This window comes from Onychomys torridus, chromosome 3, assembly GCF_903995425.1.
Source record: "Onychomys torridus chromosome 3, mOncTor1.1, whole genome shotgun sequence".
In the NCBI taxonomy this organism is placed as follows: domain Eukaryota; kingdom Metazoa; phylum Chordata; class Mammalia; order Rodentia; family Cricetidae; genus Onychomys; species Onychomys torridus.
Genome location: NC_050445.1, coordinates 63332696 through 63444925, shown reverse-complemented (window position 1 = coordinate 63444925; position 112230 = coordinate 63332696). Strand labels below are relative to the sequence as shown.

Here is a 112230-nt window from a genome sequence, read left to right as displayed (position 1 = left end):
CTCTTGAGAAAGACTCATTGAAATTCCAAGCCCATTACTTATCTCCCTGTGTTAGGCCATGTTTGTTTTTGTGATGGTAGTAAATGATATTGATATGCCACTATTCCATCATAGCATAACACTACAATGTCTTTAATGGATACATTTTTTCCTCCACAAATCATTTATTTTCTCAAGGCTAGGAAGCTTTTAAACTTGATAAAGTTAACTTTAATAATAGGCATATCAGTATTTCTTTGTAATGTTTTTACAGATATTTTAGAGGTAGATGATGGATGGTAGGTAGGTAGGTATGTAGGTAGGTAGGTAGGTAGGTAGGTAGGTAGGTAGGTAGGTAGATACATACATAGATGCGTAGATGCATAGATTCCACAGAACCCAGGACAGCACTTCATGTAATAGACACTAAATGAGAGTTAATATTATCACAAGTGTTTGTGATTCCTCAGAGAGAACCCTATTTCTGAAAGTTAGTATTTTTGTCAATAAAGCAAATGTCAGAAGAGCCAAATTGGCATTTTTGTGTTGCACAATATTAAATTGCTAAGCCCTAATATTTTTGACATACAGAAATAACTTTCCTATTGCCCAACTTAACAGCTTTGTTTTTTGATTGTTTGTTTGTTTTTAGGATCTTAATGGGTTGCTAGTTACCTGAAGATTTTATATTGATAATTATTCCAAAAGTTGTAAATACTAAGTTTGGTCATATTTGGCTTAGTTTTATAAGGATTGATGGAAACTTTAGACATTAATTTTTTAAAGCACTGGTAAATATTTATATTCAATAAAATTTATTCTAGTGTTGTGAATGACAGGAATTAAAAATACTATTAAATTTCCTAGAATATCCATGAAACAGTATAGACAGAAAGCTATTTTTCAAAAGAAGTGAGGCTATTTATTATAAAGTCCCCAACAGATTAATTAGAAGTAACCTACCTAAATCTTGGAGAATAAAAAGGAGATGAATTACCATTTTAAAAGGAAGCTTGGGGCTGGTTCTTGTTGCTCAGAGATGCTTGTTGCCATGCCTAAGAACCTGAGTAGGATCCCTTGGACCCACACAGTAGGATAGAACTTTCACAAGTTTTCCTCTGACCTCTGTATGTGCTAAAGTAGGTGGGGGGGGGGGGCATGCAGGTGCACAGACACTAAACATAGGATAATTAAAAGAAAAATAGAAATTTTTTGTGATTATTTAGAAGTATATCATTTCAGTCAAAATCTTTAAAGCTAATTATTTTTCAAATTCATCAGTTTCAATTACTATTGTCTAATGGTACTTGTATTTTAGAGAATTTCCTAATAATGAAAATTGTTTAAAAGTTTTATCTCATAAAAATACTATTCAAAATGCACAAACATTTTTTAAATTCTAGAACTGTTACAGATGCATTAATTATCGTAACTTCCCATGGACAAATTGAGCCTTTCCTCTTTAGCTGATGGTCATGCTCCCCACGATATCACGGTCTCCAAATATGAATTCTAGCACCTGAAAGGCCATGTTTGTTCTTTCTCCTCCTGCTGCTTGGTTCTCATTCTTCTCACTTGCCTACCTCTAATTCTTTTAAAAAGTCAAATTTAAACATCTCTGTGAGACCAAATACTTTCTTTTCTTTAAACATCATTCACCTAATCCCATTGTCTTATGAGACCCCATTATTCAGTAAAAGTTGTAACTCCAGAGTGAAGATTTCATCTCTTGTGAACATGGGATGCTCTTTTAAACTTGGGGTGCAATAGATAAAGCCACGGCTGTCAGCTAAGAAATTTGGGGGTTATTTCTCCCATCTTAAAACAAGAATCTTCTTTTTGTCTTGTACAAAAAGAGAGCTGGGTTCTCATTTCTCTTACAGCCCAGCCTATTCTTCTCCAGATAAGCAAGAACCTCCACCTGCTAAATCTCACTGTCACTGCTGTCCCCATCCTCCTTGACCCCATGTACCTGCTTCATAATACCTCTGCCACTTCTGGTTCTGGTTCCTTCCTGTCTGAGGAGCCGTTCTTCCAGTCTTGTTTTATGGGTCATCTTCACACCTTCAACATCTAAACTGCATTTCCCAAAACCCAGTTCTGACCTCTATTCCCACTCCTCAATGCCCCTTACCCAATCACATGACTCGCTCAACACACCGTCTGTATGCTGAGGACTATGAAGTTTATATTCTACCTGAACTAGAACTCACATGAACATTTGCTTTCTCTATTCAACTGTTTTCAAAGACATCTAACCATTAAAACAACATGCAAAGCTTCCCTATTACTGGCCACTTCAATCACACCTCCCAGGCATTCCCCACCTTGGCAAATGGTAACCACCTCCCTCCAGAACACCAAAAATGGGCATTCTTCTCTGATGACCTTACTCATACACACCATGTCTTACAGTCAGGAAAGCCTGTCAGCTTCCTCTAAAAATACACCCATAGTTCAGCTACTTTTCATCACCTCTAGGATGACCACTGTTGGAAAATAGAGTCAGTTCCCTCCTGGACTACTGTCGGGTTATAGCTTGTTTGGTTTTGTTTGCCCTGTTCTGTTTTAGGTTTCTTGTAGGATGGAGTGGGTATGTGCATGTATATGCACAAGTGATAGAGCCTCTGGTCTAGTCCTTGAGAGCCTTTTGTCCTTTGTTTTGAGAGAAACTCAAAACTTCTCACTGGTCTGGAGTTCACCAATGAAGCTAGACTAGCCTGTCTCCACCTCTCCTGTTCGAGGGTTATGGGCATGCACCTCCACCTGAACTTTGCAGTGTGGGTCCTGGATTTGAATTGTCTTGCTGATTCCCTTAGAGCGTATGTTTCTGAAGACAGCCATTTTTTTTTTCATTCACTGTGTCCAGCAGCTGTACCGTTGCTTCTCTTAGCACATCATTTGCTGAGGTCATGGCTCAGTCAATACTGCAAAATCACACCAAGTACTCACCCTATTTTTGAGGGAAGCCAGCAGACCTAAATCATGAGGGCAGTTCAGAAAATGTTTCTGTTAGGGAGAGAGACGAAGGGCTGAAGTGATACTTTAGTTGGCTTCTATGGTGTAAATTACAGTGCTCTAACATTTTGAGCTGGTAAGGAGTTTGCATTACATGGGTTCCTTTGTATTCCCAATGGCAAACTGCATCAAGAGCTGAGCACGGGCTTCCCCGCAGTGGGCAGCTTCCCTTCCTCTGTGCTTGCTACCATTCCCAATTTTGTCATGGCCTTTTATTTTTACTTCATACAGTAGGAAATTATTTCTTTGAACTTAAATATCCATCAGAAGTAAAAAAAAAATTAATTTTTTTTAAAATTGAATTTTTATGAAAACCAAAAATATTCTCCAATGTTCAATCAGAAAAATGACTGTCAAAGGAATACTACTTTAAAGACCACTATGGCTGAATGGTGTTGGCGCATGCCTTTATTGCCAGCACTTGGGAAGCAGAGGCAAGTGGATCTCTGAGTTCGAGGCCAGCCTGGTCTACAGAGTGAATTCCAGGACAGTCAGGGTTACACTTAACAAAAACCTATCTTGAAAAATAAATAAATAAATAAACAAACAAACAAACTAAAGACATGGCCAAAATATGGAAATGCCTATGCAAATGCAAGGTAAATAGATCAATGAACTTTATTTAAAAATGCCTGAAAATGTCTTAATTTTAGATAAAAATATTTTAAAACATGTAGTTAACATTGTGAAAACCATATGTACATATATAACAAGTGAAAGACATCAAAACATTTTACACATTAATTATAACATAAATTAAAAAATGAGTTTTTGAAAACATAAAGTTAACAGAAAGCACTGTTATATCCCTCAACAAAGTAAGATGGAATGAAACTTTACAGGAAAGCTTTGTGAATGAAACAATTTGTGCCATTTTCTTTGGTAGTTCATCCAACAATATGAGCTGGTTCATCTTATCTGCTCGTTTTCAGTGAGCATTCTCAAGTAATCAAGTGGTTCAAAATCCTTCTAGTATCTAGTTCCTTAGAGGAAGGCAATTGCTTATAATAAGCTGGTAATAGACTCTTAAATGTTTTATATAGGTGAATATTAACAGTTCCTAACACGTTGGTATGATTATAGAGTGTGTGGACTTGTGAAGTGAGATTGAAGTGGATGAGGACATGCAAAGACATAAAACTTAAGTCCATTTTTGTTTGGTGGCTTACTGCTAATGCGATTTGATCCTTCTCTGATGTTCAAGGGAATAATTAAGGAGAAAGTTGCGACGGATGTTTTTGTTGTAGTGATCTAGAACTAAGCACCCACCACTTCTTTTTGCCTCCTTTCCTCTCCTCATCTTAAGTCCTACTCATTTGCAGAGAAACAGCCATGGAGAAATGTTTAGTTGAAATCGTGGTCCAGCAGTTGCAAATAGCCTACCTATGTATGAGACCTAGGGCAGGAAGATTCCTCCAGAGGGCACCACTTAAAATTGAAATTGTAAAGAGTTTGTATGTACATGGACCAGAATGGTCAGTAAATGTCTTTAAATAGAATGATGAGAAAGGATAAGACTTACATAATTGGATATTTAAGCATATTATTAAATGACAATTATGTCAGTGTGAAGAAATGAAAAAATATGAAGATCAATGTAAAAGCTGACTTTATTAAAAGGACATTCAAATACAGTAATGAGTTTACATTAGGTGGTCTTCTCATTGAGATGACAAAATACTTGACAGCGGCTGCTTTCTAAAGAAAGTATTTATCCTGACTCATGGTTGGAGAGTTTAGTAGTCCATAGCAGACAAGCCATGGTGGCAGAAGCATGCGCAGCTGGTTACAGCGAATCTGCTGTCAGGGAACAGATGAATGCTGGGGCTCAGTTCACTTTCTCTTTTTCATTCGGTTGAAGACCCCAGCCCATGGGATGGTGCCACCTACATTAGCATGGGTTTCCCCACCTCCATCAATCCTTTCTGAGAACACCCTCATAGATACATGCAGAGGTGTATTTCCAAGGTGATTCCAAAGCCAGTCCAGTTGGTGATGACAATTAACCTTCTTGGGTATCATTTCCTATTACTGAGGAAAGACAGAGTCTATGTATAATCCTGGAACAATTGTTTAACTTTGAGGATAAAAGTGCTAAATTGCTATTTCTATGCAAGCCCAAATATAAGCTGACTGATGGATCGAACACTCACACACACACACACACACACACACACACACACACACACACACATACACACACGTGAGTATGAGTATCTTGTCTCTAAATGAAAAATGACCCATGAAGGGAAGTCAAAAATTGAAATCAGAATCACTATGTTCCAGTACATGAAAATTTTAAACTTAATTCTAAATTCCATTACATGAAAGACTAAAAACATGCCAAAAGACATAAACAGAAAAAATACAACTTGTAAATTTGCAGAACATGACTATTTGACAGAAATTTAATGCACAGAGCATATAGAGGGCTCTGTTGGTGTAGAAATACCAAGCTGTCTCTAGATTCCAGTTGGTTGCTAATTCTGCACAGGAGACCACTTCATTCACATGCCTTAATGTATATTGCACAAATAATTTAACTTGGAAGAACATCAGGAAACCAGCATACTAAATACAGTCTTTCTATGGATCCTTCTGGGAACTGGCGAGAAGGGGCCATTTTTCTTAATAGTGCTATGTTTTCTCATGCTTCCTTCAACCTTTTCCAGAATAAAATTAATTAAGACTAGATTATATTTAGCAAAAATTTGGAAACTAAATGGCCCATCTGTCTGTGTGAGAACACAGATTCAATATTATTTTTCTTCCTAGGGAGAATCTTGGCCTACTCCAAGAGTATTAAACTTGAAGTTTCCCCAAAAGATGTCGCTCCTGCCCAATATCTTATAAGATGCTTTTCTCTGGAACCCTGGGGTAGTTGAGCTCTTGCTAAAGATGCCAGGGAATCCCACATAGTAATACAAATTGTTTATTGGTTGAGATGTAGCACATGTTTTATAATGGGATATTAAGAATATGCATTTTGTTACTTCTTCCCATCCTTTAAAATGTATCTGTCTGTGCTGCTTGCTTTTCTTGTCCCTGTAATCAAACATCTGACACAAAGCAGCTTAGAAGGGAAAAGACTCATCTGACTCACCTTTGAGGTGTAGCTCATTATGGTGGGGAAGGACTAGCAGCAAGAGCTCCCTGTCAGCAGGATGGAGAGGGCTGCTTGCTCACAATTCAGTGGACCAGGAAGCAAGCAGACAAACAGCTGGCTTCCCCCAGTCCCCAGCCCCTGCCCAAGGAAGGTGCCTTCCACATTCAAATGAGGGGTTTTGTAGAGTGTGGTGGCGTATAACTTTAGTACCAGCACTAAGGAGGCAGAGACAGGACGATCTCTGTGAGTCTGAGGCACAACTGTTCTACAAAGTGAGTTTAAGGCCACTCGGTGCATAATTTGACCCCATCTCAAAACAAACAAACAAACAAACAAACAAAAATGGATTGTCTTCTCCACTCAGGTAATCTCTCAACACATCCTTTACAGATAATACTCAAAGGGGGCACTTCACTAATGCCCTAGGCATTTCTCAATTCAGTCAAATTGACAAAATTCACCCATACAGTGCATCAGAATTAAATTAACCAAGCACCTGGATCTCTCTTTGACCTTGAAGCCAATGATCTGCATTATAGTTCATCCTGCAAAACAGCTACATGGGAATCACCCTTGTATCGCTCAGAAGCCCAGTTATGTCTCAGTGAGCTCTTCTTGTGAACATTCAGCTTCTCCACTCTAGCCACACTGCAGCACTTACTCTAGTTTCTTTGCTAACATCTGTGGACACCGTGTCTTGGCTTTCAAGTTTTGCTAATAAGAACTAGAAGGAAAGCTGCCTGTCCCAAAAAACAGAGAACTTTGGTGTTCAATATTCATATCGCCCTCAGTCTTGGCCACTTGTGCTTTCTTGTCCATTTCAGAGGATGTTGCTTTGCCTTACCCTCATCCTTTCTGGAAACAAGGCAGTCTTATGGTTTGGGAGTTTCTGCAGAAAACAGCAATCAGAATGAGCAACGGAGCACAGTCATATGCACTCTTGGCCTTAGTGGCCATGCTTGGACAGTAAGCTTTCATGCCATACCTCTGTAGCAAGTCTTTGTGGCTTCCTTCTCCACTCTCTTAACAACAACGCCGGAGTTCTCCTTACCTCTTCATTGCATGGTGCTCTCTTTCTCAATCAGTCTTATATAGTGATATTTTATTTGTATTGAAATGTGATTTTATTTGTATGTCAATAAAGTTGCCTTGAGGTCAGAGCAAGCCAGAGCAGAAGCCGAGCAGTAGTGGGGCATGCCTTTAATCCCAGCACTTGGGAGGCAGAGCTAGGCGGATCTCTGTGTGTTGAAGGACACAGCCAGCATGGCAGACACATGCCTTTAATCTCAATACCAACCATAGAAGACCTGGAGGTCTGTACAAACAGGCAGTGACGAGGAGGTCATGTGGCTGGGTTTACAACCAATGAGAGAGGAGAACAGAAAGTTTTTAAATAGACAGGATGCAGAGAAGTAGCTCTCTTGTGGAGAGGAAGAACCGCAGAAGCAGTGAAGGGTAAGGTTTTCCGCTCTTGCTCTGACCTCGTGGTTTTTAACTCTGCAATCGGTTCTGTGTTTCTTATTTAACAAGCCAGATACATCTATAGTCTTATTTTTCTTTCTTTTTCTCTTGGAGTTACCGTAAGTTCAAGTAGTATTTCTGCCCATTTTCCTCCCAAACCTGCAATACTATTTCCCTTATGGAGATTGCAGTCCTGAAGACTAGGTACCAAGCCACAGCCTCAAGATGGTGGCGCAGTCTTACCCTCACGGCAGAACAGGGCCCTCCTGTGCACTTACTTGCTTTTTTCTCTGACAATCTTCATGCCACTGCCTGCTCTCTTCTTGCTCCTGTATGTTAGTGCATCCTGAAAGTTCAGGAAAATTCTCTTCCTTGTGGCTTAGTTTTCTTGCCCCTCCAGAAACACAGGACATATGGTCTCTGGAAGGAATCCCCTCTTCCTTTGGTGAACCAACATTATTAGCCTCAGAGGGGCTTGAGTCAATGAATGTGTAATGTGTCACCTATGGCAAAGTGGGCAGAGAGTAACAACACAAAGATGGTAGTGAGGACAGAGCTTGGGATGCTGAACAGCTGCTCTGTACAGAGGTTAGACTATCGGTCTCCTTGGCCCTTCCCAAATATCCTGAAGAGAAGCTGCTTTCTTACAGGAACCAGGGAAGACCTTCCTAGGAGATGATAATCAAAGCTCTGGGAAACTCACATCTCCGTAAAACTTCTCTAAAGGAAAATGACTTTTTAGAGGTAGGGCAACGGGAAAGTCAAACTACAATTAGCAATTTACAGTTTTCACCATAAAATGTCAAGTCATTTCCCTTATCCTTATGTGATCTAAAGGTACATAAGTTTTCTTAGTCATCTGTAAGTTTTTTTGTATAATAAAGATGATAGCCATTTTTTCTAATTTTGAAAATACCATCCACAGTCTCTACTTGCTTTCTCTTTTGACTTTTAATTTTTATATAAATTTTAATTTAAAAAATTAAATTCTCTCCAGTGTGTCTCCAATTCTGTGTCTCAATTGTACCTTCTCTTAGGTTCTTTTCCTTCTGTAGGTTTGCCTTGTCCAACTTCTATGTGATGGTTTTGTTTTATCTTATTCTAGTTTATTTTGTTATATTTTATCATTATCTCTTGGAAGCCTGTTCTTTTCTAACAAGAGAGAGAAAGGGAGTATATCTGGATGGGAGGGGAGGTGGAGAAGGAACTGGGAAGAATATCAGGAAAAAAAAAACCCCATCAGGATATATTATGTGAGAAATGAATCTATTTTTAATAAAAGTAAAAAAAAGAAAACATGAAAAAATAAAATCCATATTAAACTTTCTATTTCTGCAAAGCTTTTTCCTATTCAGGGCTGCTCTAAAAGCTGGCTGGCTCTTTTGCCACTTGGCATATGGCCAGAGCAGTAGTCTTTGGAGAAGAGTGTGCTGTCTCTAAAATTTAAAAAGAAAAAAAACCTAAGGAATTCTTCCTTCCTTGTGGTGGAAGATGTTAGAAGTGGTGATGTATTTTTTTGTTTTGATGGACATGTCTGGGCACAATATTCATTTCTGGACTCCTAAAGTTTGGCTGAAAAGTGCAAACCCATAGTGCATAGCAGTGTGTCTTCCCAAAGTCTGAGCAGGGGTGCCACCTTTTCAACACTCTGTCCTCAATATAACATATTATTATGGGAGTGCAAGGATGCAATGCATGGACAAACCAGAACTCTTCAGGCTGTCTTATAACACGGGTTGAACATTATCACATTCCAGGCAAATGAATACTGTCTATTCTATGTGAATACAAACTATTTCTGGCTGAATGGAAGGAACATATTTACTAAATCAGTGGACATGTATATGTATCTTTAGTAGTCTGTTCTAATAACAAAACCCTGTCTAGTACAACACAGATGATCTTAGTTATTACCTGGTTGAGTTTGCTGTATGTACTGATATTCCTTAGAATCTATGTGATATCTTTTGTGCCACAGTGTTAACTAGAGTTATAATAATGAGCTATTACAATTTATAAAGCCTCACCCTAGAAAAGGCTCATGTGTGAAGATGTGGTTCCCTGTTGGTTAGATGCAATCATTGTGAGCTGATTGGATCTCAAGGGCTCTGACCTAATCAATGGTGTATTCCTAATTTAACAGCGTTATTGGAAAGGTGTTGGAAACTTTCAGTGGTAAAACCTGGTTGAAGGAAGTAGATAACTTGAGAATGTACTGAAGGCCTGTATCTTGTCCTCAGACTTTTGTTTCTCTGCATCCTGAGAGCACCCTCCTCTACCCTACACTCCTACCACTGTGATATTCTGCTATGTCTCAGGCCCCAAGCCATGGATCCAGTTAATCATGGGCTGAAACTCCAAAGCTGTGAGCCAAAACAAATCATTTTGCCATTTAACCAAGCTGATTGGGTGTATTTTAACAGTGTGGAAACATGTCAAATGCAGGGACCATGTACCCAAACCTTGGGGAATTGTAGTGGCTAAACTAATATCTACCATCACCCCCAGTTATAAGAATTGTTTACAACTTACCATCACATCACAACCAGTTGAAGGGAGTACTGTCAGTGTATTGTTACATGGGCAAAGGATTCAATTAAAGTTAAATGTTTCATAGTTAAGGTCCCTATTGCTGTGAAGAGGCACCATGACCATGACAACTCTTATAAAGGAAACATTTAATTAGGGTTGGCTTACAGTTCCAGAGGTTTAGTCCATTATCATCATGGCAGGAAGCATGGTGGTAGGTAGGCAGACATGGTGCTAGAGAGGTAGCTGAGAGTCCTTCATCTGGATCTGCAGGCAGATCTACTCCAACAAGGCCACACCTATAGTGCCACTCATTATGAGCCTATAGTGGCCATTTTTATTCAGACTACCACATCCAGTATTCACATAACTAAACTCTGCTGCTACAATTCAGGTGATAAGAACTGGGTAGATACCTGGAGCTAGTAAACTCACTTTAGCCAGAACCTTATTTATTTAATCCTTGCATGGTCTACCCCACCTCCAGGGCTATAATGATACTTTGGGTCTCTAAATATCAATGTCAAAGATTCAGAATAAATGTCTGATTATTTTCCCTTTTCACAGCAGCAGTTACATGAGTGTCTAATGTTCATAGACCAGTAGTACGAGGGAAAGACTTAAGACATCTTTATGGTCAATGGGTTCCAGATTTGACCCACACCAGGTCTGGAAATTAAACAAGACATTGTGACATTCTACCAAACTGTTGCTCTTAATCTCTGTTCCTTTGTTCTTGCTTTCTCATCAGTAGCAGAGTGGTTCCTAGCCTGTTTGCTTTTTCACTTAGGAATGCTGTGTTTTATTAGCTGCCCTCCTGCTCCTTCTCACCCAGACCCCAGAGCTATCCCTAAGACTTTGAGGATTACAGAAGCTCCTCAGAGCTCTGTGCCACCATCTGGCATCTATTACTGGAGACCAATAACCATCATTGTTAATAGCTAGCCCAGCTCTCTCTATGATGCTAACCCACATGTCAGGGTCCCGAATATTCTCCATTGGTCCTGACTTAGTGTCACAGAACTACCTTGACTGAGTGCTTAAAGATCACCGGAGCTATCACTCAAGTTGCTAAATCCAGAAGTCATTACTCAGCTGTGTCGCTTTCCCATTGCAGGATATGAGGCCCTCTCTGGAAGTTTCCAAATAGCCACTGCAGCTTTACAACCTACTCTTAACTGCCCCCAGTTTCTCACATCATCTACATCTCTACTGTCTTTATCCTTCTCAAAACTTTCAAACGTCTCATTTCCTACACTTATAGGGACTCTTACCTCAGCCAGGGCACGTGATCACATCAACACCAGTGAAAGCTTTGGTGATTATGCCATCATCTTATGCTAAGTAGCCACCATCCACATTCGACTTAGTAATGGCTCTTCATTGCCAATAGCACAGTGCTCTGGTCTCCTATGTTACTCCATTTTTACCGCCGACATTCTTAGACTGCTCCAGCTGCCAGCTATGCCAGCTTAGGTCACCCAGCAGCAGACAGAAATAGATGTCAAGAGCTCTGCTAAGGAAAGCACTTGTGTGAGGGGAGAAAAGACACTCACTGCAGGGTGAGCAGAGGCAGCTGCAATGCAGCTCTGACATTCACATGCAGAACAGTGTGCATGCCAGGTTCCAGAAAGAAGAATGACTCACAAGAAAGACCTCATGGCACAGCAGTGTCAAGAAAACATGATAGGGGTGATGGGGACCCTAGAACCAAGGCTGTCTGTCAGAAATGCCAAGCACTGAACAGCTAGCTATAGGCTGGTTTACCCGCCTTGTTGTGCCTAGTCATGGCAGGGATCACTAGTCACAGACAGCCAGGATGTCTAATGAACTCTAAAGCTGATCCCAAGATTCAAAGTGAGAGGTTATCTATCCACTGCCTTCCTCATAGTGCCTTTTTAAAAGACATCTCTGAGCAACACACTTCCATGACAACCACAAGAAACAATAAAGGAGCATTTGTAGTTAATAATAATGATAATCCAGAATTTACAATTAAATTCTCATGCTCCATCCAGAAACCAGAAGAAAAACTGGAATAGTCATATGTATGTGAAAATTAATAATACAGAGAACATAGTATTTTAATAAGCAAAGAACGGAGGTAGATAAAGTATAATTTAATTTTAATCTCTGGTGTAGAAAGAATATCTTAAGCATACAAACAAAAGCAAATAAAGTTCACATGATCATAATATTCACAAAAAGGAAATACTTCTCTTAGTGAAGAAAAATGCCTTTAAAAAATTAAAAAGCAAATGAGAAAAAAATGAAAAATTAATGCACTTACTTTTAATATCCTTACATAAAGGATTCTTATTTAAAAAAACAAACAGGGTATTCTCCAACTCATGGTTGCTTCAATCTAAGTTTGTATTGAACAGTACAACACTCCATTTTAACATTTTGGTCTCCATTTCAGAAATAGTTTAGCTTGGAGGGTACAGTGAACCTTGTTCAGCTTTGTTCAAAGATGGTCATTCTATGAATATTTCCCTGATTGTCTTTTTCTTTCTGCTCTCCTCTCTAAACGTGCTATAGTGGGCTTTCCATTACACCTTCCTCAAACGTCATATGAAACAAACTGACTGAGTCTGTGCTATGTGGAGCAGAAGGTGGAAGTTCAGAGCCCCATCTATCCATGATTAAGAGCAAATTCTGAAGGCGCTTGACCAAACCTTAGTGATTTTCTCAACTCACCACAGTGTGCTAGTGCAATGGCCTTTCTGGTTAGGTTTTTAATATGCAGAGGAAAACTTCCTGTCACCTTGCATCCCCTAGCACTTAGTGCCTAAATTTGCAGCCCTAGTGGACCAAACAAAGCAGCCATATTCCAGATACTGGCCAGAGGAGATTTTTACACTTGCACATTTATTCTGCTAGCTTAATTTTGGGTCTTACTACTGCTATCTTAATTCATTTATTTCTATTACTCAGTAATGTTGTGATTTACTTTTCTCTTATATGTTGTGATCATCTCGCTTTTAGTTCTTTTCTGCTGCCTTGCGTCTTCCATATACTGCTTTCACCATGCCAGGGAGTGCCTCTCTCTCTTTCCCAACAGTTCTTATATTATTGGAGAAGAGCTGTGAATACGAACAGACATATTAAGGAACAAAAATTTGAATTGCAGTGATGCTCATCATTTCACACATAGAGCAAGTGCACACTTTATTTCTGGTAAGAATCTAGCCTTGAAACCGTCCGTGGAGTCATACGGTAAAATAAGAAAGGAGGCACCAGAGGGCTGGCATTCCTCCCCAGGTCTCGGCATTCTGGTCATCTTTAGAATGCCAGAGGAGCCAAGTGAAGTCAGCAGAGATGGGAATGCATGCTTGAGCCAGCCCCTGACCTCCACTCTCCTCTCTCAAGGACAAAACATTTTGTTGTGTATTTATTTTTTAAGGGAACAGATTTTGATGATTCAAAAAGTAAAAAGTACTAAGAAGAAATAGTACAAAGTTTCATTTTTCCTCATCTGTGCCATTCTTGTGACTTCTACATTCCAATTCTACATAGCCCCATCTACTAGTTTTTTGTGTTCTTATAAATTTGTTGCATGTACTATAAGAAAATTGCTATTTTTCCTTTTTAACACACTAGAGTTTTGAACTTATTCTCACCTAAAAATATTCCTTAGTGTCTTTTCTATCAAAATGTTATCTTTTCATTGTGTGTGTGTGTGTATGTGTGTGTGTATGTGTATGTGTGTGTGTATGTGTGTGTGTATGTGTGTGTGTATGTGTGTGCATGTGTGTGTATATGTGTATGTGTGTGTATGTGTGTATGTGTATGTGTGTGTATGTGTGTGTGTATGTGTATGTGTGTGTATGTGTGTGTGTGTATATGTGTATGTGTGTGTATGTGTGTATGTGTATGTGTGTGTGTGTATGTGTATGTGTGTGTGTGTATGTGTGTGTATGTGTATGTGTGTGTGTATGTGTGTATGTGTATGTGTATGTGTGTGTGTATGTGTGTGTATGTGTGTGTATGTGTGTGTGTATATGTGTATGTGTGTGTGTATGTGTATGTGTGTGTATGTGTGTTTGTGTGAGAGAGAAAGAGAGAAGGAGAGTTTGTGTGTGCATGTCAAAGGACAAATCTCAGATGCCCTCTACTTTCGTTTATTGAGACGAGATCATTCAGTGGCTAATGTTGGACTAGCTGGCCTGTCTGCATCCCACCTCACTATCATTTACATCCATGTGTCACTACCCAACATTTTGTGTTGGTTCTTGGAACTGAACTCAAGTCCTCACAACAGAAAGACAAGTACTTTAGCTTTTGAACCATCTTCCACAGCCTTCTTTATCATTTTTTTAATCATTGCAGAGTATGGATGTAAGTCATTGGCATGGGTGACATACCATCAACTTATTGAAACTGTCAATTCCAACCAACTATTAAAACAGTGCTGCACAAGTAGCTTTTCTTACATTTTGTTTTCCACTATTCAGTTTACCAGTATGAGAGAAATTATCAGATGTGGAATTACAGAGTCTTAAGGAATATGCATTTTTTTATTTTATTCTGGGAGAATGCTCTCTTTAGGGATCCCGGGAATGTACACCTCCAATATCAGTGCAGCATTGGCCTCTCCCAGAACCATAGCTTTCCCTCAACACACTGCATTATCACCTCATATTCTGTTACGTATTTAAAAGGCATTAATATTTCTCTCCATGTGAACAATTTGCTTCTATCACTTCCCCTCTGTCTTAGTCCATGAGGCTGCTCTAGCAAAAAGGCTATAGACATGGGCTGGAGAGATGGCTCAGAGGTTAAGAGCACTAACTGCTCTTCCAGAGGCCCTGAGTTCAATTCCTAGCAACCACATGGTGGCTCACAACCATCTCTAATGAGATCTGGTGCCCTCTTCTGTATACATAATAAATAAATCTTTAAAAAAAAAAAAAAAAAAGATGGAAAAAGGCTATAGACAAAGTGGTTGATAAGCAAGAAATTGATTCCTAACACTTATGGAGACTGGGATGTCTAAGATCAAGACATTCACAGACCTTGTCTATGAGATCCAAATGCCTCAGAGACAGCAGTCTCCTCCCTGTGCCCTCACGTGGTGTAAGGGGAAAGGTAAGTCTCCGAGGTCTAGATTCTTGTAAGTCTGATAACCCCATTGATGAGGGATCCATCTGTATGCCCTTATCAGTCCACAAAGTCCCCCACTTTCTTATACCAAAGCTTTCCAGGGTAAATTTCAATTAATAAAATTTCGTGTGGGGTGTACAGGCATCTAGACCTAAGTACTTACTTATCCATTGTTCTTCTTTTTCTTACAAACTCTTAATAATTCTTTATATAATTGGGAGATTAGCACATTATCAGTGATGCAAAATATACTTTTTCTCAGTCTGCCTTTTGTTTATTGTTTTGTTCTGCAAGAAAAGATTTTGTTTCAAAGAATAGAGTGTGTCAATCTGCCATCTTATGACTTTTGCATTTGAATATTTTTGAATAAATAGGATTTTCTATTCTTCTTTAACAAAGGAAGACAATAAAGGAAAACTGACAGTCATTTAAACCTGTGTAGTGTGTGCTAGGAATCCAATTTTGTTTTGTTTCAGATGACCACTGTGTTGCCAGAACCAATTTTTAAATAGTCTATCTTTTCCATAAGTGACTTTCTGTTGTTTGTACTGTGAACCTCTATTGTATAGGAAGCCATACTTTCACACTGTCTCACTCACGTTTGTGTAACAACTTCCCGTAGTTTTAATTACAGAGGCTTCCAGTTTCCTTATCTCACAATATACTATAAAATGTTTCTGTTATTGGTGAAAGAATCCTTCTCCATTTTTCTTTTTCTTTTTTTTTTTTTAAGTGAGAGGTCTACTAATATTTTTTATGCTTGTTTTTTCCAATTAAATTCAAAGTTAGCTGGGCGGTGGTGGCACACGCCTGTAATCCCAGCACTCGGGAGGCAGAGGCAGGCGGATCTCTGTGAGTTCGAGGCCAGCCTGGGCTACAGAGCTAGTCCAGGACAGGCTTCAAAGCTGCAGAGAAACCCTGACTTGAAAAACCAAGAAAAAAATTTCAAAGTTAGTTTGTCTACTTCCAAAAATATCCTAGTCATAATTTATGTATATGTATGCATATACCAATATATTCATATTTTTGTGTATTTTTACTAATGTAGGATAAATAATATTCTTTGTTTGTTTAATTCTAAGAGATGATGGGCCTTTTTATTTATGCAAGCAAGCCTGTTTTGTGATAGTCACAGTTGCATTTTGAAATTTCTTTCTTTGTTTTTTCCGAGACAGGGTTTCTCTGTGTAGCTTTGTGCCTTTCCTGGATCTCTCTCTGTAGCCCAGGCTGGCCTTGAACTCACAGAGATCCACCTGCCTCTGCCTCCCGAGTGCTGGGATTAAAGGCGTGTGCCAGCGATGCGGTGACATTTTGAAATTTCTACTTACATAAAATTTTTCCAGGCAAACTCATTACTAGATGTTTTTCTTGTTGTTGTCTGTTTATTGTTTGGTTTGGGCTGCTATTTTAAGTGAGGACATTTCCATCATATCTTCTAACTAGTAATTATATATGCAAATTTAGTTATTATATAGTATATATTGTCTCTATATATTATATATAGTGTTATCTTTAAATTAAATCTCTATCCCATTGTACTAGTCGGTTTTAAAAGGATTCTTGTTTTACTCATTTGTAATTGTTTTGTTGGCTCTCTTGCATGTTTATATTTTCCTCATCTTTATTGATAGTCCAGCCTACGCTTTTTATTTGCTTTTATTTTCTGCTTCTGATGCCTTTGCATTGTGGGACGATCATGTTGTCTCATCTTGGTGACTCATATGTTATCAGCTTGGGTCAGAACATCTCAGCTATTCCCTCTCACAGCACAGGTCCCGCTAAGCAAGCTCCCATCTGGGTTCTGTTTCAAAGTACTGAGTTCTACTTGATGGGACGAGAGTAAAGATTGCTGTTGATTTTCAGCAACAATGGAGATGACCGTTTCATTTTAAACTATAAGTCAATTAATGTATTGAATTGTAGGCTTTGTGTCTTTCCACGCTTTCTGGCCATTTATATATCTCCTTTGGAGAGATGTCTATTGAGGTTGCTCATTTTGAAGTGGGCCGTGTTGCTGAGTTGGAGTAGTACTTTGCACAAAGTGCACATCTCTTATCAGACAAAGGAGGTGCAGGTATTTTCCCCATTCTTCAGTAGCTCCTCATTTCCTCGATGGTGCTTTTGATATGTGAATCTTAACAAAACAATGTTGTTCCATATTTCTGAGTTTATAGATTTAAACTGAAGCCTTTGATACGTTTTGAATTGTTTTTTAATAATTTTGCTGGCATATATGTGACAGGTTTCATAAAGACAGTCTCACTCAGCTGTATCGTGTCTTTGACTGCATTCATTCCCCACCTTCCCTTTCTTGCCTCTCTCCCACACTCATTTCCAGCGTTATGTCCTATGTGCAAATGTGATTTAAAGTGTCTGTATAAAATCTAGGATCTACACATAAGAAAAACATGGAACATTTGTCTTTCTGAGTCTAACTTACTTCGCTTAATATGTTAATCTTCATTTACCCCCATTCTCTTGCAAATGACATAGTTCTGTCCTTTGTGATGGAACAAAACTCCTCCATATACACATACTACATTTTCTGCCCCCCACCCCACCCCGGAGCTGAGGACCAAACCCAGGACCTTGCGCTTGTTAGGCAAGCGCTCTACCACTGAGCTAAATCCCCAACCCCACCACATTTTCTTTATCCATTAATCCATGATTTTTTTTTCAAATATGGTATAGAATATAATCTCATTCTCTCTTCTTTTCCCCCAGCCCCCGACCTCCTTTTTCAATTTAAGATTGATACTATTGTCCGACCGACCTCTAAACTAAATTCCTGTCCCTTTTACGGTTTTTTTTGAGACGAAGTCTTACTCAATAACCCAGATGCCCTCAGACTTCTGGTCTCCCTGCCTCAGCCTTCCAGGTGCCTAGACCGGCATGTGTGATTGCACCACACTAGCCTTTAACCACATTGTTTGCCTGTGGTTATCTTATCTTCCTAGCATCATTTGATAGAGGGGCATTCTTTCACCACTGAATGGCTTGGAACCTTTTCAAAAAAAAAAATCAGTAGATAAGAGGAAGAGGGCCAGAGTTTGTAGGGGAAGCAAAGATAATGTGTTTGTGAGGGGATATGAGCAAAGTGCATTGTATAAACTCAGCAAATGTCATAATGAAGCCCTTTTTTTTCCTTATTAAGAAATGTTTTATTCATTTTACATACCAACCACAGATGCCCCTGCCATCCTTCCTTCCGCTCTCTCCAGCCTTCTCCCCAAACCCACCTCCCATCCCCTCCTCTGAAAAGGGGAGTCAGCAAAGCCTGGTACATTCAGTTGAGGCAGGACGAAGCCCGTCTCCACCTCACCCTCGCACCAAGTCTGTGCAAGGTGTCCCACCATAGGTAATGGGCTCCAAAAAGCCAGCTCATACACTAGGGAGAGATCCTGATTCCACTGCCAGAGGCCCCTTAAACAGACCAAGCTATACAACTGTCTTGCTTATGCAGTGGGCCTACCTAGTCTAGTCCCATGGAGGCTCCACAGTTGTTGGTCTAAAGTTCGTGAGTTCTCACTAGCTTAGTTCGGTTGTCTCTGTAGATTTCCCCATCATGATCTTGATGCCCCTTTAAGTCCATTATTTTGTATAACAAATATACAGTAATTAAGAAAAATCAGATGAATATCTACAGTGTATTTGGATATGAAATTAGATCTTTAGGTATATCTGGATCATTTTCCAGAACCGAGGAGGTTCTGGAAATAGCTTAGTGGGTATATTGCTTGCCTAGCATGCCCAAGCTCTGGATTTGATTCCAAGCACCAAAAAGACCAGGTGTGGTGGTGCACACCTGTGATCCTAGCACTGGGCGAGTGGAGGCAGAGGGTCAGAAGATGAAGGGTTTTCTTCCTTACATAGTAATTTTAAGACCAGCCTGGGGCACTTGGGGTTGTTTTTAAAAACAAGCACATCTGTCCTTTGACTATTTAACCCATTTGCCTTAAAGGCGTTCTGGTGAGGTAAGACTCACTTCTGCTGTTTGCTAGCTGTGTCCTCCACGCTGAAGGTTTTTGCTTCCTCATTTCCTCATTCTTGCCTTTTGGGATTAGTTATTTTTTTTTTCCAGCTGACAGTTTGAGGTCCTTCCTTTTGTGTTCGGTACTTTCTACACACACACACACACACACACACACACACACACACACTGACACTGTACCCCAAAATCCCCACACTCCTACACAGACAACACACACATACACAGACAGCACACACACCACACACATACACACAACACATACACATACACACTGACACCATACCCCCAAGTCCCCACACACCCACACAGACAACACACACATACACAGACAGCACACACACCACACACATACACCACACACATACACCACACACATACACACACACACACACACTGACACCATACCCCCAAGTCCCCACACACCCACACAGACAACACACACATATGTAGACGACACATATACACACACAGATGACAGCATACACACACCACACACGAACCACACACATACACACAACACATACACACACACACCACACACACAAACTTCTCTCTTCTGTGTATTTTTTCTATGCTGGAGATTGAACCCAGGACTTCATAGGCACTATAGAAAAGCACTTTACCAGGAACAGCCCAGCCTCTAAACACAAGCTGATACCAACGTATGTCTCTGTCTTCTATGTTGTTGATGTCATTGTTTAAAATTTTAGACACTATAAACATGTGGTGCTAATTTCATTGTCAATTTGCTTGCGTTTGGAATAAAACCAGGAAGACGCTTCTGACCTGTGTCTGTGGGGCATTTCCAGGGAAGTTTAACAGAGCCTCCTGTTAAACACCCACCCTGAATATGGGCCACTCCATGCCATTGGGGTCCTGGACTAAATAAAAGAGACAAACTGGGGCTGGTGAGATGGCTCAGTGGTTAAGAGCACTGGTTACTCTTCCAAAGGACCCAGTTTCAATTCCCAGATCCCACATGGCAGCTCACAACTATATGTAACTCCAGGGGATCTGATGTCCTCATACAGACATACAGGCAGGCAAAACATCAATGCAAATGAAATAAAAATAAATATTATTATTTTTTAAAAAGACAAACTGATCGGAGAGCCAGCAGTCACCTCTTTTCCCGACTGACTCTTTTCTTGCGATGTGACCGGCCACCCTGTACTGCCAGGAATGCTTTCCCATCACCATGAACACTGTCCTCAAACCTTGAGCCAGAATCAACCTGCCTTCCTTTACAGGCTCTAGTCAGGTGTTTTCTCATAGCAATGATTAAAGTAACTGATACAATTCTCCATAGCCCGGATGAGTAATTGATCTTTTAAATCATTTACCTTTAAGTCTTTGACTACAAGTCAGAATGACAAAGCCCTGGCTTTCATATTTACCCATCACAAAAGAACTGGCTTTTGTATTAACCCATGGATTCACCCTCATTGAAGACAATGCTTCACAGGGCGCCAGGTTCTTGTCCTCTGTCTTCACCTGGAAGACTCTTTTTAGCATCTCATCAGTCAGGTCTAACGATATTTAAATTCCCTCAACTTTTATTTTTCTGGAACTGTCTTAATTTCTCTGCATCGTTTAATAGATAGTTTTGTCAGACACAGCTTTGAACTGACAGCTTTTTTTTGCCAAGTTGGAATAATTATGAAGAAAATGACAGAGAAGGCTTACATTTCTTGGATCTGATGCTCAACAGAAATCTCAGCTTTTAAAGATGTCACTAGTGAACACTCAACAAGAAATAGATTACATGGCTACTTTTAGTCATGGTCTGCCTGTATGTTCTCCATGCCTCTGCTGACTAACCAAAGGGTTGTCAGGACAGATATTGTCCCTTTCTGATCATTTTATGTTGGGGTTTGAGAGAGCGAGGGTGTGAGAGAGGGCAGAATAGTCATAGATTTAGTATGTCTCTTCAAAGGGCGACACAACCAAGGAGAAGCATCTGAACCTCATGTAGAGTATGAGATTCTATGGTTGAATACTGTTGCTATGTTTGTAAAAGAATTTGGGGGTCTTGTCAGCAGCTCTATGTATTTTCATGTGGGAAGAATTAAATACTTAACATCAATGTATAGTCTGGTAAAGAATAGTGTCATTCAATAACATTTCTATAGCTACAGTTTGCCCTCTAGTCTTAAGTACTTTACTCACTCAGATTTAGGGCTCAGCTCATTGACTCACTTGGTCTGACACTGGCAAACGAGTCACAAAGAGCGATTTGAGAGATGTATACTTTGTACACTTTACTACTCTGTCATCTGCCAGCCTAGTCCAGGCAGGAAAGGAAGAAATTAAGTGTCCCCAGCATCTCAGCTGAGGCCCTTCTATATATGCCAATGCACTCAATAGTCAGTCAATGCAGGGCCTAAGAGGAGATCCAGCTGATATCAGAAGTATCTTCTAACTAAATGTAACCTAGATGGCTCACAAAGACCTTTAAAAAGCTATTTAAATCCACTAAAGTTTCAGAGTGGCTTTTTACATATCAGAATTATAGCAGTGGATAACTGTGTACCCATGAAGAAATGAGCTACACAGTATAATCTGTTGAAGAATACCCTACCTTCCGCTTCATTTTAAATTTTAAGTACTTGGAATTTCTCACAAAGTAGATTCGACAAGCTTGTGAGTCATTCTGATGTAATGAGCGGACATGATGGATTTGATTTCTTGTTAGGAACGCTCTTAAGAGTATAATCCATGGCTATCATCTATCAAGATGAGGCACCAGTGTATGTTATGTCTCAGGAGGAATTGCATGTACAACAAATGAAGAATTCTTTCTTAATGGCCACAGTGGTCTGTAAGTTCTTGGTCTCAACATTCAGATATCTCAGCACACACAAAAAAGGAAACAACTTTAAGCCATTTCAAATTTCCATAATTTTCAGAGATCATAATAATGAGTGACTGCCAGAGATAAACTAGGTTATACTCTTATTTACTTTTCTAATGTGTTTACGGCTCTTGAGGTCTTTGTAAGACATCATATGTTACACATTTACCTGAACAAGACCCCCTGGATTTCACTATCTTTATCCATGGTAGAACCTTTGAACACTGTGTACCGTCTGACCTAGGCATCACCATAGCTAGGTAATGTTTGACTATCTGATGTAGCCCATAAAATTTGTTTCAGCACACTGACAAAAATTTGGCAGATGGCACTGAAAACTCCCAAGATGGCACATGTGCCATGTTCTTTTCCCTAGAAAGAGCTGGTATTTGTGACAAGAGTTAAAAATGCTCAGAAATAACCTTGCATTATCCTCTATGCCTTCACCAATACAGTAAAAAAACCAAAAATGCACTGGAAGTTATCTTGAGTCACCTTTCCCTACATTCACATTTTGTAGTTGATCAGAAAATTCGAGCAATTTTATGTGCAAACCATTTCTCAATGACACATGTCTATCCCTACAGCATCCTCAGCACAAAAACAGTTGATTGTCTTTCCATGAACTTCTGGCTCTTTCTCTTGGTATTCATATTTTGGTTATGTTATTTTTACTATTTTAAAGTGACTTTGTATATGTGTGTATGAATGTGCCACAGTGTGCATGTGGAAGTCAGAGGACAACTCTCAGCAAATGGTTCTCTCCTTCCATTATGTGGGTGCCAGAAATCAAATTCAGGTCTTCAGGCTTGAGAGCAGGTGCCTTCACTTGCTGAGTCATGTTGCCAGCCACCAACACTTTTATTTTTAAGAATTTATCTGGGAGATCATTTCAAAGTTGCAAAAACTTTAAATGTAGTGAACAATCCAGATATACTTGGATTTATCAAATGCTGATGTTTTACCACACTGGCTTCCTCATTTCTGTACATGCATTCATTTACCTTTAGTTTAGTTTGTAAGGGAGCTGAGGATAAGCTGCAGACATGATTTTACTTTGCTTCTAAATCCTTTAGTGTAAATCTTTAAAAAACATTCTATTACATTATCTCTATTTAGGTATCAAAACCAGGGATTTAGTTTTGATAGAATCCTATTATCTGATAGGTCTATAATTTGCCTATAATTGGGACAATTCTATAAACTGTCCCAATAAAGTACCTTTTCTGATCCAGAATTCAGGTGGAGATCACATATTACCTGTGACTTGTCCCATTGTTTTCAGTAATCTGGAGTTCCTCAGTCTTGGACTTTGAGAGCTTGGTACTTTTGAAAGATACTACTGGTTATTTTATTGCATGCCTTCGAAGTTACTATTATCATATTTCCTCTTGTTTATTCCCAGGAAGGTATTTTCAGCACACAAACCACAGCACCTTCACTGCTTCACTATGCCGAAGTCTGAGAAACACCTAGAGTGACTAACTGTTCATTGTTAACAAACATGATACATTTGCCTCTTCATGGGGCATGCTGAAAATGGAGCTTCACATTCAACATAGCCAAAGGAAGGAAGCAACCCATATGCTTGCATAAGAAGAAAGAAAGGAAGAAAGACTCATTGGAACAAGTACAGAAAGAGTATTATTTCTCTCAATCCTTCTCTGCACAATTTAGAGTGTAAAATGGTATTATTCATATTATCTAGGGGTGGAGGGGTGGGTTAATTTTTCTCTACCAATTGAAGAGTAAAAGGCAGGAAGACTTTGAAAAGCAAGCAAAACTTAAGTTTATTCAAAGAGGACAAAAACCAAGTTTAAAAGATGACCTAAGGCAGACAAGCTGCAAGCTTCAGCAGCTGGCCAGAGGAAGAGAATGGAAAAGTGAAGGAAAAGGCCAAGCAGCTGGAGTTAAGACAGCATGGAGGTCAGCTCCTTAGGGGACAGACAGCCACAGCTGCATGGTGGGGAGGAGAACTTTAGAAGAAGGTTAAGGAAATCTCCCTATCCCACCCCACCCCGCAAAATACATAGGCTCTGGCATCACCATAAAGAAATAGAACAAAAAAGCCTTTAGGAATGAGGGCTCAGAAAGGTGGAAGGCCCCACCCAAACCATACAGAAGTGGCTCAGAGAGACTGTGCTGGAGGTGGGAACTGGGGGGAGGGAAAGCACCTTATCTCGTTAGAGGGCTAATTATTCCCTCTATCTCTGCGGCATGGCTTAAGGAGAGCCAGCTTTCCTGGGAGTGATCCTTAGATGATTGATAAGTCCAAATGGGTTAACTTTTAAATGTTTTGGATAGCTTGGAATATTAAGTCTCTACCCAGGCCAAAGATTTCATCCTCTTGACCAGAAAGAATTAGTTTTCCTTTAACTGGCCTTTACTGGTGCTGTGTTATTACGTTTTTGAAAGCATTCACAAACTGTGTATCCTATTCTCTTGGAGAAATAAAATAACACTCCTTGGTTGAACCACACCTGGGCAATGTTCATACAAAGAATGGGGTTTTCATGGGCTCCCACTGCTCCAATGACTACATCTGCCATCCCTCACCATTCACAGCACAGGTCCTAATCTCTCTTCCAAACTTTAAATTCAAATATCCTCTTTCCTGCTGTTCTTGGTTTTCTCAAAAGAACCTTAAATTTGAATTCAAATGCACAAGGCAGAACTCATACTTATTTTCTCAGCCCTGCTTGCCATCCTCCATCATCTCTCAAAACTGGCTCCTTCCTGTTCTGTAACACCTTTTCCAAAATACAGATGCTGCCCTCGACTTGCTAAGCAGCTCTTGAATCCCTTACACTCTCATAGTCAAAGCTATTATTTCTCCAACTGTATGTCTAATAGACCTAACCCTCCTATCCACACCCACTCTGCCCACTGTTCACTGTTAGATTACTTGTATAGGAACGAAAGATAGGACATCACCTTTTAGTCTTAAAATCTTTCAGGTTTTAATTTTTTTCTGCCTTTAAATTCACATAAAATTCAGTCCTAGAGACCTCTGGGGTCTGCCTGACAACTCGCCAACATCCCTTACTTGTTCCTCACACTAGCAACCCTAGAGTCTGACAAAACCCAGCACTCACTGGTATGTCTTTTGCTTGAAGGGCATAGATTAGATATGGACATCTGCATGCTTCAGACACTTTTTGCTTCTCTTCATCATGAGGTTCTACAGACCTTTTGATGTCACCATGAACTTCTTCATGAAAGCAACCCTGTTCGTGCTGAGCAGCTGAGGAATCCCCAAGCTAAGCATGCTTCATAGCCCCAGTTACTTTCACACACAGCTGTCAGCACGAAGGCACTTTGGCCTCTACGTGTCTGACTACTTGATTAGCATCTGTCTGTCTTTCCTACTAGAATGTAACTACCATGAGGAGTATTGGTGTCTATACAGGGTCACCACTGTATCCTGACTGACTCAAATTAATTTATTGGCCATTTATAAAAAGAACAAGCAAATGGTAAACATGTTCCATAGAGGCTTTCACATAATATCCATCTTAGGTTCTTGCTTTAACATATTTTCATCCACCTCTCCATTGGGACAGTCAAACATAAACGTGATAGATTAAATCACGGACTGTGAGTCCCAGGGTCACATGGCTTCTACTTGCTGGTCTTGAAGGTACTGGCCTAGATACAACTTTCTAATTATTACCTTAGCTCAAGCTCAGTCTTACAACATTTCCCCTGTATTCTTCATTATCATCAGGCAGACTTGCAGATGTGAAACTTTAATGAACATTCTAACATAATGTGTCTAGTTGGAGTGTCTAGTTTCCTTAGTGCATGCATGTGGTACCTCTAACCATTGTTAATAATTTCCTGTTGCTCATGGTCCAATCCTACTAATTATGTAGTCTCCAATGTCCAAAAACAGGTGATAGGCTCAGAAACAAAAACAGAAGAGTGGTGATATATTGTGTACCCAATAAAGCTTACTTGGGGATCAGAGGACAGAACCAGCCACTAAATTAGACATAGAGGCCAGGCAGTGGTAGCACACTCCTTTAATCCTATCACTCTGGAGGCATAGATCCATCCATCTGGATCTCTTCGAGTTCAAGGCCACACAGAGCTACTTGAGAGAAACAGAACCAGGCAGTGGTGGCACACACCTTTAATCCCAGGAAGTAATATGGCAGGACACAGAAAGGTATATAAAGCATAAGGAAACAGGAACTCAGTCTCTTGAGGCTGAGGATTTCGTAGAGGTAAGCTAGTGGCTGTCTGTCTGCTTCTTTGATCTTTCAGCTTTCACCCCAATATCTGGCTCTGGTTTTTTTTTTTTTTTTTTTAATTACAAGACCTTTTAAGATTCGTGTTACACAGAAGCTTAGTGGGAAACACAGTTAGGAGGTCCAGTGTTTTCAAGGGTCACGCTTCTTTAGTCCATTTTAAGGAGATGTTTGGTAGACATGGGGAACTGTGGGAAATCTCGCTGCATCAATGGCCTTCCTCAAAGACAATCAATCTCTTGTATTAGTGACTGCACTTCAGAAGACAGATAACACACACTGGCTGGGGACATCTGAACTCTAAATCCAAGTTTAATTGACTCTCCACAAATGCAAAACACTACAGTTTAGGTCAGGCCTTCTAGTCAACTGAAAAGGTATTTTAAGTTTATTTTTTTTGGAACTCCAAACCCACCATGCAATCATTTTCTCACTACAAGGATGCATAGGAATCTCCAGTATATGGCAGAATACCTATCTTTAAAAAAAGAAAAAAAAAAAAACACTAAAATAGGGTCATTAGGGTATTAACAACTGAAAGGAAACTTTTGGAGTTCTCCCCTTAAAGTTCTACATCAGAGGGAAGACTGCTTTTTCAGGTGGATTCTTAGAGATTAAGGCTATCAACAGTGTGTAAGACTTTGGACAATGGTCAGGGCAAAGATCAATGTTATCTCCAGCTGCATTTTCCAAATCCCTCCATAACTTTTTACAAATGAGTAATTGTACTGACTCCTAAGCCACAATTCTCTGTTGATTATACCTAGTCTTGCTCACTTAGTGAGCAGAGCCCTTTGATTTCAGCAGCAGGGCTAGCAGTTTAAGCCAGTCTCTGGTGCCACAATCCCACCCTCTGGACAGTCATTCTTTCCTCGGGATGTGAGCCTAACACAATACTCTTACACTATCCAGCTGGTGACTCCCAAGGAACAGCGAGAGGCAATGCCCTGGTTGTCTTAGAAGAAGAGATCTATCTTTAAGAAATAAAATAGCCTAGCATATTACTGCATCCTTGCAATCCTGATCCTTGAGAGGCTAAGGCAAGAGGAATGTGAGATCCAGGCCAGCTACATTGGAATTTCAAAAAAACAAAGAAACAGAAACCAACACAGGCTCATGTACTAAGTCCTAGAAAGATGGAGGAGAGCAGGGAGGTGATTCAATGACATGCGGGAGTATTCCCTCTACATGAAAGACAACTTGTCATACACAATAAAGAGGGGAGAACTTTGGATTTTGCAATGGTATTTAGATATCATTTAGGTGACATCTGACTATTTACTAGATAACCAGAAACTGGTCCAGAATAGAGAAACAAAATGTTTTACAGCTAGTGCATCCCAAGCAAAAGCTGTAGTAGCTTCTGTGACTACAGCTGTATTGGTTCTTGGCTCCTGGCTTCTCAGCTTAGTCACCTTACAATGATAGGTCTCACCAAATCCAAGAGGGCTCTGACTGACTTGTGTCACATGACTAGCTCATGGATTCAGGGGAACAAAACACTATGACTCAGTCAGATTAAATGTTCATTCCCAGCTAATCCCTGGAAACAAGGCAGAGTCAATGAGGAATATTTATCCTGTAGGAGAAATGTTTCCCAAAACGAACTGGTATATTTTTTCCAGGAAATTCAATCTGGTTGCCAGATAAAACAATACATGCCAACTCAACAGCTAACCCTAAACACCATAGCAAGTGCCTTAACACCCAAAGATGCAAGATCTGAAAATTAACGGTCCAAAGTAAAAAGGAATTATTTGGAAAATATTATATGAACTTACCTTATCTTTACTAGGACTTAGTTATTAATGTTGAATTTCCAAAAGTTGTCTGTAAGAATACATTATTTGAAAAGGCCCGTAGCTGATATGTATGATAATCCAACAGCATTGGGGTCATGAAACATAACAAAATTGGATGAGGAAAGTGCCAAGCCTGGAACATGAAATTTCCCATAGTGGACACTGCGGGGCTAATTTACAGCCCTATTAGCAACTGTTCTCTCTGTATGGAACAACCCTGGCTTGCAAACATCCAATTAGAAAGCCAAGTATACACCCTGGGCTGCCCTACATAAAATGGGCATGTTCTATTATTCTACATCCCAAAACATCATACTTGCTCTAAAGTACTCTATGAAATACAATATGAAGCCACAGGCTCTACAGTCCACGGGAGTTGAAGCATTATTTAAATGGCTTGCTCACTTGGAACACAATTTATAAATTCATAAGAAGCACTTAATAAAAATCTCATTGAATAATCCTGCTCCTAGCAACAAATAGATTTCTACTACACAGGAGGCAATCAAATATATTTCTGAAGAAAATTTTCTGCACATTAGGCTTCATTAATATTTATTTTAAAGATCACTTTTTATTGTAACAAATATAAAGTCATTGATGTCTTATAAATTTTCAAAAATGCTTTAAGTACAAAAAAAATACATTAGTAAATGAAACATAGGTTGTAGTATTTGGTATATATTTAATACAGTCAACATGCATAAATGATGTCAGAAAAGCTCATGCATTACTGGAGAGAAAGACAATGAGAGAGCTGTGGTGTTGCTGATTATAAACTCATCGCTTCAGTTAGTTTTCTTTCTTCAGGGATACCATTTACCTGTAACCAAGGTGACAATATGAGCATGAGTATGCAGGACATGGTCCAACTAGATTTGGAACACAAGAAATTATTACCAGAAAGCCCGTCTTTTAAAATGTGTACCATGTTTGTATTATTATTAAACTTTCTAGTTAATGCCTTACATTAACTAAAACACGGTGAGTTTCATTATACCTCCACACACGTATACCTTGTATATTGCTCACATTTGGTTTTTTATCACCATTTTTTTCATATTCTCCTTTCTTCCTTCAGGTTCTCTTCACATCACTTATCCCCTTCCTTGTCCCCAACAGAATTCTACTTTCATATTGTATACAGGACACTCACATACATATACCATCCATACATATATTGCATGGAGATTTTTTTTCTATCAATTTAAAATAATTATATTACCTTATTTTTCTGTGTTTGGTTTTAAAGGGAGGGAGGAAGGGAGGAAGAAAGGAAGGGATTAATTCTGAATTAGCACCCCTTTTCCTGAACCAGGCTGCAGTGTTTTATTTTCTCAAAAGTTACAGCTTGAAAATTTCTCCCACAATAAACAAGCAGAATGGGGTTGACTGCGGGATGTAGGACTGTACCTTTTAATGGTGGCTTAAAAAATACCACATGTATTGGGAGGGCAGAGAGAATGAGAGTGTCTAATGAACACCAAGCCTACTGTCTTGGCCCCAGTCCAAAGGCAGTGCTATTGTCTGCCCTTAACGGCTCTATTATCACAGCCAGCGCTCTAGCCCAGCCAGGTCAAGGCCTCACCAGCCAGGCCACTTGCTAAACTTGGGATGAGAATTTAAAAAGAAACAACTAACTGCGTGAAACAAGCTGCAAATCTACTCTCAGCTGATGAAGTCCACACAGGCAACCACAAATAAATTACCTGCTCTCCAGGACACGACCTGAGTGCCTCCCTTTCATAAAGAAAAAAACCTGGCACTGTTTCATAATAATCATGCACAGATTAGCCCCTCCACATGGTGCTAGGATAAGCAGGGTGAGGGAACAGAACAGCTCAACTGTACTCATGAAAATACACAATCGGTCTGATACCCATGCATTTGCAGATGGGACAGAATAAATTAGAAGCCGAGAAAAACATTTTTATGTATTTTTATGAATACAACGAGAATAAAGGATCTAACTGTCCCTTAGCTCCCAACCCACAAGGCTGAGCTGCACTTAGTTTTAAATGTATGAGAGGCAGAAACAGCAGTCTCTCATAGCTATACAAAATGCTAGAGTGGTCTCTCTCCCCTGACACCCCGACCCTCTGGCTCACTGAGGGGACAATAACAGAGCACACAAGCTAAGACAGTGCCCTTTAGTCAGTAACACACAAGCCAAAGTGCAGAAAGCAAGAGGGGGAAGGTCAGTCCTAACGAGAAGGACGAAATCTTTCCCAACAAAAATGCCTGCTCCCCAAAACCTTTTTAGAAAAACAGATTTGAAAGTGAGGTTGGGCAGCCCAAGTCATCCAAGGGGAAGCCTTTTCTTATCACGTGTCAGCTCTAAATGCCCCTTCATCAGGGACGGGGAAAGCTGCACCCCAACATATCAAACAAATGCCATCATCTACTAACACCACCCCAAGAGCACCTACTCAAGACGTCTATTCTCTCTCCTACTCGGCACATAGATAAGAATCTAGATTTTTACAAGTCTCCAAAACTATTTACAAGTTTCCTAGAGATGATCTGACTTTTACTCATTATACGCCTCAGACAGGCAAGGAAAACAGGCATCTCAGGAGAGGCAGGCCTTGGTGGTTGGAGGAGGACGCTGCGCCATTTCTGCAGCTGTCATGTTCCTTTCAGATTTTTCCTCTTTAAAAAGATAGGCGTGGAATTAGTAGAGATAAAGAATTCGAAAATTTTCCTCTTTCAGCAACACATATTTATAGCTAAGTTTGTTTCTTCATCAATCTTTTGAATGTTTACCGAGCAGCACTACCCATCAATATATTGAACGTCTGCTTGAATCACATTAGCATTTAATTAAAACAAGCAATCAAATCCGTAGGAACAATTCTGATATACATCATCTTATAATTAAAATCTGATAAAAAAACTTTTTTATACTTGCCTCAAATCTTTGAAAAGTTGTCAAACGAAAATCTCCTTAAATTCCCGAAAGCAGTAATAGAGAAGATAATTCTGAATGAAAATTTCCAACACATTTCTACATGTGGCTGACATTTTTTTGAGACTCACTTAATGGCTTTCCTACCACAAAGCCACTGTTCATACTTAGAATTCTACATTCAACTTACATTTTTAGAACTTCTCTTGCTTTTCCAAAAGAGGAACAAAGACATTACTGGTTGCCTGACAATTAGAACCAGGAATCGTCCACTAATCAGGAGACAATCGTGCATGAGTGAGGGATGAATAAAATAACTGGCTGTGGAAAACTCTGAGGGGCACTTGAAAGAAATAAACTTAAAGAAAGCAAGTTTTGGGGAAACATAACAGCCCCGGGGAGAATTGTCCACCATCTTGTGTCACTGGTCATGTTCAAATGGCCTTTTAAATCGGCTCTAAAACCAGGACAACCATTCTCATTGATCACCCCGAAGGCTCAGTGATTAGTCACAATGGCTTCCCTTTGTGAGAGTCAGTTTCAACCTGCTCACTTACTGAGACAAATCCTGCATCCATCCAAGCTAAAAACCTTTTATTTCAAGGAGAAGAATAGGGAGTCCCTCCACCCACCTTATGGAAGGGGAGTTGAATTCACCTCTCCATGGGTGCTACTGCTTCGAGACCCTTTGCCACTCTGATGACAATTTATGCAATAATCTAAGCTATTAGTCTGAGGTTCTAAGTCTAGGGATGAAACAACTGTTTTTCCTTCCTTGATGAAGATAAAAGTGTCATCAATTATATAGTACTATGATTATCTTTTAACATATTAGCTTCATTCACAATCATCAAATTAGCGTTTTAGTACTCACCTGTAGTCTGCTGTTGAGGAATCTGAGTCTGGTGTGGCAAGTTCCTGGAAATGATTAACACTATTGAGTAAAAGTGTGTTTTTACACTTTTGAAGAGAGAACAAAGTCACATTGAGATGGAAACCTGCATGGAGAGACAGGCCCCAGACGATGTTCTCAGCCTCCCTCTCAGGAGCGCAGACACGAGGAGACTGAAGACCAAGGAAGATAAATAGCAGTCCCTGACAAAGCTCATGAAATGCTCACCACACTGTACTAACCTGCCTCACAACTCGAAGACATAGGGCTTTTCTTTATTCATCTTCTTACATGAGGAAACAGCCTTAGAGTCCCAAAGTCTCACAGCTAAAAACAGTGATTCCAGCAACTGAATCATTGTTCTGAACAGTTCCAAACTAGGTCTAGATCAGAGAACAGGTATCTATGCATACATAAATGTGTATATGTATGTACACATATCATCATCATCACCACTGGCACACTGAAACAGCTTTTAAAGCATATCACCATCTTTATTCATTATCCCAAATGTGTTTTTTTAATCTTCATCCCAAGAAAGTCCATTTTCCCATCTGGACCAGTGGGAATGCAGGAGTCTCCCTTGACCATTCTCTTTCCTTCCATTCCCAAAGTCATTCAGTTGGGATCTCAGGATATTCTCAGTCTTGGATAATCTGTTCCCTACTTCTATACCTTCATTTCTCCTTTGGAGTGTCTGACAGGTCTGATATATTTCATGTTCCTATTATTCCTCCCTTACAATCTGCTATGTTCACTGCTGTCAGACGATCTCACAAGACACAAATCTATAACAAGCACCTCAATATTTCCTTATATCTATCAGCAAATTAAATTTCTGGTTTCTTTAATATGTCTTAGGCAGTCAGAAAACTATCTGTTCCTCCACAAAAAAAAAAAAAAAGAAAGAAAGAAAAGTGGAATAAACCCTCCCCTACACGAGAACCCCATCTGTTTGAAACAAAACCTGTTAGAAAAATACTCAATGAGCCCACATTTGTCATTGCAAATCCAACTCCAAGTTAATTACAGCAGATATATGTTACTTACAAAAAGTGTGTCTGTGTGTATTTGTGTCCCTGCACGTGTGCCATGGCACAGGTGTGGTCAGAAGTCAGCTTCCAGATGTCAGTTTCTCCTTCCATAAGGACTGAATTCAGGTCACTTATGCTAGGCAGCAGGTACTTTACCCACGGAATCTTCTCTCAGTGGCTCATTTCAATATATATATTACACAGAGCAGATACATTTTACTCTTATGAGTAAAAGATTCCATATGAATGCATTAAATGTTGAACCATTATTTTAATTTAAAAAATAACATCTTAGGAACCACCTCTTTGGGATCTGGGAGACAGCTCAGTAGATTAATCACTTGCTGGACAAGCATAAGGATCAAAATTCAAATTCCCAGCTTCCCCATAAATGCCAGGTGGGTGTCAGCTTGCTCATTATTCCAACACTAGGGAGACAGAGACAAGGGGTTCCCCCTGGTGAGGAGAGAGGTAATTAGTCTAGGGATCAGCAAATCGTAGTTTCAACTGAGAGACTCTGCCTCAGTGGAAAAGATAGGGAGTTCTTAAGGAAGATTTCTGACATCAACCTTGAGTCTCCACATGCACACATGCATTCTTCATACACCCACATATGTGAACATGCATATACATGCACCATACACCGATACATGCAGAAAGTAAAAATAAAAAGGACCTCTTCTACATGTTTTCACTCTCTAAGCACCCCTAAATTAGATGATAATCAGGCTATTTAGTACACATTCAAACATGTGCTGACTGCCACTATAATTCTCTGCATAAGCTATTTTGTTGCCCCAAATTGCCTTATTAGTAAGAACCATCCTATTTTGTTAATAACTCTAAGAGGAAAGAAACACGCAAATTTTTGAATGAGATAGTGAGATACTTACAAAGACTTAGGTAATATGCACATATTTATTAATGTGTAGATGTATAAATTGTATGGCAAATTTTCATATTGTTATTAGTTCATGAAAATATACAATTTAGGTTGTAGGTGGAATAAAGCCCAGAGTCAACCTATTCTATGTGGTAAGGACCGTCAAAACTTTTTGTTTCTCTTTAGCAGTGCTGAAATCACACTCAGAACTCTGATGTACCAAAAGTGAACAAAGGAAGCAGGAAGCCTGCCTGCTTTGCGTCCTTTGCCTCACATGCAGCCCTAAAATGTGTCTAGTAACCAAGAGTTTGAAAACCACTGATCCGAATCATTCCTGCCAGGAATGTCCTAGGTTCCAAATAAAGGGGCTGGACAGATGGCTTAGTGGGTCAAGTATTTGCCAAAAAAGCACAAGGACCAGAGTTTGGATCCCCAGAATCCCATATAAATTGCTGGATTAGTATGTCAGTCCTCCTAAAATGCAGGACCTGAGGGCAGGGGCTGGAGACCAGGAATGTGTGAAGCAAATTGGCCAGCCATGATCCAGAGCCTACCCAACAATAAGCACCAAGTCCCAAGGAACATCCTGCCTCAACCTAAGGTTGATAGCAATTAAAAAAAGATGTCACAGCCAGATGGTAGTTGTACACACCTTTTATTCCAGCACTTGGGAGGCAGAGGCAGGCAGATCTCTGTGAGTTTGAAGTCAGCCTGATCTATAGAGTGAGCTCCACAACAGCCAAGGCTACATAGAGGAACCCTGTCTCCAAAAAAAAAAAAAAAATGTCCTATGTCAACCTTGAGCCTGAACACACATGTGCACATGCGCGCGCGCACACACACACACACACACACATACAGAGGTACATCTACAAGCACACAAAAATCACAGTAAAGAAGAAAAACATACATAATGATGGAGGTGAACACAGCACCTGCTAGGTGAGTACTATTTAAAGCTTCCAGTGTTTTTTGTTTTGTTTTGTTTTGTTTGTTTGTTTGAACAGGTTCTTATTTGCTTTGTAGATCAGGCTAGCCTCCTACTCACAGACACCTGCTTGCCTCATTTGAGTGCTGGGATTAAAGTATGCCTAGCCTAAACTCCTAATCTCTTCTAAATGCCTTTTAGTGACTAAAAAAAAAAAAATCAGGTCCCACTTAAAAATGCATTGCTAAGGAAATAACAAAATCCATTCTCATTCAAGTTAAGGAAACTATTTGATAATTTACCCCAATGATTATATCCTCTTTTGCTATTAGATTTTAACTGTACTTATGCTCATAGGGTTTAGGGAATTTTTTTTTTTTTTTTGGTTTGTTTGTTCTTTCAGAAGTTCATACAATGTATTTATATTGGATTTGGTCACAAAGGTAGAAAAATTGATGTAGAAACCTTGAAGAGATGAGCTGTGCATTTAACAATGGAAAAGCCAAGACTTTTATTACACAAGTCAAAATGCAATTACATGGGTCCTTGGGATGAGGCGTGGATGAGCTTCATTTCAGATCCTCAGGCATAACTGACATGGGTCTATTCTACATTTGAAACTGCTCTACACTTCCCCTACATCCTCATTCTCCATTGGCTCCAGGCACACCTAATCTAACAACAAATTAAACCAACACACTTTGACAAAAAACGTAGAGCAAAGAGGGGAAAATCCAGGGTCTGAGTGTTCTGACACACACAGTCAAAGACAGCAATTTCCCATAAGCTGTGTTTGAAGGACACCCTAAATTCAAAATCAGTGTTTGGAGAAGGCCACTTGTAACCCCACACCCTTGTTAGGCCTCTCAGCACATTCTTCGATGGAATATTATTTAAAAACCAGTGGTCAAAGACAATCAATGCCTGTTTTTCCTGAATTTTTTCTTTGGCTATACTTCCAAACTTACAATCACAATGGTCTTGGGTGGCTGATGAGAAATTGTTGGTTAAAGAACACATAGACTTACAGGAAATTTGGACAAGGTATATGAAAGAGCCATTTTATAGTTGAATTAGTCTATGGGTTTCAGACAACCAACACTGCATCTGACTGAATGATGTATATGGTCTCCTGAACCTGCAAATGAAACTTTAGATGACACATATAAAAAGCTCTCGTGTGCAAAGAGGTTAAGTAACACCAACAAAGTTGAGCTACTTGTGAGCATTCTTACCTGTGTGTGAACATGTAGGAAATCAAGGTGCGGTTGGATCTTGGATTAGAGGCCAGCCTGGGATACACAGCAGAGTCTGGCCCACCTGGTCTCTATGAGGTCATGTGTGCCACCTAGAGTAGGAGGGTGCTCACAAAAGCGCTGCAGCAGGCATACTGAATACTATGCCTACCACTGACTCTACTGGAGCCGTGATGAAGACAGAGCAGTGTGGGCTGTGGGAACATGTCCATCTGTGCAGAAAACAGGCCACTGAAAGCAATTGGACAGGAGAGCGGGGCCGACTTCAAACAGAGAACCTATAATCCTTCAAAGAAAGGACCTTTATAAAGTCATAAGGGTATTTAGAGTAATTAAGTTATTAATGGACTTATGGAAAGGTTATAATATGTAAACTGTAGCATTATGTAGAAAGCTAAGAAAAACTGTAATTCTCTAAATTATTAGCATTAATTATTTCCCAATTTTATTGTCATTAATTACCTGCATCTAAATAGAAAATTGTGCAAATTAGTCATTGCACAAGCTTCATTCTTTAGGAAAGCAAAGGTAATAATTTGCAAATTAGTAAATAAGTGATTTGAGAGAGAACACAATTATTCGTTATTTGTACAATGGTTTCAAGGTAATTTACATTGTTGGCTATCCTGTAGAGTCATTCTATGAGTAAGGTGGATGATTAGCAACCGATTATGTTGTTACTTGCTTGAAGACTCAAAAAACAAAGTGACTTACATAAGAGCACAGAATCTATGCCAGAATGGGAAGAAAATGACATTCAGTGTGCAGATGTCTTTTAAAATAACATGGAGACACTTAGCAAGAAGCAGTAGTTGTATTATTTGGGAAATTTGCCTATTATTTCAGAAAAACTGATACTGCCCCAAACCTTCATTTTCCCCTTTGAAATGATGGAGCTACAATTCTTTTTACTGAGAAATCAGGAAGTTTGAAGAGGACAGAAGGGAAGGACACACCAAACTTAGAAGCACTGCTGTAGTTTTAAGTGTAAAAACCTTCATTTTAACTAAAATCAACTCTATATTCTATATGGTATATAAAGGAGGAAGACTCCTCCATCCAATTTTTTTCAATTTTTCCCTTTTGCTTGTTTAAGTCCAGAAGCAAACATTATATAGCTTTAACCTGACACAAGAGAAACCAACAGGACCTAAAACCACCAAGCAACCATGAGCCCATTACTTATAGTGCATACTTACAGAATTAAAAATTTTGTAAGTAAATGGCTCTGCAATATCCTCGGCAGGCAGCTGATGGCTCTGGTCAAGAGGAATACTGTGCTCTTGTGTACTGACAGCTAACTTTCATTAAAACTTAATTTTTTATATGTGGAATTTTACCTTGAAAAGTTGGTTTTCATTAAAACGCTGAAGAGAAGACAAATGGAAAACACTCAGATATAAGCTAAAATTAGTTTACTAGCTTTAATTATAAGACTTAATTGCACTCTAAGAGTTGTTGATTTGCAAAAAAGATTTGAGTAGAGCCTAGCTCCTGTTAAAGGGGCACTCAATTATCCTGGATTAGATGTTAGGTTTACTTTTTGCATAGCCAGTTAAAAATGTTACAGGAAAGTGTATGGGGCATTTTCTCATGTTCTCCATTACATAAGGGCCCTCTGGGAAGATGCTTCACCTAGTAAAGGTCAGGGGCTATGAAGCTTGCTACAAAAAGAATAAGGAAGTAGATCATCTTCCTAAAGGGTAACATAGCTCCTAGACACTTCAAAATACATCAATGTTTCTCTAGAAAATTCAGTATTTGGGATCTTCCAGTCAATGCCTGCTTCTCAAGGCATAAAACCATATACTGACTACAGTCCCTTTATTTAGTTTTAGTTTTTCAAGATTCAGCATTTTTCTCTCTCATTTGGTCACTGTTTTCAAGTCAGTACTAATCGCTCACTTCCCCCACAGCATTTCCTTCAAGCAGTTGAAGAATTTGATGAAAAGTCCAAATGTTTAACTGCATATATTCACAAACAACCCAAACTTTATAGGTAAAATACAGTCCTATTTCGTACTTCCAAACATGCCCTTTGGGGGATTAGAAAAAAGTTTGGGTGGAAGAGTGTATGTACCACCTACACTCTAACTGCATCCCTGTTAGGATGACCCAAGAGGCTTTGCGATTCTCTAAGCTGTTAAATGGGGATTCTCAGTGATGGTCCTGCTCTATGGTGTGTACTTCAACCAGCCTGCAAAGCCCTGACGCAGGGCTGAGCTCCACATTGGAAAAGCTCCGAGAGATTCTGAGCACCATGGTTTGGAGATGGTGTTAAGATTGTCTTCAACTTAAGGACATAAAATTCTATGACTCAGAACTTAATCTTGTAGCTATAAAGAATACCTTCTAGAGTTTTGGTTAAGCCTCTAGTTAAACACATCACCTCAATTTCAATGACTCTTTGGGTCAAGGCAATTCACACTTAAGAATTATTTTAAAATTTGATTTATAGAAATCAATTGTATTAAGGAAACTGCCAATGGAGGTAGGGGGAGGGAATCAATAGAAATGTATGCATGGAGAGGGGAAGGATTAGTAAGCCACAAGTAGCTAGTGCTTGTCCACACTATCAAGGCAATCAGACAGGTCTAAGAAACTGCCCAGAGCAGAGGGCACTAAGGAAACATGGTGACTACTGTGCCCTTAAGAAAATGTTTGAAGAGAAAAAGGACATGATTGGAAAACTAGTGAAATCTAACAAATGTCTGCAGTCTAGGCAATAGCAAAGCACCATTGTTAAGAACCTCACTATGGCCATGGGCACACACAGTACCACGAGGTTTTAATGAGAGAAATTGACTGAAAGTAATGAATGATAGACTCTCCATTATCTTTGCAACTTCCTTGTACCTCCAAGATCGTTCCAGACTTATATATAGCATAAATAAATACATTAGAAAAGATCAAATTAAATTGATCTTCCATCTCTATCTACATCACGTGAAAATTTCATCACCTGGTCATATTCTCTCTGTAATATGAAAAGTAAAAGGAACCGTGTACTAAATGCACCCCTTTTCTAAGCATGTGCCATGCCTCCCATTTCTACTGAGCCTACTGCTGTTCTTCCTCTTTTAATGTCCCTGTGCCTGCAATGGCTCAGAAATACCTTTGAGGTCAATGACCACACACTGTCTATCCAAAGTAGACATCAGAATTGGTAACTAATCTCCACACTGACCTCATTTATCCTTGTCTGTTGTTGGTGTCTTAAATTTGTCACACACACAAATGATCATGCTTATTTATTTATTTTTTTTTTTACTGGATAATTTATGGTGTTAGTCTGGAGCCCTGTGAAGTATTGTGCCCAAAAAAGAAAATATTTCTATGTAAGTGATAACAGTGGCAGCCTTTGGTTACACAGCTGTTGTGAGTGCTCTATACCTCTCAAATGGATTGACTTGTCTAAAATACCAAATGAATTTCTGTGCAGCCTTGAAGGAAAGCTGCGAATGTGCTTATAAGTTCATATAAGTGTTCGAGTCATATCATTTTGCCTGACTATTTCTGCTATTAAATCCAAGGAATAAACACGAAATCCTGTAGCTGATCAAATTCTTTACCAATGGTAAGTGTAGTACGCTTGGATGTGTAAGGCTGAAATGTTAGCCCTTTCACAAAAGGCTAACACGCATCATGAAACAGCAGTGTCCAAGCACACACCTGGCTAGGAGGACCATACACCTCAATAAATGCCTCATTTCCACCTTCAAAATTCAGCTCCATCCAAAGGACCAAAATATTTATGTGTCTACTTGATACCAAAATAAAGCTTTTTTAAAAAAGCAATGATTTTCAGTTAAAGTGTAAAAGTTGATTTTTTGTAATAAAAAAAGTGTTGATGAATCTAACACAATAAATTCCCTATTATCAGGCATAGTTAGAAAATGAGGTTAATCACATATTCTGGCTTATAGGGAGTTACCATAGAGACCGTGCACATATTATCCATTTCCAAGAATAAAAGACAGATAATATACACTCAACACCGAAGCGACACCGAATGTAATTTAATTTTCCTCTGATGAGTCAGGCGCACTTGATGATCCCACAGTGCCTCAGAACAATCACTGTGAACATCATCAATTATCTACGGACCCTATTTATATAGAAGTGCTAGTTAATGGAGCTTTTCCATTAGCAGAAATAGGAATAATACAAAGGGTTTCTGGACTTCAAAACACATATATGTTGGAATTGTTGCAAGTTCAGTGTAATAATCTATTGTATTTGCAAAGAGCAGATCAGCATAATGGTAGTCTTTACAGGCTCTGGAAAGGCCAGAGAGAAGCAGACATTTATGAACTAGAGAGAAAATTTTATATACTGATATATAAGAGGAATTTATATATCAGTAGCAACAGTATAAAAATTCTGGCACAGGAAAATCACCATTTTTCTAGGAAATATTTATTATTCTCAACATACATGACTGGAAGGGGTATCTTTAAAAGTGCAGTAGCCTCTCCCTCCTCACTTACACATCACTAACACTAGACTAACTGCATGGTGTATATGCAAGCTCTCAAACTCACCATAGCAAGTAACTCCTGTTGTAGTCTAAAGATTTCCATATCGTGACGCCATCACCAGAAACACTCCCAGACCTGTGCTCTCTGACTGGTCCCCACAGGTTCAAGAAGTATCCAGTGAGACAGCCCAGCAGGTAAAGGAGCTTGCTACAAAGGCTAATGACCTGCGATAGATTCCTAGGACCCACACAGTGGAAAGAGAGAATCAACCCCTCGAAGTTGTCCCTAACCACTCCATGAGCACTATGGCATGCAGCCCTCCCCAAAATAATACATGTAAAAACAAAACAAAAAAAATCTTGTTTTCAAGAATATGTAATAATTTCATGTTCTGAGAACTATGAACACTTCTCTGGCCCACTACACAATGTAAGAACGAGTACTTAAGTACCAAATATGATTCTGAGAATGAATAAGATTATTCTCAATTTTCATCTAAAAATTAAATAGATGAATAAGCTATAAATTATTACAATATTCTTAAAACTACTGATTTTTCTATCAGTTCCTAATTCAAGGAAATGGGGTCTTAGATAAGCCTATAACAATAGGCTACTAAGCTTTATAAAGAGACCATGAATGTACATACATTCTCTACATTAAATATTGTGAAACTTGCATATGCACATCACTAGTATAATATTTATTTCTAAAATCTTGAATTCAAATGTGTGCAAAGTTTGACCACCACTGAAGGGCTTGGATTAGTCTGTCTGTCTGTCTGTCTGTCTGTCTCTCTCTCTCTCTCAAACACACACACACACACACACACACACACACACACACAGCGTTAGCTTATACAACCAACCCTAAGTAGATAGAAATTTAAGAAAATATTTACAATTACATTAAATTTTCATAGTGTTTTGGGTAAATGCATGGAGCCAGGCTGTTTACACTGTTCTGTAGGATTACTGTTTGATCTTATTTTGCGCATACATTTTACATAATGATAAATAAGCACTTTCAATGAAAAAAAAAATCTGTGTCCAGTATGATTCTCAGGTAAAGTTTTAAACAGGTTTCACTTTTACATCTGTGTGTGTGTGTGTGTGTGTGTGTGTGTGTGTGTGTGTGTGTGTGTAAAGGAGTAAGGGACAGAGAGATTTTTCTGCATATCCATACCATTCACTTTAAAAATAGGAATGAACACAAAAATACAATTGTGACTTCTAGTTCTTGGGGCAACTCAATTTAATCCATTCTAATATACGGTTAAAAAAAAAAAAAAAAAAGAGAGTGCTATATTCTAAGGGAATAAATGACAGATGCAGCCAGGTGGTGGTGGCACACGCTTTTAATCCCAGCACTTGGGAGGCAGAGGCAGGCGGATCTCTGTGAATTCGAGGCCAGCCTGGGCTACCAAGTGAGTTCCAGGAAAGGCGCAAAACTACACAGAGAAACCCTGTCTCGAAAAACAAAAAACAAACAAAAAAGACAGATGCACCACCTACCACTTCATATATCAAAATCTAGTTTCTAAGTATATAAAATCCCTCACCTTCCTTCCCCACAACTATTCTTTAAGGCCTCTCAGGGCTTCCTGACCATTGTCTCTGAAGTGTGGGAGATTTGCTGTAACTGAGTGCATGTTCATCTGGACATGGTGACACATGCCTGTACTTCCAGCACTCAGGAAACCAAAGCAGAACCAGAAGTTCAAGTCCAGCCTGGGCCACATGAAACCCTGTCTTTAAAAAAAGGAATAATAATTGTGTGTTCAAAGCCCCAATCGGAGCTGCTTGTTTTGATGTACAAATACACACACACACACACACACACACACACACACACACACATCTTTTATATAGAAAAAAAAGTTTTGATTATAGTTCTGTGGTAGTTAAAAGAAAAATCAAACCCATTGCCTCTTAGGAACAATGTGATGGTCATGCGTTAGTCTATGCCTATCTTTAACAATGAGTTCATCTTAGGACAAACTTATGGATTATTATTAGTGTCAATTTCTCATATATTAATGTTGATACATTTTTATTACCAATGAAAAACATCTGAAAGATGATTCTCTTAAATTTATGTCAGGCCAAGTCATGATATTTTGGTATGGTGCCCTCCAATAATAAATCAACCAAACCAGCAACAGCTAAATGCTATGGTTTTGACAGATATTAGTAAAATACCCACGCATGTTGGCAACGGTGCCTCCACATGGATACTTACTGCTGTGTCTGCATCAAGGGCATGTTGGTGCTGTCGTAGCTGTCTGTGTGCAGGGGAGGTATGATTTCCCCAGTCACAGGGTGACACACGGGGAGTGTAGACAGGGGCCACGCAATCTCTCTGTTTTTGGACATGTCACGAAGCTCCTTGGTAGATTTCTGAATAGAACTGTGATGGACAAGTTGGATACTACATAAAAGAAGAAATAAAAACACATTTAAAATGATGTATTAGCCTAACGAGTATCAGTTTGAAATAGGCTTTTTTTAAAAAGAAGACATTATTGCTTTGGAAGTGTTCTACAAACTAGCTCAGAAAAACATACATCTCACACACCTCTATGGAAGTCTCAAGTTAAACTCAGCTACTATGTTAATATTACAGCCCAAGTCATAAACTAGTTACCTATTTATTTTCTAGGATTAAGATAAAACCATGATAGCTTTTATATTATTGCTTCTGGTGGGGGCAGTATTTATAAATACTCACAGGAGTTTCATTTTATGAAAGGTTATTATGGTAGATTCAGGAAAATGTGTATGAAAGGCCTTTTCATCTGTCCTCTGGTTTATAGAAATGGAAATTGGGAAATCACATGGTATCAATGACATCTTAATATTCTGAATCTGAAATAGTTTAGGTTTAATTTTTATCTAGGTGACCTTAGGTTTTGAGCCCTTTTTATTTTTAGTGTCTGCCCATCCTACACTTCTCTATTTAGAAAGCAGCTTTCACGTTTGTGAAGTTGAAGTCAACTATGAATGATGGTGAATGAAAAGAAAGCATGAGACACATGTACGGAGCATGATGGGAAACCGAGAAGTGACGGAGACAATGAGAAAGAAAATAACAGGAAAGAAGACACTTACTCTGGGGTTTGCATGTTTCTCTTTTCCCTAGAAACAAAACAAAATTTATGAATTAAATCATAGCATTGATATTCGGAACATTAAGACTATATGCTCATGGGACCTTGTGTGATGGGGAGATGCTGATGCTGTGACTCAAATACAACCAGGCAGCATTTGCCAGCAGGTTTTCAATAGTGCTAGAATGAGTGAGTACACAGACAGCGATGGAATACTGATGAGAAACACACAGAAAATGGAAAACATGGAGATTAAGAGTCAAGCTCTTGATTGAAATAAACTCTATGACATAATGAAATCAGGCTAGATGAAGAATGGAGAATTTGTTACTTGCTGCTTTATGAGTTTTTGAGCCTTTGCTTTGTTACCCTGACTTCCAAGTAATCTCAGGAGATTATCTTAATTGACATAGATGTCCTGAAAGTACTAACTATTCATGAAGGGAAGACTCATTACTCAAATGATACCTTATTTTCATTAATTTACTCCTGGGTTATTTTTTTTAATATATTTTAAACATTTAGATTGTGTCACCCTGTTTGACAGCGGAATGACTTCCAGAAGAATTCTGACCATCACTTTTCATCACACTGACTAAGACAATTTATTTATTTAAATGCAATTACCATGTCAATAGACTCCTGTCTCTGCTCACACAAGATGGCTCGCACAACCACAGTGTCTAGTCTCAATTATTCTTGGTATTGTTTTTCCATCATGAATTTATATCTAGCCTCAATCATTTCTGAATAAAGTAATTTTGGCCCCTAATTTGGTTTGTTAGACTCACAACTACTTTAATTCATTTGAAAGGGAAAAAGTACTGCTGGTTTGACTGGAACCAAATTTCACTTCATTTTCAGTGTGTTTTGTGAACTAGATGCAGCTCTGCTTTTAATGGGATCGTCTATGCTGTTGTCTTAACAGGCTTGTCAAGTTGTTCCTAGTGTTGAAGTACTCACACTCCTTCCCGTCGGCAGCACATGATATAAGCCAGTATTAGGAAGAGCACCATTGCGACCGCCGAGGGTACGGCCAGTGTGACCACGAAGTCCGTGTAATAGTCTCTGCTTTTCAAAGAGTCAGAAGGGGGCTTGTACTCCCCACCATCGGGCAAGAGCCCCTCACCACGAACCACTTCCTGATAGGTGGACACTTGCTTTGTTTTATCAACCTGATGCAAAAGAAGACAATTGCACATCAAATTAATAGCTACAAACAGGAGATTTTAAGATCCAGACACACCAAAATAGTCTTTGACAAATTACCTTCAAAAGCCAATTAGTTTTCCAATTACTTTACCATCCTGGTTTGTTGTTCTTTATCGGTGCTGGGCAAGCACAAATGAAAGCAGTACGGCCTTTATCATAGCAGATTTCCCTATCCTTCTTGCAACATAAACACATACACACATGCAGGCATGAGACGTGTGTGCATATGTATCTGCTTGTTTGTTGCAAAGCAGAAGTCCTTAAGACCACTAAAAGTACATTTCTTGTGACAGCTGCTAGTGCAAATGTTAACAAACTGGCTGATAAACGGATGGTTTGTAAGGTTACTGGAACAGGAAAAAGAAAGGACAATTTCTAATGTACTGCTCAATCTTTCTTCTATTTGGCTGACATTAATTTTCGTAAAAAGAGCAGAAGTCAGCCTCCTCCGATGGAGTAGCACTACTACATTCTATTCCAGGTCACAGCGTGCATGCACTCGGTCGCTCATCTTGTATTTACTGATCTGCCTTCATTGCGCTGCGTTTAATTCTACTGAGGCTTTTATTGAAGGGCATTCAAAAGGTAGCCATGTGAAATCTGTTTCATTTGGTGATTAAAAAAAAAATGTTGGGAGAATAATTGTCGGCTTTATTCAGCACCCTCTGCTGGAAAGCTGCGCTTGTTTCTCTGCCCTGCCAGCATAGCCTTTAGTACCTGCAGAGGGATCGGCGCACAGCCTTCTTCCAAACAATAACTAAATAACTCAATTTCCTGGCTTTTTATTCTTGGTATTAGGACACTGGTTGTCCAACATAACCTTATGCTTTTTTTTTTTTTTTTAAATTTACCTGCTTTTACCATTTAAAAATATTTTTTATGTTTGTTGTAAGACTGTGTTATTTATGTTTATCTTTATTTTATTTTTAGGCAGAATGTAGTTTCAGCTGGCCTGGAACTCCTATATAGAACAGGCTGGCCTCAAACTCACAGAGTGCTGGGATTACAGGCATGCACCACCACACCCAGCCCAATAACTCTTTCACTTGAGCCTCCTTAAATACTAAGAATTTTTAAGGAATATTTTTGTGGAATGATGTGGCACAGAAATAAATATATACATGTAAAATTAAACGAAAATTCCCAAACTTTCCAGTTATAAAAGCCTTGCCCTCAAAACTTTCAAAATGGAAATAATTTTTAACTTCTGGTAGTTAGACAGTGCTGCTAAACATAAATTCACGTAACAGCATAGCCACGAACAGAATGTCGCCGGCAGGGCCTGCTGTCTCCTGGCTGGTGAGAAAAGTGTGTGTAAGTCATGGTCCCAGCTGCTCCCTCACAGCCTTAGATGATTAGCACCATGACTGAATTATTGAGCTCTGCAGTGCTAATATTTACCCAAGATTGTACATAAACCACAGTTTAAAAGAAAAGTAATTTTATGTGATTTAAGAAGGCAAAGAAAGGGTATAATTTTTCCAAGATACAAAAGACAGGAGAAAAAGCACACAGGGCAAAAAACCACAGGGAATGCCAAGCACCACGATGTGAGTAATGTGTTTTCTGGCCAGCACCGGGCCTGGAAGGCTGCCTGCAGTTGCCTCTCTAAGACATGGAATGACAGTTGTGTTTATGTGTCAGCAGCTTTGTTCAGACGTCAGTTTTAAACTTAGATCTAAATCACTCGCCATCAATCATAAAAAGTGACAGAAGTTAAACCTAAAGGTCACTAAAGCATTAAAGGTCACGGAGAATTAAAGAATCTAAATAAGCTCAAAATATTGCATAGAAATACAAAGAAGACAAGCACTGTGGATAAACAGGAACATTATACATCTCTTACACATAAGCGTGTCAAGCCACTTACATTTTTTAGCGTTCAAATTCAAAACATGTTTGCAACTATCATAGAACAAATTTAATCAATAAAAAATTTTAAGGTAGTTTCTTAAAAAAGAAACAGAATGTTGATACATTTATTTTTAAGTCTGTGGGCAAAATACTGTCTTCCCTCAGAAATGCTCCGGGTCTACTGAGCTCTGCCATCTGAGTTTGCAGAGCACTGGGTCACAGCAGACCAGCTTCACCTGCACTATTTTCTCCTTCCCTCCCAGTGAGCAGGGCGGCAGCACCTTCCCCTCCCAGCTCACTGGCTTCCTAGTGTGTGCTGGCCAATAGCTTCCTGCTCCTCCAAAGAACTTCAGCCGGCCACCCAAAGCTCACTTAGCCTCAACAACGGATCAAGTGTGGAGTACAAAGGTGATGGGACTCTTTCTTAAGTGGGCACACCACCATCTAATTTACCAAATCCTTAAAAACAAGAAGGTCCACACCGTTGACAAAGAAAAGCCCGGATTTAGTCCCAATAGCAGTTCAGGTTCTAGTCAGATGTTATGTCCAGGCACATGACTCCTAATTATATTTGCAAAATCAAAATTTAAAAAAAGAAAAAAAACTCACCAGTGAAATTTTGCACCAGTCAATGTAAAACTGAGTTCGAAACTTTTTATCGCATGTAATCACAGGCTCCATTTCTTGACTGCATCTCAACTGATTCTGTGGATTTTCAACTTCTCGTAAACAAGAAGAAAATGCAACATCGGCACCAACCATGACATAAACACTGCAAAAATGTGAAATCTCAAGTTATCCTTTAAGAAAATTGAAAACACTGGAAAAAACAAAACAAAACAAAACAAAACAAAACAAAACAATTTACCCCTGAAAACAAGACTTATCCTTTTAAATTGAGGGATTAACCAGAACCATCTCTGAGGTGGGAGTCAGGCTTTCAAAGCAGTGGTTCAGGGGGGGCCTTATGCTTGCTGTCCATTCCTTTATTCAACCAATATTTACTGAGTGCTTAGGTGCACCCAGGACTCTTTCTATCCTTTGTGAATGTCTAGAAGTTATATTTCATCCCTCTTATTGCATTCAAACCAGCTACGTGCTATATACCTTGATTACTATATTTGGTCGACTACTTACATTAAGATTCTCCTTCAGATAAATTTGTTAAGAGAATAACCCTATCACTAAAATAAAAGTTGTAAGTAATGGCTCTTCATTTGATTTCATCATAATGCAGTTATGACATTACCCCTGTGAGTAGCCAAGCTCTCTTTTGACTCCATTATTCAACTGGACATTTCTGTCAGGGTTTTGAGCACACAGACCCCTCTGCTAAGAAGTTCACCTAAGAGAAAACTGTTGTTTGGGTACCAAAGTAGGCAAACATGTTTTCTTGAAGAATGCCCTTAGAATTATGAGGAAAGGAGTCCACCAAATTGAGAAACAGGATTTCACAATAAAACAGACACAATGACAGCTGTGACAGGGACAGTCTCAGAGAGGAATTTTATCAATTTTCCAAAGAAAAGGAGAAAACAGAAAAGATTCGCTAAAGGACTATAATTCCTTTTCTTAAAAGATAAAAATTAGCTATTTATAAAATCTGACAAGGCTACCAAGGCTCCAGCTGTCGTTTTTTGGGGGGGGGGGGAACAAACAAACCTGATCTCAAGACTCATAAAGTCCAAGAAAACTAAAAAAGGAAAATTTTGAGCAAATAAATTTGGAAGAGGAACAATGAAGGTTTGCAAATGTACTCAAAGCTACAACATAAAGATATAGTGTATACTACATGGAGTTAGACATACAAATCAATAAAATAGAAGCAAAAATCTAGAAATCAACTCTCCTATTTTGTAAATGGATTGTTGTTACATGAAAGTCTGATGGAAGATGAATAATATTTACAATAAATGGTCTTAGAACAATTAGGTATCCACATAAAAATGAAAAATTTAAGTCCCACCGCCACCACTATCTCATGCCATAAAAACCAAGTTAACTCAAAACTGATCAAAAAAGACTTCTGGTTTTGGATCTAGCTAGCACAGGAGGAGATTGGCAATCACTACCATATTCTACCATAAAAAAAAAAGAAAAGAAAAAAGTTTAAACTGAAAAAAGAACAATTGTTAGGCCCACAAGATAAATAAGACCATAGAGAAAACTGATGCTCCGGGACTTGGAGAGACCCACAGATGAATACAGAGAATTAAAACCTCCTGGAAAAAAGTCTGCAAGCCTGAGGGTCCCGTGAGGTGGGGGAAGAGGGGACCTTAGCTGCAGTTACTGGCTGGCTGGAGGGTCACTGCAGAGAAACCTGAGAGTCACAGACTCCAGGGCAGTCTGGTCATCAAGGACCCCACATTTATGTGCATTCTCACTAGCAGACCTGGGTCCATGTCTTCAGGAAACACAATGTGTTTGTGCTGTTGGCAGAAAAGAGGGAAAGGAACCATTCCGTTCTTTAAAAGGCCTGCCTTCAGGAGAAACTGTGCAGAGCCTCACCCGCTGGGATTAATGGAGGAGCCCAGCAGACCCGAGAGGGGGAGATGCTCTCAGCTCCAAAGCAGAGGCTCACTTAAAACTGAGATCTACTCACAAAGCTGAAGAAACCTCTTCCAGTCCCACATCTTAACCACTTCTTAACTTATAGCAGTTCCTTTTACTCTGTATCAGTCCAAACATCACAGCTTGAAAGAAACTGAACAGAGTCTGACCCAGACCCAGCAACACTGGTCTATATAATGTGAGTTAAACAAACAAACAAACAATAACAAAAAACCCTCAAAGAACAATCTTAAAATATTTTGAGATAACTATAAAGAATGCCATAATTTTTCCAAATTTTGGGGGCTATAGCCAAGGCAGTCAGTTCTTAGAGGGAAATATATAGCACTGAATGCATATATTAGAAAAGAGTAAGATTTAAAATCAGTCCACTTTAGGAAACAAAAGCAAGCAGGCAAATTAAATCTGAAGTACACAAATAAAAAGCAACAATAAAAATCAGAGAAGAAATGAATGAGTTGGAAACAAGACTGAAGAGGAAAATCAAAGAAATAAGAAGGAAATTCTTTTTAAAACGATAAACAGGCAAATGGGGGTATACAAGCTGTTAATATCAAAAATAAATAGTACACATTATAAAAGGAATCTCACAATCATCTCCTTATGCAAAATTTGATTGTGCAGATGAATAATTATGGAGAGACCTGCCTCACCTAACTAGGAAAAAGGGAACAACTGGGGGAGATCACCACCCACCGAGGGAAGTCATCAGCAGCCCTCAGTGTGGGAACTGCAGAGCCACACTGCAGTCACAGACTTCCCCACACTCTTAATGGAATAATGCTAGTTTCCTGCAATGTCATTCAGAATACAAAAGCCAAGAGAGCATTTTCTAGACGGTGCCAATAACCTAGCACTTGCAAGGCAGAAGCAGGGGAACCAGAAGTCTGAGAAGTCTCACTCACCTCACAGTGAGTTTCAGAGTATATGTAAAACCCAAACAAAATGAAGGAAAACAAAACAAAACCAACCCCAGCAAACTGAATCTAACAATGTATAAATAAAATTATAAAAGGTGACCATGTAGAATTTATCCCAGCTATGAAAATAAAATTAAAAATAAATTAATTCATCACATCAGTGAACTGCACAGGGAATCATCTCATTAATAGATTAAGAAATATCATTTAACAAAATCAAACATTCATGAATGATAAAAGAATGGAGGGAACTTTCTAATCTCAATATGGATCATCTCTTAGAATCAAAACCAGCTAATGAAGAATAGAAAAAAAATACTCCAAGAGTTCCCATGTCAATACTGTACTGGAAGTTCTAACTAATGTAGTCAAAGAGGAAAAAGAAATTCAAGGTATACCGATTTGGAAGAAATAAAAACATCTGTTCACAGATGACAAGATCCAAAATAATGAACAAATGTCTCTCAGAACATTCATTATAGTAAGTTTACAGAATACAGCAGAACACACAGGCAAATGCACTGAAAATTGTTTTCCTACCAGCACAGATGGATCTTGAAACAAAAGCACCATCCCCTTGACATTAGAACTTAACAAAAATAAACTAAATAAATCTTTAAAAGTACATTCAAACTATATACGAGAAACACAAAACCTGATAAAAGAAATAAGAAAACAAAATTAATGGAGAGCAATTTTGTTTACCAATAGGAAGACTCAGTATTGTGAAAATGACAGTTCTTTCCAAATTAATTCATAATCTCAACAAAATGCCAATCAAAAGCCCAGTGATTTGTTTTGTGAATATTGACAAATTGGTTCTAAATCTTACAGAGAAACAAAAGACTCAGAACATTAAACATAATATTGAAACAGAAGAGCAAAGGTGGAGGACTGAACTAACCCACCCCAAGACTTCCAATGAAGCAAAGCAATCAAAACAACGTAATTGTGGAGAAAAGACAGACAAGGAAGTAGAGCCAAGGAGAGCCTAAGAAGACCTCTGTAAGTTACCTATAGAAGACCTATATAACTTACAGTTCACTGACCTGTAATGGGGAACACATATACTAACATCAATCAATCTTCTCAACAGATGGTGCTGGAACAATCATGTATACATTAAAAAAAGAAAGAAAAAACTACAATTGAGTCTTCATATGTACCTTGTAATTGTCACAAGCATTACCTCCAAATCAGTCACAAACCTAAGTACAAACTGCAAAACCACACAATTCTAAGAAAGTAACACAGAGAAAGACTAGATGACTTTCTAGAACAAAACACTAAGGGTATAATTCATGAAATAAAGGAATTGATAAAGTACACAAATTCAAATTTTCTCACCTAGTAAACAAACTTTCAGGAAAACTTTCCAGAGCCTGGGTAAGAACATTTGCAGGCCTCCTATGTCATAAAAGCTGCTATCAAACATAAACCAATAATAAAATGAAACTGACTCAAAAGTGTCCCAGGGTTGGGGGAGATAGCTCACTTGGTAGTGTTTGCCTAGCATGCACAAAATCCTGGGTTCAGTCTCTAGCACCTCATAAACTGGACATGGCAGTATACATCTGTAATTCCGGAGTCCAGGAGTGGAGACAAGAGGACCAGGAATCCAAAATCATTCTCAGCTAATAAGTGCAAGACCAATTTGAGACTGTCTCAAAAAAATTTTTATTAAAGTAAGTAAATAAATAAATAAAATTAATTTCAAAAGAAGAAAAACCTTAATAGATAATTTAGCAAGGAAAATATACAGAGAGCAAATAAATATGAAAAGGTGTCCCATATCACATATTATTGGAGAAAAGCTGACTACAGCAGCATTGAGAGACCAGAATTAAACTCTGGAACACAAGGAGAAGCTGGAACTTTCCTGAAGGAAGTAACACTATGTGGCACAGCCAATGTGAAGACAGCCTGACGTTTTCTTACAGCATTAAGCATATTTTACCTAATGGCCCAGCTACTAACAAAAGGATCCAGCACTTAGACCTACACAAAACACTTTTTAAATAAAGAAGAAAGAATCTTTATTTATAATTGCCAAGGACAGAAGCAATCTGTATGTCTTTCAGTGGGGAGAATGGTTAACTGTGGTACATCCAGAAAAATGAAATATTATTCAGCACACATACTCACAAAAAGGAATGAGCTATCAAGCAAAAGAAACTTAAGTGCATGTTACTTAATGAAAGAGTATAAAAAGGGTACATGCAGTACTATTCCAACTATGTGAACTGTACGGCATTCCAGATAATGCAAACTCTGGGGAGACTCAACAGACAGCTGCTAGGGGGCAGAGAAAAAAGGAAGATGAAGAGGTGAACACAGATGATTTTCAGGGCAGGGAAACCACTCAGTGTAATACACCATGTAGTGTATAGATGCCATATGCAATTTGTCCAAATCCATAAAATGTACACCACCACCAACTGTGGCTGGTGATACATTAGTCCTGTCCATCAACAGTAACAACTCGACCACTTTGGCAAAAGATGATGATAACTGGAGGAGCTACAGGTGTGTGGGAAAAATGGCATACACAGCATCTCTGTCCTTTCTCTTTAATGTTTCTATAAAGTTAAAAATTCGCTAGAAGCAGTTTAAATGCATACGGTGACTTAAATGCAAGAATTACAGTTATTAACCCTAAGAAGAAAATAGGAATAAATCCTTGCGGCCTTGGATTAGGCAATGGTTTTTTTAGCTTTGACATCAAAAGTTCCAGCAGTGACAGCAAAAACCAGATAAGCTGAGCTTTATCAAAATTAAAACATTTCATGCTTCAAAGAGCAACAACAAGAAAGTCAAGATAAGTTACAAAGGGGGGTATTTACAAATTGCATGTCTGATAAGTCACTTACATCCAGAATATGTAAAGGAATCTCCCATCTTAAAAAGACAAACAACCCAGTTAAAAAATGGTCAAGGATCTGAAGAACCGTATCTCCAAAGAAAATTTGAAAAAGAATTGTTTTGTTGCATTGCACGTAAGAAGTATATGGAAAAACACTCAACATCATTGACCCTAGTGAGAGAGAAATAAAATCCACAAGGAGATACCACTCAATTCCTGCTAAAATGATGATAATCAGAAAGCAAGATGAAAGCTGGTGCTAGGAAGAATGTAGAAGAATCAAATCCCTCCTAGTCTGCTGCTGGGAATGTGAAACGGCTCAAGGCTTCGGGAAGACAGCTTAACAGTTCCTCCAAAGGTTACATACGGGGTCACCAGATGACTCAGGAATTCTATTCCCATGGATATGCCTAGGAGAAATGAAAGTAGATCTCTGTGCAAAATGTATAGCTGGATTTCACAGCAGTAGTATTTCTAAAAGTAAAAACATAAAATAATTCAAAGGCTTGTCAACTTATGAGCAAACAAATGACCACAGCCACAGAATGTTGTCTTACTCACTAATAAGACAAAATGAAGCATTTTTCTACAATGGATAAAACTGGAAACCAATATATTAAATGATGAAAAAGCCAATCACAACAACCACATACTGCACCATTTCATTTATGTGGAATGCACAGGAAAGGTAAATGCAAAGAAATAGCCAAGTAAGCTAGAGTTTGTCAAGAACTAAGGTTGTTGGTGGTGACTACTGATGTGGACAGGGGTGGGAGTGGAGAACTCCAAGATGATAAAATTTACCTAAAGTTTATTGTAATGGTCATCCATTCTGAATGGGTTAACTGTGTGATATGTGAATTCTACCTTAATAAAGAAGTTATTTACTTAATTTTTGAGACAGGATCTCAATGTTATAATCTGGACTTTCTATAAACTCACTATGTGGCCTAGATTGGCTAAAAACTCATGGCAATCCTTCTGCCTCAACCACCCAAGTAGCAAGGTTATAGTAGAGATGTTGACCTGTTCTGATCGAGCCACGGCTCCTAGCTTAATGCTACTGTATTTTAATGTGAAATAAACCAAAACATAATATAAAAATTCAAAACTGTGTCAATGAAAGCATGATGTCATGGCCACATTTGAGATGACAGTTGTTCAGCAACAGGGCTATACAAATCTATTTTTTTTTTAATATCAATTTTCATTAGGACTGAAGTTTCACATAAGAGACAACCTAAAAACACCAACTATATGCCTTTGGGGGAATAAAGAATAAAAAATGCACTAAATTAAAGATCAAAGGAAAATTCAGAACAAAAGCAGATGTAAGAAATCACTGGAAAAGTCAAGTGTTCCATGATAGATTTTGTTTATGAATCACTGCCTTCCTGGTTCACACAAACCAACCTCCATCCCCTTATTAACTGCCTGCCCAACACCGTACATTTTTTTCCTTGATAACTGCAAAGTATTTTCATAAACAGAGACAAATGGATATGTTTCTCACAACTGCTAAGAGCCCTCTTGCTCAAACATGAAAGTGATTTGCATTTACAATTAGTAAGATTTGAGATTAATTCAGCTGAAGTTAATATAAATAAGCATAAGAAGTTTTGGTACTTTGAAATGTGTTTTTCTCTTAAATTATAAAAGCAATATAAAAACATTATAGAAAACTTGGAATATAAAAAAAGAACTCATTTATATTACCAAGATAACTATTTTCATTTTCCAATGTACCTTGCAGAATATTTTTCAAATGCATATATTTTAACCTAATTGCAATCATCTCTAAAATTTAATTTTGTATCCTGCTTCTGCACTTAATGCGTCATAAGCATTTTCCATATTGTAGTCTTTGTAATTATGGTTTTATGGCACTATAATTTTTTAAGTGCACATGATTTATTCAACAATTATTTCAGAGTTGGACATGCAGTTGCTTCTAATTTTTTGATGTTATAAATAAGATCGTAAAGCCTATCTCTGTGTATTTTCCTTATGTTGCTGTCTTAAAAGACATGCCTAGAAGTGGAAACATTTTTATGGCAGTTGCCACTGTGCCAAGTTACTTTCATCTCTACTAGGACGATCCATAAACTCCTCAAACTTGATCTGTTCTGAACTGAGCTCATCTTCACCCCACCCCACCTCCACCTGTTCCTCCTTCTATCTCCTTCTGCTAGTGATTGGCAACCGCAGATGCTCAAGACGTGAACGCCAGGGCCATCATCTTTGCTTGGGCCCCTTCTCTCACAGCTCAGTCCATCATCAGTTGCTAACAGTTGCCCTGAAATAACTCTCAAACACAAGTGTCCCTTGGTCCCATCTCACTGACACCATTCTAGTGTGAGTCACCAACACCCTACATGGGGGCAAAGCAACAGCCCTGTAAATGTTCTTAAACATGATCTGTGCCATTGTCCTCTGGAGGCCTACTTGCTGAGTGAATAAATGAGCAGATGGACAGACGAATAACATTTATCAGTTAAAAACACAAACAGAATACAAATGCCATGATGAGTAGTAATAGACAGTGGACTTGTCTCCTAGTTCAAACGGTGTATTTGTTGCTTCTTTTGTAAAATAAGCAACTTTGGACACATTTGGCTCTTTCTAATATGTAATTTTATATGAGACCATGCTTAATATCAACTCGATGCTGTACATGAAAAAATTATGTCTCTCATGGTGTTTCCATTTTAGGTATCTTTTGAATATACATTAAAAAATTCTTATCAAGTAAAATGAAGATAATTGTTATCTTGAACCCAACCATATGTTTTCAAATGTGTCTAAACAGTTGAGATGAGCACATATTGTCAGGACAAAGCTCTAGGTCAGTAGTTCTCAATCTCCCTAATGCTGCAACCCTTTAATACAGTGCCTCATGTTGTGGTGACTCCCAATCATAAAACTATTTCACTGTTACTTCATAGCTGTGATTTTGCTAGTGTTATGAATCATGATGAAGATATCTGATATGCAGGACATCTGACACGTGACCCCAGTGGGGGTTATGCCTCACAGGCTGAGAACTGCTACTCCAGATGACTATAAAGAATTGTGCTTCAAAATGCCAGGAGCTTTTGTACTCTGGATAAAACTCCTTATAAACAGTTTTATTACAATTTGAACACCTCAATTTCCCTTGAGGTAGAATGTGCTTGTTGAGGCATTTAAACATTTGATGTGAGGAATCAACAAACAGGAAAATAACTGTATTCAAAACAGCAAGACAGTGATTACAATGAATACATATTTTCCATAATTGTCCTACTCATGGGATACAGTTGACTCCTGAACCTGTGCCCAGAAAAAACAAACCAACTTGAGAATATATCCATGCATGTTACATGTGACCCGGGAATGTGAGCTCCCCAGAGAGGCAGCACCGTCTTCTGAGGTGCTTCTCACCCCACTTCTTTTTCTGTATGTAATTGCAATTAACTAAAAAAATAAGATGTAAAAATTAAGATTTATAAAACTGTTTATAAGATATATAACCAAATGACTAAGTAAAGCCCAGAAATCAAAATTATAACGGGATTAATAATTACATTTTAATCCAGAGCTTTGAGTTTGTAGTAAACTTCCTCATATTAAAAATAGAAAAAGAAGCCAGACGGTGGTAGAGCATGTCTTTAATCCCAGCACTCGGGAGGCAAAGGCAGGCAGATCTCTGTGAGTTCGAGGCCAGCCTTGGCTACCAACTGAGTTCCAGGATAGGCGCAAAGCTACACAGAGAAACCCTGTCTTGAAAAACCAAAAAGAAAAAAAAAAAAAAAATAGAAAAAAAAAAAAAAAAAAAACACCAACAGTTAAAAATATATTACCTTCTTAATAATAAAAAGAGGGGTATGGTTAGTTCTCAGAGACCTGAAAACAGGATTATTGTAAATTCTGAGAATTGGCATAAATTAAAGCGAGACTGAGGAAGGAGCAGAGATGCTGTGTGGATTTACAAAGGCCCACGGTTCACATATGAGCCATCTAAAATCTGCACATCGATACACACTCCTTTATTCTGTCTCTTTTTCCTCTACAATGTATGTGATACATCTAACACAGAAGCTTTCCTATCAACCATTTTCTGCAGACCCCTTTGCTTCAGGATTTTACCCACCCAGCTTCCATAGAATATGCTGCCTTTCATGGTTCAGCCTTTGGAAGCTTCATAACTGTCACAATGTTGAGGAAGTACAGACGAGAAATCCTGGGGCTTACTGTTCACCCAGGCCAGTCTAATCAGCAAGCCTTGTGCCAGTGTGACCCTGTCTCAAAGGAAGAAGGTGACCATCTTTGGCTCACACACTCTCTCTCTCTCTCACTGAGAAGGGGAAAGATGAGGACAATTTCAGAGCTGAGCACCCTGGCTCAGCATCATGACTTTCCATCACCGTAGTATCTGGCCATCACTGACTTACATTCTCTTCCTCACTTCTCACTGAGGCTTTTGACATAGGCAAGCCCCAGCCAGTTAGAAAGAGTATTTTATGAAATGGTCCAGGTAATAAATGAAGATAGTTTCTCTGCCACTGGTCGAGGCTAGATCTACACGCTTTGGTCACCAGAGGAAATAGGTTTGACAATCTCTTATGAAAAGTGAGTATATTCTTTAATCCTCACACCCTATCATTCCCTTCATAGTCACCATTTACACCACATCACTCACCAGGGTTGGCAGCTACAATATGCCTAGCCTGAAATTCGACCCTGCTCTTCTTCCCCCTGATTTAGCCCAGGCTAAATACATCTAGGAGTCCTTAGCCTTTGGCTCTATGTCAGGAGCAAAAGCAACACCGAGTCCATGCACAGTTGCTTTGGGGTTATGAGTCTGGCAAGTGAAAATTAATCTTTTCAGAGGGCTCAGTCTTCCTTTGCAGAAGCTTACTTACTTTGAAGTAAATCTTTATAATTGTTTTCTGTTTGATTTAGAAGAAGTTTGAAAGCTGTCAGCAAGGTCTGTAGAGATGCGAAGATGCTCGTCATGAAGGATGAGCTAGGATGCTGCAGAAGGGGCCCTGCTGCCTGGTATTTAATGGCACCTCTGGCCATAGAAGGGCATGAAAGGGTCTACTACCAAGAGCCACTCTAAGTCCCTGTTGGTTATGCCACTACACATGCCAAGCAGAGAAAAAAGAAATGTCGTCAGTAGATTGTGGTTGCCATGAGTTTAAAAAAAATGGTAATTTCATGAAGATCTTTATTTTTTTTCCCCTCTAAATCTTGGAGCACGATTTATACTAAGTATTAAGAGAACACATTTATTAGTTTCTTAATTACTATTATGAAAGCATACACATTATTTTAAAATAAGATTATAGAAAAGCAATATCTGAAATTCTTTGGTTATATCTACCCTTCCTTGTTTATATTTTCAATATTTCATTTTACATATATTTAGAGTGCATGACTTTTTAAATGCAAAGGCATAAAGTATATTAAGTGAATTATATATATATATATATATATATACACTATGTATCATTTTAGAATGTATTAAGTGAATTACACATGCACCGCATAAATCATTTAAAAGTGTATTAAGTGAAATACACACACACACACACACAATATATATATATATATATATATATATATATATATATATATATATATATATATCAATAAAGAGAAAGAAAGGCATAGAGCTAAGAAAAGTGTGGAATTTACTTATCCTCATACAGCAATGTGGGTAAAGAAACTTTTGTTATCTGAACTTTATATAACAACTAAAGAAAATATACAAATCATTCCTAGGGACACACTTTTCTCCTGCAATTGTAACTCAAGTAGGGTCTTATTTCACTGGGCCTTCCATGGAGACTCTAGAGGGACAGAGCTGGCATCAGGCACAATTTATAGAAGCACTATTTTAAAAGACTTCTTCTGTGCACACTTTGCAAAGGTTAAGGCTTAACGTTAAATTAAAGCTCATGGAAAGCATTTCAAGTTGGGCAGGGATCTGAGACAAGAGTCTAAATAAATGCCACAGGGCGGGCTCTCAAATAGCTGACAGTGTGTCTTGCCCTCCGGCAGGTGTTGCGGGTCAGTTAGCTAATGATTGAACTCTCAACAAGGACTGGGGGGGGGGGGGGGGGGCAAAATTCTGTTCTTAATTTAGAGTCACATGCTCAGGCCCTGCTCAAAACCTCAAAATCTCTAGAGGGTATCAGAGGCCACTAACCTAATATCTACATTTTAAATAATACTTAACCCGTCATTGTCAGGCTCGGCACAGTCGGAAAGCTCTGCTTCGGGTTGGTGTCTGGTTTAGAGAGTGGCTTAATTCAACCGTTAGTTCAGTTCGCATCTGAAAATCAGGGTATACACTACCAAGTGGAGAAGGTGTAAGCCAGAGAAGTATAACCATTGGTACCTGGAGGCTCATGCTGTTGCTTCCAAACTCTTTCTGGCTGTTGTTTTAACAACCATCTTGGAACACATTAAGGGAACTGCTGAAAAAGGGGTAAGTTGGGAGAGTGTTTTCAGGGGACTCCCCTGCTCCACTTGTTCCACAGTTATGCTTTTTAATTTGCTCACTGGGGAAGAGATCCATATTAGAACGCCACAGTGAAAAGTTAAGCTCCAGAGTTACATTTCATCTAAAAACCCAACCAGCACTCGAGAAGAGATAAGCCCGCCATTTTCCTCAAAGTACTTCTATGTGTGCTTGACTGACTTCAAAATCCACTGCTATAACATTCAAGATAAACTTAATTCTGTAATTTTAAGTTGAGCTTCCCAGACCACTGCTTCCCCCACCCTCTCCTGCCTACCCTCACAGACTTCATTTATGTGTATTTGTGAGCTTTCCTGTTATTTCCAAACAAGTTCTCCATTAAGCTGCCCTGAAATCTGATTCTTCTGAATCCAGTTATCCTAGTTAATTCTAGAGAGCACCTGCATAGAAGTGTGTGTTACCACCATTATGGGAGAAGGGAGAGTTCGAGAGGGATATGTTGTGCAAACTGATTTACTCCACGTACTTCACTTTCATAGGCTTGAGTGAGAAGCAATTCTCCGTCAACCTACAGATAAGAAGTTAAAGATGGAAGCTGGGTGTGATATTGACACCGATGCTTTCAACTGACCCAACAGGAGTGTTTTTACTTACACAGGTCACACTCTGTACTGCTGGAGAGTTGACATATCCATCTCAAATGCACTGTCTCATTTAATCACTTTAAGAAGCTTGAGAGAGAATGTCATCCCCACTGGAACAGAAAAGGAAGTTGAGGCACAGAGGGGTTCCACATTTGTGCAATGTCACCCAGCTTGTGAGTGACAAGGCCAGACTTTTGGCTCTAGTGTCACAGGAATGGATTTCAAATCCACTTCAGCCATCAGCCACCAACACATGGTGGAAAGAATGTGAAGGCGAAGAAATAGTTTCCTAGAATAAAGCTCCAGCAGGCGGTGAGTCCTCCAGCTGAGAGCTGGGCATCAATTTCCTTTGAAATGCATGGCCCTAAAATAATCAGCTTGTCTCTGAAGGTACAAAAGGCTTAGTGCTATAATTTATGATGTCCACCCTGATCTACAATTAGATTCACAGAACCTGGGTACTGTGATTGAAGGAACCATTGATACTATCTTTGTCAATATAGAAAATTACTTATATGTCCATATCTTCATAATATCTATTTCTTATTAAAAAGAAAAATGCAATAGGCTATCTTCCATCTATAATAAGTTTGATAAAGTCACCACACTTAAAAATCCACATTTAAGGCAACGAGATCAAAGTTCTCTTACCCCTCCTTCATGTCATTAATAGGAAGCGGCACCCTGCCCCCTCTGTCTAGGGCCGACGTGATGTTTATAGCGTTGAGGCGCTCCGGTTGCCACACATTTTTTACAGCCCCGAGAAAGTCTCCAAGAACTTCACTGGCTAACATTTCTTCCACGTTCATATTTTTGATGAAGAATTCTGCTTGATAAGGCAACGGGAACTCTAGTGTTGATGAAAAGGGATATGCATATCTTTAATGAAGCAATCTCTTAAAAAGAACAGTTTGAGTTTTATGGAGTTCTGTTATAGTCCTGGCAACAGAGAGCAATACAGAACAGTCAATTCTCCATCTGAGTGGGTTCAGATGCTTGGATTAAACAAACTGCGACCCCACATTGTTCTTTAAAAAAATATGTCTGATTGGAGGGAAGTGGTACAGCACTCAGGAGGCAGAGCAGGCAGATCTCTGTGAGTTGAAGGCCAACCTGGTCTACAGAATGGGTTTCAGGACAGCCAGGACTGACTGCACAGTGAGATGCTGTCTCAATAAGAACAACAAAATGATGTCTGTACTAAACAGATATAAACTTATAAACTTTCTCATCATTAATCCTTAAACAATATGTCAACTGTTTATATAGAACATACATTGCATAGGTAAGTACATTATCTAGAGATGATTCACACAGGGAAGCATATGTGCATGCAGGTCACATATAAAAACTATTTATTTAAATTAGTTTTTTATTTACATATGACCTGAACATATTATATCAGGGACTTAAGAGTTTTCCAATTTGGGTATCCAAGGGGATCTAGGAACCAACACTGGTGGTACTGAGGGGTTACTGTGACTTCAAAGGCTTCTCTGTATCTGATGATGTGTCTAGAACATAATATACATTACACACTGAACTGTATCTACAATATAATAAAATCCATGGTTCATGGAGGTAATTTATAATTACAGAATTTAGCCGGAGAAAGGAAGAAGGAAGAAAAGACTGACTAAGACTGTGTTTTTAATTTACAATATTTCTGATATTGTTTGGAACATGCTAAAAAATCATTTCTTTTTTTCTATGATACTGGTTATATAGCTAGTGAGAATTCTAAGATTTACATCAATTCTATTTGGATTATTGTGTACTAGATATTTCAGAAAATAAGAAAGTTCACAGTTGAGAGTTTTAGTGAGCATTTTTTTTTCCTTCCAAAACATCACTAAAATTCTTCTTTAAAAATTTTAAGTGGTGGTAGCATACTCCTTTAATCCCAGCATTCAGGAGGCAGAGGCAGCAGGAATTCTGGGCCAGCCTGGTCTACAGAGCTAGTTCCAGAACAGTCAGGACTACACAAAGAAAAACCTTGCCTTGAAAAAAAAAAAAAAAAGAACAAATTTTTTTAAATATACTTTAAACAAACCTAATATAAAATTCAATCTATTAATATAAGAAACATTAACTAAAACTATTTCAGCTTCTCAAGTGTTATTCTTAAGTTGCTGACATTTTCCCTAGGATTGTTCTCTTAAAATTAAGATGTTTTCTTCTTACACAATACTATTTCTACAATAATAAGAGTTAACTTAAAAACTATTTATAACTAGGGCAAGTGAAAAGACTCATATGGAGTATAATAGCAGGAAAGTCTTCAGGTTCTTGTACCCCCATACTTTAAGTGGAAGATTAGAGATGCTCTGAAAGATACAATAATTTCAATTTATCTCATCCAATTTTTCTCTAAGTTAAAGATTGTGTCTATAATGTGCTCTGCAGACTTCAAACATATGGTAAAAACTTATAAAATATTAAAACTTTAGCCCCTATTTTAACATGAAAAGGTTGGTTATATGAATATTTCTGAGTTCCAAACAGATTTAATGTCTCCAATACTAATTACACTATGTACACTCTCTAATTTATATAAACAAAATCATGAGTTTGTAAATTAATCTACTTTTGTTTAATAAATGGAAAATAAAAACACAGAACACCTGACATCTTAATGACCTCATTTCTTGGAAGACTCTTTGACATTTATGGACACCAGAGATTCGGTGAGGGAGCAAGCACCAGTTGCTGAGTTTTCTCCAGAGCTGTGTAGCAAGTGGTGACCACTTCTGAAGCCACAGCTCTGTAAGGCCCTACTCACAGAAAACTCTTTCCCCCTCTCCTGAAGGCATAGCCTACATGTAGTCTTCTAAAACAGGATCTCTTCATTCTCTTTCTTACAGATGAATTTTCAGTTTATACAAATGCATTCCCTCTTTATATATGATAGGAGCTTAATCTTTGATACTTCCCCTGCCTAGAAATAGTCACACAAATGAACCATGAAGACGTTTCTTAGTGGTAAATGATATAATATTTATAAATAATGGCAAATGTAGTCTTGGATATGCCAGATGTATACAATTACTCTTTTCCCTAAATATTTTTACTTCCAGGTTTCTATAAAAACAGCCTCCACTCCACCCCTCTCCACTCTGCCCCACCCCGCCCCACCCCTCTTTGACTCTTCCTGATCCATTCAGCCCCACTTAGTGGTTCTCTTTCTGAGATCTACTACAAGGCCTTGTGGTTGCTACCGTATCCCTCCAAAGTTCTGGACTGTGCAGCTTGACTGCTGTCTACTGGGCCAAGAACTACTGCCAGGTCTCTCTGGGATGAGTCACAGGAGCTTTCTAACTCTGGGGAAATCCCATACTTGCTATATTTGGAAATCAAAGAGGCCAAGAGAACAGTAGGCCAGCAGATTGGTGGCAGGGCTCTGAGGTGCTAACCCCAATTTAGGGATTCACTTTATGTACTCTCTTTGAGCACCATGCTGTGGAGGCTACATGACTAATTTCCCATTAGGTCACTCAGAGTAGAAGACAGCTGGCCAAATAGCTGGGCTGAGCATGATTACCCTGATTTACAACGTTGTTATTCCTTTTTCTAAACTTTATCTGGGGCAAACAGTATGCGTGAAGGCCATGTTCAAAGACGTCCATTCTCAAGTACATATGAACCTTGTCTAGACTGGCAAGGACAAATGTGTGACCTTTTTAGTTTAGTGGTTTTCAAAGCATTTGGGGTCACTGAACCCTATGTAGAAAAGAAGTCGAGCAGATCTGCTGGAACTCCAAAGATTTCTCCAATCTTCTCCTCCTCCCTCACTAACACGGCTTCTAACTACTTGATGCAGATAAGCAGCCCCTAACGCTCCAGTTGTGTAGTATTCTTACATCAGGAAGCACATGAATATGGATCCCCATGTGACATTAACAACTACAACAGGTTCTGAATGTTCATGTTCTACAGCAGAGACCAGACTAGAGAAAGAGAAAGGTCCAACTGCAGACCAGGATCTCTTCCAGTTTGTCATATCTGACAAAGACTTGGTCTCTTGAGACTATCACTACAAGGTGGAGGAGCCCAAAGCCACCGTGGTGTAATTATGTGACTCCAACCATGAATCCACGAATGGCAGGGAAAGACAATGACTGCCCACGTAAGAGTTCTCAATTCTACAGAAATAGCTTAAACTAGATACAACCAACCAACCCTAATTAAGTCGAGGATCAGTCTCCCTAATCTATGTATTCCTAAAAGTCATGGAGAGGGTGGGAGTATGGAGAGGGAATGCTATGTCTAGGGGCATAGAACTAGACCTTGCACTTGTTATCATATATAAACAACACTGGCATTTTTAACCTGGCATAGTTGTCTGCAGTTGGTACTATTAAAATACTTAAGGGAAGACCCAATGAAGGTGGTTGAAGTCCTTGAGCAGTCTTTCCAGGTACATATTGCTGATCTTGTACTTAATTCTTTCTTTTATATAGTCTAAAGGCAACTTTTAACTCAGCTTTACTGAATTATCATGAATTTCAAAATACTAGTTTCTGGCAAAATGCGTTTGTTTGCCTGTTTTCTACCAATAAACAGGAACAGTAACTCCCCATCAATAATATACTATTATTTTCTTTTTTTCAGAGGAAAAGATCTGTAACAGCTCCCTCCTGTTAGTGCCTTTACTAACCGAAGTATAGAGAAGATTATCCTATAATTTTCTAAGTCTCAACAGATGAATCTCTGTGAGTTTGAGGTCAGCCTGGTGTACAGAACACGTTCCAGGACAGCCAGGGCTATACAGAAAAACCCTATCTTAAAAAAAATCAAAATAATGATGATGATGATGATGACGATGATCCCTCAAGTTTTGTATATGGGTGATAATATTTTTCCCTTTCCTCTCTCTAGGCCCTCCCAGCTATCTTTCCATGAGCCCTTCCCTTGTCCTCCCAATTTCAAGTTGGTAGCCTCGTTAAAACATTTTAAGTGTTAAACACATTTCCTAGTGTTTGCCAAGATATAAGCATAATTTTTATATTTCCTGTGTCCCCAACCTTCAAAATCCTCAAGAAGTCATTTAGAGTTTGAGCATGTTGCTCTAAATTGTTGGAGGACTCTATATGACGCAATGCGAAAATTTATCTAATTAGCAAACTATGTACCCCAAGTCCCCAAATCACAGCTTATCTTCACATGCAGCTAAACTACTACTTCTAATTACACTAAAAGTTAAATATAAAAGTAGCTGATAACAACTCTGTGTTCTTGGACTTAACTCACAGGCTTTAGAGCAGACTTAGAAGCAGGTGCATCTTAGTCCCCCTTCAGCAATGATGCAGCAAGGCTTGAAGACATCAGCATCTGGTGAAGAGCCAGCCTCAGTTCGTCAGCACAGTGCACCACTTTCATAAAAAGTTAGAAATGGCTTGGTTTTCTTTCCTACATTTTACTATTTCATCAGTTATAGTAGGGATGTGATGCTTTATAATCAACAATTATATTTTATGTTTATAAACACAATGAAATCCTTCTTACAAATAAGAAATGATCGACATATTTTCCATACTTACCTTCTGCTGACATTATATTAATTATCAAATTATGCCTTGCAGTCTCAAAGGTACGTCTATTGTAGGCAGTAATCTATTAGAAAAGGAAAATCATGTTTAGAAAGTGAAATGCTTTGTAAAATGCAACCCATTAAAGACAAAATGAAAACAAATCACTGTTCTTTCCATTTTTTATTATTTGTTGATGTATCAAGACAATGCCTTTCCCTGGGCAATAAGAACCCAGGACTTTTAGCAGTATTGTAGGAAAATAATTAATTAGCCAGGTCTATTTAACATGCTAAAAGAAAAAGTTAAATAGAGAAAGATTCTTTCCTAGAAAGCCATTAGGCACAGAAGGCAATATAGATGGGTCAGTAGGAAGATGGATGAATTATTATGAGTGACTTGCTGGTGATAGACTAAGATTAAAACAAAACACACACACACACACACACACACACACACACACACACACACACACACACCAGAAAAACAAAAAACAAAAACCTAAGGATGTATGGTTGTGCTAGTCAATTGAATTTAAGAACCCAGCACACCAATGTTGCATTTAGTGCTCAACTGCATAACAATCGGTCAAAAGATGCCATAAATAACTCTTTCAGGATGTAAATATACCTCATGATGAGTAAAGCAGTAAGATTATAGTCTATAAAACTCAGGGCACATGCTCAAAACCCACAAACCAGCATTTTCATACAGTCAAATGTTAGTAAACACTTGCAGGGTCAGTGAGCGTATATTGAAGTCAACTCGGAAAGGACTACCAGAGACAAACAAAGCAAAGGCCATGGCTTCAGAACTCGAGGGATAATTAACTTTGTAACAGGCATTAAATGGTGCAGACACATCTGGAGTACCTCAACAAAACCAAATGACTGTGTCAAACTCTTAAGAGCCCCGGCACTAGGTTTCTGGTGGTGACTGCAGCTGTAGGTGACATCAAAACAAGATTGGGAGAAAGCTGGCTCCAGCTACTAGGAGAGAGACCCCTGTACACTCAGCAAGCACTGGAGATGTTTACATATCAATAGGAACTTAGAGAGAAGTAGGTTACAATCCGCAGGAATACTGAGAGCTAAAACATCAAGATTCCAAAGTGGGGGATCAATAATTTCAAACCTTTGGCAATATTTATTCTGAACAGCACACTAACCCACAGAGTTGAAGGAGTTTTTCTCTCTCCAGCATGTCAAAAATTCCACTGGGGTTGCCACTTGCTTCCTGGTAGACACATGATCAGCGGGGAGCACATCAAACCATAACCTTAATACTAGCTACCAAGGTAAGTAGGAGAAAGTGCCGAATCCTAACCACTAGACCACTAGGGTTGCCAGCTACCAAACTAAGTAGGAGGTATTTTTCTAAGAAACCAAAGGAAAAAGTTAAAAAAAATAAGTTGTACTTGGGAATTTTTGTGATTTCAAAGTTTAGCCTTCACCCATTAATTTACACAATTAATATATACTAATTAGTTAACTTGCCTTACTCCCCCCTCCAAATAATCATAATCCTATTTTCAGTGGAAGAACAGATGATGATTTTCTCCAATGTGTTATTACAGGGAGGTTTGGCTCAGAAAAGATAATGAGTATTATAAATTAATAATAATAGCCTTCCTTATTTGTCACAAATTTCATTATTGTAAATTTTGTAAACTCTAGCTTCTTTTTTTTTTTTAAATCACAGGTTACTAGGGGAAGTGAAGAATATTTTATATTAAGAGGAAAATTTTTATTATTTGAATGTATAGCTAATGTTTAATCTTAACAACTATACCAAAATAGTATGCTTTTTCTCACTTCTAATAAGACATTTAAAGTATTGTAATGACCTCAATCAAATTTTACTTACTGCAAAGACATGAAACACTTCAAAGCATGAAGGGGATGTTTTATTTTTGATCCTCTGTTTCTAAAATAATGCCTAACCAATTTCAGATGTTTAAAATCTAAATATTTCAAATATATCATTACTGAATTCATAGATTGCTATAATTAAATAATGGTTTAAGATATATAAAAACTTGACTAAATTAATAGAATATATTAAAATCCTACGCTTTTTACACTATATAGATATATTTGTATTCTATAAAAGGTTGTGTTAAGTTGTCATTGGTACTTTTTCAGCATCTTATTTGACAAAGATCCCTAACATTTAATGTCTTTGGTGACTTTTAAGAACATCTTGACAGTTCTTCAAACAGTAGTTGAAATTATGGACTTGATATTTAAAATCCCATTTGCTTAATGAGATTAAGATTTCATTTACCTATTTACTTAAGGTCTCATTTACTTATTACAAAAACATGTAGACTTAAAACATATTGCTTAGTTTTGCTTGTTTTTGAACACTATGAAACCGGTAATCTAAATGCCATCCACATATAGTCTGTAGTTCATCTCCACCTCCCAGTTCAACATTTTGTTTAAAACTTTATCCATATTGCTGGACAAGCCTCAGTTCATTTTTGCTCATAATATTTAATTACCATATAAACACAACACGATGTATGTGCCTAGCTCTTGCTAACAGCCTTTCGAGTCTGTTGTCTTGTGAGTTTCCAGTGCTCTGCTTTATGAATAATGTTCAAGGAGTGTGTCTGTACACACCTTCAGTTTTTGCAAGTTGCTTGTTTGGGTAGATACTGAGAAGTGGGACAGCTTAGTAACATAGTACACTAAAATTTATTCATGTGACGTAAGTGGTGACATCAATCCCCACATTCACCTGCAATGTATTTCACTGATGGTAGAATTCTCATGAATTGTCTGAATATGTATGTCCCTCATTACTGGTAAGAATAGACATCTTACTTAGGTTCATGGGTATTTGTGTGTCCTCTTCATAAAATATCTTCTTCTTATTGAATTGAGGATTTCTTTTCAGTTTCAGGTACCCAACAGTCAGGCATATGCAATGACAATATCTTCCCCTGTATTATGGCTTATCTCTTAAAGAATCTCTTTTGATGAATAGCTCACAAATATAATAGTAAAAATTACATATGTTCTCTCATAAAATATGCAGTTGATATTTAAGAAATTTATTCTTGTCCCCAAGTCAGCAAGAGAGTCTTCTGTATTTGAATATAATAATTCAGCTTTTTGTTTTTCACATTTAAGACCTCATCTACCTAGATTTGTGCTTGTGCTTTAGTATGAAGGATCTAACTCTATGGTTGGTGGGAAGGATCTAGTTCAAATGGCTAACAATTTTTCTGAGTACTAGTTAAGAAATAGATCTTCCTGTTCTCAATGACCTGTGGCACCAGCTCTTCCTCAACTATCACTGTTCCTGGTGTGGCCTGTTGCTGTCCTTGCTACTCAACCCTCTGGCCCATCTGTCCATCTCTGTGCCACTCTGTAATAATGACCTTGGGTTTATGGAAATCTGGATGCCTGCAAGAGAACAGAAACCTCCTTTGCTTTCTTCATTAGGGCTTAGTTGTTTCTAGCATATAACCCTCCCCATACATGTAAGAAACAGTCAAGTTCTATTTTCAAAAATCCACTGAAAACTATATTGGCACTGCACTGAATCTATAGAAATTATTCCATTATCATACTATCTTCCTATTACTGAAATTACATCTATTTATGCAAATTTTACATTCTTTGTGTTATATTTACTCCTGGTACCTTATAAGTTTTGTCTCTATTAAAAATACATGCCTCTTTGAAAGATCTATTTTCTCAATACTTTTTATTCATGTGCAGAAAAGGAACCACATTTATATTTCTCCTACAGCTGATTGCTAGCCTTTCATAATATTTTAATAGTCCATAGACTTCATACTATTGACTGTTCAATTTCTTTCTTTCAAATCATTGGGGAGTTGATTCATGTTCTTCCCTTCACTCGCTATGACTTCCAATATATCCTACAATAAAATATAGAGAATGTCATTCTTGTTTTGTTCCCAAATTTAAGTGAAATTTCTCACTGAGAATGATGTTTAAGGAAGATCACTTTGATTCTTTATTTAAAAAGAGCTCAACAGAGGGACTGGAGAGATGGCTCATCAGTTAAAAGCACTTCCTGCTCTTGCAGAAGACTTGAGTTTGGTTCCCAGCACCCACGTCAACAGTGAAACACTTTTTATCTTTTAATTATAACTTTTTAAAAAAGTATTAACTTAATTTAAATTACCATTATCATTGCTGTTACAGGTTTTAACTTCTCATGTCTTATTGGTATGCTGATACTAGAAAAAAAAAAAAAACTGGTGAATTATAACACCCCAAGGGCTTTCAGAGTACAGGCTAACTCCATCCTCACAGCTTATACAGCCCTCAGGAGGGTTACCTTAGCAACACTGATAATTTGTGCTCCTATCATCTGCCCCCGGAATGCACCCTAACTTCTAACCATATACACAGCTCTCTGAGATCACACACTTTTCCACACCTCCCTGACTTGTTTGGATTTGGGGGTTGGATGGGGTGGAGTGTGCTTTTATTGTTTTTTCAGTTCTGGAGATGAACTTGCACATGCTTGCGATCTTCTCTATCACCACGCGAGAGCTCAAACCCTATTTTCAAAGTCTGGAAGAACTGCTTCCTCCCCCAGGAAGGCTTCCTTGACTGTGTGAACTGGACACCAGAGCAGCTTCTGATGACAGCAGTTCCCACAGCACTGGGTAGGCGTATGTTTCTCTCCCAGATCTTCAGCCCCTAGACCACAATGCATGGCTGAATGCATCTGTCATTCATCCTTCTAACCCTGGTCACCTTTCACAATGTTTGGTAATTAAGATGTCTAGTGAGTGACTTTATTTCAATAAGCATGAAATTTGAATAAAAAATATAGACGTGAGTTGGCAATTTGGCTCAGTGGGTAAATGTATTCACTGCCAAGTCCGAAGACCTAAGTGGGATCCTCAGGACAGAGTGGAAGGAGACTCTGAAAGTTGTTCTCTGACCTCCAGAAATGTATCAAGGCACGCGCGCGCGCGCGCGCACACACACACACACACACACACACACACACACACACAAAAAAAAAAACAAACAAACAAACAAAAAAAACAAAACAAAACTGAAATATTTTTTAAAATATAGAACAAATAAATGTTTCAAGTTTGCATTTATCTTATTACATAGACTTTATGTTAATTTATTTCCTTTAATCATTTGACTTGTCACTAATTTAGTTTGTCATTTTTAATATAAGCATTGAAACAGCAAACTTTATAGAGAAGAATATTATATGTCAAAACATTAGTAAGTATATTTGTATGTTAAAAACTTTTTAAAAAATAACTTCCATGTAACTTTAATTTCAACATTTAAAACAAATGATAAAACAAAAAACTATAATATTGCTCATTCAAAGTAAATTACCTCGATGATCGTTGGTTTCCCCACATTTTCAGCTGTTGGAGACCCATACAGAACCCCATCACTGTATGGTGTCCTTTGGATGTATCGAAGCCATCCAGGTCTGTCTGGGTAACCCATTAAATTTGTGTTAAATGTTATGGGATCATTACTAACTTCACCTAGATAAGGAACACAGAATTAAGACATACAACAGTTATTTTCATACATGTTTCTTTGGTGCTTTCAATCAAAATATTCCACCTTAAATAAAAAATTTTTTGACATTGATAGCAAACTGAATACACAAATGAAAAAAAATTCATCTGGAATTTTGGTCTCTAAAGCCATTATGCACATTATGAAAAATATCCTTTTGGCTGTTGAATTGGTCTTGAGATATAATTAGTAAAGGTAGTAGATTTTAACAAATTCCTTGGTACTATTTTGAGGATAATACTTTAGGACAGTTTCACCAGTAAAACAACAAGTATTGTTCATAAATATCTCCCCAAAAGCATTTATCTGTTAATAAGAAGCAGTCACTTTATGAACTTCAGAGTAACATTAAGGAGTGGTCAAATAATTATGAATGTATCATAATGTGTCATAGCTATTTAATTTTTCTTATATGTAACAACTGCTGTCCAAAAGGCTTAGCCATATTGTTTTCTAAAACTGGAACATCTCATAAGAAAACATTTTAAAAGTAAAAAAAAAGACTCTTTTTACTATTAAAAACAGATCTATTGTCATTTTATTAATGTCGGATAAGCTACTATTCTCATCATACAACCCACAGAAGAATATTTACATTAATTCTAATGTTAAACATGTATTCTTCCAAAATTTAATTTTCAGAAGTCATTTTTGTTACTTAGGAGTTATAGCTTAATGTTTTCTCTTGCTATTCTTTCTGTATCTTCATTAATGTGACAGTACTTGTGATAATTCAAAATAACATTTAAAAGAGTAGTGAATTAAATATGTTTTAATAATTGTTATTATTTTGAAGGAAAATAAATCATTGCATTATTATGAACTTTATCAAACTGTCTCATAAAGTAAAATCATTTTTAAAACACTGTTATTTAATACCTTATTTCATTCTCTTACACAACAAATGTATAGATTTCTTTAAAAAAAAATCACTATACTATGTACGAAACTAAGTCAGAGTGTAGAAAATCATAATCAGGTACAGCTGTAATTATTTTTGTGTAACTAAAGGCAGGTCATTTGCCAGGCAGGGACATAACACTCAAGACTGAAACTTAAGAAATATGCACTCTCTAAAATTCAAAAAATTATTTCCTTTTATAATTAAATTTCTCATCTTAAAATGAGAAAGATCCTACAACTAATTTTTCACAGATCCAAATCATCTTAAACACTGTTAATTGTGTTTGATTTCATATCATGCAGGTTGTGCACATTAAACAATAAGAAATATTTAACCCTTCTTCCCTCCTGCAGAGAACCTACCAGGCTTTGGATAAGGTGGAAATTCACCCTTAAAATACTCTCTCTCCAATACATGAACAAAGAGGACACCTGCAGATGGGTATACGTTCCGATCGGAGTGCACCTTTGAGAAAAGAGTGAACACTAAAAGCAAAGAGACAGACGAGAGTGAGAAACGCCCTGGATAACAGCATCGGCTATAGAGATGGGGCTCACTATGCAGGACTACTGAGAAAACCGAATGACACACGAGGGAACCGTTAGTGTTTATTTGATTGAAAGGGAAGCAACAGGACAAAGCAGAAGAAAACTCTTCCGACTTGTATTTAGAAACCATTAAAATACCGCACAAGTAAAATGACATACATTACATTTAGTATTTTTAATTGCCATTAAGCATAAAGACATACATATCATTTTGATGGTTTATTTTTGTTTAAAAATATTATCAACAAAATACATATAATAAGAACCTGCGTACTTTATAATTACTACAGTTTTCTCCCTTTCCCTTTCTAAAAAGCAAATACATAGAATGCTTTTAAATAATAAATACTATTGCTTTCCAAGCAGAGGCAAGGCAGCCTAGATAACTCTCACCAGAACACAGACAGCAACTCATTTATACTTAGGAAGATGTGCTGGCAACTTTCTCCATGCATTACTAAAACCTTTCTTAGAAACAATTACTTTATTTCATGTCTCCTGATTTTGGCATCTAATAATTAAAATAGCATAATCTATTCCATTATGATACCTCCTAAATTAGCAGCAACAATTACACAACACAATTCTGGACAAATCATTCTTTAGGCGAAATGAAACCAATTTCATGATTTACTCTGACTTAGGACATAAGATTCCAGTGCAGGAAAATGACTGAATTGGTCTGGTTAGTTTCTACCTCTTGTCTTTCCTCTGCTATCATCATCTCCACCAGCACATTACTGCCACCATCCCTTGTCACCTCTGCTACGTCTTTTGAGATTCTAGCTTCATGATTGGCCAGTAGCTGCAATTTTTAGACAGATAAACCCTATCAACCCCATTCTTTCCCTTAGTCACTGATGGATCTGTAAATGTGGTAATGAACCTCGGGGACCCCAAGACTGCTCACACCAGGCTCACAACTTGCTAAAAGCCCTAGTCAGCCAGATCACTGAAAGTGGGGTTTATTGAGGAGGAGGAGGAGGAGAGGGAGGAGGAGGGAGGGAGGGGAAGGGGGAGGGGGAGGAGGAGGACTCCCACAAAATGTTTCCCCCTCTGAGAAAACGTGTCCCTCTGTTCTGTGGAGAGCTGACCCTCAAAAAAGAAGAGTGAACTAAAACACTTGGCTTATAGTTTCATGTATCCATAACTTGATTACTAAAAACACAACTTCGAAGTCTATGGAGCAGCCAGACGTGGTGGCTCGTGCCTGTAATTCTATCACTCAAGAGATTTGCATGAGGATTGCTTTGGGTTTAAGACAAGCCTTGGTTATAGAATAAGTTCAGGGTAGCCTGGATTACAGAGCAAGATTGTATCTCAAAACAAAGTAAGCACAATAAGCCAGCATCTACTCAAGGACTATGAACTCACCTGGGGAAATGGTGGTCACATTCCAAATAATAATCACTGAATCAGAGAAAAATTGTAAGGATGGAAAATCTGAAAATCTGAATTTCTTTGATCCAGTTCAACAACACAATGTATCCTAAATATCAGATGGTGTCAGAAATATGAAGACCACAGAGACTCAACCCCTGCTTCCCACATGGCCACCATCCAGTTTGGGGGACCAACATCTTCTTAACCAGGTATTACCCCAGAGATATACGCTGTTCTGGCAATATCATGAAGGGTGGGCTGATTTTGGAAAGATCTGGGAAAAAAATTAATAGAGTAGTTGTTTACAAGACCAAGCCAGAGTATTCGGGCATTCAGCAATGAAAACATGCAAGATGCATGAGTGAGTGGGATACTGTGAGGAACCTAGAAAGGAAGGAAGGAAGCCAAATATGTACAATCCTGGGGTTCATGCCAGAAGAAAAGAAAGCTGGGAAAAAAAGAATCAAATGGTGGAGAGTTTCAAACTGCTTCTGAGAAATAATTTTTCTTGATATGGCAGTTGTTAAAATTCCAGATCTCAACCTTATAAAGTCTAAAGCACAGGAATATTCAGAATGATCTAAATGAATCTCTTATGAACTGATCTGATTTATTAATCTTTCTAGCGATGAAAACACCATGCTATGCAATACTGAGTTTTATTTTCCTTGTCATTTTTTTAATGCCTTGAGGAGAGTTCAGCATATTTAAATAGGTTTTACTGATGCCTGTGAAATGAATGAATACATTCTAATACGAAGCAATGCAGAGACAGACAGAGGTCTCATGCTAGGGAGCTAAACATATATGACACTTAATTTAAGATATAGTATTCTGTAGATTATTGTCCTCCATTTCCATCATAAAGTAATAGCCTCTTTTAGTGTTTGCTACGCAAAGTGATATATGTCAGCTTGTGAAGCAAAAGGACATGTTTCTCACATTAAACAACATTGAAATAATTCGATTTTCTATATAGCCCTCACAGAGCCTAACATGAACCCATTAAAGGGTACCTATCATTCTATATTACCCCACCATGACTAGTATAGAGCACCTCGGATTCTGCCCTCACAAAACAAAAGAAAGAAACAAAACCATATCTGCAAGAGTTAAGCCACAATCCACCATGGCCCTTTCAGGCTTTAAGATGACATGCACATTTTCTTTATTCTTGTGTACTCAACTGCCATTCTGCAATCTGCTGAACTGTACCCTTGCTGGTCAGTTGCCTTGGCAACTCTACAGTAAAGCCTACTTCACTTTAAGTATAGTATGCCATTCACTGGAGAAAAACATTATACAGATGTGTGACATATTCATCATCTAGAAATGGAAAATGACTAAGCCACTATGTTTTGTTTGTGAAAATAATACTTCCTTTCTTTACAATGGGTTTAAATTACGGGCACCCACACAACATTTTCAGAGAAGAGCCCTTTCCCTATCCCTTTGTTATTTGCAAAACAAACAGCCTCCTTACAGAGGCTATTTGGGCAGTATTTACACCTATGCTTCTTTTCAACAACAAAATGACATAGAGAATTAGAAGCTCTGGCCTGTTGTTCTTCTAAACATGAGCTATGTCAATAATGTTCATGGGGTCTGCACAAACAACCATAGAGACTGCTTCTTGGAGTTAACATCTGCTGCATTCACAGGTGCCTATCCACAAACAACAAACTTGATATACATTATTTTTCTTAATAATGAGCATGGAAAATAAAATGTAAACCCTCCAAGAAGCCACAACATGAAGATCTGATCATCTCCACAATATACAAGTGTACAGCACTGTGCTAATCAAGCTGAGGTCACAGGGTCTGGCCTCTCTGTGTCTCGCATGATTCTGTAATCTTGTACAGCTGCAAATCCATTCCCTCTGCAAACATGCCACTGGAAACAAATGAGACTGAAAACCAGCATGTAGCTAAATCCCTGCAAATCTAGCAACATTAGTGGGCAAAACAATTAAAGCAAAAGTTTGACCCATGGATAATTAAAAGCATCACTGTCAAATAGAAAAGATGGCTATGGTGATAAAGATTAAAACTTTTAAAAATACACTGCCATAAGCAATAGAATTTAATTTAAAGAATCTCATGTCTGAATAAAGAAGAGCCAAAAGGGAAAGAGTGCTGGAAATAATTTCAGTATTTCGCCCTCCCTAAGCTCCTATGTCTCTCATTACCATGCAACCAAAACCTTATTCACAGAAGTATTCTTTGCGTGTTTAGTCACAGGGAATATAGAAAAGGTCAGGGCATTTCAACGACTCTATATTATGTGACAGCAGATAGCCAAGAATCAAATAATAGGTCTTGACAGCAGTAGCAATAAAGCGGGACCTCACGCTAGCTAAACTGTGCCCATCTTCCTTTGCTAAGAATCTGTTAGAAATTTTCTCTCTGTGTGAAGAAAAAGGTAAGTGTGTGCATCAGTGTGCTACCTTAAAAACAAAAGCCAACATGGATATACTGCACAAACACTGAAGTTTGAAAGATTGTGCTGCTGAAGAACCTCTAACAGATCTTCACGATTGCTATTACTGAAATGTAAACAGATACACATACCGTCCCATCTTTACAAAGAGTCCAAAGGACACGTTCCGGACCTTTTTCTGCGTCACTAAGAACAAGGACAGAGCCGTAAAGATAAAACAGACATTGAATGTGAGGTTGGAAAGTTCCAGCTACATTTAATCTTAAAGCTGTCTCCCTTTGCAGTCTTTGAGAAGAATGTCATAAATTATTGTCAATAAGTGTGTCCAAGTAGCCTTTGTTAGATACCAATTATGTGTAAGTCTCATTTATAGATGCTTTGTCAACACATTGATGGCTTTATACCAACTACTTACATTGTCCTTTTCTCACTGTTAGGGTTTACAAGGATGGAGTAAAATCTCAGATTACTGGGAACCCCACAGCAATGGAGCACATAGAGGGCTGATGCTCCTAAGGTAGCAATGGCTGATCCTCTTTCATAATGTTCTAAGATCCTCACTTCTCACATCAGTTACTGCATGTGGCTTTATTACACAGGGGGCCGTATGGACTGTTTGGTTGCCTGTTATTTACAAATCACACAAGTGGGTCCCAGTGCGCTAATGCATTTTAAGGTTGTGTGTTTTATGGATTTTGTTTTCTCCCTTGGTAGACCAGTTGTCAGCTGTCATTTCTCACTGCTATCAGTATGTTTTCTATAGCAGCTCCTCTGGCCTTTTAAGTTTGCCATGATTAACCTACTGCAGGTTTAAAAACCAGACTAGCAAATGAGGTAGGACTGCGTGCTAAATTAAGAGAAGATACGTGCTGTTTCAGTGCGTGCAGTGCTCTGCTCGATGTGAAAAACCAGAAGCCTGCATTTGAAGCATTAGCTGCCCAAGGACCCTTTTGTGGTGTGTTTCCTGGTTCTTAGCTGATGCTGTATGCCTGTGAATGGATCTCTTACGATACTCTGGATGGTGTCATTCCTTGAGGCAAAAGCAGCTTAAACTCTGTGCAATATAATACATTCAGAAATAAATAAATGTACAATTGAAAGTCTTAATTCAGTCCAGATGTATGTAAACATGAGCTGTCAAATCAAAATGAACATAAGGTGTTATGTGAAATAACTTCATGCTTGCTATGTGGGAAACAGACTGCATAATTTAAACAGAGATTTATGGATTAAAGATTACTCTTAGCAGGAGTAACCTAACTGATCTGAAAAGTACCAAGATACTACAATGAATAGCTTTCATATAAGAAATTAAAAGTGTATTTCTAAAAGCATCTAATTTTATCAGTGTGCCCTTTGTGGCCAGTCACTGAGAAAGTATCAAAAAGGAACTTTGGAGACAATTATTTAAATAAGACAGTATATATATTTCCGACTGTTCCCAGCATTATCCTAGTGGAAAGTACTACCTGGAAGAAATTATATAAAAATTATAGAGAAGATTTTTCAAGACACTCAAGCTATAAGGAAGGTACTGACCTATCTTAATACAAGTTTAAAAAGCAAAATTTGACCTAAGCAACTAGGCATGAGTATCCTGAAAATCAAACATTTTAAGTACTAACGAGGGAAAGGAGACTTCACTTTTTTTTTCATGTTACAGCTTCAAGGGGCTGAACAATCTCTCTGAGACTCAGAGCCCCTGCTTACACAGCCCTGCAAGGGGCCGCTACTCAGTGCATCGGAGCAGACTGCATGATGAATCCCTTCGGCTCTCGGAATCAAGATAACTCATCTCAGGATTTACAGAGCTTAATAAATTTATGAATTCCTTCCTAATTCATTTTTACCAAGTTATTACACCATTAAAATTGAAATTTAATTATTAAACCAGGTAATTACTGTAGAAAAATATTTTAAGAGATCTTAATACCCAACCAGGTACACAATGTATTTTCTTTCTTTTTTTTTTTTTAACCCCTCATTGTGATTTATGCTAGGTTTGATCAATTCAGCTTTATAAATGTTGGCTTTCAATTGAAAGCGTTTCTCTGCTGTCAGCCCTTCACCTCAGGGTATCAAAGGCCGGCGGGCCGTTCATTTGGAGGCAGGCAGCTGTTGTTTTCCTTCTGTCACAAATAGCCCCTGCCTAAGCTGCCGGATTCATTCTAAGGCCAGCATTAGATTGTCTCCTTTGCCAAGAGATACAGGCGCTTCTGTTCATGTGAGGCAGAAATCATGGCTTGGATCTTTTTCTACAAAAAGGCAGAAGAATTTCTTCATGAATTTTTTTCCTCCTAACTTGTTACTAACTTTAATTTTTCTAAATTGGAATTATCTTAGTTATTATCTAATCAAATATAATTTTCCCCTTTGCTTGTGTGTTTGTGTGCTTAATTGTCAATATGGAAAAGGTACACACTATTGTTATAAGGGTGATCAATAGAACACGGGACTCAGAGAACGCCAAAAGTTGAAAAGGGTTTTAGATGTCATGCTGTCTAGGCATGCAAATATCTTTATTAAAAGACAGATCAAAGCACTCCTGACCAAGACATGGCCTTAGCCTCCTACTCAAGCCAGGACTGGCATGGAATTGATAAGTCCTCCATTTCACTGTATAGGTAACAAAACTGAACTCAGAGGGACTAAATGTTTGTTTCACAAGCATAGATCCAGGACTAACAGAGTAGCCATGAAGTTTATCAATCTGACAATGCAAAATACAAGCTAACACACTTGGTAGTCAATGGTTCTGCTACAATAAGATTGCTGTTAGGAATTGCATAACTCTTTTAACTTTGTTAATAATTTCTCTGTGATTTATAAAGAACCAGAATTTGATCAAAGAATCTAAGTTTCTCATCTCAGAGAGTTATCTTAATTACACTACAGAACTAAAGAAGGCGAGTTTACCCGCACACACACTTTAACAAACTCAGGTAGGAAGAAGCCTACTTCATGGTTTACAAGAGGAGGAGGCATCTCAAGCTCGCAGCTAAGACTTAGGAGGAGAGCCTCCTATCTCCTGAACACAGTCCTTTCGAGTGTTAAACTCGGCTGGAGCTAACAGCTTGTTAGACAGGACACTTCTGGCAAATCAAACAAGGGCCAGAGGGGTATGTGAGAGCAGACAGAAGCCCTAAGAATCACAGTCTGAACAAGAGAGGAGTGGAAGCGGGAAAAGATGACTGTAATTTACTGCAAAACTCTGTGAAGTTCAGAGGAAGGATTTTTGGGGATCCTATGGGTGCATCAGAAGCCAAGGAAGGCTCCATTCCTTTGCAAAGAATAGAGTAGAAGGTACAATGTTAACCAGAACAACAGAAGACACACACATCAGACCTATAACTAGAAAGAAACAGCAAGAAGGGCCATGCCAAACAAACAGAACAGTAAGGGTTATCAGAGAGAGGCTTCTGAAGGGCTTGTGGGAGGATCCACAGGAGACCTCAACTAAAGAGGACGTGGGAGGAAGAACCATATGCAGTTCCAGAATGAGTACTCTGGTGTTTTGGCTTTTTTAAACAAATGCCTGGCATCTTTTCATGGCTAGTTACTGCTAGAAAAGTGTTATCTTCACATAGATAGGAGCAATGAGATTTCTTTAAAATACACAGATGTTTGTTTCAAAGACAGAGGCGGTCCTGGGAAACTTTGCCCTACTGTGAAACAAATGTAGACCATGAAGATCCCAGCTTCAAAGAGACATGGAGAAATTCCTTAATTTTTTTTATCTTACAGGAAGGACATTTTATTTACTCTTTTCGAAATATTTTAACACTAGCATTATTATGCAAACATTTTGGTGGCCCCCAAAGTTATAGAAACCAGGCCTATTATTTAGATAATCTTCATAGCCACATATAGCCAATATTTGGGAAGGAAAAAGATCTTAGAGATGAATAAACAAAAAACATGAAGTGAAAATTTACAATAGTAACTGATAAACAAATCTAATACTAAGGCAGACTTTTGCCCTAAATAAATGCACTCTTTCAAAGGTCATGCAATGTGGCTAATGGACACATTCATAGATAGAAAAATGTACAAGGATGAACTCATCATAGGGGGAATCCATCTTTCTAACAGTAATCAAGTAGCAAGTAATTATTTAATAGCAAAACACCAATTTGCTTTACAATCAAATCATCCAAAATTAAATGAAATATTTATGGCCATTTTTCTAAGTTCACATAAAGGCTGTTTCAAAGTGATATTGTTAATTGTATTTCTTAATGTTTTTCAATGTTTTAAATAAATTGTTATAATAAGCACACTTGGACAATTTCTATAAGTGGCACAATTTCTATAAGGGGCATAGGTTAAAAACAAGAGTGATTTTTAGTTGTTTTTTTTTTTTTTAAGGAAAATAATGGATTAAGAACAAAGGAAGATCAGAAGTCTTTTTAGAAGATTAGGAAAACAAAATTTTATTTTTCCAAATTAGCTTATTAAAGACTCATTGACACAGGACCGACACAGAGCAAGAGGAACACTGGGAACCAACACTGACCCCCACATGGAGGTTTACGTCCACAGCCTAAACTCACCATCTTCCTTCCCAGCAGCCGCTTTTCTGCTGACAATAAAACTGTTGACTTGTTTGGTCTTCCAGTTAACTGTTCCACTTATGCCACCAGCACAGCTTAATAAAAAAGCTTTTCAGAATAAAAGAAATGCACACAAAGAAATGAAATTAATGTCAAATTCAAAACGACTATCACAGAGACTATTAACTTGCTCAGATCACATCTGGTCAAAGCAGCTGCTGAGTTCCAACTAGCAAACTTATTACCTGCCAATATGGGGAGTCTACACGCAAAGAAGACATCGTTCCTGCCCCACAAGGAGCTCACAATCTGTGAGGATTGAATGGTAAGGTCTATCCAGAAATATTGATTATGAAATGACATCAATGATATCCACAGGTGGCCAAAAGCACAAGGGCCACAGGAAGACTGGAGGGGAGGCAATTATCTCTGGCTAGGAATTCTGCATTACATCAACCCAGAGTTGAGTTTGGGAATATTAAAGTGGCAGCGATGAGCAGGATTAGATAGGGTCCAGGGATCCACAGGAAGACTGGAGGGGAGACAATTATCTCTGGTCAGGAATTTTACATTACATCAACCCAGGGTAGAGTTTGGAAATATTAAAGTGGCAGCGATGAAGAAGATTAGATAGGGTCCAGGGATCCACAGAGACTATCACAATGGTCAGTTCAAAGCTACGGGAAAGACAAAGAGGCGCCAGCCACAAGACCCAAAGGAGATAATGCTGAATACTTCTCAAACCTCAGGACACACAGATAAAGGAAAGTCACAGGTGGCTTTGAAGGCTTGGTCTAGAGTGATACCAGCCAGAGATACATTACTAAGCCCAGAAGAAAGGTTAACTTCAGGAGAAAGATGAGAATCAAATTTGGGGTCTGTTAAATTTAGGGTGCCAAATGGATATCCAGGTGAACCCAACCAAGAAGAGAGGGCTACAGCTTTGGTTCATAAACACATATAAAGGGGCTTCCATGGGTGCCAACTTGAAGTCATTTCTCAATAGAACTAACAGCAAAAGCTGAAGTCCCAGTGCAACTCTTGAAGACACCATGCCCCCAGGGATCACATCTGGACTCTGAACCATGAGGTGATCTGGAGCACGTACACAGTCCAGCCTGTTTCTCTTCATCCAGACTGCCCATCTCCCCACTGAGTTTCCCGTTTTCACCCTCACCTTTCCGACTGCAGGATTTCGCCTCCATTTTTCTGGCAACACTAGCTCTCTACTCTTCCTCTGCTCGACACCTCAGAGCAGTTGCCTCTGGGTTGAGTACCTGTCCTTTCTCCCAAACCCCAAATGCAGTCAAGAAAGACCACACAAGGGGCTAGAGGTGACTCAATGGTTAAGAACACGTACTGCTCTTAAACAAGACATTGGTTTGGTTCCTAGCATCCAACTTGGGGAGATCATGATCTCTTTCAAAAGTAGGAAATTTCCTGGTGACCGACTGACAATGGAGTTCAGTGAAGCAGTGAAAGAAGAAACCGAAGTACACGGATCAAGATGTAGAAGCTGCAGGCACAGTTCCTCTGCGAAGAGCAGCAGCAGTCAGTATGAGGAAGCAGTGAGCAAATGATGGAGGGCAGAGGGGAGAACCGTGGAGGCACGTTAGTAGAGGTAAACTGAGGTTCTACACATACGCTCTAGAAAGGACGTGAGGAGAAAGAAAGAGAGAAAACAGAGATAAAGAAAAGGAGCACAGGGGCTGGAGAGATGGGTCAGCGGTTAAGAGCACAGGCCCTTCCAAAGGGCTGGGGTTCAAGTCCCAGCACCCACATGGCAGTTCACAACAGTCTGTAACTCCAGTTCCAAGGGCTCTGACACCCTCACACACAGACATGCTGGCAAAACCCCAATGCACATTAAAATGGTAAATAAATCTTTAAAAAATTAACAAAAAAAGAGAGAAGGAGAGCGCAATCATTGGGACAAAAGTCAAGGAAAAGTAGAACCTTTGGGGACAGAGACAGCCAACTAAAGAAAATACTTCTTGATGGGAAAGGACAACTGAAAACAAAATGGTTCTGTAGAGTACTGCAAAATTGATGCTAAAAAGCCTGGTCACCGTGAAGTCAGAGGTTATGAATGCATTTTCTTTCCACATTGACTTTTCAGTAAAATATTTAACAAACTAAATGAGAAATATCAAGTACCAGTATAAAAGTGGGGGGGGGTGAGGAATGGAATTCAAAATCTAGGGTCTAGCTGGCTGTGGTGATACATGCCTTTGATCCCTGTACATGCAGGTTGTCACCTGCAAAGAAATCAAGGACAGATTCCTTGTTTGAAAACAAACAAACAAACAAACAAACAAACAAACAGAACAAACCCCACAAAACCCTGTCATTAAAACAAACAACCTAACAAGCATGAAGTCTTATGGGAAGTAAAAGTCAGAGACTCTAGACTCTAACGAAGAAACTACTGGACTGGCATTCAGTTTTAAACTGCATAAACTTAAGTGAACTAGCTTTATCTACTAAACGGCTAATCTCATGAGTGACTTCCCTAAGTAGTTGATTTGTTCTATAACTAAAATGATGGATTTCTAAAGCTAGAGAAAACACATGGTAGGCATTCCCAATAACTGCCATTTTAAACAAAATCCAAAAATGCTGACAATGTCCCATGGCCCAGCAGTCCTTTACAGTACTATCATCATTGGGTTTTAAAGGTAGCATGGCTGGTTATACACCTAGGCATCCCCTTCAGAATAAATGCCCCATGTACCCCAAAAGGTTTATAGCAAATATAAAACACAACACATATCCAAGACTCTATAAAAGAAAGTCTAGGCGGATGAGCTACACAATTTCATCATGTGATTCTTATAAACAATTATGAAGTCCAGAAGACTGACATAACATCAAAGAATAGGAGATGGTAGTCTGATCTGCTTGCATGCACCCAAAGAAGAGTGACCCAGCACCGGAAACCCCTACCTTTTTACACCCCCCTCCCCAATCTATTTTAACAGGCAGAACATTGAGTCACTGCTGGATGGTGAAGATTCCCACCCTACAGATGCAGGAAGCAGATGACAAAGTCTGCTCTGCTCTGCAGCAGCATTTAGATTTTACTGTTTCGCACTGCCAGACCCTGAGTAAAGATCTTTCACATACTGACTGTCTCACTCAATCCTCACAAACCCAAGTGAATCTATCAATGTGTTTGAAGATTACAGAGGCTTAATCTTTAGGCACAAGGTAGTAAATCCAGCAGGCAGACGCCCGGAGCTTGTCACTTCTCTGTGGACCGGGTTGTGAGTCATCACAAAGTAAGAATGGGTTGAGACCAGATAGCACTGGGTTGATTCCTTCCTCCATTCTAGTGCAGCGGTCCTCAGACTATGCTGTACGTAAGAATCACTGTTCAGAGTTCATACCCAGAAGCACACATGTTGTCTTTATGACTGATTCAAAGGATTTATTCGCAGAACTCTTGGTCAGTGAGGATTTGTTCTTATACTCTTGTTTTCAGAACTTGATTAGCCTGGCATAAGCTCTGAAGTCACTTTGTGACCGTGTCTGCTAAACTAATGGATCATTTCCATACTTCCTGGGTCCTCAATAGAGACAGCCTAGTTATCTTTCATAAGATATTTTTGAAAATCTGATTAGTGCCCCAATTGTCAAGGATTAAGTCATGACAAAACAGCTGCATACATCTCGTACATGCTGCTGCATCTTAAGGGCAGCAAAGCTTTGAGTATCTTTTTCCTTTTTTAATGTAAGAGGAAACCAAGCCTTTCTTTTATAGTGTCTATTTATATAGTGGTGAGTGTGTGTGAGTGTGGTGTGTGTGTGTGTGTGTGTGTGTGTGTGTGTGTGTGTGTGTACAGATACCTGTACATGGCACTAAGCATGCCATGTCACATGTAACTTTATACACTCTGTCCTCCTCTTCTAGCTTATTTGGGCTCCAGGGACAGAACTCAGGTCATCGCACTTCATGGAAAAGCACCTTTACCATGGAGCTACCACACTGATCCATGAATATTCATTTTTTAAAGTTCATATTAATTCATATACTAATTGACTGACCTCAGAAAACTGAAACCTGATAAATGTAAATAAAAGGATAACAATTACGCTCTGCTCGCCAAGCAATGTTATTAAAGGTGAGACAGGATACCACAGACAATGTGGTTGCTTAGACACTCAAGTCCAAAATACACCTTATAGAGAAATCTCAATAATGTGGAAATAATTATTTGTTTTAAATTTTGTGCTCAACATCACTGAAGAACTTAACTAATTTCTTGTGGGAAATAAATCACTGTGATCTGGACGCTGACAGATGGAGACTACTCACTGAAAACAGAATATAAAACTAATGTTTGGTAGCTTTATTTTCATTAGAAAACCAAATCATTTGATTTCCTGTGAGAAAAAAATTTTTTTTAAAAACTCTGACTCAGAGTTTAAAAAATATTTTTCCTGTACACAACTTTTCAAGATTAAATCTAATGTGTAAAATAAAGCCAACCTGAATAGAGCAGTCATTGGACAAAGCACAAAGGTTACACACTGTCTTCAGAAATCGTTACAGGAAAAGCTCCGTGATTATTTGTCGCCATTACACTTACAGGGCTGTTTTGCTCTAACTACAGAGCGCAAAGGCGAAGAGCGTCATGGATCCTGCCTTTACACAGCATAAAGTCAATAACAGCTCACACAATTTGCTGGGCTATCGGTGTCCACAACACAGCCAACTCTTCAATGCTTTCCCCTCCAAAATAATCAGAGCCCAATGAATCTGAAGGTAGCTGGCATGCCCTCGGGTTCCCGAGAAACCATACAATACTTAAAGTTTGTCTTATGATTTTCTGATTCATTTGGAAGCTTGTAACAGCATAATAAGTTTTCATCTGGCCGGGAGCAAGCAGTCTCTGAAGAGAGATTATTGCTCTTTCCCCAACCTGGGTAATTTGCAGACTAGGGGAGGTGGGGGTTGCTGTTTAATACAAGCAATTGAAGAGCTCTGAATAGTGACTGATTGCTGATGAGCTAATCAGAATGACAAGGGACAGAAATAATAAATAATAACTTGCTCAGACATCACTGTCCAAGTAAACAGCAGGATGTGCCAAATGAAGTGTAATCTGATTAGCACACTCACCTTACAAGTGAATGATCAAGTCTTATGGAGCCTCTCTCGGGCCCTGCTTCAGCTATCTGTTTTCATCTCTAAGGAGACTTTGCTGAAGTTGACTGTGGAGCTCACATCCCAGTCTTCCCTTCTCCAACTCCCTTCAAGACCCATTTCTTTCCCATTTTAAAAACATTTACTATCAGTGTGTGTGTGTGTGCGTGTGTGTAATGTATGTGGGTACACATGCCAAGTTGCATGTTTGGAGATCAAAGGAAAACCCTGTGGAGCCAAATCTCTCTTTTCAACTATATATGGGTTCCGGGGATTGAACTCAGGTCCTCGGCTTTCATGTCTAGCAGCAAGCACTTTAACCCACTGAGCCATCTTTCCAGGCCCTCTTCCCTTCTCTTACACCACTTTCTTACTAACAAAACTGCTTCCTAAACTGTTTGTATTGGCTTTTCCCCCCTTTGTACAAAAGATCAACTGATTACTGTTTCCTATTAGCACCCATATTTTCAGTGCAATGCTAGCTAGACACTGAACAAAAATGTTTCCACATATCAACTGATTTCATCCTTGCATTAACTACATGAAATAGGTAGTATCAGTTCCATTTCACACTAAGGATAAGAAGTCTTAGGAAATGATGATACTTGCCACCAGTTACATGCTTCATAAGTGGCGGGATTGGATTTTGAACCCACTCCGTGGCTGATGGCAAAGTCATTGTTACCTACTTACTAACCCTACCTCAAGATAGTTTTAAGCAAGAACGCAATGTGTAAGTGGCATGTTCTCATCTCAGATACCCTTATTATTGCTAGCTCATCAACTACAGTTGATTTTGCTTCTGAGGGAAAAAAAATGCATTGCCCAATCCCTGCATTAGAAATCGCGACAAGACGGTGCTTCGGCTGTGAGGGCGAAATTAAGCCGGTGTACGTTTGCATCAAAACAAAACCACAACACAACACAATTCATCAACAGGAGAAAGCCATGAAGTTGGAAAGAATGAAGCAGGGGAGAGGCTCCCCTGAGCCTGTCCCCTAAGACGCTAACAGGTGCCGGAAGGGCACTTGTTCCTAGGAAAAGTGTTGGCGGCAGCAGGACTCAGGCAAGAGCAGTAACAACAAGACACACGCAGCAGAAGCTGCGCAGCTACTTCGTATGATCCCAGCTGACCAGGACTTCCATCAGTTTGAAGCAAGAGAAATGATGAGCTACTGAAGAGAATAAACTGACTGCAGAAAGGGAAAGAGACAGAGCTCTGGGTGATAACCTCTGAAGGGAGACCGGCTGGACTCAAATGCTGTTTTTCCCCCCACTGGTTATTCAGTGTTTCTGTGCCTCAGTTTCTTCATCTGGTAGGGGTAGGAAGAGAACAAAACTCACATCACAGAGGCACTGTCAGCATTGAATGAGAGAATGTACATAAAACTTTTACAAGGAAAGTTAGCACAAAGTGATAAATCCATAACTGATTTATTTTCAACTAATCTGAAGAAATATTTGGGCTTTTTAAAACATTTATATATATATATACTTTTTGATCTTCAATTAAAAATTATCACTTCAGCTGGCATTATATGGCACTCTCATTTTTTTCTACAACCATGATGCATGAAATTTAATCATATTTCCACGGTAGGGTAAGGAACATTCTAGAGGCACCTCAAAAAACAAGCTAAAAGCCTAGTGACCTCAGTCTTCTCAAACTCTATCCTACTGCCTCCCGGTAACCAGGCATGTCCTCAGGCATGACCCTTCGTCAGGGAGTTCTGGCGACTGAGAGTCGCAGTTTACTGCTCTGAAGAAAGCAGATGTAATGTGAATTCCATTTACATCTTCCCTGAGATCTCCTGAACCCGTAGGTAATTTTTTCTGAGGAATGCAACCCCAAGGGAAAACAGCCTGCCGTGTGCACACGGTTCAATTTTGCAGTCAACACAATCCCAAGACCGGCTGAAAATTAAATTGTAAGATTTGAAAGAGTCGCTGAGACCAGAGGTCTCTAGCCAAGGTTTGCTTCCTTGCTCAAGGAACTTAGAAGAAAAGTTGTACCTCTTTCTCTGCTACACAGTACTGTGTGCTGCAGAAAGGAAACACACTGGGACCTTCAACAAAAGACATGTAAAATCAATGCAGTAGCTGAGCGCATCACTGCCCTCTTACTTCCGCACGTAAAAGAAGTAGGATTGTTTTCAAGTGAAGATGGTTCGTGAAAAGTGCAACACAAAACGCGCTACTCAAAAGCCAGAGTGCTAGTGCGATCTAGTGGAGAGGGATTAAAAAGCAGTGGTTTTGTGGGAGCCACTGGGGTACGGAAGGGAAGCTGCAGGCAAGATTTCTATTCCAAATCAAAACCACAACCATGCTACACCCTCTTCCCAATTAGGGAGCATCTAAAAGAGAAATAGTCTTATACCAAGTGCTTGCTTTAAATTGGCATTCATTGTCTTCCCTACAGGAGCCATGCTTTCCAACTAAGATGCGTTCGAACACTTGCGTCAGGAAGCTGTATTTTCTAAAAGTTCCTCCTCACACCCCTATTGTCATCCTACCAAGGCCACTCACGGGCTACAGTATGTACTCTTAACTGTCTCTGCATCTTTCTGTATTTTATCAAAATATGGATAAAATACATATGGAACATGTATTTGTATACAGACATAAATATACCATGTTCTACCATACATGTGATTCTCTTAGAGCATACTTGCACCTGTTTACATGATAAAATTGCGTAGCTTTCCGTCTTGTGGCTCAATCACAATTTATGTACTGTCAACGTGAATCCAACCGGACCAAACAGACCAGAGAGCTCGCTTTTCCAATCAGACCCCCTTCAGGCATTACAGAGACCATGGGGCAGATAATAGAAATGTAGTAATCATAACCTCCTGATAAGCAACCCCAAATTCAATCCAGTACCCTCAGTCAAATTTTACTCTCCAGAATGTTCCTTCTCTCTTCATTTCATTATCCCTACACATTAGCCTGCAAGGTCACTATCTCCAACCTGGATTTAAACAGTGGCAATCTATTCAGACTCGCCTAACCTTTTCTTCACACAGCAGTTAGAGTACTCTTTTTGAAATGCTAATCTGGTCTTGTCCTGCTTAACCCCGCTCTGAGATTTCCCATTGGTGTAACTCCAAAGACGAACGTCTTTAAGGTGGTCTAGAGGCCGGGAAGACTGGCTCCTTGAACCCGCTGGCACTGGCCTCGCCTCTCTCTTTCTTGGCATAGCACTTTGTATTTACCATGCTCTGGCTGCCCCAGGACCTCAGCAGAGCCCTGGTCTCCCTCACACCTTTGCTGAGTCACATCCCTAGGCATTTACTCCCTTTACATCTGAATGTTTCCTCGGAAAAAAACTTCCACCCTTCTTCCAGGCCAGTCAAATCCTCTGCTAGTGTTTGCAGCATCTAGCTTGGTTCCAAAGAGTACAGCCTTATGTGTGATTATTTGATTAATTTTCACAGAGATTAATCCTGAAGAAGAAGGAAAACGCTTGATTCCTCTTTGTCAATTCAATAGTGTAAAAAGCGCTATAGCTGGACCACCGATTTCCCAGAAGCTGTCACAGTGTCTCAAAAACACCCAACGCACCCCTAAAGAAAGTATGAAATAATTATTCATTCATTAACATTACCAAGGGTTTTCTAGTCTTTCATCATTACTATCAACCACAATAAACAACCATGTCTGTATCTCTGAGTGCTTTTACCAGTTTATATGTAGGCTAAACATCCATAAGGAAAATTGCTAGACCAAAAAAAATGAAATGTATAATTCAGATTCTGATAAGATATCTAACAGCCTACTGCAGCGCTGGTCTTTGATTAGAATCAACTGTGTAACTACTGAAAATAAAAGATGTCAAAGGTGCTAGCTACATTGATTAACTGTTGCATGGGAGAGAAAAGCGGTATCATTTTACTGCCTAGTGAGAAACACGGATTTGTTAACGGGAGAAAACAAAAATCTTAGAGTTAATGTTTCCTTTGCTTTTGTATTCAAAGGTAAAACAGAAGCTATATTTCTTTGCAAACCGCTGAAAAGGGGGGGGGCTGAAACACCCCACTATAACTGCTCTAGGAAAATTAACTGTGATCTCTTTCAAATTCAGAGTGAACCCCTATCTCCATAATAATCAAAGTGGTGACCAGCTGAATGAGGGAAAGGCAAAGAATGGGAAGGAATTTACACCAAAGCGCCCTATCTCCCAAACAGTTCTGAAACCAGCCGTGTCCTGTCTCTGAAAAGAAAGTCTGTCTTTCCATGTCACAACAGCTGCTGTGGGGATGCCCGTGGTACAGGCTGCCAAGGATCTACTCTAAATATCTGATCAGCCTAAGGTAATTAGGTAGAAAGTGAGCCATGTGAAAGATGAATTTTAAATAATGAAATACATTTAAACCACTGACATAAATGTTACATTAAAATTCCTAAGTGAAGATTAAAACAAAAAACAAAACAAAACAACCACCAGAGAGAGACCTAAGGGGAGAAAGGTATAGCCTTCACTAACACACTACTGCTTCTGAGAGTGTAACAATAGTCACACTAACAACAAATGTTCGGAAGCAACCGAGTCACTTCCCAGGATAACTAAGCTTTAAAGCTTAACCATTGGGATTATTACTTTGCAGTTCAGGGACATGGGCAAGCACTGCACTCAAGGAATTGCAAGTAGCCGCCTGCGGATCAGGGAAGCTTTGACATGCCAGAACCTCACTTTTGAGAGTTTCTCTCCCGGAAATAGGAGCTGAGCCAAAGAATGCCTGTGGCATCCCCAGCAACTGGGAAGCCAGCCACCGCGAGCGGCTGTGTGTGTTATTACAACCTCACAGAAGTGTGTGGCAGTGTCACAGAAGAACGCAATCAGAACCAGAGTGGTTCCAGGGAGACTCCTAACCACTGGAGTGGAGAAGGGAGTCCCGGGTCGGAGGCAGGAGGAAGCCAGGAAGGAGCGTTGGTTAGCAAGGGAGACAGAACTGCCTCCCTTTTCTTCACATCTCTCACATCCACAGTTTGCAACAAGGATTTAATTCAGATTCTATGAAGTCAGAAAATGCTGCTCAAAAAAAAAAAAAAAAAAAAGAGGTCCCGGATGAGAGTCCTCTAACCTCCTGAATTCATTTTGAACAGTCACGTCTTCCAAGTTAGATATGGTTATCAAAATAAACAATCAACCGGCAGATGCACAGGCACGGAAGAAAAAATCTGCCCCAAGACATGTTTGACACAGCAAGAATGTGCTCCCGAGGCAGTCAGGAACCATGCTCATCCTGAGAAGTGGTTCAAAAGGTATAGGCTGGAAGCTACTTTTGATAGTTATGATTTTACCATATTACTGAAAAAAAAAACCCAACTTTATTATAAAGTGATACCACAGGGCAAAGAGGGGTTACTGTAGAGAGCTCTGTCCCACATTCCTCTGAGGAAAAGGAAGGCAGGCACCAAGCTATCTCTTGCCTGCCAGGTGACCCTGGAGTCCCAAGCATCCACCACCACCAGGCAGAAGTCAGCTTAAATCAAGCAAGCCGCCCGGGGAGCCAGGGCAGAAAGTAAAGAAAGTGACTTGGGAAGCTAGTTAAGACAAGGACACGCGGTGGAGGGAGAAACAATCTTGGCTTTTCTCAGATTTTTCAAGTTTGCAGTGCAGAGAAGTATGAACTTGCAACTTACAGGACCGTTCTTTTTTTTAATCAGAGGAGAAAAAAGGTTTCCATGACAAGTTTGTACAGTGGCTACACTAAAATGTTCCAGTGGTCTTCAAATTCCCCACTGCAAAAAAAGGTGAATGTTTTTGATGCTGTGAAAGAATAGTGGAGTTGATTTCTCTGTCCGGCTGCAGTTGGGAAGCTCTTGAGCTGACTCTAGCTGAACTTTCATTCACTGATGCCGGTTCTGCTCTCGGAAGCAAACAGAGGGGAGTTGATTTCTATTTTTCCTCTACCCCAACTAAACATTTCCAGACCCTTGGAGGATACGCTCTAGGACAGAGCTTCCAGAGCCTCACCAACACCACAGACTGTTCTGTGAGTTGTCTAATGTGTCAGATCTCTCTTCAAACTGACAGCCAGAAATGAACACAATACTCCAGATGTGCTTGATTAGAGCAGGGTCCTATTAATTTTTATGATGTACGGACATTACAGTTAATCCCACAGTCTAACTTGGATTTTTATTTCTGTAAGTCACATCTCGAAGTTGCTTCAGACTGACCTTCCTAAGGAACAGGAACCACACCCAAGTCCCCCTTCACGCCACATCAGTGAATTAAGGTGTGCCGGTTGCTGCATGCTGTCCCTGCAGCATAGCACTGGGCTCAACTTAAATGGCGCCGAACTCTAAATTCTGTTGTCTATTTGCAGCTGCCATCCATGAATTGTGAAGCAAGCCTTTTAGGTCTCTGTCCAAATCATTTGTGCCGATGTTAAACCAATGCAGAACCAGGGCAAGGGTTTCTTCAGACCCAGTCACCTATACACATCTGACCAAACACTGGTCCCACCTAGTCTCCGGCTCACACACCAATCCTACTAATTAATCTGTACACCATCTCTCACATCAGCCTACAGCCTGCAAACTGCTTCCCGGAAAGCAAGATTCGCTTATCTTTCAAATAGAGTGTAAAGAATCCACACAGCGTAAAAGTACAAGTCTATGAAACTATACATACACAGCGAGCAAAACCCAGGAAGGAAAGAATACCTGTGAAAATGTTTATCACAGGCTGTGGAGATTGTCTGGGGTTTATTGTTATTATTGCTTAATTCATTGATGTCTTTACTACAGTTACATGTCTTTAAAAAAAATTAACAATGAAAATCATGTTCAGAGAATTTGGCTTGGAAGCAGTCCATGTGAAATGGCTTTGGACCATTGAGGATCTCTTTCCAACCAGAAACTCTAAGCAGAAAAAGAGTCTCTGATAGAACTTGTTGATCCCTAGAACATTCAGCCTAGCTTTCTCTCTTTCTCCCTCTCTTCTTTCCTTTTCAATATTGCATTGCTATTTAGACTTAATACTCTGATAATAAGAGAAAGAGCAGACTAGAAAACTGAAGTTTAGGAAAAGTCTGGATGATATGTGCACGCGTGTGTGTGTGTGTGTGTGTGTGTGTGTGTGTGTGTGTCCATCCATCCCTCTGTCTGCCTGCCTACCTGCCTGTTAGAAAAGTTAAGAAATACGGGAAAACAGTATAGAGACTAAAACAGAGCAAAGTATAAAGATTCTTTCCAGCCCAAGAGCCTGAACAGACAAACCCTTATCATCTGATTACCTAAGGTCCTGTTCCACACTGAGACTAGGAAATTAGATAAATAAATGGCATATACATTTAGGTGTTTAGAATAGAGACTGTGGAGGGGTAAGCTTGAAGAAAAAGGATCGGCTAGGGTATGAGCCTATGGACTAGTTAGGAAATAATAGTAGAGAAAATCAGGATGTATAAATACTGCACTTAGATCCACAAACCATCTTAGTATTTGCCTTGAAACATTTCCCACAAGCCAGGATTTCTTCACTGTTTCAACCTTTTCTTTAGGGGGTGATTCTCATCAATGAATACTACTGTGAAAAGCTGGACACACGCAATCTTTCTCTCTCAGCTTATATCTAGCCCATTTTTATGGTGCTGTTCATTGCTGTTTGCAAAGTCTGTGAGACAAGAGAAAATTCCATTTGGCTTAGAAATATAATTTTCTCCCCTGACTAGAAAATATGCTACATACAAAGGTAAACCAATAGCTGCTAGATTTATGGTAATAACAATAAAATGAGCAATTCAAACCGTAGTCACTCTTTAGACAAATGAAAATTTTATCTTGTTTAAAAATAATTTTCTCCTACTATCCTAGAAGCTCAGCCGACTACAAGCAGCAAATCAACAAGTTCGAATCCATATCAAATTCTCATCAAAAGGATAAAATGTCCAAGAGGAAGCCTACTTTTTGACATGTGAAAATTCTACCTTTGCTTTGAAACAGAAATCCCCCACTCCTCTAGAACTTTCCCTAAATATAAGACATAAATCAACAGCTTCACAGATATATGGCAAATTGCCATAAAATAGGTAAAATGTACAAACAGAAGAAATATTATGTGCGATGTCAAAACCCTACGTGGTGCTAAAGGCCTCTCCCCACCCCGCTGAAACCTGAACGCGGTGGCAAAGGAAGAGATTGATAGCTCCAGAGGAAACTCGTACAAAAATGGATCAACTGTTCAGATACAAAGGACAGCCAGTACCTAGTGAAGTAAATAATGCATAGTAACACGGCACGGGCTTCACACTGACCCTTACGACGAGCAGGCACAAGATAACCCACACGGGAAAAAACATCTTAGAAAATCTAAAATTCATCTGAATAGTGCATATCAAGAGTGTCTAAGAGTCTTATCTATCAGAATTGGGACAGACTGGTTTTTAAAGTTTGTTTTGGTAACAACAACAACAAAAATCTATAGTATCTATTTTTTTGTGTCTGTTCAGTTAAATATTGTTTTGTTCTTTCAGATAGCAAGAAAGTTTTACCTAACCATCTGTTATTGCTTTTTCCCTGGGAAAATTATGATTTGAAGCAAAGTGAAATTTTTTTCATATGTACAGCATAAAAAACCTCAAGGCCATTGAACAGAATTACAGCTACATGTGAGAATCCCGAGTTCAGGAGGTCTCTGCTTGGCTTGTTGGTTTGAAGTGCTCGGGTGCTATGGCTGTTCATATGCATCATTCAGAAAATATTAATTTAATTTTTTTTAAAGAAAACTGTAAAATTAATGTTATTTGATGCTCAAAACTTACTTGCTTGGGAAGAAAACATGGAGAAAATTAATTTGATTCAATATTTAATTGTGAGAAAAAATATACGCAATAGAAAAAGAAATGTATTCTTTAGATACGTCTGTAAGCACGGAGGTAGTTTGCCGTACCACAGCGAGGCGAGGGTGATACAGGTGATCTTGATAGCCTTTACTGAGGCTCTCTCTGGAATTTGAACAATGAGCAGACTTCCTATTATTACAAAACTACAAAGCCTTTTTCACTTTTTAAGCCAAAAACTCCTGGTTCAAATTTTGAAATGAAAAATCAAACCTTGAAAGACTTGGGTGATTTTTTTAAAAAAACTTGAATTTTCCTTATTTTTTTACCCATGCTTGCTAGAAATCTCACTTTGTAAAAAGCCGTGCTGTCAATGAACAGCTAGGTGAATTAACTTTGGATGAGTAACAACTGCTAAGCATCTGACAGTCCCGCCGTCAACAGAACAGTGACTGTTAAATAAACATTTTTTTTTAAATCCTGGAATTAGTCTGTCTTGCAGAAGAGGATAAACATTTTTAAATTCAAAAAAACATGATTGTGTTCACCTAACTTCCTAAAAAAAACACCTTTCCCTGCTGGAAATCCGCACTAATTCATTTCTGGTTTTTGGGGGGGTCAACACTTAATTTATAATAAGTAGGTTCCCAGCAAATGAATGAATTTTTGATTAATTCTAAAACCATAATGCTTTGTATAGCGCAAGGTCCCTTCCATCTTGTGGTACACAATGGGTCAAAGTCTCGCTTTTTCCTTTAAGGAAAAAAGCTGTAGGACTGACTCTTCCTGAAATAAGCTGAGTTTTAGTCTTGAAAGACAAATATGTTTCATCTGTGGTGAATAAGTCCAACTCAGTTGTAGACGATTTGATTTTTCTTTTCACTTTAACTTTGGACAAAGATTAGCAACAGATTGTCCATTTTCTCAGCGCCTAACATTTTGAGCAGCTTAGGTGGGAATCCACATTAAGGTTTTATTTCGCCTCCTTTCTCCTCAGTATTTGAGTGTTTTCTCCCTTTGCGAATTTCCCTACGTTAAAAAAAAGTCACAGGTTTATATGTACCAAGTCAAGCAAATGTTTGGAACTGAGTCTCAGCGACCTGTTTCGAAGGTTTAAGCGTGCAGTTACCGCGCCCCAAAACATTCATTCACGCACAAGATTTAGAAAAATGTAGCGACGCGGGGAGAAAGCCGAGGTCTCCCTGTAAACCTTGTAATCACCACCGAAAGTCCGTAGCTGAAACCTCCAAAGCCCGCCAAGAACGCGGGAAGCACGGCAGCTGTTTTCAATTGTTCCTGCTTTCCCCGCAGATTGTATTTAGTAGGGCAATGGGTGCTGTTTGCAGCATCTCTGGCCCCCAGCCATGGTTGACCCTGGCCCGAAAAACGTTTGGCTCCCAGCATTTCGTGATTCTACTTCCCTGTTTGGTAAAACCTAAGAAAAACCAGGTTTGCGCCCCCCCACCCCGGAAAATACGCTTAAAAAGAAGGGGGGACTCAGTGTTTTACATGTTATATTTTGGTGGTCTCTCTCTCTCACTCAGATTCCAGAAAGGGAGAAAAGATGTACAGCTTTGTGTGAGAGAGAAAGCAGCTGGTCAGCCATGTCCTTTGGCTCGCATCTAGGCCAAGGAGTCTCAATTGTGGGGTAAAGCCCCCCACCCCAAGGGGCGATGACCCCCAGGCCTCTGCTTCAGGGATCAGAAGATGCCCACCACCAGGGTGGGGGGAGGGAGGGGTGCCCGCAGTGGAAACTGGAGAGGGATTCCTGCCCTGCAGGACAGGGAGGGGCCGTGGGGGTGCCGAAAGAAAGACAAGGCCAGAGGTCAAGCCTGGGGAGGGACCCACTGGTGCCAGGAGGTGGGCTGGGGTGCCCCGACAGTGGGGTGCTGTGGGGGCATCGTGCAGAGCGAGGGGCTAGCAGCGCTTGGGCACGCCCTGGGACCCCGGAACCCGAGCGGGGGAGGGGAGGCGGCGGCCTGAGGGCCCCCGAACCCCCAGTGTCGCGCGCAGGCCACTAACCTGTCAGTAAGAACGTGCCAGTGGTCGCGGGGCTCATCTTGCGTGTCCCCCGACCCTTTCCCGTCCAAGCACAGGGGTCTCCCAGCTCCCACCACCAGAATAATAGCATTCTTGGCCTGCCTAGGCCGGCTTCTCCCCTCCCCTCCCTTTCTTCTTTCCTCCCAGCTTGGCCAGTTCGGCGTCGGTTTCATGCACCCCCCACCCGAGCCCATGCTCCCCCTAGCGGCGGGCCAAAGCAGCGCACGCTGCACCCCCCACCCCATCCCCCCAGGCGCCCGCCCACGCACCCCTCCGCCCCCGCCTGCCCGCGGAGCACGCTGGGATTTGGCGCCCCCCTCTTCGGAACAGACTATATAAGGCGAGCAGTTCGGGCTCTCGGCACACGCGTTTCCAACTTCAGTTGGTGTGTGTCGAAGAAGGAGGAGAAGAATCCCGACTCCGACCCGAGGAAGCCAACCACCGGAGAAGGTCCACCGAGCGTCGCCGAGGTCCGCTGCGCGGTCCGCGGTCCGGAGCTTCTCCGGACCGCGGTCACCAGTGGACCTTCGCCCGGCCAGGTGTGAGACCCCATCGCCCTTCCTGTCTTCGCAGAGGAGTCCTCGCGTGGTGAGTATGCGGTGAGGATTTTTTTTTTTTTTTTACCGATCACACGCAAACCCCCCGTATTTTCGGGAGCTGCGGGAGATGAAGTAGCGCCCCGGAATATCTCCTCGCAAATCTTTTTTTTTTCACGCCTTCAGTGGCTGGATCCCGAGACGCGAGCGTGGAAAGCAAGCCCTCACGGCTTCGCTTTGCACGACTCGCGTCCAGAACTGGTCAGTAGACGCATGAGCTGCGGACAGCGATGAGCTGCAGACGCACATGAGCTACAGACCGAATTGCGATGTGCTCCTCAAACGCGCCGCAAAGTGACGGCTCTGCAACTCTTGGCGCTTCAAGGCGCTGCAAACGGAGAAGCGCTTCAGTTGCGCCGCTGCAGACGGGCGCTTCGTGCGCCGCGAAATACTTAACTAATGGGCGCTTCATGCGCTATGAAATACTAATAGGCGCTTCATGCGCTCCCAACTGATGGGCGCTTCATGCGCTTCGATATACTTAATAGGCGCTTAATGCGCTTCACTGTACTAATAGGCGCTTCATGCGCCTCGCTGTACTAATGGGCGCTTAATGCGCTTCGCTGTACTAATGGGCGCTTCATGCGCTTCGCTGTACTAATGGGCGCTTCATGCGCTTCTGTGTACGAACCGGCGCTTCATGCGCGGCAAACGCGGCCGATCTACGGCGATCCGCGAACTGATCCGTGCTCCACGCACTAAATTCTGAGTGCAGGAGAGTAACCAAATGCAAAAGCGCAAGGGAAATGAATTTAGAAGTGCGCGACAAACTGCCGCAGAGCCCAAAAAGCCAGACTCTTGAGCTCCAGAAAAAGTGGCTTTGGAAGGACGAGAAAGTACAACTCTCTCCTTGGAGGGTGGGCGACAAAACCCTTGCGCCTGTCGGAATGGCTCCATTCCGTTTCCCCGTAGGACGGCTAGCTGCATGATGGTGGTATTAGACAAAATGGAGCCCTGGGCGGCAAAAATTAGTGTTGACGCCATTCCTGCTCTGGCAGTTGAGTGGAGGGGGCTGGATTTTGAAGATGGCAGGACGGGCTGCCTTGTCTAGTGGTGATTGATTGACGTGACGGTGCAATTGACTTGGTGGCGCAGATTGGTGCCCAGCAACAGTTTGTGGAAACTGCCTGATTTGCGGGGTGGGTACGAGGCCGAGGGGAGGGGGGGCTTGCTCTTGCCGCATGGAAGGAATCTGGGTGTTGGAAGCTGGTGGGAGGGGTCTGGGGAGGTGGGGGGGGGGGGGAGGAGTGCAGACACTCTGCAGCCCTGTAACAGCCAGTCTCAGACCTGCCCCTCCCATCTAGCCTGCCTTCTCTGCAGTGTCTACTCAGAGGCCTAGCACCTCGCCCGCGCCTCGCGTGGCGCGCGCCTTTCCAGAACATGCTTCCACAGGCCCAACCTCCCGGGTGCTGACGCCTTAGAGCCAGCCTACTTAGCCCCGCCTCCTCTGCGGTGGCCTGCCCAGCCCCGCCCAAGGCCCGCCTCCTCTGACGTAGCCTGCCCAGCCCCGCCCAAGGCCCGCCTCCTCTGAGGTGGCCTGCCCAGCCCTGCCCAAGGCCCGCCTTCTCTGACGTGGCCTGCCCAGCCCCGCCCAAGGCCCCGCCCAAGGCCCGCCTCCTCTGAGGTGGCCTGCCCAGGCCCCGCCCCAGCCCCGCCTCTCAATGTTCAGCTCCTCCCAGAGCTTCTCCACTGAGAAGGCCCAGAGCCCCGCCTCCCCTCAGCCTACCTGCGCATGCGCAGTGTGGGCTGCAGCCCCTCCCTACAGGTTTGCCTCCACTGCGCAACTGCGCCACACAGTCTGAGCCTGGCTGTACAGCCCCGCCTCCCTGCGGTTTCTCTGTTGCGCGGTTTTGCTTTTTGTCCACAGGTGTCTAATAAATATAAGAATAATAAGAATAATTAACAACAATAATAAGTATACCTGGCATGCATAAGCACTGTTAATAAGTGCCTTGCATTATTAAATAAAATGATCCCACAATTAAAACTGATAGTGGGATATGAGAGCTTCTAAGACCTTGGCTGATGCCTTGAAGCACTTAAGCCAATTATTTATTTTAAATTAAAAACTAAATTTAAAATATTTTCATATTTAATTATTGGCCCAAGACACCCTTGGACTTACTGGAAATGAATGCAAATAAAAGCAGAAGCAGCTTGAACTGGGTTACTTAGGAGTTTGAAGTGGCATAGTTGTTGTGGATTAGCCTCTGCGGGAGGAGGTAGTTTTCTGAGTTGTTTTTTCCTTAAAAATTCTAGGTGATCAGCTCTGGCTGGCCTGCCTACATTTAATAAATGGTGCTTGGCACACAGTAGGCATTCATTAAATGTGTGTTAAATGGCCAGAGTAAATTATTCATTGTCTTTCTGCTGGCCTTCAGGCTTTTTTGAGTTCCTGGTCCTTTTTCCTATGGTGCTTTACTGTCCTGAGTTGAGTTACTGTCCACCTCTCTCTCACATTTAAAACTTTTTTTAAAGTGTATTTTTGAACTCCAGCAAAGTAAGCTGTAATTATAATGTGAAACAAAATTATATTTTCCAAATAATTAGCTTTTTTCATAAAAAGCTAATTATTTGTTATTCCAAGTAATTAGCTTTTTTCATAAAAAGCTAATTATTTGTTATTCCAAGTAATTAGCTTTTTTCATAAAAAGCTAATTATTTGCTGTCCCAAGAAATTAGCTTTTTTCATAAAAAGCTAGTTTAAATTTGGGACAAGTGGGTTATTACTGCTACATATTGACATTTAAAATTTGTGTGATGTCACAGAGTGGTGACATTTCAAAACATAGATTGTTTCAACTGGCTTAATTAAACATATGTAATTTACAGAGAAGCCAAATAGAAATTTCTCTTAATTAATGAAGAAACTTAAAAAAATCAAAAACAACACAAAAACTGGTTCCATCCATTACAAACTATGGGCCAGGATTTTTAAGGGGGAGAAATGGGGACTCTTGCTCCCCCAAACTCTCAGCTTCTTAATGCCCCTCCCCTAAAGTATAACTGTCTATGGGAAGTAGGTGCTTATAATTACAGCTTGAAATTTGCTTTGCTTTGGGAATTTTATTTGCATATTAAAGAGGTTCAAATATTGGAAATAAATATATGCAAATTAGAATTTGCATTTCACATAATTCACATGATACTAAGAAAAGGACATTTAAAATATTTAAAGCAACTAAGTTGCTTAATGGTGTTTCATTTCCTAATGAGACATTTTATATGATTTTATTTACTATTACTGTCCTATGATGTTTTGGGAGAATTAAAGAAAAAGGTTTGAAGAAGTCATTGTTAAGAGTTAATAATTAATCACATGTACTTATTTATCCCTACACAGATTAAAAATTATCCCATGAAGATGGCACCTCAGGTAGCTTGGCTTATGCAGTGTGACCTTTCAGTTTTCAGGAATGGGAGCTCTCAGCAACCCCCACTTCTTATCCCCCCCTTTAAGAGGGAAATGGGGGAGACACAGTTTTAAGTCAAATTAAAAGGAAGTCCAAATGCTTCTTACCTCCCATCAATTGTGGCCACAAATCTTAAACTGGTGACCTCACAGGCCACAAGAGGCCTTTAATGTGTTTAACCAATACTGTCTTATTAAAAAACAAAAGAAAACCCTGAAAACCCCGGTGGGAGGGGCGTATTTCCCCAACTTACATGGGCACAGCCCCACCCCCATTTCCTTAACTCATCTCTTTAAATTATCTTACTTATACTTCAAAATATTATAGTGTTTGTAAAATATCAATACAGTGTATTGATTGCTTATTCCCCAATGCAGTTTCTGCCCTTTTATAGGTGTTGATGCCCACCAGACCTGGCTTTAGTAAAGCCCACCCCAATAGATTCCTGACCTGGGTCAGGCTGCACCAAGTCATGCTGAGACCATCTTAAGGAAATTTTTAATTTCTATTTTAAAATTATTATTTTCTAGATGATAGAAGTCATACTTTAGTCACCTGACCAGTGCTTATTAATTTATTTTTAATGAGAGATTAAAACAATTTAATTAAAATATATTGCATTGTTTTGACTGTGGTCTTTGTTACCAGTACACTTGTCTTCAAAGAATTGGAAATGAGAATGAATGTCACAGGTCAAGGCGTCTTCTAACTTTTTACAACTTGAATATTATCAGTTATTTGTCAGCTTTGGTAGCCTGTTATTAAAGTGATTAATTAGAAGTGTTAAAAGTGTTAAAATGGCACACTAATCCCTGCCCTTTAAGAACCTTGTGTGCTCTTCTCATTGGAGAGACCATAGGAACAGCTCGGGACGAAGGGAAAATGGCTGCGGTGCTTACGGCAAGGGAGGGGCCTAAAAGATGGGCGGGGCGGGGAGTGGAGGGGTGGGGTGGGGTGGGAGGTTGGGATGGGGGTGGTAAGAAAGCAGGGGGATTGGACAAGGGTGATGAATAGGTGCCATGTGGGATGACAGTTTTCCTCTATTTTTAAAAAATAGTCTATTGATTGAAATATTAGCTGCTTTCCATCTAATTTTTCTAATTAACAAATTTTTATCTTTTTTGTTTCATGGAATTTAATGAGGGCCCATTTGTGCCTTGATTGGTCAGAGAAGAACAACTTATTTTTAAACTTTTGTTCAAAAGTTTTAAACTTTATGTCCTTAAACTTTTATTGAACTTTTTTAATTAAAAGTTTGTAACTATTAAAAAGTTTTAAACTTTTTGAAAGTTTAAACTTTCAAAAACAGAACTTTAAAACTTTCTAAAGTTTTAAGTTTTAAACTCAAAAGTTGTTTGTAAGCTCAAACTTTTTTAAAAAAGTTTTTTAAACTCCAGTAAACTTAGTTAAACTTTTTAAAAAGTTTGCTGGACTGTCCAATTTCAAAGTTTTTAAAACTTTCTAAAGTTTTAAGCTTTAAACTTAAAGATTGTTTTTAGTTCAAACTTTTAAAATGTTTTTTTAAACTTCAATAAACTTAGTTAAACTTTTAAATAAGTTTTCTAGATTGTCCAATTACAAAGTTTTTTTTAAAACTTTCTTAAGTTTTGGCTTTTAAACTTAAAAGTTGTAAGTTCAAACTTTTTAAGTTTTTTTAACTTCAATAAACTTAGTTTAACTTTATAAAAAGTTTACTAGACTGTCCAATTACAAAGTTTGTAAAACTTTAATATCTTATTCTTTACTACAATTATTTTAATTTTCCAAATTGGGCTCTACTGAAAAATCTCAATTAAAAACTAAAGGCTGCACACTGGTGACCTGTAGTACAAATAAACTTCTGTATTTCTTTGATTAATAAAGTATATTTTTAAGTATCTTTAGATTCAGGATGCCCAAGCTGCCATAGTTACAGCCCCTGCCCACTTATACAGAAAGTTACCTTTTTGTTTTTAATTAATATCCTTATTACTAATCAGTTAATGGTTATAATTCAGTGATTTATAATTATTTAATTAAGGCACAATAAATTTGAATTGTACTATTACAGGCATAATTAAAAAAGATATCCTATTGTATAGCCCATTTCTTCCTAGGAGGCATCAATTAATATTTGTTTAATGATTGCCTAATAAGGTAAACTGACATCCCCATGTACTGTTCATTGCCATTTCTGCCCCAGAGAGAATTCTGAGGAAGTTAACTTGTGGTCACAAAAGCAATTCGTCTTGGTTTTGTGATAGTGGTTGGTTGTTTGACTTGATAATTAGACCTTTAATGTTAAGGGTGCACCTCTGTTGTGACATTTGACCAAGTCTGCTTTATTTTTTTCAGAGCTGATGAGTACACACACTGTGGTTCTAATACCCACCTCTTTTGTGTGTGTGGTTTCTTATTGATTAGCGTATTAGTTACTTTTCCCTAACATCCTTATTAGTAAAACGTATGGTGTTGGGATCATTTTGCATAATTTAGAAGTTATTTTGCATAATTCATTTCCTATTTATCTTTGATTTGGAACCTCCATACAAAAGGACTTGTTTACCATTATCACCTTTCCTTTATAGTTAATAAAGGTGAGGGTGCTGTTGATGAAGGTCATGTAGTAATTATAAGGAGCAAGTGACTTTTTTTAGAAGTGTCATTTGGATGTTTGGACATCAAGAAGTAGTATGCTTTTTATTATTTCGTGAATGATTACTTCATCGTCTTTTGAGGGTGTGTGTTGTCGACTAATTATCGACTGATAATTAACCAAGGGATTTTTGAAAAACTAAATCCTTGTTTATAGAGACTGCTGTGAATGTATATGTTGAGTGTATGCTTTTGTTGTCATTTACAGGAACAGGAGAAGACGCCGAACACGAGGGGCCCAGGGTCCGGGGCATCCTCCCCAGAGTGAAGCAACACCTGGGAGGTCCCCACCCTCCACCATGGCTGAGGCAGGTGGTTCCGACTGCCCGCCCCCCCCTCCTCCTCCTCCCCCCAACGACAACAACAACAACAACAGGCCCAGCAGCCCTGTGCCCATCCTGGGTCGGCGCCGACGCCGACGCGCACAGCACCATGGAGACAACGGCAACCTCCCAGAGGGCGAGGACCAGCTGTGGGAGAACCACCGCACCCTGCAGTACCACGTGCACTGGCTCCCGTCGGGGAACAACACCCTCCGCTACCCGCCGGAAGAGGAGGAAGTTGAACCAGAGCCTGAACAAGTTCAGATCCAGGTGCCTGAAGACAGTGAAGAGGAAGAGCTCCAGGGCGCTACAGCAGCTCCTTCTCCAGCGCTGCTCTTCGGCGATGACAGCCTTGAAGACCTTCCCTTCAAGTTTGATGGCAACCCAGACATGCTGAGTCAGTTCATATCCCAGTGCCGGCTCTTCTTGGAAAAGGGCACCAGAGTTCTCGCAGATGATCGAACCCGCGTGTGCTTCGTGACAAGCATGCTGACCGGCCGGGCCGCCCGCTGGGCTACTGCTAAACTGGACCGATCCACTTACCTGATGCACAACTACGAGGCCTTTATGATGGAGCTGAAGCATGTCTTTGAAGACCCTCAGAGGCGTGAAGCTGCCAAACGCCAGATCAGACGTCTGCGCCAGGGCCCGGATTCTGTCGCCGATTATGGCAACGAATTCCAGATGCTTGCCCTGGAGCTGGATTGGAGTGAGCCTGCTCTAATCGATCAGTTCCTTGAAGGCCTCAGCGACGCCATGCATGAGGAGCTCGCTCACCAGGAGATCCCGGACACCCTGTCCGAGCTGATCAGCCTTTGCATTTTCATCGAGAGAAGAATGGTCCGTGATGCTGCTGCTGCGGCGGCGGCGGCAGCTGCTGCGGCTGCAGCTGCTGCTGCTGCTGCTGACGATGAAGATGATGATGACGATGATGATGATGAGGAGGAGGAGGACGAAGATGATGATGATGAAGAAGCTGACGACCAGGCCCGAGCTAACCCACCCAGAGCCCTGGTGTTGCCTCAGACCCACCAGATGGATCCCACTGAGCCCGTGGGAGGTGCCCGCATGCGCCTGACCCAGGAAGAAAAAGAAAGACGCCGTAAACTGAACTTATGCCTGTACTGCGGTAGTGGAGGCCACTATGCTGATAACTGTCCTGCGAAGGCCTCCAAAAATTCACCGCAGGGAAACTCCCCGGCCCCGCTGTAGAGGGACCTTCAGCGACCGGGCCGGAACGAATAAGGTCCCCACCCCCCGAGGCTGCGTCTACTCACCTTCAAGTGATGCTCCAGATCCATATCCCGGGCCGACACACTCTGTTTGTCCGGGCTATGATTGATTCTGGAGCATCAGGAAACTTTATTGATCAAGACTATGTCATCCAAAATGGGATTCCTTTAAGAATCAAAGAATGGCCAATCATGGTGGAAGCGATCGATGGGCATCCTATAGCCTCGGGCCCAATTGTTCTAGAAACGCACCACCTGATTGTTGACCTGGGTGACCACAGAGAAATACTGTCTTTTGATGTGACTCAATCCCCGTTCTTTCCTATTGTCCTGGGAGTTCGTTGGCTGAGCACCCACGACCCCCACATCACCTGGAGCACTCGCTCCATTGTCTTCAACTCTGATTACTGCCGATTTCGATGCCGTATGTACTCTCAGATACCTCCTGCTATGCTGTTACCAGTAATATACCCCCCACATCCACCATTCTTCTACCACACGGATGGATACAGAGTTTTCCACGTTGTCTACCCTGTGAGGTATTACTATGTCCATAATGTGTACACGCCTGTGGATGAGCATGTCTACCCTGGTCACCGGCTGGTCGACCCTCACATAGAGATGATCCCTGGAGCACACAGCATTCCCAGCGGACATGTGTACTCATTGTCTGAATCTGAAATGGCTGCCCTGCGAGAATTTGTGGACAGGAATGTGAAAAATGGCCTCATGACTCCCACTGTCGCTCCCAATGGAGCCCAGGTCCTGCAAGTGAAAAGAGGGTGGAAACTCCAAGTCACTTACAATTGCAGAGCTCAACACAGCTGCGCAGCTCAACACAACGCCGCAGCTCAGCACCATGCAGCAGCTCAGCACCATGCAGCAGCTCAGCACCATGCCGCAGCTCAGCACCACGCCGCAGCTCAGCACCACGCCGCAGCTCAGCACCACGCCGCAGCTCAACACCACGCTGCAGCTCAGCACCACGCCGCAGCTCAGCACAACTGCACGATCCAAAATCAGTACCATCGCATGACTCTTCCAAACTTGGGAGACCACGCACACCTGGCCAGCTATGGTGAATTTGTCCCTCAGATTCCTGGATACCACCAGGTTCCTGCCTATGCTACCCTCGCAGGTCATCACGTGATGTTTGCATGGTACCCAGTGGGACGAGATATACATGGAAGAATGATCCTCATACCTGTTGTGATCACCTGGTGTCCACATTGGCACCACCATCACATTCACCCAGTACCTCAGTATCCTCCTCCACAGCCACCGCCTCCGCCTCCGCCACCACCTCCACCACCTCCATCCTACAGTTCCTTGTAAATACCTGTCATGTCCTTTGGAGTGTCTCTGCCCTCAACTTTATCCTGTGTAGCTTCTCAATCAGTGACTGTGTGCTACTGGATCTTCAGGCCTTCTGAGGCACAAAGAAAGGCACACAGGGCTAACACAGGACAAACTGATTTCTTACAGAGGGGGAGAGGAGGAGGAGGAGGAGGAGAAGGAGGAGGAGGAGGAGGAGGATGAAATGATTGACTCATACCCTATAGCGCCTTATGAAGGAAGCCGAACTTTCTGGTGCAGTATGGAAAGGCTTCCGTGATTCTCTTGCTGCACCCTCTGGAACTTCACCTTTTTCAAACTCCATCTTCATGGTTCCGTTAATTTTCAAGGAGCAGCAACTTGAGTGATTCTTTGCAACACGAACACCTCAGCTTAGATAGACGTGTGACTGTGCCTTCATCTGGGCATCCCATCAGCCTGTGTCCTGAGGATGTGTAGAAAGGAGGAATGACACTCCTGTCATGGAAGAAGAAGAACCTGGACACTGGACATCGTCTTGAAGATATGGACTTCTTAGGCTACTCCCTTGAGCAATTTGTCTCAACTCTTTCTGTTTGATTTTCTACCGATGCCATTAACACTGCTGCAGGATTTTTCACCTTCATGCCTCGTTGCTGAGACTCCATTTTGCTTCCATGCAAGGAGATGAAAGAGGCAGGCCTGAAGGAGCACGTGTTTCAGCCCAGTCTCCAGGGGCCAAACACAGTCTGAGCAGTGGGACACTTTTTTTTTTTTTTTGGTCTTCATGGTGAAGTTCCCTTTTGCCTCAATATCCTTTCACCCTTACCCTTGCATGCTTAGTTTAGTAGTTTTTTTTAAGTATGTTATTTTCAAGTGTTGACTATGCTTTCCGAATTTTCATTGAATTACATACAGAGTACTATCTGTACACCAATCTTCTATCAATCAGACCTTCAAAATTCACAGACTCCAAGAAGAAACCTAATTGGCTATTGATTCTTGTTCAATTGGATCAGAAAGCTTGTCAATCATTGTGTTTTACAGTAATTACTTTTAAATGGTGCATTTGTGCTTCTGATTTTTGTGAAGCATCACTTCAGTTTACCTCAGAACTCAGTTCCATCCTTCATACATTTTAATTGATTTGATCTTTAAGCTGCAGAGTGCCTGGAAATGGGTCATCATCTGCAGCCCTGGCATAGACACACGGACATTGGCCACCAGTGCAAGCAAACATCTGGAAGTTGACCACGACAGTCAGGGAGAGCATGCTGGTGTGGGTTCACAGCTCACAGACAACATCCCTGACACACATTGGAGTGTTTTTTGAAGCTTGCCAATGACTTTTCGGCAGTGTGTCTTATGCTCTATTCCAATATATACTATCTATAGATGTTAGGCATTAAGGATAAGTAATCTTCAATTTACTCTATAATACTGAAATTTTGTTAAGTTTCCTTTTATTTTGTTAAGTTGTTAAGTTTCCTTTTATTTTGTTAAGTTGTTAAGTTTCCTTTTATTTTGCTTCTGTTGATCAAATTTACATTAATTGTTCCTTTTTTTTTTTCTTTTATTTGGCATTTCCAACAAAAATGCCTTTATTCATTTATTAGGAAGGAAAGATAAGTTGGAAAAGGAGGAGCATACAAACGGACAAAATTGACTAATTGGCTGTGGGCCCAAATTTTTATTTTTCATTAATTAATGATGAAGGGGATGTGAGAGTTCCTATTGCTGGTCATGAAGGTCATCATGAAGGGTCAGTTTAGTCTGAACCAGGAGGCATTTGGATGAGATACTAATTTGAGATGGGCATCTGTATGGTGCAGTCCAGAGTTGTGTTTAAGTTTGCAGGTACCTCTTGGACTCCTGAACTGATCTGGCTGCCACACATCATTGATGTCCCGCATCCCACACAGTACCGAGATTGGCAACAGAGAGCACCCTGTTGGAGAGGCCTGAGGAGTCACGAAGGACCACCTGCGGAAGAGAAGAGTCTGCAGGAACCATGCTGCATATTCAGCTGGAGAGGGAACATGCATCTGATGGGAATGGACGCTTTTGATTGTTTCAGATTGTAGAACATTTTTGAGTTGGTTTTGAACATTGCATTGTTTTTCTTTTTTTTTTTTTTCTATAGACAGTTAAGTAATTGGGGATACATAATCATTAAGAATTTTAGGTTGGGAGGGACTATTAAGTAATCTTAGGTGGGTGGGTAAGTTAGGATAAGTTAGGAATAAGTTAGGATAAGTTAGGATAAGATAGGAATAAGTTAGGAATAAGTTAGGATAAGTTAGGAATAAGTTAGGATAAGTTAGGATAAGATAAGTTAGGATAAGATAAGTTAGAATAAGATAAGTTAGGATAAGATAAGTTAGGATAAGTTAGGATAAGATAAGATAGCATAAAAATAAGATAGCATAAAATAAGATAGGATAAGATAAGATACAACAACAAGTGGACACGTGTACTTATTTGTCACTCTTACCCCTCCCTACAATTGTACCTTTAGATTCTACTCAGAGGGAACTGCAGGGAAATCAACATTTTATAAGTGAATTGGATATGGATAAAATTCTAGTGAAAGTTCAAAGCTGTTTAGATTAATCTAATAAAGGCCATAGGAATTAACTCCATGGGTAGATTGTGAGTAACATCTTGAGAGTTACCAGATGATAGGTATCATTTGAGAAACTGTTGTTGGAATAAAACTTGTAATGCTGAATGATGAATATTCATGGAAGTTGTAATAATGTGATGAATAAAAGTGCTTGTTTGTTCCCTGTCAGTAACCCTCCTCCCCTCCCCTCCCTAACCCACCCCTTCTTCCCTTCCCCCTCCCAATCCCACCCCCTCACACAATATTACTGTAATCTCTTTACTATATTTCTCTGTATTGATGTAACAAAAAAAATTCAATAAAGACTTAGTGGTTAAGGCAACTTGTGTCCTGATCATTTCAGCGCCCATCATTATCAAGAATGGAGGGAGGAGCGGTGGATGGGTCTAAGTGACAGAGGTGGGAGCTAGGAAGTGAAGGGCTTGGGGAGGGGTCAAATGGGAAAAGAGAGGGTGGGGAATGGGGGTTTTGGGAAAACAGAGATGGGGTGGCATATAAACAACACACCAGTCACACAGTTCATCATCAGTGATATACCCAGAATACCCCAGGATATGAACTAATCATTCCAGCTGTGACATTAGCCAAATAAAGTAATCACCTCGCAGCAACTCCAATGACATAATTATGTATGCATGTATGTATGACTTGAAATACTTGAGATTTATTAATATATCAGAGAGGGAGGGACCAGGGAGAATGAAAGGGAAGAACAAGGGTAGAAGAATGGAAGATGAAGCAGGAAGGTTAAGGTTGACATGATAGTACGAAACATACCAATCACATACTCTTTATCAATGATATTCTCAGACTAAAACAGGAAATCAATTTACTCCACTTATAAAATACATATGTAAGGAAGCAAGCAATTAATAGTGATTATAGGGACACAACAACCTTAGTATTTCTTGGAACGGCTGAGATTTACGAGTGTGGGGGTGGAAATAGGCTCACAAGGCAGAGTGGGTGATGGGAAGTGGTGGCAAGAGGGGTACAAGTTGAGTAAATTTGGGGTGGGGTTTTGTATGAAGAATGCATCAATCACAGGACCTAATAATAATAACACAAGTAATACCCCAGGAAATAAATATATTCTAGCTGCAAAAGGCTAACATATAAACCCCACCAATTAATGATGATTCCAGCGACATAACACTGGTGTAATTCAATATGATTGGAGTTCTTGAGATTTGTTCATTGAGATGGAGGAGGAACTGAAGGAAGAGTAAAGGTGTAGGGTTAGTAATCCAGTAGGAAGGGGTGGTGTATAAAGGGAGGGGTGGTGTACAGGGAACACATCAGTCATGCTCACACAACCCTATAGCAATGATATGCCCAGAATAACCCAAGAATTCAACTAATGTGGTCCAGATGCAAAACATTAGTATCCATAGTAATAAAGTCATCAAATAATAGTCCATAGACACAGTAAACCTCAGTGCTAATAGTATTTGAAATAATTAGGATTTACTTATTTAAGTGGAATTGGGGGCCAGCAAGATGGATCTGCTGATAAAGGTGCTTGCTGCCAAACCAGACAACCTGAATTGGATCTCTGGAACTCACGAGGTGGAAGGAGAAGACCAGTGCCTACAAGTTGACCTTTGACCTCCATAAGCTCAGAGCCAGACAGTGGTGTTCTTCCCTCCCCACACAAAATAAATGGAGAGGGAGGGAGAGTAGGGGAACACTTGGGGGCAGGGTAAAGGGTGAATGGGGGAAATTAAAGGGTAAGAAGAGAGATTGGGGTTGGGTGTGGTTTTAGATGGGGATGGTGCATAAAGAATATCAATCACATAACTCACTATCACTTATATGCCTGGAATACCCAAGGGATCATCAACTGTATTCCAGCTGCAAGATATTAGCAGATATAATGAGGCCAGCAATTAATAGTGAATTGGTAATCATAAAGCACTATTAAATGGAATAGAGTAGAGATGGAGGGACACTGAGGAGAGTGGGGGAGAGTAGTGAAGTAATGAGAGAGAAGATTAAGAATGGGGTGAGTTGAGAGGGTCATTATAGTTAAGAAAATGTCAATCACACAACCAAGGATCAAGATAAACCCAGAATACCTCAGAATATTAACTGATTGGAATTATTATATATTATCAAGCATGAAATAATAATACCATGAATAACAAAAACACCATAGTTCTCCTGTGACATAATAAATTTTTATCTTTAGTCTCAATATTACTTGGAATAGTTGGAGCTTATTGATTGGAGTAAAGTGGATAGTATAATGGGGAGAAGGGAGGGCAGTCGGGAGAGGAAGAAAGAAGAGCAGAAAAGGTGAGATGGGGTTAGATGGGAAAGGTGGGGCTGGGTGTGACTTTAAGATGTGAGAGTACATAAAGAACAGCACATCACATACAACCTCCAAAAAATAAGTATATTGCAGTTGTAAACTAGTAACATATCAATAATAAAGTCATCAATAATGACTTCATTGACTATATATTTAATACTAGTATAACTTAAGATACTTTTAAATTATTAATAAGTGGAAGAGAGGAAGGAGTGTAGGGGTGGGGAAAAAAGAGAATTGGAAAGGTGGGCGGTGGGAAGAGTTTGGGGGATGCATAACAAATGTGACAATCACACAGCCAAGGATGAATGCCTCAATCTATGATATCTGAAAAACAACATACAACAATAAATCTATCAAAAATAGTAGCTAATGAAACAGTAAATTCATTTTAATATGAATTTTCTTTGAATACTTCAGTTTTATCAATAGGAGTAAAAGAAAGCAGGACAGTGAAGAATGTGATGCAGAGGGTAGATAGACATTAAGGGGATATGTAGCAAGGGATGAGTCTGAGATGAGGAGTGGTACATAAAGAGGATGTCAATCACACACAATGCAGTATCAATCATGTACCCAGAATGCCCCAGAAAATCAATTCACATATTCCAACTGCAAAATATTAACATGTAATAATAAACCTAGCAACAAACTTCAGTGATGTAAGAAAAGACAGCTTTTAATATAAGTATTACATAAAATTATTGATCTTTTCATTGGAGAGACAAAAATGGGGGCATCACAGGAAGATGGGGAAGAGG

At 39.6% G+C, this 112230-nt stretch overlaps 2 protein-coding genes across 11 annotated transcripts; one reads left to right on the top strand and one right to left on the bottom strand.

Moving 5' to 3' along the window:
- Nucleotides 1-28637: 28637 nt before the first annotated feature.
- Sgce (sarcoglycan epsilon) lies at nt 28638-97218 on the bottom strand. Of its 10 annotated transcripts, XM_036180835.1 has the most exons (13): nt 97000-97162; nt 81040-81147; nt 72476-72598; nt 71015-71172; nt 65667-65739; nt 60778-60976; nt 47266-47428; nt 44554-44765; nt 43592-43618; nt 42723-42911; nt 31882-31925; nt 31011-31045; nt 28638-28922 (listed from the first exon to the last, which is right to left on the bottom strand). In XM_036180835.1, exons 1-13 carry the CDS (start codon nt 97106-97108, stop codon nt 28872-28874), a joined length of 1491 nt encoding a protein of 496 aa, XP_036036728.1. In that variant the 5' UTR covers nt 97109-97162; the 3' UTR covers nt 28638-28871. The 10 variants fall into 10 exon arrangements, with proteins under 10 accessions (XP_036036728.1, XP_036036730.1, XP_036036736.1 ...); XM_036180837.1 differs by lacking the exon at nt 31011-31045 and having other exon boundaries at nt 97000-97218; XM_036180834.1 differs by lacking the exons at nt 28638-28922; nt 31011-31045; nt 31882-31925 and adding exons at nt 34671-36286; nt 37341-37367.
- Nucleotides 97219-97362: 144 nt separating this feature from the next.
- Nucleotides 97363-105266, top strand: Peg10 (paternally expressed 10). Its single transcript, XM_036182747.1, has 3 exons — nt 97363-97616; nt 103869-104838; nt 104971-105266. Exons 1-3 carry the CDS (start codon nt 97612-97614, stop codon nt 105193-105195), a joined length of 1200 nt encoding a protein of 399 aa, XP_036038640.1. The 5' UTR covers nt 97363-97611; the 3' UTR covers nt 105196-105266.
- The last annotated feature ends 6964 nt before the right edge of the window (nt 105267-112230 follow it).

Excerpts from the sequence above, each read along its gene's own strand:
- Sgce (XM_036180834.1), bottom strand. The coding sequence starts at position 97,108 with ATGCTATTATTCTGGTGGTGGGAGCTGGGAGACCCCTGTGCTTGGACG. Across the intron at positions 72,599-81,039 it reads GGCTGCTGGGAAGGAAGATG|TGTTCACTCTTTTCTCAAAG; the intron begins GTGAGTTTAGGC and ends CTTTGCTTTTAG. Across the intron at positions 71,173-72,475 it reads TCCACCTTATCCAAAGCCTG|GTGAAGTTAGTAATGATCCC; the intron begins GTAGGTTCTCTG and ends TTCCTTATCTAG.
- Peg10 (XM_036182747.1), top strand. Across the intron at positions 104,839-104,970 it reads GAATGGTCCGTGATGCTGCT|GCCCGAGCTAACCCACCCAG; the intron begins GCTGCGGCGGCG and ends GCTGACGACCAG.